This window comes from Rattus rattus, chromosome 2 (genome assembly GCF_011064425.1).
Source record: "Rattus rattus isolate New Zealand chromosome 2, Rrattus_CSIRO_v1, whole genome shotgun sequence".
Classification (NCBI taxonomy): domain Eukaryota; kingdom Metazoa; phylum Chordata; class Mammalia; order Rodentia; family Muridae; genus Rattus; species Rattus rattus.
The window spans coordinates 69,680,250-69,824,428 of record NC_046155.1 but is presented as its reverse complement, the minus strand read 5'-3'; the positions used below and the strand labels follow the sequence as shown (position 1 = coordinate 69,824,428).

Below are 144,179 nucleotides of genomic sequence, written 5' to 3'. Positions count from 1 at the left end.
AAAACCTTCATAAACAATAGAATAATTACTACATACACAAATACTTGTACACTTTCTCCTCCTCCTCTTCTAACAACAAGAGGAATCCAGCACAAGAATACCTCCTGTCCCCAAGTGTCCACAGTCATAGCTGCTTCCTTGACCTTTGTGGCAGGCCTGGTCCTTGCACTTGACTCATTTGCAATTAGATGATTGAAAATGCTGCATGTGTGACCTCTGAGATTGTCTATCAGTCCCTGATAGCCACCAAGTGACTCAGTCATCTTTGCAGCAAAACCCTGTTCATGGGAGTCCCATGACAGGCAATCTAGTGGCACCAAAACTGTCTGGGGTTTGCTTTTATACAGATATGTTTGGTGACTTTTCTTGGCTTCCAGGGGTAAGTTGTCTCCCACCAGAGAGGATGAGCCTGCAGATGTGTATGTACAATGCCAAGCTTTTAACACGCATGCACGTGTGTGCGTGCATGTACACACACACACACACACACACACACACACACAGAGAGAGAGAGAAAGGGACGGAGGGAGAGAGGGAGAGAGGGAGAGAGAGACAGAGAGAGAGAGACAGAGAGAGAGACAGAGAGAGAGAGAGAGAGAGAGAGAGAGAGAGAGAGAGAGAGAGAGAGAGAGAGAGAGAGAGAGAGATCTCACAGAAGAGCCTCTCACTACCCAACTGCAAGGGGAAGTGTGGAGGCTTTGAAAGCTGCATCTGTCTTCATCCAGGTCTCCATGGAAACCTTGAAACCAGACATGAAGCCCAGCTGAGTTATTTGTCTCCTCAATGAACAGTCACAAAAGAACCAAGTCCCCAGGGCTATGAGTTAATAAGACAAGGACTTTTCAAATAGACATGTACAGCACTTCTCTGCCAAAAACTGTGCCCAGTTATACAAGGAATATTCCCTTCACATGGCCAAATGTACTTATATGAAAAGATAGCCATGCTGGGGCTAACTATGGGACAATATCTGCAGAGGGAGGACTATGTATGAATTCTGCAAGCTATGCTCTGATAATAATGATGATAATGATGAAATAGCAATGGCCACCATTAGTTGAATACTTACCTTGAATCTGGGTTTTCTTCTAATCACCCACATAATGTGCAGAACCTACTAATACTTTTGTAGGGATGTAAACAACCTGAGCTTCCTGAACTCACTCAGTTCTTTTGATGGACAGACAGTCCTCTGTGTCAGTTGCCCCATAGCATCTGCTCTGACCTACTGTGTCCACACTCCTTTGCCCTTTCCTGGCTAATGAGATCCCATTCCCCTTTCCACTCAGTGTGGGTAGTATTCTATGGAGCCCCAGTGGGAAACGGGTGGCCCAGGTGCTCCTTGGTGCCCTCTTTCTCCATAGTCATTCTATCTTACAGATGGTACATAGACCAAGTTAGTCCTGTGCAGAGCAACCCCAGAGCACCAGCATAAACAGGCAGAGTATTACACCAGAGTCGGGAAGTAGGATGGCAGGGGTTTTGTTTGTTTGTTTGGTTGGTTGGTTTTTGTTTTTGTTTTTTTTGTTTGTTTGTTTTTGCCTGTTCACTCTGAGAAATGGTGTATCATATAGTGTGTCACTACTGCTGTCCACCTCACGAGCTTATGAGAACATCTTGCCTCTGCCTCCTGAGTAGCTGGGACTCTAGGCATATGTAGGCATATCTGACTCAGGATGTAGTTTCTAGACTGTCAGTTACTCACTGGCCAATTGCTCTGTAATTAGCCTCTCCAAGACATGGTAGCTTAAAACAAGAACAATGTCTTGATCTCTCTCTCTCTCTCTCTCTCTCTCTCTCTCTCTCTCTCTCTCTCTCTCATTGGTGCTTTGCCTGCATGTATGTCTATGTGAGGGTATCAGATCCCCTGGAACTAGAGTTACAGACATCCATGAGCTGCTAAATGGGTGCTGGGAATTGAACTCAGGTCCTCTGGAAGCACAGACTGTGCTCCTAACCACTGAGTAATCAACCCTGCCCTGTCATGATTTCTCATGACTTGTATGCTTTAACTGGGACCAACCAGGACACTCCCTGCTTCCTGTGACAATGCTGGGGCTACATCCCAGCCCAGTAGAACCAGCATCTGATGCTGGATGCTGACTGGGCAACTGGCAAGATCTTTGCCTTCTATAGGACTTCTCAAATGTGACCAGTGAGTTCTAAAACTGAGTCTTAGCAAGCCCTCTGCTTGTCAGCCAGAAATGTTATACAAACAATACCATATGTTGCTTGGCTATATCACTCACGTGACTCTGAGAGTCCCCTAGCACATGTGTATAAACTCAGTTCATTCTGTTCTGTCACTACATAGTATTCCATGGTATGGATGCCCCCCTGTTTTTAAAATTAACTTTAACTGATGCCTGAAAGTATTAAAAATGTACATACATACTACGTGTTTACTGCAGTGTTTTTAAAATCCATCTACTTGTTGGTGAGCATTCAGTCCCTTTCCAGTTGGGTTCTGCTACAAACAAAGCTTCCATGAGCAAAACTCCTTTAGTGTAACCTCATGAGTAAACGTGCTGTTTACTGCTTTGGCGTAACCCATGTGCTAGGCTATTTAGTGAGCCTGCATTTTACTATTGAAGAACTGCCACACTGTTTTCTAAAGTTATTGGGCACTCTGCCTTCCCACAAGCCATACATGAGAATCATTCTCCTCCATATGATGGCTGATTGTGGTTGTCAATTTGGCCTGATCTGGAATCAACACAAGGCACTGAACACTCTTAATCAGAGCTTTGATTTTTGCCTGCTTACCCTCACTCTTGCTGACAAGTTCATCCACCTTTTTGTTGTTGTTGTTCTTTTGTTCATATTGCAATCAACTTTGAGATTTCGGTGTGGATAGACCAGCAGCTCTCCCAGAATTCTCTAGGCTGTCAGCACCAGATTGGAAGAGCTAAGCAACTACTGAATCCTCAGCCTCTCTAATGTAAAGCAGTCATTGTCCAACTACCCAGACCCTATCATGTTGGCCAATCTATTAAATTCCCCTGTTAACATACATGAACATACAGAATTAGATAGATAGATAGATAGATAGATAGATAGATAGATAGATAGATAGATAGATGATAGATGATTGATAAAATCAGTTCTATTCTCCTGGAGAACACTAATATAGAACTATAACACAACACGTCAAGATTCAATGGCTAAAAACAATATCAAATTCCAAATCACACGCCTATAAACAGTCTCACTCTAATGTTTCCTACAGTGTTCTGAGACTCAATCTTCCTGTCAGAAAGTAGGAACAGGAGAGCTGGAGAGCTAACTCAGTGGTCAAGAATACTCTTTGCTCCTGCAGAGAATCCAGATTCAGTTTCCAGCATACATGGTGGCTCACAGTTGCCTGTAACTCCAGTTGCAAGGGACCCATTGCCCTCTTCAGTCCTCCAAGGACACCAGACACACATGTGGACATAACATTATACACAGGAAATACTAGTAAATAAATGACAGAGACCAGCTCTGGAGCTCTGATTTTCTCTTGAAGGGGAGAGAGCATTGTGGGTGGAGAGGAGTGGGGAGACATGGTCTTGCAAGACATTAAGATTGCTTTCCATAATACTGGTTATCTATCTTGATTTTAACTTACTCTGAGGCCAGAAGCTGCAGGCCTTGGGGCAAATTAACATCACTGCCTAACCACAGGCGATTAAGTAAAGAAGTCCTTTGTTCTTTTCTTCATAAGTCCTCTCTTCCTGTGCCCAGAGACTGTGTCAGCTAGGGAAAGTCTCTTGCAGAAAAAAAAAAGAGAGACACTTATAAAATGAATTCTAATCTTTATTTCTAAGGAAACGTAAAAGGGGGAAAGCCTACTAGACTATATGCTTTCTTAATTTAATTTCTAAGGTACTCTACTACCCTGTCCTTTTTGTTGTTCTCAGTTCTTTATACATTTTCTCAGAACACATGATCACATGGTATTCCAACAATCAAAAAGCTCACTACAAGTTTAAACATAAATTCAAATCATATATTGAATAAGTATACAACAGAGATGTTTGCATGTGTTCTCATTAGGACTAGTTATGTAGCTAGACATGCATTATCTGCCACTAACTCCACAGGTTCATTGAGAATCTAAAACTGTAATTTTTGTGTCTAAATTAGCATTAAAGTTTTATATAGATGAGCCCAGTCAATATTTTACCTTCTGTCCTTGCACCTACAATAAATCGTTGTGTTTTTGTTTTTTTTTTTATGACCTTTGGTTAATTGTTTTACAACTCTAAGGAAATGCCTGCTTTCTATCTCAGAAGCAATTAACTCATGACACTTGAAGATTGACAGAGTTCTAATCGCAGTATTTATATCACAGAGGGCCTTAATTGCAGTCCTATTATAAAGGGCTTTATAATTATTGATATAATTTTTGGAGTCGTCATTAGGAATTAAGAAATGGTCTGTTTGTCTGCATCACTACAACACAGTACATCTTTGTTGAACTGCAGAAAATCTGCCCAATAGGGTGGGGTAATGCCCAGGGATTATTTGATTCAGTAATGACAGGAAAGGCATATCAATAACAGGAATCAGATCCTCAGATTTGTCCCTCAGGCCTTGTCTCCAAGGGCACATTCATCATAGTTCCACAGTGAAACATCTCTCAAAGATCACCTGCTCACCTTTAGCCTCTCCTAGATGGCTCCTGGCAAATCTTTTTAAAAAAAAAAAAAGAAATAGAAGCCATCTGTTGATGAAGCTCCAGTAATGCTGAGAGTAGAATGCTCTGAAGTGTTTCTGAAACCCAGAAGGGATAGAAAAAGGAGATACAACTTCAACACTAAGAACTCCACTGGTCTGCTCAAAAGTATGTTGCAGTGAGAATAAAGATATCATAAGAGTATGTTTTTATTTTAATCCCAGGTGTGGGGATATGGGGCTGGTTCACGGTTCACACTGTCTGCAGCAGCTGACTATGATTTGCTTCTTGCTCTGCAGAGGCCTGGTTTTTCCAGCTGCAGAGAGCTTCTGCAATTGTGTGACCTTTGAAATCCTGGGAACTTTTCAGAAGGTACATAAATGCTAGGGCCCCCTAGAGGCAGGCTTGGTGGTTGGTGGTCATTTAGGGAGGTTGGCTGTGGTTTGTTAGTAGTCCTGCTCAAAGAAGAAACAAAAGAGAAGAAATTAGATGGGGAATCCTCTCTCTCTCTCTCTCTCTCCCTCCCTCCCTCCCTCCCTCCCTCCCTCTATTTTTCTTTCTCTCCTATCTAGTGTTAGGAGGAGAAATGGGGGGTGGGGGAAAAAAGAACCCACAAAGTAGCAAAGACAAGCTACAGTTTGTCATTTGAGGTCTATGAAGAATACCCCACCTCTGAAAAGGAAATGAGGATAGGTTCTGTTTGGAGAAATGTTCCTAGCAGAACCTTCAAAAGAAAGTTCTTCCTCCCCAGCCACCTAAGCTTTGCCATGTCAGCTGTTGGGGATGCTAAAGCAACAGCCTATAAACACCATCAGAGAAGACTTGGTGGGATAGAATTTGCTCATGTGGAAGCAAGTCAAGATTGCCAGGACTGGTGTTTGGGGAAATCAGCACCATTTCCCCATGTTACATTTCCTTATCTCTAACTCCTCAGAAAGGAGCTGTCAGAATCCTAGCTGTATAAATTACCCCTTTTCAATGTCCGAATTTTCTGCTCTGGGCTGAGGTCAAGGCAGGCTGAATGGGGTATGAACTTGAGAACCAGTGAAGGAGATCAATACAGTCTTGAAACCAGGTCAGGTCAGTGGGTCTCCTCTGTCCATTTGCTGGCCTCTCTATTCAGAGCCCAAGATCATCTGGGGTACACTGACCCTGAAATCTCTGCTCTAGGAATTTCTGAATCTTCTGAAGGGACTGCGAGAAGGGTGTTCTCAGTTTCAGATACAGAGCTCACATTTGGTCAGGACAAGGTTCAGGAACTTCTGTTAGGTCACCATCCATGTCTGCAGGTTAGTCACTGGAGAGGCAAGCTGATCAGAAACCTTAAAGTGTACTCTACCCATGAGGCTTTTCACACAGCTGCTGCACAGAGAGAGAGAAGGGAGGAAAGGAGGAGTAAATGGGGAAGAAGGAGGGGGAGAAGGAATAGAGGAAGAGGATTGGAGGAGGGGGAAGATGGTAAGAGAAGATGAGTAAGGGGAGGAGTAGGAATGGAGGAAGAGAAAGGGTAGAATGGAAAAGAGGCTGGTAAGATAAAGGTTAGTTTAGCACTAAGGATTCTGAAAGAGAAGGGGAAGCAATTGGGGATCTCATGGGAGAAGGTGGAAGAAGAGAAGAAAAATCAAATATTGTCTGGAAACTTGAGATGCCACAGATACATGGAAGTACAATAGTCATTAAGGGTGTGAGAGAGCCATTAATTTCCACTCCCCTGCCTTCATGGACCACAGAGATTGAAATGACTGTTGCACCAGCTCTGTTAAACTTCCTGTAGATGTGCTTTTCACAGGAAATAATTCACAGCAGTTAATAAGCGTTTTGCATGTCAAGCCCTTTGCAAACACTGTCACATTTAACACTGTAACATCCCTGGAGTGCAGTAATATTCCCTCCTGTTGAAAAATGAAAACATTTAGGTTCCTGGGGCTTGGGACTGCAGGCTAACTAAGTATTGAGTCCAGATTCAAATTAAACCATCCCATGCACCATAGGGAGGTTTAGAAAGTAGGGGAAATGTGGCTGGTACACACCCATTGGTCTCCAAGGTCCTATATTCACAGCTCTAGATAGCACTGAGAGAAGGCACCGCTGGGTATGGGGAGACCAGAGAAGGATGGAAGAGAATGGAGGGGAGGGATACAGGAAAGGGGTATGATGCCTGGGTGTTGGTGGAGAAGAGGTTCAGGTATACAGCTTTTGGGGAGTTCCAGTCCCTGGTTGTACTGTGGGCATCTCTTTTAGGAGGTTGGTGGTAGTGGATGCCCCTTGCCTGAAGGCCATCCTAAGCCATGGAGTTCACATATGTGCTCAGCAACAGGTCTACCCTGTTGCTTAGGAACGCTCAGGGCATGCCCTTCAGAGTAAATCAGTGAGCCTGTACTACAGGCTTCCTCTTAACAAGATTCCCTTGACTTCAACAAATGTGGTGGCTCAGACTGCTTTCCATCACCAAAACTGTCAGCCAGGACACAGTGGATCTAAAGGAGAAGGAGCAGCAGATCTCCTTGCCCCAAATTTCCCAATATGTTCAAGAAACCATGAGGAGTATGTCTCCAGTGCATAGCTGGGAAGCCATGTTTGATCTGAATCAAAGTCAGGAGAGACAGGGGAGTACTACTGACCTGCTTTGCTTTTAGGACCATGCTACTTTTCTTACTAGAATCCTATGCTCAAGCTCATTCAGACCCAAATAAATAATCAGTTTTCTCAATGCACTCAGGCTGAGGTAGAGTCATCTTGACATTGCAAAGTATGGTTTTACCAAGAGATTCCTAATTAAGCAAGAAAATCCACAGCCTGCCTTCTGAGGGCAGACCCACATTGCTACACATTCAAGGGTCACTTTGTGTCCTCTCATTTTTGCAGACTTGAAAGAGGCACTAAGCCAACAGCACAGAGGGTCTTGAAGGGATTTGCAAAATAAATGCTGATAAAACATACCCACGGACTGAAGTCACATTTGCAATATCTGTGTTCTCTGAATATGTTTCGTTCACACATGAGTCCCCAAGGCCCTGTTGCCCTTTCCCCACTCACCATAACATTTCCTTTGAGGCCATGCAATATCAAATATTAAATGATCTTTCCGAGGATCACAGGAGTCAATAGAGATGAGCAGGATCTATCTGATCCCAGGATGTTCTATTTCAGAGTACTCTCTGAAAACTCTCTGAACTAGAATAGCAGCCCCAGACAAAGGACAGACATGGGGTCCTCCCATCAGGTTGGGTGATTCATCTCCTCCAGGGCTTGAGGGTCAAATTCACCAGACTGAGACAGTGTGAAGTGATATAGAGGTGTCTAATGTACTGTAGTTTTATCTAGTCAGCTTACAAGAGTTTGGTGCATCTGTGTCTAGATCACAGTATTCCTGCTCCTGATGAAGCACACACCCATTTAACCATATGCTACCAGCGAAACAACGGTCAGTTAAACAGCAAGAATCCAGTCTTCTCAGAGCCTAATGCTGCTCTGTATCCCAGCATTCTCCTGGGGGAAACTCAACTCTCCCTGGGATTATTATTCTTTCTCATTTGGTGTGTGTGTGTGTGTGTGTGTGTGTGTGTGTGTGTGTGTGTGTGTGCGTGCGTGCGTGCGTGCACGTGCGTGTGTGTGTGTGTGTGTGTGTGTGTGTTGCATGTATAGAGGTCAGAAGTCCATGTCAGGTGTCTTCTTCAATGCTCTCCACATTAGGTTTTGGGTCAGGGTCTCCCCTAAACCTGAGATTACCAGTTCGGCTCTCCTGGTTTGCCACTGGGAATCCACTTCACTCTGCCTCTCCAATACTGGGAGGGGCTCAGGTCTTCATGATTGTAGAGCAAGCACTTTCCCAGTGGAGACACTTCCTAAGCTCCCACGCTCTTCGGATGGAATCTATCTCCTTCACTTGTCCCTGACCCAGGACCCAGACCCTGCTAGGTGGAGAACTGTAACATTTGCAATAAATGAACTGTGTTAGAGAGGAATATCCAACCCAAAGGCTTTCTGTGAGACTATTAGGTAGAGGTATTCTTGCCTCCCACCCCCATAACAGTGTTAAGATCATGAGATGAATGTCTGGTCAGTATGGCCCATCTAGGACCTATCTATAATGTCTGAGAACACTCCTGCTATGAAGCCACCTACAAGAGTCAAGATTTGGAGAGATGTTCCTGATTAACATCATCTGCTACTATGTCCAGCCATACCTGATGTGCACTTATTCTTTGAAGTTTCATCAGCCATTGAATGCCTGTGGCAGAGGCTGGTTTAAGTTGCTTTCCTGTCAGTGGGGAGAAGGTTAACCTCAGGTGAGTTTTCTATAGTTCCTTCACAGCTGCCCTTCATAGTCAAGTCAAGGAACAAATCAAACCCCTCCCATCCACAGAACATGTTTTTCATGCTTCCTCAGTGCCACTTACAACCATTAGCATTTTCCCTTCCTCACAGGCATCTCACTCCTGCTTTCAGTATCCCAAGTCTCTCTGCTCTGTCAGCCCATCTGTCTAGGGGTTTCTCTTGCTGCGATTAAACACCATAGCCAAAAAGAAAGCTGGGAAGGAAAGGGTTTGCTTGGCTTACACTTCCACACTCTAGTCCATTTTTGAAGGAAGCCAGAACAGACACTCAGACACAGGGAATTGGGAGCTAATACAGAAGCCAGGGAGGGATGTGTCACGTATTGGCTTGTTTCTCTCTCTCTCTCTCTCTTTTTTTTTTTTTTTTTTTTCCGGAGCTGGGGACCGAACCCAGGGCCTTGCGCTTAGCTAAGCAAGCGCTCTACCACTGAGATAAATCCCCAACCCCTGGCTTATTTCTCATAGTTTCTTCAACCTGATTTCTTGTAGAACTCAGAACCACCAGCCCAGGCTCCACCCACAATGGGCTCAGCCCTCTCCCATCAATGACTAATTAAGAAAATGCCTCACAGGCTTGTCTATAACCTGGTATTATGGAGGCGTCTTCTCAACTGAGGCTACCTCCTCTCAGATGACTTTAACTTATGTCAAGTTGACATAAAAGCAGCCAGTACAACTGACCCCTTGTCAACTTGACACATAAACATAGCACTTTTCAACTAAAGCCTTTCCTTCCCCATTCATTCCCAAGATCTCGCATTAAAAACATAAATAACCTTAGACGTCCCATAGTCTTTACACATTCAAACACCTTTAAATTCAGTCTCTTTTTAAAATGCAAAGTCTCTTTTAAAACCTACGGTCTCTTTTAAAATTCAGTCTTTCAACTCTGGGTTCCTATCAAGACAAAAATAAATACTTTCTTACTTCAAGGGGGAAGAACCAGGGCACAGACAAAATCAAATCAATGCAAAACCAAATTCCAACAGAGTAAACAACACACTGTCCAATATCTGAGATCCACTCATGATCTTCTTGGCTCTTCCAAAGGGTCTGGGTCACTTCTCAGACCCCACTATCTCTGCATATACAGTTTGTCTCCCAGGCTCAGGACAGACCCTCTCCACATATGCTGATGCTGTTCTTGGTGGTCATCCCATGGTACTGGCATCTCCAGAATGCTGATGTCTTGTGCTGCAACTGGATTGCCCTTTCACCAATAGCCTCTCCTAGGCTTTCTTCTTGGTGCCAAGGCTCAACTTCTCTCCATGACCCCTTTATTCCTGGGCCTTCAATTGCTACTGAGGCTACACCCATACCAATGGACTTTCCTGGCTTCTCACAGTGCCAAACCTCAGCTGCTCTCCATGGCACCTTTATTCTTTCAAAACCATTCCCACTTGGATGACTTACACATGATGAAGTTCAGCTGTCAGCTTGATGTACAATATGGACCACCCCTAGAACACAGCTTCTGTATGCTGACTCTCAGGAAACACTTTCCAGAAGATTTTACCTCAAATCTTTCTAATCAACACTAACTTCTCAGCTCCAGCTGACCACCTTCCAATGTCCCAGTAAAACAAAGGTTTCACTTTAATGGTTCTGGTCTTTTGATAATCACAGCTGATTCTTCAGCCCCACCAACCAGAATCCCAGTATCTTAATTCAAAATAACAAATGTCCCTGATAATCTTTAAACTTTCCTCTGAAACTTCTCAAGCCTGGCCTCCATTGTCTGCATTGCCCTTAACAGTCTTATCTTCCAAGCTCCTACAGAAAAGCTCTCTGAGCTCTCAACACTCAATAGCTCTTCTAGCCCAAAGTTCCAAAGTTCTTCTATAATCCTCCCAAAAACACGGTCAGATTTGTCACAGCAGAACCCTACTCCTGGTACCATCTTGTCTTAAGGTTTCTATTGCAATAATGAAACACCATGACCAAAAACAGATTTGGGGAGGAAAGAGTTTTTTGGCTTACATTCCTTCATTTCTTCATTGAATGAAGTCAGGACAGGAACTCAAACGTGGCAGGAATCTGGAGGCAGGAGCTGATGCAAAGGCCATGGAGGAGTGCTGCTTACTGGCTTGATCAGCCTACTTTTTTGTAAAACCCAGGACCACCATCCAAAGAATGGCATTACCCTCAGTGAGCTCCCCCTCAATCACTAATTAAGAAAGTGCCCTACAGTCCTGCCTACTGCCAGATCTTATAGAGGCATTTTGTTTTCAATTGAAGCTGCCTCCTCTTAGATCCTAGCTTGTGCCAAGTTGATATAAAACTAGCCAGTGCATCATCTGAGTAGCTATCTCCATCTGTGTGCCCTTCTTCCTCAGAATCATTTTTGGTGCCAGGTACAGCAGCTTTCGAAAAGTCTTCCTTCTTTCTTCTTGAGCCCAAGGGATGCTCAACCCAGTGGCCTCCCTGCTAGGAGAGAAGAATCAGAATAAAGGAGTCTCTTATCAGAGGTTGTGTTCTACCCTCCCTTTTATTGAGATGAAGAAAAAAGAACTCCTCATATGCAGAATACCATTTTTCTTATTCAGGATCAGTAAACAGCAGGGGTAATGAACAAGGGTGAACATAATGAGACTGTATTTGAATTACTTTGAGACAAATGTGACTTATTCCTCCAAAGGTTAATTTAAGATGTTATTTTAAGAGTAGGCCTGGCTCTAATCCCCTAGCTCCTATTTCTCTGTGCTGATATGTTGGGGGGGCTGGCTCAGGCAGCCACAGGATTACAATGCTTTGGAAAAGAATCTATCAGATTCCAGATGTTTAAACAATGATTCCCCCTCTCAACCCCCACACCTCAGAGTTTCTGATGTGGCTACATGTGTGTTCTAATGGTGGGGAGGAGAAAAGTAAAGGGTTAAAGCCTTAGCAGAGCTGAAGTCACAGAGCCATGTTCACAATCCAGACAGATATTATTTTAATTCAAATTAGTGCCTTGCAAATCTTGGGGGATAGCTTTTCTGGTGAACTCAGCTGACCCTGACACTGTGTTGTGAGTTTGTTTTGCTAGACATTCAGAGTGAAAGTACAAGGAGCTAATGAGGTCTTGGGGTGAGTATGTATTCTTGACATGAGCACAGCCATTTCTAAGGACCCCAATGCCTCAGACCCAAGGGAACTGGCAAAGCCTTCTCCAGCTCAGGCTCAGGAAAGTTGCAAAGCCTTCCTCTTGCCCTGTATGAACGTTGACAGTGTGCACAGAGAGCATTGACCACGGGTTCCTTCTGGATGTTAACAGCCTGATGCTGCTACCCTGCAGAAACCTGCTCCTGAGGCTGCTGTACATAATAAACAAACGTGCAGAAGTCCTGGCTTGCTGCAGGCAGTGGTACTCCATCAGAGCCAGCACGGCCCACTGGGTCTCAGCCTTTCTGTGCCTGTGTCTGCTCTTCCGTTATCCCCTTGTTGTCTCAGTCAGGTCAAGTCCAAAGCCATACAGACATGTGCAGAGGGGCTGGTTTGTGTCTTTCCCCAATATCAGAAATTATTTAATAACAGCCCTTTCACAGCCTACATCAGTTTCCTTGACTGGTATTTGCCAAGTAGTTCCAATTTCCGTCATTGCCAGGAAGCTTACCAGTGGGGGCAGCTTAGCAGTAAGTCTGTGGAGGGTACAGAAATGTGACAGGCAATCCTAGACCTAAAGGGACACCCATGTAATGCTGGGTACCAGATGGTGATGGGGAAGGAGTATGTTGACTTTCTCCCTTTTCCAGCCCAGGACCCCAGCCATATTCAAGGCAGGTCTTTTCTCTTGGGTTAAACCTCTACCGGAAAAGCACTCTTCATAATGGATGTTTTTTAATCCAAGCACACAATGGAGGAAATTAACATCACAAGTTGGGGCTTGAGAGCTGCTAAGCAGGTAGGTGCTGCTAAGGAATGGCACCTCTGCAGGGACCTTAGTGTCTCCTCCTGACAACTGTCTACCTCCTGGTAAATGTTAAATACAGAATTCATGTTGAGAGGAAGAATATAGATCAGCCTCTGGCACATATGCCGAGGGATGATTGACAGTTCTTAAATGTGTAATCTGATCCTGTTAATTTTTCAGGAGATTGACATATCTCCACACACTTTCCTCACAGAACACAGATACAGTCAACAACATTTCTCCCCCAACAGAAAGTGCATTTCTGCTGTGGAAAAATAGCAGTTCGTCTGTGTGGGAGACATGACACTATGCATGAGGCTGAACAGGAGAGGACTGCAAGGCTCGGCTAATTATGTTCTATGGGTTGTTCAGCAACATAGGACAAAACCCACTGTGCTTCTGGTACTAGGAGGCATCGCTTAGAAAAGTTAGAATACCTTCAAATCCTCCTCCAACATATAGGAAAATAGCACACTCATCTGCAAGAGGTCTAAGCAATTAATGAAACGAAAGCATATGTCTCCGTGGTGGTAATGACGATGATGACGTCTGTTCATAGGCTCAGAGTGAGGAGGAGGCAGGATGGATGTTGCTGATAACTTTTGTGAGAGTGGAGGGAAATGTTGTCTGAAGATGAGATTCTGCCGTGCTTCCGCAGCACCTTGGTTTGTCTGTTAAAGCTCAAAGAGACGCAGCCTCAGATGAGAGTGAGATGACCCGTGGCAGCTCATTCATTTCTGGGCTTTTAAGCATCCTGACCTTGACCTGAGTCCTATTGATGAGAGGCAGGAAGATCTGGTGGAAAGCACTGAGTCTGCAGCCAGCTTTCACGTTATGTAAGTACTGACTGGGGGAGTTAAACACGTTTAACCCAAGACTCAGCACCTCCACAGAAACCCATAGCATGGAGTCCTCACGAGCAAGTTACAATAGGATGCTTCATTGAGCCTATGGCTCTGTCTAGGCCTGCATCATCAAATCTCAGCTGCACTGGTCCCTCCAGTAGTCCCTCCTTGCCTCGGTCTTTCTCAGGCCTATTCTATTACTCCTGCTACACTAAAGTCTCTTTCTTCAAATGTGGAACATACAAATACCTTCGAATCCTGGGTTTAGTAGCACCCTGGGTGATCAGCCACACCTGTGTGTTTGCAGAAGTTAATTCAGCTAAGTGGCACTTAAGGACTTGTGAATAGTGGATCCTACTCAGCTTAGCCAAAATTAAAAGCAAAGGGGTGTACTTGCCTCCTTCCCCCCATATCTCATTCCCCTTCATTGAGATGACCCCTCACCTCCCTGATCCAATTCTCTTCCAGGCCATTGTGAATGCTTGAGGTGCATCCACTGCCTCTTATCTCCCTTGTGAAAGCCACTTTTTCAAGCTTCCTCCACACTTAGTGACTTGCCGTTCTCGTTCTTGTTTACCACTATCCCTAGCCTAGATGCCCCTGCAGGAAGACAAGATTGATGGGGCAGATACTAATTAGACTCAGGGTTTCCAGAAGAACCTGAACCCAGACATCCACACAGTGATGGGAGGAATGCAGGATATAATAATGAGGGAACCATGGAAAGCTTAAGTCTTCACGATGTGGCTAATGGACTGATCAGAGGGGCAGGACTGAGCTTTGGAATGGCTGACCACTTTTGTTTAATCCTCACCCCTTCTCCATGAATAATCTCTTGTCTGGAGGTGGGGTGTAAAGTAGCTTTTAGGGTGTCAAGTCTCAGCCTGCTCGGACAGCTAGATCTCTGAACAAATCACAACACAGGTCCCATTTCTGAGTCTGCTCATTGGACCCTGTGGTGTTGGTTAGCATTGACTCCAGAATCCGGTGTTTAGGGCAGCTTTGGGACTCACAGAACTGGTTTATAGAATTCAAAGGCTTCCTAGATATGGGGATGCTGGAATTTGGGCTGGAAAATCCCCAAGCAACTGACACTCATGCCTAATACATTGAACGACTATAATTCCTGATTTAGTTCCTAGACTAAGACTTGTTTATCCTCAATTCTGCTTGGCTCTCCTTCCTGAGTAGTGTGCTTTCAGAATTAAAGAAGCTGAACTTTGTTCTGTTCTGTCTGATTTGTCTCAGAGTTCCAGCTCTTAGAATGGGTGCCATTCTAATTCCTTTGGTCTGACAAAGTTACACCTCTATGGAAAGAAAAGGTACTGGTTTACTATCCTGTCTAGTTCCTTGGGGCAGTGGGTACCTTTTGTATCCAAAAACTATGATTGCAGAGTTAGCATTCAAGGACTGCCAGCCCTGTGTCTGTTCTCTCTTTTGTGCCTTTGCCTATACTAAAAGGTTTTCTATCCAAGGTCACTAGAACCTTTGTTATCTTGGTTAGATTTTGCTAGAATATAATGTTCTGTAACTCCTCAAGACTTTTGTGAGACACAGGAAGAAATATGTAAAATTGCCTTTTAAAAAAATTCCAAGTGTCCATAAAGTCTGCCTGGGCCTCTCACAAAACATTTCTGGTTTGCCAGTGTTCACAGCTGATCCTAATTCACCATATTATGTTGTAACTGTAATCTGGGCTCAGTTCTCTCTCTCTCTCTCTCTCTCTCTCTCTCTCTCTCTCTCTCAGTAGATAGAAGTTTTTGCCTGTTGCTCTGCCTCATGATATTAGGGAAAGATGTAAAGTAAAAAGAAACTAACATGTGGAGAGAGAGATATATATAAAAATGATATAAATACAAGGAGATGTTTTATAAGACAAGTTAATGAGAAAGGAGAAATTGTTTTTATAGAGAGAGATGTCTGTGTGATAACATAAGGTTTGTGGTAATAGTTAAGGACTAGATTTTTCCAAAGTGGGAAAGAAAAACTGAGGGCAAACCCAGGAAGCACTAGTACACTGCAGAATGTATATGTCACAGAGAGTTTGTGGAAGACAAAATCTAACAGTAGCATACACATCATATTGGAACATAATTAAAACTCTTAAGGTTAAAATTTAGTGCACTGATAGGAAGCTAGAATCTACTTCTCTGTTTAAAACAGAGTCTATCTTACAATATTGATTTACTCTTGGTAACATTTACAAAAAAGTTTCAAATATAAGTTTAAGATGACTATGTAGTTTTCTGCTAAGTTGTCAGGATTCTTAACTGCTCACCATATCAAGGTCCACTGAAGTATATACTTACGTAAAGGTCCAATGCTAGGCTGTCTACAAAGCCCTAAGTATGGCTATTCTAGGTCTCTGTTATCCATGGTTTGGGTCCTTCCTTAAAGAATCTGTGGTCCTGTTGATAGTGTTTCATACCTTCCTTATAGAACACTGTTACCTGCTGACATTTTGGATAGCTCTTAGTTGCCTAAAACTGAACAGAAAGCATTTAACTGGCACTCACTCTAACCATTTGTCAGTCACTCCCACAGCAGCGGAATCAGATCAAGCTGACCTGGACAGATCTTACCCGACCAACCAGGAATAACCAAGACAGAATCAACAATGTCTTCAGAGAAAATTCTCCCTAGACAAGTGGGGTTGTGGGCAGGGGAGCTGTTAGAGTTGAGACAAACTTGTGTTTGGTACGATGACACGTGTTCTTAATCTCAGCACTTGGGTGTCTTAGTTAGGCTTTTATTGGTGTAAAGAGGCACCATGACCACAGCCACTCTTACAAAGGAAAATGTATAATTGGGGCTAGCTTATAGTTTCAGAGGTTTAGTCCATTTCATCATGATGGAAAGCACTGTAGCATGCAGGCAGACATAGTGCTGGAGAAGGACCAGAGATTTCTGCTTCTTGATCAGGCAGCAGGAAGTGAACTGGCTTAGCTTCTGAGACCTTAAAGCCCACCCCCTAGTGACGTACTTCCTCCAACAAGGCCACATTCCAAAGGACACTCCCTATGGGTCTGTGGGGACCATTTTCTTTCACACCACCACATTAGGAGACTGAAGCAGGAAAATGACGAGTTTGAGAGTACCCTAGGCTACATCACAGGACCTTATCTCAAGAGCCAACAACACTTGTGCCAGCCTTTCCACCTGTACTAAAACGAGGAGGTTTAAAAAAAATGGTTCTTACACATGACAACACCCAAATGTTTTCTAATACTTGTTCCTATTTGTGTACTGTCTATGGTATTGGTTGTAGAAACAGGCAGCTTTCAGAAACCCTTCATGTCAAGTCTTAACTGCTTGCTGTTTCCTAAGGTGTGCTCTGGTATATTCTATTCAACCATGTGCTGAAGAATTCCCTTACCAGTAAAACGCCATGCTGTCAATCACCCAGGTATGCTGGAAGCAGTCTAATCTGTCATATGATATAGACCTTATAGATGTTAGAGTTAATACTGACAGTGGGGGATGACAGGTGATGGAAGAGATGGATATTCTCTACTAAACAGACATATCAGCACCCCATGTTCTAGGAAAAAAATGCACACATACATATTGTTAGTAGCTTATGATGTCCACATTGTACCCCACCCTCCAGCCCAATGCCCCTGGAAAATGAAAGCTGGTACCAGCATGAACTAACCAGACTCGGCGTTGCAAGAAGCGTCTGAGCCCAGACATCCACAGAAAGAGGGCAGAGTTCAAGAGAGACACAGACATCACAAGGCTCAGCAGTGTGGGGCTGAGTGCACCTCCTTCCACTCCATAGAATCTGTGAGCTGTAGATGAGGAATAAGGCAGTTGGGGCGTTAACCTGCTGCTTTCGCAGACTGCTGGCTCCCTGAATAAAGAATAATTTAAACATTCAATTCCTGTCTCTGCTCACTGGTTTCTGTGGTGAAAGCAGCACAAACTCTGATATTTTGGAAATAATTTCTTTTACACAGCCATGGCATGCTTACTGGGCTGAAGCTAAGTATGGAAGAGAAGCCCCTCCCCCAGATTCCACATCCCTAGGTCAGGCTCATCTCCTGCTCCCTTCCCTGCTGTGTCTACTGACCCCATGATGTTTGGTAAGCGGTAGGGGTTCACTAAATAACTTGTTAAATGAATGAATTAGTGGACCAGGGTTGTGCCCAATCAATGTCCCATTCGATTCCTGCTTTGTGGATACAGGAGGTTTTGTGCAGGTTTCTTACAGCCAGGGAGCTGAGAAGAGACATTAGTGAGTTTTCTCAGTCCAGGTGTTGCCATGATGGATTCAGAATGTCACCTGCATGGGCCATGCCCCAGGTGCTCCTTTCATGGTTGCCTTTTGCTCATGGGGAATGGAACCTCTGTCTCCTGTGATCCTGTGATCTCAGTTTCACACTCATTTCCTGCTGGCAGAGTGTGCCCCACCTCAAATGCTTCGTATTGCTGACTTTTTACACCAAGCTCTTCTTGGACACCATCCTCCCCCAGGAGTCCATTGGCCACATCCCAGTGTATCAGAGTGCAAAGAGTTAACACCCCTAGGGCAGCCTTTGCCCAGGAGGCAATTCCTACCTCTGTCCTTCACTGGATGATAGCAGGGGAACTCCTATTCTTCTGGAAGATCCCCATGGCACGGGTCACTGCTACTCAGCCAGTGACCTTCCCTCCTCCCCCACTGTTCCTTGTCCTCAGTCCCAGTTCAGTGCCCCCTCAAATAAGCTCTCAGCACACCAGTTCTTATTGAGACCCTTGGGAAACCTCAAACCAAGGCACCTCATTAAACTAAATAGTTCACTGAGTACATTGTTCTCCTCCGAATCCCAGCTGGAAAGCTTACCAAGAATCAGTCCTTTCCCCAAACACTAGTTTCTTAGACTCCCTGTTTTTACTGTTTTCCCATTAGAAGGCCAGAGGACTTTCCCTTATAAGGGTCCCAGAGCCACCAGTCTGACAACAACAAACACTTTTTGCCCCCTCCAAAAAAATCATTTCACAAAAACCAAGAGTTTTAAGTGTTGCATGATATGCTTAGCTTGGGCCAGAAGATTCCCTTTCTATTTTTGGTTGTGAGCCTAGCCTTTAACGGTTGAGCCATCTCTCCAGCCCAAGATTCCCTTTCTAGAAGAAGGTTCCAGGACCTTACGTGTTTATTGAATAGTTGGGATCCATTTCTGTGCAAAGTCCCCCTCTAAAGTGTTCCAGCCATAGGAGGTTTTTCCAGTCAAAGTCTTCCTCTATTCCTCCTGCCTGGCTCACTCAGTGCCTCCCATGGCTGAGGTACAGGAGAGGCCAGGATCCCCTGTGACCATTGGCTCCTGTTTCTTTCTTGTGTGAAGACACAGGAATCTAAGGTGAGGCGTGCCTGTCTCAGACCCTTAGAGGATGGTGAGCACTTCTGAAATTCCTAACATCGGGATGGGTAAACGTATGGCTTGTGACCAGAGGTTTCTTTGGCTCAGCTGTTCTAGAAAGGTCTGCACTCACATTCCATGCCATTCGTGTTTGGTAGAGCCTCATTCAGTCTCTACAGAGGTGCAGGGGCAGGAGCAGGATAGGCCTCAGGCATGTCCCTGCCCCGGACCTTGCAACGGTGAAGAATAAGAGCGTCCTGACTTGCTTCTGCAAGTTCCCAAGTGCATCAGCAGCACAGGGCTTGCTCCCACCAGACACAGCCTGAAATAGACAGCTGTTGAAGTTAGGCCCTGGTTCTTCCTCCCAGCCGCATGCTCCCAGAAATAAGACGCAGACTCAAAAATATATTTACGAATACCTTGGCTGTATAGCTAGGTTCTTCTCTCACTAGATATAACTCAAAATATCCCAGTTATTCTAGCCTACATTCTGCCACATGGCTGGTTACCTGTGCTCAGCTACCCTGTGTCCATCTGTCTGGGCACATTTTCCCAGTAGATCTTCCCACCTGGCTCTCCCCCAGAATCCTTTCTGCCTGCCAGATGTCCCACCTCTTTCTCTGCCTAAGCCATAGGCCATAGGCTCTTTAATTGACAGAGGACGCATCCACACAATTCACAAGATATTCTCTCTTCAGATGGTGGCTCTGAAATCCAAGCCACTGCTACAGTGGGGAAGAAGACAGAGAGCTGGGATACCTGGAGGGAAACCAACTCTGTATAGAAGAAACCATATGCTGTTATCTAGAGCTGTGAACCCTAAGCAAACATAGTCAAGAGCCAGAGCTGAGCTAATGCGATTTGTCTGCTCCACATGAAAAGGGATTGGGGCAGGGTTAAAGCTGGCACAGCCCCTCCCGTGAAGCCCTTCCCCGTAGGGCAGTGAATTAGCCACTACCATCTCAACCATCTACTCATCTTCACGGCAGGAGAGGAGGGATCTTGGCGAGGGACAAATTAAATGATGGTGGGCAAAGTGCTGTGTAAATGTAAAGAATGCATTTACCCAGCAGGCCTACAATAAATGGAGATGAGTTTACCAAAGCAGAAAGGTCCCTCCTGAGGGCAGGCTTGTTTGCAGCTGGCCACGAGTGGGAAGAGACGGGGTAGGTTCAAATCTATCTCCAGCCACATCAGAGCATCAGAGCAAGTTCCACACCTAGGGTTCGTTTGAGCAAGGGGGTCACCCACTATCACGTGTCTTCTGGAGGATTCTCAAAGGCAAAAATGAGGACGGACAGCTGGGTTACACAGCAGACTGCAGGTACCCAGGTAGGGGAAGGTGCAGAGAGCCAAGCAGAGCATCCTGGGAGAATATTTGACTAGTCTCTGATTGGTTCCAAATTTAAGGGAATATTTTGTAAAGTTCTTTGTGAGCTGAACAAGTAGAAAGAATAAACAGAGTTCAAAAGCTGTGAGCTTTCATCCTCTATAACTACAGAACTGGGCAGGCCAGTGAGGGAGATACTGTTTTCACAGCCTGAGCGTCCCTTTGTGTCCCTGTGTCAGGATGGGACAGTGGTGTTCAGTGCTGAAGTGAGGGCGGCATGCTGGAACACTGAATGCTTTCTCCAGACTATTCAGCAGCGGCCACGACCCTGTGAGTGTTGTCAGCCCAGGAATAGTAGACAATGAGTTTGGGCAAAGGGCCTCCACTCGAGACAGAATATAAAAACCTCAATTGTGAATGATTTGGTAAACATGAAATGAAGTGTCAGCCACAGCTCAGTGTGTTGACTTCAGGCTTCAATTCCCTGGGGAGGGTAAAATTAGAAAATGGACCAGCCTGGTCCTGGTTTAGTGCTGTTTGGCATCAGGCATGCTGACCTTTGTGGCCTTGTCACGGGGATAAACATGCTCTGAAGCACGTGACATTATATGTTTCACAGCATGTAACATTAAACCCTTGGCACCTGAAGCCAGGAGGGTTGAAATGTCCGTAGGCAGGCATCTGGGGACTGCTGTGGCAGCATTCCCGTGTCTCCAGGCTCTAGGCTGTGCCATCCTTAAGGCTTGGTTCCTCCTCTAAATTAGTCATCAAAGGCAGCTGCGGGGGCACCAGCTCTGTGCCTGTTTCCCCACTGTCAGGAGAAAGGAGAAAACAAAGGAGACACTCCTTCGAGAGCCTTCCCAGGACTGTCACCCATAGTTCCTTGTCCAAAGATTAAACATGACACCACCAGTGCTCACAAGGACAGTTGGGAAATGCAGCCATTTTTCTGTCCATATTTGGTACAGAGAAAATGAATAACCAGATCAACAGGCTTTTCCTACCACCTCGCAACACTCAAAACAGAACATTTCTGTAACCAGATGTATGGGAGTTTTTAAAAATTGTATTGTGTGTGAGGGTTTTTGTATATGAGTGCAGTGATGGGCCAGAGGTGATAGGTCTCTCTGGAGCTGAGGATACAAGGGGCTTGGGGGAAGCCTGATGAGTGCTTAGAGTCAGACTCCGGTGCTGCCCCAAACAGCAATGTGAGCTTAACCACTGAGCCATCTCTCTAGCCTGAGAGAGAGAGAGAGAGAGAGAGAGAGAGAGAGAGAGAGAGAGAGAGAGAGAGAGAGAGAGAGACAGAGGGTATGTATGCCACATCTGTGCAGGTGCCTGTGAAAGCCAGAAGAAGATGTCAAATCCCCTGAAACTGGATCTACAGGCCGTGGTGAGCTGCCTGACTTGGGTCCTGAGATCCAAACTTGCATCCTCTGGAAGAGCACTGAAGGTTAAGGTCTCTTAACCACTGAACCATTTTCTCCAGCCTCCAGATGGGTGGGAACCAGCCCTTCCCAGACACAAAGTAATTCTATGATGTTAGCTGGGCATCTGTGACGGCTAATCTTGGTTGTGAACTTGACTATGTCTGGAATCAGCTAAAATCCAAGCTTTCGTACATGCCTGTGAGGGATTTTCTTAATCCAATTATTTAAGGTGGGAAGACCCGCAGTAAATCTAGACCATACCTCTCAGTGGCAGCCCACACAAAAAGACATGGAAAAAGGAAACTACCTCTTGCCTGCGTGCCTTCACTCTCACTGGCAAGTTTGTCTACATTGTTGCTGGGGGATTCTAACACAAACTAAAACCCAGGGACTCTGTAAGAGTCCTGCCATATTCCAGTACCAGATTGGGATTGCATAGACATCCAGTCTCAGGCTGAACAACTACTGGACACTTGGCCTTTCCATTGAACTACATGAAATGGTTATATATACACATGTATACATATATTATAATAAATTAAGTAAATATATAGGATATATATCCTATAAGCGAGTTTAATAATATCCTTTTAATATCAGGTCCGTTTCTTTAAAGAAGCCTAATACAACATTCTATAATTTAATTCAACACTTGTGTGCTATCTGCTTTAAGACAATATCAGATCCCTAAGGCCTCAGCCCCGCCCTAAGTCTCTCTCTCTCTCTCTCTCTCTCTCTCTCTCTCTCTCTCTCACACACACACACACACACACACACACACACACACACACACACACACACACACACACACCAACCCAGTTCCATGACTCTCCTCCTGGGTTCAGTTAATTTGCTAGTGTGTGATGATAACCACCACTGTCGGCTTGAGAGCTAGACGGTCACCTGGGAGGCCGCTGAGTAGATAGCTCACTGAGTAAAGAACTTTTACAAGGGAGAGGGCTGGAAGCCAGAAGTGGTGACAGGCATCTGTACTCTCAGCACTTCTGCAGTGCAGCGGGAGGCAGAGACAGGTGCATCTGCAGACGCTAGTGTAACACAGTAGCTAGCCTGGTGTGCACAGAGGCAAAACTGAGAGACACTGTTTCAAAACAAGAAGTAGAGAGTTCCCTTGTCCTCTGACTCCCCTCCCCATGTATTGTAACATGCATGAGCCTACACACATACACAGAGAGGGGGGTGGGGAGGGAGAGAGATGCACAGAAAGAAACATACACTTTTTAAAATTACGTATGCAAATATTTAGACTCACGTAGAAGACAAACTGCTGGACATGACTCTGAAGGGTGCAATGTTGCAGCCATGTCAGGCTCCTGCCCCTAGAACTCCCCTGCCATGATGCACTGCATCTTTGACCTGTGAGTCAAGACATGTCTTTCTTTCCTTAAATTGCTTCTGTTAAAGCATTCGGTCACAGCAACAGGTCCAGTGCCCGACAGAGTGACACCCAGATCTGGAGGAGATCTTCCGATTCCTGGTATATTGTGCCTATAAAGGACCATTTAAGGGCCCAGATTAACATCTAGGTAGGAAAGTCTAAAGGTTCTGCAAAGATCCCCAGTGTTGGTGCATGCTACCCTCCTGACACCTGGGTGTGCTCACCAGCCCAGAAGCTGGCTCACCCTGCATTTAGGGATTAGGGAAGGACTTCACCATGTCAGTGTGACCAGATACAATGGTCTTCCTTCTCTGCAGTTTGCTTCTCATGGTCTGTTACTGTGGTCAACTAGAGCCTATAAACATTATGTGAAAAATCTCCATACACACAATTTATACATTTTAAAGTAAGTTTTATTATATTTGCCTTATTCTGATTTTTTCTATTGTCATATCAGTTATTACTACTCTTCCCTGGCTTAATTTAATTTACATTATAAGTATGTATTTATAAAAATCCCATTGTATGTACAGGGTATGTGCTCTCTGACTACAAACGTCTGGACGTGGAACTAGGAACTCAGCCTGCAGTCCTTTGTTCTTCCTTGTTGTAGGTAAGAGTCCTAAGCTACCCTAAAATATTTACCTTTGTAGTGATCAACACTGACCTTGTCAGAATAAATAGCTTTTACTATCCAGAAAGTTTTAAGGAATCAGGAACACCACGCCAGAATCCAAGGTCAGAGACCATTTCCTGTTCCCCTAATGCACCTAAGTCCTGTTTTAGTGGACGAGGGACAAGTGAGGTAGAGCCTTGGTGGGGGCCCCTTGGAAGCAGATGTCAGTGAGGCTAAGGATTTGCATGGTAGGGATACACTGGGAAGTGAGTCCTTCAGACCTAGGATCAGGGAAGCAAGAAGCCAATGAGCAATGATGCCAAGCAAGTCCCACTGAAGGTGACATTGACTCAGTGGTACTGGAGTTCTGGAGACAGAGCCATGTGTGAAGCCTGACCTAGAAGCAATGGCTGTGAAACAGTGGCCATTCACTGTCATCTTCCTTGATTTCACTGTTCCAGGCAACAGCGTTTTCTGCCCAAGGGCCTGTGAATCCTAATGTCAGGGTAGCTCTTGGAACTGGAGAGGCAGAGCTTGCCGTGGGAATGAAAACTCACCTTTAAACAGACTTCTGTTTGTCTCTCTGTCAACTGAAAAAGCATGAGGATTCTGTACCTCCTGGGAAGAATGACCAACCTGCTATGAGGCCCTGTAGTGATTGGTGAACAGCATTGGGCCTATTATCTATCCGGGAGACATAGCCATACCTCTGGGTGCCTGCTACCATTTGTTGTTTATTTGGTCTTGTGGCTGAGGATTGAACACAGGGGCCTGGTGGGTGCTGGGCAAGCACTCTAACACTGAGCCCCTCCCTAGGCCCCTCATTCTGTACTGAATGTTTCCCTAAAGAAACAGAGGTTATTAAGAAATTACTTTCTAAAACTCTCTTAAATTTAAGAAGCTAGATTCTGATTGGTATATAGGCACATACTTATAGAGATTAAATTTTCATGGAAAGAAAGGCATTAACTTTTGAACATGTTAGCTAATTTGCAAGTGTTTTAGGAGTGCATATAATTAAGGTAAGTCTTCAGCAAATGAGACTAGCTTAATCATTTAGATTTAATAAAAACAGTCACATTGTCTCTAATTAATGCTATAAATAATATGAACTATGTTTTATTCTACTATACGTCCTTTCTCTAAACTTGACCAGGCTTACTCATTTATAATAATGTTATTCATAGTGAATGTTGAAGGTTGTAAAACTATAAATCTGTGTTTAAGTAAATTGAATAATTATTCCAAGAAACTCTATATTCCAACAGTAATTATGACTTGTAGTATGTTGAATATTATTTCCAAGTTCTTTGATTTAAATCCTTGGGTTGATATTAAATTGCATTATGCCCTAGATAATTGGCATTTCTTGCCTTAGTTACTTGCTTGTTCCTATGATAAACTACTGTGACAAACTTACCAGGGAAAGGGTTGATTCCAGAAGACAGTCTATTATCAGGGCAAGTCAGGGCAGCCAGAGTGTGTGTGTGTGTGTGTGTGTGTGTGTGTGTGTGTGTGTGTGTTAATGCTGGTGGTCACACTGCCTCTGTAGTCAGGAAACAGAGTATGGTGGTTTGAATATGCTTGGCCCAGGGAGTGGCACTATTAGGTGGGGCCTTTTGGAGGAAGTGTGTCACCATGGGGTGGGCTTTGAGACCCTCCACCTAGCTACCTGGAAGAGAGCAGTCCTTCAGAACAAGATGCAGAACTCTCAGCTCCTCTGGGGCCATGCCTACCTGGACACTGCCATGCTTCCTGACATGATAATAACCTATAAGCCAACCCCAGTTAAATGTTGTCCTTTATAAGAGTTGCCTTAGTCATGGTGTCTTTTTACAGCAATGGAAACCCTAACTAAGACACAGAGAGGGGAGGAAAGGTATCTAGGCTACAAAACCTCAAGGTTCACCCCAGCAGCCCCACCTCTAAAAGTTCCACAGACTTTCAGAACAGAACCATCTGCAAGGGACCAAATGTTCACACATGCAGACCTGTTGGAGATAGTTCACATTCAAACCACAACTGTATGTTAAGGGTGAGACCACACAGAAGCAACACAGCACAGCATCGTATGCTCTTCTGTATTTCAGGGGAAACTTATTTCCTTGCAAAGTCATATTTCTCTGTTGTGTGTGTGTCTCTCTCTCTCTCTGTTTTCTGAGACAGAGTTTCTCTGTGTACCCCTAGTTGTCCTGGAACTGGAACTCACTCCATAGACCAGGTTAGCCTCAAATTCAGAGATTCCCCTGCCTCTGTTGTTCAAGCGTTAGGATTAAAGTCATGTACCACCACTGCCCAACTGAACATTTCTCAGTTAAAAAAAATCCTGGAATCTGAAGAGGTGCTCAATGGTTAGAGCACTTGCTGGTCTTACAAGGGATCCAGGTTCAATGTCCAGCACCAACTTGGTGTCTTGCAACTATCTGTAACTCCAGTTCTAGGGGCTGTAATGCCTTCTTCTGATCTCTTTTCACACCAGGCACACATGTGGCACACATGCATACTCATACACATAAGAGAAAAATAACTTTTAAAACAATGGTTTTTTTTAAAAAGATACCTCTCAACTTAAAATTCATAGAGGATTCCAACAAGATTTTGCTTTGGGATGGAGTGGGGATGGGAGGGATAGGGGATAGGGAGATGCTGGGGGCTGCCAGGGAAGTCAAGGGATATGGGAGACACACAGTTATAACTATTCATATTTTCATCTTGGACACTGGAAGAGAAGGTTTTATTTAAACACTTGTGAGCAGACACTTCCGGAGAGCAATGGTGAATGCTCCATGTGGTAATGGCATCTTACCATTGATATTAAATCAGTCCTAGCCCTGCAGACCTCTGAGCCTTCCCTCAAGCATCATGTGAGCTTCCCCAAGACCACAAAGGCACCAACAGAGGACCAGCTTACATAGTAAACCATGTTTGTCTTGGATTTGTATTACAGATTCCAGGGCCTCTCCTGAGCCCTCCAGCTTGCTGTGACTCTGTGTGGTTGTTTGAACAGGAACCGTAGGACTGTGCTTGGTTTTACTAAGGAATCATTGTTAAAAATGATTGTGCATTTAAAGGTTAAGCACAGCTTTGCTTGGAAGGCAAGCATTAGACAAGAGTGTGACCCTTGCATTAGACAAGGTGCTCTAGAGGAACAGAACTGATAGAATGCACATAAGATGTAAAGGAGGAGGAAGAGGGGGAAGAGGGGGAAGAGGGGGAAGAGGAGGAAGAGGGGAAAGAGGAAGAAGAGGAGGAGGAAGGGGAGGAAGAGGGGCAAGAGGAGGAAGGGGAGGAGGGGAAGAAGGGGAGGAAGAGGGGGAAGAGGGGGAAGAGGGGAAAGAGGAAGAGGAAGAGGAGGAAGGGGAGAAAGAAGAGGAAGGGGAGGAAGAGGAGGAAGAGGGGGAAGAGGGGAAAGAGAAAGAGGAAGAGGAGGAAGGGGAGAAAGAAGAGGAAGGGGAGGAAGAGGAGAAAGGGGAAGTAGAGGAGGAAGAGGAAGTAGAGAAGGAAGAAAGGACTCCCTGATTTGCTTACATGATAAGTCCCAGATGGCCCAGCAATAGCCACCTGCACCAGAGACGCTGAGAACCTGGTATCACCCCACCCACAAAGCTGGATGCCGTGTAGTCCTGATCTGGTGCTTCAGGCCTGGAGGAGCCATGGACAGTGGCTGATTTTCAGTCTACTTTGGAGCCAAAGGAGCTTGAGACTGATATGAACAGGGAACAACAGCAGCAGCCACAGAGGCTCCAGATCTGCTCACCAGGTCTCTCCTTGGGTCTCTTACGATAGGCACAATCCACTCTTAAAAAGAGTCTTTTTCCTCAGTTAATCCTTTGTGGAAATACTCTCCTGGACCTATGTGAAGGCTTGTCTCTTAGTTGATTCCAGATCCTCTCAAGGTAACAGTTGGGATTAGTTGTCACCACAACCGTTTATTCTAAAGCTTTATCGAGATGTAATCTGTGTGAATCACTTATTTAACTTATAAAAATTCAGTTTTATAATTAAATTATAAAAATTGTTTTTAATCAGCACAATCATATTTGGAGTACATACCTCCCAAAGACACGCATAGCCTTCCTAGCTTGTGCAAGTCAGTTCCCTTGTTCCTCAGCCCTAGATAACCACTTGTCCCCATGTAACACTTCATAGAAACAGAATCAGGCAACATGTGGCCTCTGGTGACCTGTTTCTCTCACTACTGTGATGTTTCCATGGTGTCATCAGCTGGATACTCTGAAAGGTGTCAGCTCATCTCCTGTCATCAGCATATGACATCCCACTGTGGTTAGATCACATTTTGTTTCTCCCTTCACCACTATGAGATTTTGGTTGTCTTCCCCTTCCCCTCCCCCTCCCCTTTGGAATCACATGGCTGTGAATATTCACGAACGGGCTTTGTGTCAACATCCTTTTGGTTCCATCAAGTACACACATAGGAAGAGAACTGCAATTCCCACGGCAGCTCCATGCCTAACATTTGAGAACTGCTGTGTGTGTGTGTGTGTGTGTGTGTGTGTGTGTGTGTGGTGTGTGTGTGTGTGTGTGTGTGTGTGTGTGTGTGTGTGTGTGTGTGTGTGTGTGTGTGTAGGGGGTGTGTATGCCACAGCACGCTCATGGATCTCAGAAGACAACTTGCAGGAGTCAGTTCTCTCCTTCTACCATATGGCCCCTGGAACTGAACTCACGTCATCAGGCTTGGTAGCAGGCACCTTCACTGGCTGTGCCATCTTCCCAGTCCATGAGTGAAGACCCTCAAGGAGGTATAAAGGAATTGAATAAAACCAAGTGACTGATTTTCATTTTCATTCTCTGAAATCACATTTTCTTAACTTGCTAACTAAAACACAAGACACCATGTGGCAGGACTAACCCAATTCCATGTGACCACTGAGCATATGCTATACAATGTGGGTCCAATGATGATGGGTACCAAGGAGGACACCGTGCCTTCCCTGGGGAAGCCAGATCTCTTAGCCCTGTGGTCAGAGTTCATCCTGTGCTGTCCGCACTATTCTGAAAGGCTAAGAGTGTGAGACAGATTGTTGAATCCCAGACACGAAGACTGAGGGAGAGAAGGAGGAGGCTTCTGCAGGAGGTGGCGTTCGAGACAGGTCTGGAAAGAGATCAGGAGGTTTTCAGCAGTGGGAAGAGATGTGTACACAGAAGTCCGTGCTAAGACCTGAGGCAAGATCCAGGAGCTAATTCTGTCTGAAGCAAGGAAGAACAGAATGAGAAGCTGAGTCAGGGTAATATTCTGAGCTTCACGGTTGACAAAAGCCCACTTGTGCATGATGAGCCCAAAGAGAGAGACCTCCTACAGAGCAGAGTTGGAAAGGTGGAACCTATCATAGGCTCAGACCAGTACCACACTCTTCTGGGACATGAGGGGTGAGATGAGAAGTGCACGAACCTGGGGCAGAGCAGCCTATAGACTTCAGAGCTAAACACTGAAGTGCTGTGGCTTGAAATGCCGAAACCTAGCTTCAAGGTCAAGGAAACTAACAAGTCTAAAGTCTCCTGAGTAGATGTGCATCTTTCTACCCTCTGAACTATGAAGACCGCCCAGAACTTAAAATGCTTTGTAATACTGCCTACCATATCCGATGCTGTGAGGCTTTCTGTGATGGGCTTAGTGACAGCCCCAGTCACCAAAAGCTGTTGGACGTCAAATTTCAATTAATTGCACCTATAATTGCACTCCAGCTACACAGAGGCTAGTGATCGCTTCATTTAATGGCACAGAATAAGCTATTCCCACTAGCCCAGAAAGTTCTATTGGAGAACACCGGTTTACAATAGAAGTTAACTATGTCCCAACCTGAAGGCCATATTTAGCTACCTACCTGTTTGGGTAGTTTCCTGAAGCACAGCTGTGCCCACCCATGTGCGTGAATACTGCCTGACGAGAGCTATCTCAGTGTGGACAGTCACAGTTTGTTAACTGTGAGATATAGGCAGTCTGACCCTTACCAGCAAAGCTTGCTGCCCTAACCCCATGCTGACTGCCAGAACGCTGGTGAGGGTATTTGTGCAAAGACATTCATTGACGTCTCCAGTGTGTCCAAGCATATGTCTCTCCAGGAAGAAACAGAGGACACACAGCTGTCGTCAGTTGGAACTCAGACTTACAGAGGCTCAGGGAGTGCATCCGGGACAGGCACCTCCTCTAAGGTGACCAAACACAGAGAGTGGGATGGCAACCTTTCATTCTGGCAGGAATGAGTATATTCTAAAGACACTTGTGCCCCTCCCCTTTGGGGATTGTTGAAAAAAAAATGGTCCCCAAGGTACTGAGGTCTCCCCAGGACCCTCTTGCTGGAAAGAGTCAGACAGGGAACTTCTTCCAGGAAGAGATTTCACACATTCCTGACCACCTTCCAGGACATACTAGATCAGAGATGCTGAGTCAGTGCTGGGTGGGGCCACACCTTGCTCAGGACTCTCGATGCCTGACTATTGCCCTCTATTTAAACAGACCCAGAGATGGTTTGTGGGAGGAAGGTCACAGGGTTCCTGATTTGTTCTTCTCTCCAGCACGGCCATGTTGAATACTTCTTCCTCTCTTTGCTGTTCTTATCTGTCTTTTTACCTGGAGAATTGAGGATGAGCAGCAGAACCCACATGGTTGGGGCTGAAAGAGCCCAGAGTCTGACCTTAATGGCTATAGTCACAGAGGTACAAGGCACTGCATATCCGCCTGGAAAAACACATGAGAGAATCTTACCGTTTGCTTTATTTATTTATTTGTTTGTTTGTTTGCTTGCTTGCTTGTTTCATTCTTCCCAGGTCAACAAGGCAGCAGGACGAACAGAGATGAGACCTACTATTCCCTTACACAATGATTCAACCACCTCTCCCAGACTGATGTGTCCCAGGTAATCCTAAGATTGCTTGCTTTTTCATTAGATGATGCTTGATCGGAAAGATGTGGGCTCCTGTATGCTCATCGTAACTCCCTCCTGACGGGGGGGGGGCAACTTGGAGCTCTCCTATCCTGGAGCAAGAGAAAGAAACTCTGGCTTTGCTTCCTTCAAGCTCTTTTCCAGGATGGCCCAGACTGACTGCTCTAGCCTCCTTAAGAAGTCTGGCTCTCCCCACCCCAAAAGGCTAATGGAGTAGCAAAGGGTTTAGGGGCTCTCTGGGCATGTAACAAACCCCGCAAAGTCTGCTGCCCAGCAATCACTTTCAGATGCTCTCCACTTCTGTCTGCTCTTAGGAAGACTAGCTTTGTTGGAAAAAGGATCAGAACTGACTTAGGACTCAGCGATGCACACTTGGTAATAAATGCCTCTATTGTCAATAGAATGCAGAGTGCGTATACCGAAGCTTGGATTGTCCCCTGGGGCCAAGGAGGATGGATTTTCTTAGGCTGCATAAGAGCATCTCACATGATAACATCTGGGGCGAAGTGCTGCAATGTCAACTGTGCCATTTGCAAATGCACTGGCGAACTTGGATGTCACGCAAACAGGGGAAGGCCTGGCTTCCCTTCCTGGCCAGTGGTTCAGATTCTCAGACTGAATTCCCTTACTGCCACCAGCCTTTCTCTGCTGCTCTGTCCAAGGTATTTGGATAAATGAGAACAAAGGAAAGAAAACACCCTGAGCCGCCAGCCCTCCCCTTTGGGGCCAGCCAAGCTATGCGGGCGTGCTCCTGGGTGTCTCTTGAATTACAGTCAAAACAACAGGGAGAGCCTGCTACAGAGTTACTACTGGAGTGGATTTTATTTGCACAGTCTGGGGCATGTCTCAAGTGTCCAAGAGAGTCACCCGCGCTGCCGCCTTTTTCGTCCCCGCAGCTTCAGGCGCCTGGCGGGTAGGTTGACAGGCTGCTTCCCAAATGTCTCCATGATTTCTCTTATCCTAGCCAGGTTGGTCTTGCTGAGTGTGAAGTCACACCGAGTCGCTCCCATGTCATAGCCAACCATGCAGTTCTTGGTGGAGGTGATAAAGCCTTCTGCTTTCGCTGTGACCACGTATTCACCAGGGTTCAGTAGGCGCCAATAATCCCCATCGCTGGCTGGGAAAAGAAAGCAGGGGATCTCAAAGCAGATCCTTTCGAGGACAAGTAGTCCGGCCCCACCCATCAGAGCTGACCTAAGCTCCTATGATCAAGTGCTTACAGCACTCTGGAAGCCAAGGTGTTTTTCTCTTTGGCTGCTGCTTTAATATTTAACCAGGAAGGGGTTCAGGACCCAGGCTCCCTGTAGTGTGTAAGCCCAGTTGGAGATAAGATCTCCAAAAGTCTTTCCTATACGACAATACAAGCCATTCATTATAAATGCGAACTCACAAACATTATGTCCTTGCCACAAAATGGCCTCTTGCAGAGTCAGCAGCTCATAGCTTCCTGGCTTCCCTCTGCAGAACTATGAATATAGAAGAATCAATCCTTTCTAAAAAGGGAGGGTTCCTGGCTTCTAAAAGTTCAGGAAGAGACTGCCCAAGAGAAGGCCCTGGTATTTCACACTTACCCCAGCCCTCATTGTATGGCCATGGACAGAGAGACTTGGGAGAGACAGGAACAGGGATTCCAGGTAGGGCAGGGACTCAACACATCAAGGAAAGACCTGTGAAAGCTGGCAAGCTGCAGGAAGGGCTGAGGAGGAGTCCTGATACTTCCCCAGACATACAACTAACTAGTCAGTTACCCAGATACACAACTAACTAGTCACTTACCCAGCTATACAACTAGTCACTTACCCAATGAGTCCCATCCTTAGCTTCAAGTTGGTCAGAGCAGCCTTAGTCAACAGATTTTGGGGCTTAAGTAATTCTCCATTGAGACAGACTGTTCACTTTTTCTTGTAGGCACGGATGCTGACTTCCTGTCTACTCATTTCCTTTTAGCCACTCTACTCACCTGGCCACACTCAAAGAAGTCATGTTGAGATTCAATTATAGGTGGGCCACAGCATAAGACATGAGCTCTAAAGGATGTCATGTCTTCACACAGAGACTATGGCAAGATCAGGGAGCAACTCCCACACTCAGAGACACCATCTTATGGAAGAAAATTTGAGAGGGTAAAGGACATCTCTTGTTCCACATGACCCAAGGAACCCTGGGATATAGAGTTCCTTAAGAGGAAAATCACATGCCAGGCTGACTGGCCAACCTTATACCCAGGACTGTGGAGTGAAAGGCTGGGAAGCATATATCTCTACATTCTCACATGTCTGTGTGTTATTAAACCCAAATCTCTGCATGCCAGACAAGGTCTACCACTGAGATACACCCCTATACCCCCAACCCTATGAAAAGTCTCTCATTTGGTAGAAAACTTGCATTCCCACTAAAGGAAGGCACACAAGGCAAGAGCTAGGGACCTCTGAAAGCTCTCTCTCTCTCTCTTTCTCTCTCTCTCTCTCTCTCTCTCTCTGTGTGTGTGTGTGTGTGTGTGTGTGTGTACATGCATTGACATGTATGCAGATATGTAAAGGTGCTCATGCATACGTGTGTTTGTGCAGAGGCCAGAGGTTGAGCCTCGGGAGCATAGTGTCTTCCCTGACTGCTCTTTACTTTGTTACTTTGTTTACCGAGTCATGGTCTCTTGCTGAGGCTGGAGCTCACCAATTTGCCTAGTTTTGCTAGCCAGCTTACTCCAGTATCCCATTTCGATCCCGAGCATTAGGAGTGTAGGAGACTCTGCTAAACTAGCCCTGTTTACATGGGTGCTAGGGATGCGGTCTCTGGACCTCGCGTTTGTATGGTAAGTGTTTTATCCACTGAATTATCTCTACCCCCTTTTCTTGACTCTGAACGGAAGCTTGGTGATTCTGTCCTCTCACTTTGGCACGCCACCTTTGCTCTTTTAGTTTGTGTTTCTTCCTCAGTGAGGGAACTCCACCTTGCCTTTTTGGTCTGTCTTTGTATCTACCTGTTGGTTGCATTTCTTTCCCGGCCCTCGTTACCATCTGTAATATTTTTATTCTCCCTAACAACTCACTGTAGGTCTCCTCCATCAGAAAGCATACGTGGTGGTCAGGGACATCCTTGTTCTTTGCAGCACTAGTTCTTGGCTCATAGTCAGTGCTCAATAAACCAAGTTAAAAGGAAGAAGGAAATGATGGGGACCGTGTTTGCGTCACAAAGTCAGAACAAGAGATGTTGGTTCTGTAATCTAGAGATTTCCGTTTCTGAAGCATGGATCTGCTTGGCTTCCCTCTCTACCTGGCAGGTCTCTCCAAAGACCATGGACAATGTTTTTCTACCTTATAAATAGGGCTCTCCTTATTTCTCTTCTTCCCCAATGATACGTATCCTAGAACCATGCACTAGAGGATATAGAAGGAGCCCCGTATTGAGTTCTGTCTCATTGAACAATTGAGCTAGTGTTCTAAGTTAAACACCCCATGCAGCCACCATGTAAGGTTAACACTGTGGACACTGCTTGTCACTTTTGGAATGAAAGGGGCACCCCAAGCCCAGTGATTGCTCATTCATTCACAGTTCAAATAGGTGTCTTCTCAGTACTGGACAGCATGTGAAATTCTAATCCAAATTTCCTTTTAACAATAGTCTTTCTAGCTCCCTCTCTGTGGGATTCTGTTTAATGCCTCTGTTTACATTATGCAAGCTTCCACTGAAATGAAACTTGTCAGATCATATAAGCCTCAGACTAAAATCAAAGCAAATTCAGCAGTTCTGGTGAGAGCAGAGGGGGCTCGTAAAGAGCTGTGTGCTTGTGTGTGCGTGTGTGTGTGTGTGTGTGTGTGTGCGTGTGTGTGTGTGTGTGTGTGTGTGTGTGTGTGTGTGTGAGATCTGGGAGGCAATCTGCCCAGAGCACATGCTGGGAAATTATTTATAGGAGGAAGTGGAGGGTATGAGATGCATTTGCCATTAGCTCATCCAAACTGCCGGCTTGATTACAGGACTTGAGAGTCAGAGCCCATTAGGCAAAGCATTCTCATCTAGGCTTATAGGGCCCCAGGGCCTTTTTACCTCCCACTGTGTAGAGCCCCAGTGTTTCCTACATTGCCCACCAGGCACTAAATAGTGTGAGGAATGGTCAGGGCTCCTTTAAGTAGTACTATTTAAAACACAGATCCTACATAGAATGAATGGCCCCATCTTTCATTCATGCAGATCACTAGTATCCTGCTCAGTCTCTGGCAAAGTATGAGGGCTTGGTCCAGATCTATTGACTTGATGGATGGATGGATGGATGGATGGATGAATGAATGTTCATAAGGAGCTATGGGTACAAATTTCCATGCAATACTGAGTGAAACCTTACAGACAGTGGCTGTAACATCTAAGACAAGTGGTAGAAAGAGTCAAAGGCTTGATAACAAAAGAAAAGAACACCGATGCTACACAACAGTCCCTAACTCCAGTACAGCTGGAGTTCCAACAACTGCTCTAAACTGTCCCAAGGAAGGGGTAAGGAGAAGCTAAGAAACCAGGCTAAGAAACTCCAATTGCAGGGGTCTCAGGAAGTTGGAGAGAGGAGATGCTGATTCAGCTCTGCACAAGAAATTTCTATATGAATACCCCATGCTAATCAACTGTGCCACCGGCCCCCCAGTGAGTGAGTTTCAAGCAGCACACTGAAAGGAGTGGGTTTTTCTTACTGAGACAGCTTATACATATGCACAGATACCTGTCCGGATGTCATGGTTAACACCTTCCACAGAGATGATGGCATTCGAAATCCCTTTCCCTTGTAAGTCTCTCACTATGCCTTTGATGCCTCGATGAACCTGCAGCACACATGAGACCCAGTGAATCACCAGCTCTGGATACCAACAGCACAGGTAAGCGGGGGTGGGGAGCAGGTAACACCAGCTCAGCCCTCACCGAGAAGTACCTCTTCTCGTCTAGCTCAATATGCGCCTGGCTCTGCATGGACTTGGTAGAATGTTTTGTGGCCCATGATCCAGTAAGTTTCTCATTGCAATTAAAAACTTCCAGGTGAAAACATGAGGGCCTGAGAGTTTCCTTAAAATCCACCCACTAGGCCTAGGGGTGCCATGCAGAGACAGAATTCCAGCCAGCATGTGTGCGGCCTCGGGTTCCCACCCTAGCACTGAAAAATGAAGCAAAATTCTCTGGAAACCAGAATTTAATTTTTGTTAATTTTATTTATTTTAGCTCGAGAGAGTGTCTCATTATGTAGTCCCAGCTACCCTAGAATTTGCTAAAGACTCAGCTGGCTTTGAACTCAATATTCTTCTACTTCTGCCTCCCCAGTTCTGGGATTAAATGCTTGTACCACCAGTTTAAAATGTAACTTAATTTTAGCACGCATGCTATTTGGACCTTCCTGGGTTCTACAGACTTAATAACATAGGTGTTAGAAACAAAGGAATCAGAGGCCATCAAAAAATAATCGCTTTGTATTGAGCCCATCTACTAACCAACCATGTCATATAACACCAGCAGCCAGACCCTGCACCCCAGTCTCCCTGTCTGTAGGATAACATGACAATCCATGATGGCTCAGCACCTTCTCAGTGATGGTCTGGACATGTTATCTACAGGGGCGATTTTAGCAAACTCAAGACAGTAGCTTCAAAATTGCCCAATTCCCACAAACAAGCCTTTCTCTCAAGTGAACTATTCCCAGGAGGTTTCAGGGCTGGGGCAGAAGTTGTACTCACAGCTTCCTGAGAGGAAGAAACTGGCTCCTACTCTCTGTACCAAGAGTCCTTCTGGAAACCATTGTAGGGCAGACTTGGCATAAGATCCAGGTGCCACCTGCAGTCAGCTTGCAGAGGTGCAGCCATGGGCTACAAGCACCATCTGACTCTCCCATGACTGTGGCTCTCACACCCATCACCCATTTCTTAGCTAGTTCCTCTCCTCCCAACCACGTGTCCAGCATACCTGTTCCATGAACACAATCAGAGACTCCCGGTTATTCTCCCATTCCTCGGGCAGCTCACTCTCGTGTGGGTATTTATCGCAGCCCACGTAGATGGACAGCTCAAAGCAGTTCGTATGGAGGTAGCTGAAGTCATTTAGACCTGTCAAGCCAACCAGACATTTTAACTGATTTGTACTTCACGTGGCAAGGGGGAGTGGACAAGAATGTTCAAGAACATTTAGAGCTCTTCAGCTGAACAGGAAACAGAAAGAATCTACTATAGATAAACAGAGGAAAACAAATGTTCCTGGAAAGCCATCATTAATAACCACAATGGATTAAGTATTTAATGCACTGTGTTTGGCAGCTGTATGGGTCTCTGATGAGAACCTGAATGGTTCTCTGTTTCGATTCATTAAGATGGCTAACCTCTGTCCTATCCACATGGTCTTCTCTGTGTCTCTTCACCCACCTCTTCTGGACATGTCCCTAAGGTGCATCCTACAGGCCACTACATTGTCCTCCCAAACTTAGTCATAGCTTAACCTCACAGATAAGACAAGTGATGTTGTGATCAATGAGAATTTCTTCCAAGATTTGTGTTTCTTCAGGGGGCCTAGACCATGTATGTGGTTGCTTTGCAGCTGCTTGGCTACCAAACGCACCCAGTGAGTCCCAAAGCAACAGACCTGCATCCTGATGTGCAGATGGGAAGCAGCCAGCCTGTCCCATAGGAGCTTCCTAGGACTGCTGTTGCAAATCACCGCAGCATGGTTTAAAGCAAACACTCGGTCCCACGTGCTGAGGGGCCAGAAGTCCTCAGGTGTGTGTGCTCCCTGCAGAACCTTGCAGGAGCACACTCCTTGTCAGCCTGGCTTCTCCTGGCCTAGGCATTTCTAATGTCAACCGCTTGACTCTGCCCAATCCTCTATATTTGCTTTTCCTCTTTGGGTTCATTTAAGGACACGTCTCACTGATGTAGCACACACCCAGTAATGAGCATCTCTGGGCCCTTAATTACATCTTCAAAGACTGTCTTCCCAATAAAGTAGCAATTTCAGGTGCAAAGAAGTTACAAAACAGACATGTTGTTGTGTGTGTGTGTTGGGGTGGGGGAGTGTATCTTTCTCAAGTCATTACATACCCAGTATTTGTTAAATGAGTAAATTACTATCACAAGTGTCGCATGGTATAAAGTAGCCCAACCCTTGTGGTGGGCAGGGTGCCAGAGATTGGACCCAAGCCATTATCCATGCTCAGCACTGAGTCCCTCTCTACTAATGAGCTTCCCCCTCAACATTTCCACCTCTGAACGGGATGTACAGCAAGCTGTGCTCTACAACAGTATGGCAAGCACCATTCTGTGGGGAAGAAGATCCTCTAAGGACCCCTACCTGCTCCCTGGGGGCCAAAAGAAGGTGCAAGCTTAAGACACAAAGCTCTGTGTGGACAGAGAAAAGCGTGTTCTCCAAGAGCCCTCTTACAAAGGGTCTTTCGCTTTAATATCAGATTTTGGGGGTCAACCTACTATCACATCCTGAAAACAGTACCAAATCTTTGGCAGTTTAGCCCTCTCCATTTCATTCCAGACTCCGGACACTTGGATTTCAGCAACTGTGACCTCTCAAGATAAAGCAAGGAGGAGTAAAACAGGGACAAAGGGCACGTGATGGAGTCACATTCAGGGAATGCTCTGCAAGGGGCAGGCCAACTCTGAATTCCTCTGTCTTGATTTATCTATCAACCTACAGTGAGATTCTGAGGGCATCCAGGGCCTATGGTAACTGCTTAGCCCAGGTCTTGACTGTTAAGAGGGATGGGCCTCCTTTGAGCATAAAGATGTCATTAGCCTTGCATTCTTTAGGCCCTGCTAGTACTGAAATAACTGTAATAATTACAATTATGGAGTGGGTCTCTCTCTCTCTCTCTCTCTCTCTCTTCCTCTCTCGCTTCCTTTTTTCTTTTTCCCCCTTTCCTATCTTTCTTTTTCAAGAAGCGCCTTCGAAGCACTGAAAGCCTGAGACATGCTGACAAAATGCCAAGAAACGTCAGCCCGGAGAAGCTTCATCCATCTCTTCTGTGATGAATCCTGCCCTTCAAGTGAGACCGTGCTAAGAATGCTCCAGACAGAAGGGTTTTGACTGAAAGGTGCCTTCCTGTCTGAAGTGAATCAGGATCTGCTGCACATCCTCATAGCTCTTCCAAACCTTCAGGCCTGGCAAGAGACATCCTTTGTGACCCTCTCTGTGCCCAAAATCATTCCTTTTGCCCATGGCACCTCCCCTCCTTGTGACGGCCAGTGCGGGTCTGCAGCCAAGAAGAGAGTCCTTTTGGAGTTCAGACGCACAGGCTGCCCACGATGGACACTGTGAACTGTCCAAAGCCTCACTCATAACTGTTTCCCCACACTCACTGCTGCCTGCAGGGCAGGATAATGGGTGAGAAGACGGAGCAAGGGACTGGGGGGAAGGGAGGAAATTAGAAAGACAATTTCATTAATCTACAAAGGAAGGAATCTGCAGAGTCCATCATGGAAGTCCATGATGGAAAATACTCAAACTGCCACGGCTTTGACATAAAGTCTCCGAAATAAGGGCAAGCAGAATCGGGAGGGCAGAAACATCCAGCACGGTCAGTATCAGTCTTCGGCAGCCTGCTTTCCATGACATCACTATTGTCAAACTCAACAGGGTCCATTCACAATGTAGTCACAGCAGCAAAACAGTAAATAAATATAAATAGATTTTAATCAGCTCTTCTTGTCGTTATATCTTTAGGGCTAAACTTGATTTAAAAAAAATCTAACCAGTAGGAAATATTCCTGATAGATGCAAACCGGTGTTTATTTTGTAATTTGTATGGTGCAGTGTGATTTGTATAGTGCAAAAAACAGAAAAAAAACTCCACTTGGATTGTTGCCAAGACAAAAATGGTGTCCTTTCTGATATGTTTTAAAGTTCCTATGGGAACAAATATAACTGTTTTATTTTTTTCCTTTGCCAAGAGAGGAACATACTTGAAAAGTATATGAAGATCGAATTTATAGAAAAGTATACTATCAAAATGAACTAGCATAGTGGAACATAGAACAGAACAGAAATCATAGAATCTCCTGGCTTCCTTTGAAGTTGCTGTGGTGAAATATTCCATCAAAGAGCAACTGAGAGGGCATTATCTAGCTTACAATTCTAGGTCACAGCCCAACACAGCGAGGAGCTCAGAGCGGCTGCTCATACCCACAGCCAAGAGCAAAGAGAAATAAATGCATGTGCATGACTATCTGCTTGCTTGGCTATGCCCAGATCAATGTCTCCACTTTTACTTACTTCAAAGACATTCTTTCTAGGGAATGGTGCAGCCCACAGTGGCCTGGGTCTTTCCCACACCAATTACCATCTATCCCCTAAACATGTCCACTGGCCAACCCAATATAGACAAACCCTCACAGTAACTTGGGGCATTAATCACCTCCCAAGTGATGTCAAGTTGACAATTAAAGCTAACATCACAACGGGATTTCATGATGAGCATTCCTGATAAAGGAGAGGCCATTGGGAATGGAACCTTAGGCTGAGTGTTTCTAAAAATCAGCCAGACATGAATTATATCCACATAATTCTCTCTGTGATCCTAACATATCCTAGAGGGAAACATCAGCACCACATTTTTTAAGCCCATTTTTTTCTAATAGAAAAGTATAGGACTTCAGAGAAAATTTATCTAGGGCCATCCATTATTTGAATGATAAAGCCAAAGTTGAACTATTAGATATGAAAAAATTTTCAATTCCATTATTGCTTTGACAGTCCACTCACTATCAAGAACAAAAAGGTGATTTGTGTCTTGTTGGGACCTTAAACCCTTGCAGATGACCTTAAACAACTTGCTAGTTTCATCCCTTGCAAACCTTGGCATGGAAACTATAGGGCTCTCTGGTTGCTGCCATGTGATTTGGGGGTGTCTTGGAAAAGCATCTCCAGGTCCATGTGGTGGCTATGCACAGCTGGCTTTGACATATGGCACTGGTGACACTGGATAGCTAGCCAATGGGCAGCAGATGTATGTGACTGTTTCCATCGCATGACCATCTCAGGACACAGGAACTCGGCTGCATCACACCTGAGCCAGGATGCAGACTCACAATCTCAGACATCCCCTAGACTGGTGGTTCTAAGCAATGAGCCCTAAATTTGACAGCGATGTGCCCTGCTTCTTTCTCCCATCTACAGTCCTATGAGATGTGAATATCTAAGTACCTAAGGGCAAGACCTAACAAATTCCAGCTCTACCAGTTTTTTGATAGAGCAGAGTTCCAGCCATCTCCATGCTCTTTCATTCATAAACATGAGAAAGCCACACCCATCTCTGAGAATGCAGTAAAAGAGTTAAAGAATAATCTTTGGAGAGTGCTGAGGCCAATGCTTTGGAAGCCATTGCTGACCATCATGCTAAGCAGAATCAGGAGTTTGATGGCTAATCTTTGTCAGCTTTACTACATCTGGAATCATCTAAAACCCAAACAACTGGGCACACCTGTAAGAGACTTTCTTGACTGGATCATTTGAGGTGAGAAGATGTACCCTAAGTCTGGGCCACACCTTCTGGTGGCAGTCTGCATGAAAGGACATGGAAGAAGGAAGCTTTTGCTCTTTGCCTGTTTGCCTCACTCTTGCTGGCAAGAGCATCTGTCCTGTCAGTGAAGCATTCTTTTGCTGGTATTACAACCTGTGTCTTCAGGATTCCAACATAGACTGAAGACCAGCAGCTCTCTGGAATTTCCCAGGGCTCTAGCACCATATGGGAACTGAACAACCATCAGATTCTTCCCCTTTCTGTCAGGAGAAAGACCTACTCTGACTACAGCCTGTAAGGCACTAAGCCTGTAAGAGGAAGAAATGGAGGTAGGTCAGTTAACAGACACATGAAGTGTCTTGTAACACAAGAGAAAGGAGTGGGCTTCATTTGAATCTAGATTTCAGCAGATGAGGGTGGGGGTGAAGTGGGATGAGAGAAATGGGGGGAGGGGATTCACTGATTGGTATAAGAAATGAAATGGGATCTCAAGCTCTAACCTGAGCCTATATATATGTATATATTCATTCATCCTATCAGTTCATCCTCTTAGAAAATCCTGATTAATGGACAGAGGGCATATGGCAGAGAGGCCTGGTTTACTCTGGACTAGAATCTACAATTATTAATATTGCCAACTTGACAGAACCTACAATCCTAAGAGACACACCCCTGTGTGTGATGGATTATCTAGACTGTGTCAATTAAGGTGAGAAACCCTAATTGTGGATACTACCTGTCATCCCCCGCGTTCCTGAACTGAACAATAAGAAAAAAGGTGACCGAGTATCAGTATTCATCTCTCTCTACTTCCAGACTATGGATACAATATAACCAGTTGCCTCACATTCCTTCCATAATGGACTGCATCCTCAAATATGAGCCAGCATACCCTCACCACACACACACACACATGCACATGCACACGTGTACATGCACACACACACATACACATATACACACGCACATGCACATGTACACACACACACATGCTCACATACACAGACACGCACATATGCATGCACACAAACATGTCAATACACCTGCACACATACACACATGCCCACATGCAAATGTGTGTGCACACACATGCTTGTACACCCACACACACATGTGCACCCCTTAAATTGCTCTTGTCAGATATTTTGCCGTGGAAACAAGCAAAGTAACTAATGCCCCATCCGTGGTCCTTGAGGACTTGATGTTAGACTGGCAGATAGATCTAAGACGTACTTCCAGCCACGGTGTGCCAGGAAGCCCCATTGACGGTGCCTTCTTCCTTCTGAAATTCCTCTGTGTGGCACACTCGCCTCCTGGCATCGGTCATGAGACGGTGAGTGGAGGCATAAGAGTAAGCCAGCCAGCGGAACACGTGATCGTCGGGTGTCGGGGTGTGCTCCTGGGTCTTCCACAGGGACCGCACCATGTCGTAGGGGTATGCTACAACCAGCTCACCCCCCTGTAGGTTGCCTCCCAGAACAAACGGGATCTTCTCCATCCAAGCAATGATGGCTCTGGTCTCCATGGCCACCTGGGAGTATACAAATTTAACAAACAGAAGTTGCTTTGCTTCCTTAGCCTTCAAAACAGGCAAGTATCTGAAAAATTAGAAATTTTACGGAATATTCAAAATTCAGCAATATTCAAAATTTCAAACTGTGCCCTGGGGAAACTGGGCTTTTTAGAAGCAATGGATTAAAAAAGGGAAGTCCAGGGAAATGTTGCGTTTCCACGACAGGATATTCTAGTAAATTCTTCACTGGGGGTTAACGTATCATCATTCCGTGAGTCCAGTGAACTCCTGGGTTGGAGTCTTCACTAACTACAGACAGCTTGAGAAAGACACATAAGCAGGAGCACTCCCAAACCACAAGCCTCAATCTGACCAGGATGCTAGCCAAGGCATCGCTGACTTTTTCTGCAAAGGGCTAGACCATTTGGGCTTTTGTGGGCCACGTGGGCTCTGTCCTTGCAACCCAGCTCTGTTCCTGTAGTAAGGAAACACCATGAACAAAGTGCAAATGTGCTCAGGAAGTCAGGCTGTGTGGGCCAGAGTTTGTGGATGTCAGTCTTAAAGTCACTCTCAGTTTCCAGAAAACAGAAGGCTGTGACATTTCAGGAACACAGTCTTTGCTCCCAGAGGCAGTAAACCCAGCCGCTCATGCACAAGCAAGGGCGATAGGCAGAGAAAGGCAACACAGCAGAGAAGAGGAAGAAATGGAGGGAGGCCTGTTAACGGAGACATAAAGTGTCTCATAACAAAAGAAAGGAGCGGTTGGGGATTTAGCTCAGTGGTAGAGCGCTTGCCTAGGAAGCGCAAGGCCCTGGGTTCGGTCCCCAGCTCCGAAAAAAAGAACCAAAACAAAAAACAAAACAAACAAACAAACAAACAAAAAAAAAACAAAAGAAAGGAGCAGGCTTCATTTGAATCTAGATTTCAGCAGATGAGGGTGGGGGTGAAGTGGGATGAGAGAAATGGGGAGGCGGGGTTCACTGATTGGTATAAGAAATGAAATGGGATCTCTAGCCTTAACCCTAGCCTTGCGATTAAAACAAAACAAAAAACCATCAAACCAAAACAAACAAACAACCAAAGAAACCTAATTTGGGACCCAGGAGGACTCAGCAGATAAAACTGCTTGTCTCGCCTCACAAGCCTGATTGAAGTTGAATTCTCAGAATCCACTTAAAATCAGCATGTGGTCTTCCACATCTGTAATCCCTACAGAGAGATGGGAGGCAGAGACAAGAGACCTGACTGAGAAGGAGCTCACTGGTCAGTTAGCCTGGGTATTGCCAGTCTGGTGGAAACAGCAGGAAAGATCCAGTCTGAGCAAAGCAGAGAGAACTGACTCCTGAAAGTTGTTCTGACCCCGCCCCATAGGCGTGCCATGGCCTATGTGCACCCATACTCACACGGACACAATAAACCTGGAAAAGACATGACTTATTTTAACACAACAGGGGTACTGTCTGTGGATGTGAAGGATGGCTCCTGTCCTCTGGAGATGCCCATTAAAACATTTACAAATAAAATCACATGACGACGTGTCTGCTTTGGGACGAAGCGTGAGTTGGCGCATGTCACTGCTGACCTGAGGGCTTGTGAGCCCGCTAGAGCTTCCTTCACTTTTGTACGTTTAACTTTTTATGGGGGGGAAAAGTTATTAAAGAGGAAAATGGATAATGTTAAAAGATGAATTTAAAAGGCGGATGTGGTTTAATGCAGCTATGTGATTTGATTATAGTAAGTGACCGATTGTCACATGAAGATAATTTCAGCAGGACAACATTGCTGCCAGCAGAGGAGCGCAGAAGGCCACTTACTGAGCAGACAGAAATGCTGACTCAGGGCTGCCGTGTGCTTGCTGGGCTTCATTAAACTTGGTTCTGGGCTTGAAGCATCCCATAAGTCCTGCGTCAGGTTAATTATGGAATGCAGCTCACGACACACAATCAATATTGGCCCACGCTGTGGAGCCATAGCTCAACCCAAGACCCAAGTCTCAGTAGCAGTTGCTATGCACCTGTGTGATGTCAGCCCCTTCCTCCCCCAGCCCACTGCTTCCCACAGAAAAGGCTTCCTACCCTAAAAGAGACTTGTTTTAACTGTACATGAAGACACAGAAATCTTACTGTTTGATTTCACTCGTCTTCTCGATTTTTTGACCTAGTTTATGCTCCTAAGTCTCATTCCTGATTTTGATGAATATCATTGCTCAGCCTTTTCCACCTTACGATGAGGAGATTGTTTATCTACAGATGTGACAATGACACTAAGTAATCAGTCTTTTGCTGGAAGGAGCCATGCGCTTTGAACTCTCTCGTTCAGTGTTCTGGTACACACATTAGCAAAAGTGAAAGGCCACATGTTACCAGAACTCCATCATATATATATATATATATATATATATATATATATATATATATGCATGCGCACTGTCTTTACCTAGCAATTGGTGAAAGTATAATTAGCATGGATAAGGAAATGAGAGTAAAAATTCTTGCATTCCGGGGGTGGTTTGCTTGTTTGTTTACAAATAGGTACAGAAGATCAATCAAATGACTCTACAAAGAATCTCCACAAAACCAGCTTGAAAGGTAATAATGACTCAGTACTGTTCTCTACTGTTGGAAAACATAAGAAAGATGTATTTATCTTCTTCGTCTGTGCTATATCCTCTGCAGATACCAGCAGGCAACCTTTCACCCTCCTCTGACACACAAATTAGAATTGTTTTCACTCACTGTGGCGTTCTCAGACAGAAACCACTCAGGGATGGCAATGTAGTGGTTGGGAACTTTCCTTGGGGCGTTCTGCCGGTCCTCTGCCTCCCAGAGCAGCGTGTTTAAATCCGGAAAGTTGTTGTTGATGTCAATGCCATCATGGGTCCAACGTCCCAGGGACCAGCCTCCTAACTCGGAACCCTGGAGAAGATTCAAAATGGGAAGAGCTCTCAGACTGCAGAAGAACCCAGATGTGTGATGTGTCTGTGTCTGTCTGCCATGCGCATCTTCCAAGTCTCTGAATGCTCTTGGCCCCAGAAAAGATATCACAGGAGAATACAGAAAACCTACTGTGCACGTCTGATAAACCACAGACAACGCAGTCACCTCACTTCAAAGATGGACACACAGAGGAACACTCATGCCATACAGTCAATCTCAAAAAGCCTTAGATCTCTTCTTAAACCTCTCCGTGCCCATCACCTTCCACTACATGACTGAACCTTCTGAAAAGGAAGATGTTCTGGAACTGGGGCATCACTTACTATCAATGGGGTACCAACCTATTCCCCTTTCCCTGCCTGGATTTCTGGTTTTAGTGGCGTGTCTATGACCATATGAACATGCTCAATCTTATCTGATTTTAGAGGCTAAGCATAGCTGGGCCTGGTTAGTACTTTGATGGGAGTTATTTTTGACTAGCCAGGGAGTCATTTGTGCCAGAACCAATAAACACGACTAAGTGCTACACTTTAAGGATGCATTTGACAGGAACCTCCATTTAGATGGTGCTCTATTTTATCCCAAATATTGTGAAATATCACTATTTGTCCATGACTTGATTAATGCAATTATATATACATGTGACATATACAAATTACGTATGATAATTAGAACATAAAATATAAACAATATCCCAGAATAATCAAAACAGTCATCACTAACCAAAACCTCAAAAGTGTTCAGTCAACCTGAGGTGCTATGCCATGGGTATGTCAGACTGGCATTACTCATATGGACACTCCAGGCTGTGGACATACACCTCTGTCAGTGTCACCATCAGTTTTAATTCCTGCTGTGTGTCCCCCAGAAACCTTACAATGCAAAGAAACAATCAGAAAGAAGGCAAACAGCTCCTACAGGCAAAAGACTGCAGACACAGGCTGCCAGCTTCAACAGAGAGATGCTGAGAAAGAAGAAAAAGTGGCTGGGAAGATGGCTCAGTTGATAAAGTACTTGCTGAGCAAGCATGAATTTAGATCCCCAGTACCCAAGTAAAAAGCTGGGAGTGACAGTATGTGCCTGCAATCCCAGTACTGAGAAGTAGAAATAGGTAGATCCTTAGGACATAATGGCCAACTGGTCTACCCAAATCAGTGCATTTAAGTTCAGTAGGAGACCCTGTCTCAAGAATTAAAGTAGAGCAGCTATTGAGAAAGGCACCCAACATCATCTTCAAGGCCTCCCCATGCACATATACACAGATGCACATGCATACGCACATATGCACATCAAAAATGGGGCGGGGCAGGGCAGGGGTTCTGTGCACTGGGCTAAGCACACCTCAGAGTTGGGATATCATGCTTGTTTCTGGCTGGAAGGGGCAGGGTACAAAATACTCACTCCTTCATAGGCCTTCTCATAGCCATCAGGATTGAGGGAGGGTAGAATGTGAATCCGAGTCTCCTCCACCAAGCGGACGATGCGTGTGTTCTGCGCCAAGTACTCCTGGCAGAGGAACTGCAGCAGCAGCAGCAGCAGCTCTCGGCCCAGAACCTCATTGCCATGGGCCCCTGCGATGTAGTGGAACTCGGGCTCACCTTGACAGAGACAGACACACAGGCTCCTGCAGGCATCCACATGGGGCCTGGCGAGGTTTGGAAGGACACAAACAACCTTACAGCCATACTTTTTTTTCCTTTCAGATAAGCCTCCAAAATTATACTGGGATAATTATTTTAAATCCAAATGCTCAAACAGGTAAGAAAAACTTTAAATTGCAAGCTGAACAACTAGAGCCACAAGGTATGTGTTTGTGTGTGCATGCGTGTGTGCACAAAATTAGTATTGAAGTCAAGACCCTGGGATAGTATGAAGAAGTGAGTAGGGCTTTTAGAAGGAGATGAGGGATTAGTATCTTAGTAGGATGGTTTGTGAGAATAAAGCCTTCCACTGCCTTGTATCCTGCAAGGGTTGAGCAGAAAATAGACCATTGCCAGATTCCAGATGTGCTGGCATTTTGATCTTCAACTTCCCAGGGTCCACAATTATAGGAAATAAATTCCCATCGTTTATAAACAATGCCATCTTGACTATTTAGTGATAGCCGCTTAACAGACTCAACTATCCTGCTAGGCATGGCTGACCATGCTCGGTTTTTTTCCCCCCTTTGTCAAGCTTCTATGTGGGAGGAAACATGGTTTTATGCACAGGTAAGGCCTTTACCCCTGAAAGAACTCCTGAGATGAAGTCCTGAGGCAGAGGCATGGAGGAACAGTGGAGTCAAACAAGTCAGATATATCTTTGCACCTAAATTTCAGTGGATTTTGAGAATCTGGCCAGTTTTACCAACAGGAAAACAGAGTTCACCCAGCCTACAGGGACTTGGAGTAGTGAAGGCTAAAGAAAAAATAACCAAAGGAAGGGTAGCTTTTAAAGACAATGCAGACATTGCTCAAAAAAGAAGGAAGCCCCTGCAATTTGAGCCATTCATGAATTGGAGAGCCCCGAATGTTCTCCCTGAAGAGGAATCTGTCATGTATCCAGCCATTTTCTCCTTTGTCCTGTGATTGACCTCAGAAGCAGAAAGCACAGTTGAATGTGGCGGTCTCTGTGCAGCAAAGGAGGGTGCTTCTAGCTCAGAGAGCTTCACAGCTCTTAGATCTGAGGGGCATGGAACTAAAATCCACTTGTTTGCATGAAATGGTTGTGGGATGGGTGTCTCGAATATGGGGTGGGGATGTGGGGTGTGGGGAGATGCCTTCAAGTTAGGTAAGGAGCTATTGAATTTGGGATAATGCTGTCTTGGTAGAGGAGCTGACATAGTTATAAGCAGCTGTCATTCGGAGAGAAACCTAGAGTCACCTGGGAAGAAGGAACCTCGGCTGAAGAAATGCCCACATTCAAAATGGCCTGTGGCTGTTTTCTTAATTGCTCATTGATATAGGAGGGCCCAGCCCATTGATTGCACCGCCCCTAGGCAGGTGGCGCTGGACTGTAATAAAAAGATAATAGAGAAATGCAATAAGCAGAATCCTTCCATGGCCTCTGCTTCACTTCCTGCCTCCGACTCCTGCTCAAACTCCTTCCCAGCTTGCCCTGGATGGTAAACAGGTAAACTTACAGTTTCTGTAAGCAGAAATGGGTTTCTTCCCAAGCTGCTTTTGATCATGGTGCTTGTTACAGCAGCGTCAAACAAACTAAGACCAAACTCTTTCTCACCAACTTCATGCTCCCCAGGATGGTCAGAAATCTCTACCGCATACAACTTCAGGCCCTGGTGACTTTTGCCAATGTTGTAAATCCTGGTAATATTGGGGCACATCTCATTCACAACCTTCATCAACTGAAACACAAGGCAAATGACAGGTTTTGAGTCGTGATGACTCTACACTAAAAAAAAAAAAAAAAAAAAGCACTCGCCAAAAGGAAGCAATCTCCACAGCCTCCTACCCCAGCACTCTCCTCCTCCCCACAGCCCTACTACTATACCTGTCCAGAATACCATCCCTGGCCCCCTTTTTCCCAGGATAACACCCACCTTTCCAGCCAGAACATATTCTTTGGCCATCGACCCTAAGAAGAAGCTCTTGGCCATTGCCTGTCCTGGTCCTGTACTCCTAGCATACTTGATTATTCTAGCTACAGTCTCTTGCTACAAACTGAATGCCTGTGTCCCTCAGCTGAAATCCAGTCAAGGCAAGAGAATTAAAAGGGGAAGCATTGTGTCCATCATGACAGCTCAGTAGGTGAATACCATGACCTGAGTTCTATCCCAGGGACCCACATACTAGAAGGAGAAAACCAACTCTCACAAGATGTCATGTGACTGCAGCGAGTGCACGGATGCATGCGTGTGCTCATATCCTAACATACCTTACAAATAAACGTAATAATTTTTTTATAAAAAGAAGTGAAGCATTAGATGTTAATTATGTCACATGGGTGACAGAGGATCTGTGTTCTCCATATGTGTGGAGAGGCCACATACACATATAAACTAGTAGGTGAGTCCTCCCTCAGTAGGCACCTATCTGCCAGCACCTTGTGCCTAAGTTTTTAGCCTCTAGAACTACAAACAAGGCACTTCTATTGGCTACTAGCAAGCTGCTTGTCATTTCCGCTCCAACAGTTTCAACAGAGTAAGGCATCATCCTGGGTTGGGATCTTCACCTTTCTCAGATGTGATATGTGGTTATCACCCTCCTGGTTGCTGTCATCAGCTCCTTAGCTGCAGTCTGCACCTTCCTAGCTGTGGCCATGACTTTCACACTGTGGTTTCCTTCTTTCTGAATCAGTCTCCTTGGAGATCAAATTGTGCAAATAGGAATTATTTGATAGTACGTTTTCATAATCACTGCACACCTGAAGAAGGTGTTCCTGCCTTCTGGAGCTGGTGGTGCAGCAGAAAGAGACAAGGGATGATTCAGTTCATAAGGGCTAAGTAAGGACCACATGTGCTGGCCATGGACACAAACCTCATGGGGCCAAAAGGTGATTGAACCCACACACCATGGTCTGTGATTTTAAGATCAGCTCGTCTACAGACAGCTTTGGTCTGTAGAATGATGTGGGCTATCAGGGAAGGCAATGAGAGCTCTACTAGGAGAATAAGCTTTGGGGGCAGGGGACAAGAGACATAGCCCTCCCAGAGGTTGCCTTACCTCACATCCCTGACTAGTGCCTATGAGCACTGATTTGCTGGGTGAGACTTTTTTTTTTCAATCCCCAGGCACCAAACCCTGGATTAAAAAACACTGTTTTCTCTATCATTTACTGAGGATCCCACTCCCCACCACACCATACAGAGAATAAAGACTGCAGAGTTTCAAGAATCATTTCAGGGCCATATGTTAAGATCAGAAGGGACACTAAGTCACCGGCAGAGCAGAGGAGAACATCCTGGCAAGGGTGATGGACAGTCATACCCATTAGAAGGGCATTGCCACTCTGAAATACAGGATGGAGCTGCATGTACCCCTTTCTTCTTCCACAGCATGAAAGACGGCCACAGCACACTTGCCGGAGTCCCTGCCTAGTCCCTCCAGTGTAGTCACATGCAGACGAGCATCTCAGCAGGTCCTGATTGGCAAGTAAACCATTGTCTTGAGTTCAAACCAAAGATTAGTTCTTCAAGAAAGGGTCTAGGTAGTTCATTGCTAACCTGGCAACAGATATAAGCCACAAGCACAGGCCTGGCTTCCCTTTTCTGTTATTTTCTTTCTTTAGTGAAGCTAGCGCTGAAGCACCCTACATGCTGGAGGAAGACTAACGTCATCTTCCCCGGAGTCACCATGACACATTTAGCAATGGATACAAGAAGTCTCTTGGGCTACACATCTTTAGAATCTCCTTTCTTCCTTGTATTTTATCCCAATCCCACTTTCTCTGCCATAGTTGGTGTTAAATAAACTGTGTGTCACTGGATTATCATACCAAAATTAAACATGAACATCTGAAGAATATTAACCTTTGGGAAGGCCCTTTATAATTCTCCCACCCGAGTATCACTCTGGAATACCCCAAGCCTATCTTGGGTGGTACCATTCTCAGGAAAGTCATGAGAAAGGATATGCTTTCTCTTTGCAAACACGGGAACACTATCATGCACATTTTCAGGGGAGGAGCCCCTTTTATTTAAATGTAACTCCAAGTAAATGTAACTACTTGGTCCTGAAAGAGCACTCTTCTTATGATGTCCAGGTCAGTGATGGCTAATCTTGACTGTCAGCTTGACATTCCTGGGAACTGCCTCCTCCCTCAGATTGGTCTGTGGGCATATGTATAGGATGCTTTCCTGATTGCTACTTTATGTAGGAGGGTTCAGCTATCCCTGGGCAGATGACCTTGGGCTGTATAAGGGAGCTGAGCAAACCAGGAGAAGCAAGCCAGTAAGCAACATTCCTCCTTAGTTTCTACTATAGTTCCTGATTCCAGGATTTTGCCTTGACATCTCTGAATGTCTCCTCTCCAAGTTTCTTATGGTCATTGTATTTAATGCAGCAACAAAAACCAAGCCAGAATAAGGCCTTTATGGTAAATATATGGGTTCTGATTGTAAACAGAGTACGGAGTAGTATTTCCTCAGGATTCAGAGCACACAGGGCTGAAGAAATGGGTTCACCGGGTCTGACACATCTTTGTGTGTGTGTGTGTGTGTGTGTGTGTGTGTGTGTGTGTGTGTGTGTGTGTGTGTATACATATCCATATATAGACATCTATACACACACACACACACACACATACACACACACACGCACACACACATATAATGGTGCACTTGCCTCCTCAAAGCCCAAACACATTGGAAAATTTTTAGTTGTTAAAATTTTATATAATGGAGAAGAAAGCAAGTACGGAAAGAATGTCAAAACAGCTCCTTGGAGGGGGTGGAAGGAGGTGACACAGTAGAGATAGGGTTTGCTGAACTCATTCACCTCTGAAATAGGAAAATACATCACCATCCTAGTATCCACTGAAGTCTGGGTTCCTCTCTTTCTCTCCTTTGATGAAGTAGATACAATAACAAGATGCTTTTCTAGTAATCCAATTTTCAGTAATATATCTGAAGGAAACCGTCCATGAAGAATGCTAAAATTATATGCATGATGACACTTGTTGTAGCATGTTTCCTACTTTGGCACACTCAAAAGTTGGGAGATTTCCAAATGCTTCAAAGCAGGGAGAAGGTTGGTAAACCACAGTGCATTCACTCACCAGCTCATGTGGCAGCATTGGAGAGAGCGGGGGCAGATGGGGGGGGGAGCTGGTGCTAGGGAACCATCACCGAGAGATATGGGACAAAGGCAGAGCTGTATTCTAATCGCAGCTATGCAGAATCTGTCAACAGGAGTTCAAGTACTTGAGGGATAGAAACCTATTGCTGTAGTTTGAGTGAATGTGTTCCCCAAATTCATAAGGTGGAATCCAAGGCCCAATTCCATAATATGTGGGGGCGGGGACTTTTCCAGGGGTGATTAAGTTACATAGGTTCTGCCCTTATCAGCTGAATGAGTGTCCCTATGAAAGGATTGGAGGAAACCAGGTAGGGTATTTGCCTTGCCACCTTCCACATGATGACCCAGGAACAAGGTACCATGTTGGAAGTACAGAGCAGTCCTCACTAGGCATAGAATCTGCTGGTGCCTTGATTCTAGGCTACCAATATTAAGAACTATGAAAAATCAACTTCTATTGTTTAGAAATTACTCAATCTCTGGACTTTAGTAAACCTGTGAACAGGCTGGGGCAAGGAAGATGTGAAAACTGCTGACTCACCAGTGCGAAGAATCTATGGAGGATTCTTATATTTTAGGTTGTGAGCCTAGCCTTTAACGGCTGAGCCATCTCTCCAACCCCTGTGGAGGATTCTTCAGACTTGGAGTTCTGTTGATAAAAGGATGCTGGTCCAGTGAATGGAAGTGTTTCTTTTTAAAAAATTGTTTAAAGCAGAAAATGTAAAGTTTTCTCCCCTCTTCTTCAGAAACTACCTCTAATCCAATGAAAATGGAACTCCCCATGGAAAGAAGAGGGAAAAAAGCACGGTGAAAACCATCCATGGGTCAGAACTTTGGTTATCTGGACTGCCAGGCCTACTGCTTTGCCTGGCTTCCCACCATCACCACCTGTCCTCATGGTCAGGCTGACTAACAGCATGGGGACGGGCTCAGCTCTCCCTCCAGACCAATGTCCCTGCTATCTTCAACCACCACCTACATCAGTACTGCCAGCCAGCTGCTCTACAACTCCTGCTTCCTTCTTAACTGCTGTCTACCTGCATCGCACTAAACAACAGCCACCCTGCAGCTCCTGAACATCCAGGGCCTGGCCATATCATGTCTCAAACCAAAGACAAGGTATCCTTTCCTGGGGATCCTATACCTTTCCTACCTGAGAAAGGAAAGCCATTCCTCAACAAGAGCATACCATATGACCCACCTTAAATATACCCAAACAGCTGCTTCAGGTCAACTCCCCTCCTCAGAAATACTGCTCCTCATACACCCCAATTCCAAAAGTCCCCTTTCTAGAAACTGTGACAGGGCTCACTAGCCTTCTCTCCACATATGGTGGGAACACAGCTCACTTAGGACCTGTCTTCTCTCCCAGCACCCACCTGATACCCTGGCTTACCCCTTTTACTCTTGCTGACTTCTTTGCTTGGACAGAGACAGTCTTCTTCCTTTTCCATCTGCTAAAGTCTGTCAATGATCCAGATACCAACTGGTCCCAGCTATAGCCAAAGCTTCTCTCAGCCATGAGCAAGCAACTCACCTGTTTCCCATTCGTCATGACTGTGATGATGACATTAAGCACATGTATGCTAAATTTCATATTATAGACTTGTGATAAATGACAGGGACATGGCCCCCATCATTCCAAGTAAAGGAGGTGAAAAAAATGTATATTTAAACAAGTAACCAGGAAGTTATAAATACACACACTAGGAATGCCTCCAATGTTCTCTTGGCATGACTCTCTCTGCCTCAAAATATGGATGTTTGGGTAGTCTTCACCTTCTTCTTTGCCTTCCCCACCTCTTGCCCCCTCCCTCTGCTGGAACATAAGCCATGTATCTCAGTACTCTAAAGGCATATGCTGCATGGGAGTGACCCACACTCTCATTGCTGTCCTCTCACAGTGTGAAGAGAATCTCCACTGTTTTATTTTGTTTTGCTTTGTTTTTTGGTTCCTTCTTCTTGCTGCCCCTCATTTTATTGTTGGCTATAAATGTCTCTTCCCGTAGTAGGCTAAGCCAACTATCCTCTCTGAGGTACAAATATTCCTACAGCCACCTAGAAGACTCCATCCAGGGAGAGGGCTAGCAATTTAGTCTTCTCATCCAACTCCAAGAACAGCAATCTACATGGCAATGGCTTCTGTCCCAAGTACTCAACTAGGACTGAGAAACACTCCCTGGACAGTTTCCAACTCAGTGATTTTGGGCAGTAAGACTTCAGAGGAGACACAGGGTGGCTGTATTGGTGACCCTGAGTCCTCTTAGCTCTGCTATCTACTGAGCGGGAGTTGTCATAGCCATCTCACGTATAAAGCACATACTGCTAGCTCTCCCCAGAGGACCCCAAGGATAGCTGTTTCACGGTCTCAGTAGTAGGGACTCTAAGCAGTCATCTCACTTTATATACAGTTGAAGCTGACTATGCCAACTGAACTGATACTTGTCTCACTTCTGGGCGTGAAGAGATGCCTTGGGACACTCATCAAGCAAGGCTGTGTTAACCCACCAGAGCTCCCGGAGACAGAATGGTGGGCAGAGTCATAAAAATACCCCGAGAAAGTGGAGCAGCAGGCATGAGTCACAAACCTCAAGTCCAAGCACATTATCTCTGTTTTTGAAGAGCAAGACAGTAAGAGGAGTTCTTTAGCACATCCCACTTCTCTGTCTGTGCTGACAGGTGTCTGGAAGCCATGCGTATCTCAAGTTAAATGACAGGGAGACAAGCCAGGCATGCTCATTCCATGGAACTGAAGGTCGGCCTGATAACTCTGATCTCAGAACATCTTCTACCTTTGTTCCGGCAGCTGGCTCTGCCCCTCAGCCCACAAGACCTCCCTCTGAGGGGTATTAACTAGCCTTTGGTGAGTCCTTACTTGCCAATGAAATCCTGAGTTTATTTCTGCTTATTCCATATCTCTAGTCAGACTCTTGGGTAGCTAAGGATCTTCCAATTGTCAATTCCTTTGCATACTTTCCAGCACATTGTTGTAGACGGCTGTCCTCCGAGCATACCAGTCACTATTTGTTTTCAACAAAGCAACTAGAGACCCTCAAGATCCAGCCCATTGACCATTGACCTCTCCTCATAGGAGGAAGGAGCAGGGCCATTGGACTGTTGTCTTGGAGCCCAGCCATTTCCTCCTGTTCCTCCCTGCCAGGTGAATGTAATTCTTCCATTCTAGCTCCAAGTGGCCCTGTCTTGAAGGTGCTGGAATATATAGAAAGCAGAAGGTTAAGTGAAGTTGTTGGAGGACTCTGCCTACACAGCCATGAAGTAATTGTTATTTATTCTGGACTGAAACTTTCTGTTGGGGCATCTGTTAGTCTCACCTACATTCCTATAAGTAACCCCTAACTCATATTCTGTACGGAAGCCCAATAAACTCTTTGGTTTAGTAAGTTGGATTTCAGTGAAATCAAATTCTCTCATTGGTGCCCTATCTGAGGGGAGCAGCCATTCACTTTTGTCTACCCAGGAAACATGCAATATTCATGCTGGGTGTGAATGAGGAACAGGACATCAAAGACAGTAAACCAAGTTCAGGCGCTGTCCTTTTTCCCTTCTCAGGGATGTGTTGCAGCCAGCACGCATAGTTTGACACAGCTCAGAGTTACTGAGACTCAGGGTCAGTCTGAGAAAACCACACTTGATCACCAATTCCTGCTACCTGTACTCAAATTCCTAACAATGCCAATCACTAGTTCTGAGGTCTGGCTGTACAGACTCATTGGACAACTTCTATAACACTTCCACTAAGATTTTCACTTCACTGTGTCTGAGGTGACTCACATATACATATTTTATAAATTTTCCAAGATAGTATGTACTCAGTAATAGATAGATATTAGCCCAAAAGCTCAGAATACCTATTACAACTCACAGACCATATGAAGCTTAAAAAGGAAGACCAAAATGTGGATGCTTCAATCCTACTTAGAAGGGGGAACAAAATAATCACGGGAGGTAGAGGGAGGAAAGAGTTGGTGGAGGGACAAAAGGGGGAGATCAGGTATAGGAAGAGACAGGAGAGAAGTAAAGAGGGTCAAGAAATTGAACAGAAATATGTAGCAGTGGGGAATGGGGAACTGGGGGTAGCCACTAGAAAGTCCCAGATGCCAGGCAAACAAGAGCCTCCTAGGACCCAAAGGGGATAAGATTAGCTGAAATACCCAACAAAAGGGAAGGAAAACCTGTAGAGACCATATCCAGTAGATGGCCACAGTCCCCAGTTGAGGGATGGGCTACCCACTCAACAACTCAGAATTGTTACTATCTAAAGGAAATGCAGGTACAAAAAAAGTGAAGCAGAGACTGAAGGAAAGGCCATCCAGAGACCACCCCACCTAGGGATCCATCCATCTGCAGACACCAAACCCTGACACTACTACTAATGCCAAGAAGTTCTTGCTGACAGGAGCCTAATATAGAAGTCCCCTGAGAGGCTCTGCCAGCACCTGACCAATACAAATGCAGGTATTCACAACCAACCATTGAACTGAGCATGGGAATCCCAATGGAAGAGTTAGGGGAAGGATTGAAGGAGCTGAAGGTGATTGCTACTCCATTGAAAGAACAACAATATCAACCAACCAGACTACCCAGAGCTCCCACGGACTAACCACCAACCAAAGAGTACACATGGAGGGACCCGTGTTTCTAACTGCATATGCAGCAGAGGATTGCCCTTATCTGGCATCAATGGGAAGAGAGGTTGTTGGTCCTGTGAAGGCTTGATCCCACAGCATATGGGGATGCTAGAGAGGTGAGCATAGAATGGGTGAGTGGGTGGGGAAGCAGCCTCATAGAGGCAAATAGGGGTAGGGGTAGGATGGGGGTTTGGAAGGGAAGCCAGGAAGGTTGACAACATTTGAAATGTAAATAAATAAAATAACCAATAAAAAATTTCCAGGTCACTCTAGTGGACAACCAAGATTAAGCTAAAAGTCTGAATATTGTGGTAAGAGGTAATAATGCTATGTAGTAGCACAGTGACTCCATTTCCCCATTGATAAGAGAAGGTAATTATAGCCCCTACTGTCCTGGGCTCTTAAAAGGACTGAACACGTTAAAGGAGGTCAATTGTGGAACACAGCATGCAGACCCATGAGAAGGCCTCCTGTTTTACCATGAGTTACCCTCTCACCCTCAAGTCCACAATGATTAACATCCTTCATCCAGTGACCCAGCTCAAACACACAAGCATTAGGAACTAAAGACTTCGGTGACAAACTCTAGTTTTGAGCCCCATTTCAGCTATTTCCTACCAAAGGGGTCCCCATTTGGTTGCCTAGAGGGATCATACATGGTGATACATATTGGCTCATGCCCTGTGATCTTTGAAAAAGTCATGTCAAATGCCCACACTCCGGTCTTACCTGGCGCATTTCCTTATAGTTGTGGTGCTTAAAATCCAGGTCATCCGTGGTGGTCATCTCATTACGTCGGTGATAATAGTTATTAGGATCTAGGGACAGAAAAATGGTTTTGAATTCACTCACAGTCACTCGTGACATCCCTGCCCAGAGCCTGGCAGATGTGTTGAGAGTACAAACAGAGAGCTGAACTTCTAACATTGGCTCAGAGGCAAGAGAGCCAAGTCACCAGGAAGCATGTAGGAGTTGGAACTGTTTGGTGATTAAGAATGTAGAGTCAGTCACAAGTAGACCTCTACTTGATGCTGTGTGACCTTGGACAAGCCACTTGAACAGTCTGTGCCTTACTTTTTCACTTGTTGGTTGGCTCATAGTGAGCAGTAGAAGAGATAGATGTGTAGAAGAGATAGCCTATGTGCCTGGGCCACCGTCATTATTAAACAAATACTTAGGAAGTTCAAAACCACACAGGTAACCTAGGAGACATTAGGAAGCATGGGCCCATTCTTCATCTCTTAGCTGGAATGCATTTCTTGTCGTTCTTCCTAATAGAAACCCATCATGTGAGAATCCCCTCTTTCTGCCTTTTACAACACTCATGCCCCTGGTGACAGGGGCAGATCAAACCTATCACAGCACCTGACTGTGTCAACAAAGGCAACACTCCTTGGCACAGAGGAATAGACAGTGACAAACGATGCTGAAACAATGCCTGCTTGCTGTGGTGTCTAACTCACCATGAAGGAACTGGTCTCAGTACAACCTTGGTGACTAGCAGGACACAGAGGCACAATGACAACAAAGGCTCCTAGTCGGCCAACCCTGAAGCCAATCCTTCTATGACATTTAGAACCTGTAGTTTCCATATGAAATGTCCTTGTATGCTCACCTCCCTAGCTAGTGACATATTTTACAATGCAGTAGAACATTTAGTAGGCATGGCCTAGTTATAAGAACTAGGGGGTGCCTGTGAAAGTTACATCTGGTCCCGAGTCCCTTCCTCTCTCTCTACTTCCTGCCTACTATGTGGTGAAGAGCATTCTCCACCACATGGTTCCACACCCATGATGCTCCATCTCACCATGGGCCCAGTCAATGAAGCCAAGAACCATATTCCAGAAACCTCTGGCTCTGTGATCCCAAATCAATCTTCCCTCCTTGTAAGTTGTTTATAAGTACTTTGTCACAGAGATGAAAGTCTTACTGACACAGCAGCCTCTGATGTGTGATCAGAGTGTCGCAACGGAGGTAACTCTGAGGACTGGGGCTGTGGCTCTGAGGGCACAGCCTGCTCTCCCTGGCCCCCTTTTCATTTAACTGACTTTTCTTTTTAATTCTTCTTTGTTGTGCATATTATTCTAAAATAAAGACCATACAGAAGAAAGAGGGCAAGGAGGAGGAAGAGTATGAACAAGAAGAAGACTGACAGGAAGAGACTCTGGGTCTGCCCTGATATCCATGTCCTCATCAGAGGAAGGAAGGCAAATGTCCTCAGGCCTTGCTCACCATGCTGACATTCCCCACTAGAGGATTCAGTCACCAAGTCTCAGTCAGAACAGAGCTACCACTCCAACCCCACACGAAGAGAACTCAGAGCTTCAGAAGCTACAACAGCTTGGGCTCCACACAAGTGGCTCAAAGGCCCATTCCAAAAGAAGGGACAATGGCGGGTAGCACAGAAGGACCCCTGGGATATTAGAATCAGCAGAGAGCCATCTGTGCCACCAAAGTCCCCAGACTAGGAGTACCAGCCACCTAATAGACCTACCTCAGCCCAGCCAAATCAGATGCCACATCATAACGAATCCCTCCACAGGCTCTGTGTGAGAAGCAGCATGGAATGACTACATCACAGAGGCGGGAAGGAGGGAACAGCACCGGTTTCATACACCCACAGCAGCTAGCCTTCTGGTGCCCCTAACAAACGGCTTTAGCCTTGGAAACTGAGGCCACATACAACAAATCAGGAATCACAAGAGACTCAGACACCAAGTTACATCTTCATGAAAGATCTAGCAATACTGTCAGAAACAAGTAACTGTCATGGGAGGCAGTAGCTTGCAGGAAGAGGCTGCATTTCATCCAGGCAAGAAAGTCAAGGCCAAGGCCTTGGGCTCTCCCAAGGCCCCATTTATTTCTCATGGGCTGTCCATGCCTTTCGAAAGAGCTTTGTAGGTCCATCAGTTCTAAAGCCAAGGTGAGGAGCAACCCTTTTAGGTTTTGCCATTTATTGACACTGAGTTCAACACGCTGTTTTCTAAGAGCTATTTAGCACTCACCCTCTGTCTCAGAGGTGTCTTTCCAGAGAATTTGAAAGCCTCCTTTTCTCCCCTCAAGCACCAGTTACGCCTTCAAGACTGTGAGAGGGAGTTGAAGAAAAAGCTCAGGGCCCTAGGTACAAATGATTTCTTGCTCAGGAAATATCCTTCCTTCCTGGAGACTAGTCAGTGTGTTGAAGGATCCAAGACAAGACAGACATAGAACTGTATCAATATAACAATATCTTTCATGATGCTGTCTACCATATTTAATAAATACTTCTTCATTTGTCTCTCACTCTCTTTGGGTTTTGTCAGTTTTTGTTTGTTACTTAACAAAGCTTTATTGAGAATTTCTTAAGAGTCCATCTCTCAGTTTTAAAAGTTAAGAATTGAGCCCAGAGAACACAGCTAGCCTATCAGCCATCTGCTGCCATCTCTGGTTTCCTTATGTTACAAGAGTCCCTTTCTCCCATTGGCACCTATTTCATATGGTTCAGAGGTGTCTTGTCCCATGTACCCAGGTACAAGCCTGTGACCCAGGTCCAGTCCATGAGCCCATTTGCACAGCTCAGCTTGTCACTAGCTCAGAGATGATCTTGGAACAAAAGTCACGCTCTCAGTGCTACTATCCCCACTGGGACCAGGATCTTCAAAAGGAAGCAATGTGTAATGTGTGTCCCTCCCTCTGGCTGCCAGAACACTGTAACAGTGGTCCTCAAGGAACTGAATTCTCTCCAGGAATCTCAAGCTAGGAAAGGGACAAAGTGGAAGCCTTGTGCCGGACAGAGGAGGCACTCTCCTCCCAAGAGGAGCACCCAGTTCAAGATGCCTCACATCAGAGACTGGAGCCTAGACCATGATGCACCTTGGCCAGAAATGTTCAAAATTATGTGTAAGTCCTCCCTCTAGTTAAACATAAATCTCAAGTCAGGGACCCATAAGATGAACTTGGGGGTTCACTGCACCTCACTGTTTGTTTTTTCCCAGTGAGGCCATACTAGATCTCCTCCCTCTGCATTCTACTGTGCCTTGTCTCTAACAGGAGAAACTAGCATGGGTTTCTGAGCCCAGATTTTTAGGGCTGCCAGCATCCAGGTTCTGATCCTAATGACTCTTATGACATCAGAGCTGTAGGAACATCTCTTTCTTCTGGGGTCACTCGGATGGCAGTGATAACCTGTCAGTCTGCAAAAGGCTCCAAGACATTCCTGACCACAGCAAGGAGGCCCTAAGATATTAGCCACACCCCTGCCTAAAGCCTATCACACCCACCCCTGCAATTTTCATTTATCAGCCAAATTTTTCTCCTTAAGTGAATCTGAGTAGGACTTCTGGCATTTGAAGCAGAAGTCCTGAATGGCTGATTTTATCTCTGTGCCTTTCTTGTCACAGATGGAGCTCCGACAAGCCAGCTTCCTGCCTCTTTCCACGTGGTTAATTTTCAAGATCCTTTATACTAAAACCCAGTAATTCCTTGGGGGCGGAGGGGTGGGAATCCTTACCTACAGGGGGCGAAAACTCCAGGCACAGCACCTAAAATCCTTCATCCAGCCTACTCACTTCATTAACCTAGTCCAACCTTCTGTTCCTGACATACCGGCCTACTAACTCTGCTGCCTGAGTCACCATGTCGTTCTGTGGTCTCACACGGACAGTAGGCAAGAAGAAACAGAAGGGACGGACTCTGTAGACATCCACTGGCCTGGTGCTACTGGGGACATGTGAAGGTCAGTATTCACATTCTTCTGGGGCAACACATGTTATCAGTGGTCATTTTTTAAAATTTGTATTTATTTATTTTATGCATATGAGTACACTGTCGCTGTCTTCACACACACCAGAAGAAGGCGTCAGATCCATTACAGATGGTTGTGAGCCACCATGTGGGTGCTGGAAACTGAACTCAGGACCTCTGGAAGAGCAATCAGTGCTCTTAACAGCTGAACCATCTCTCCTGCTAACAGTGGTCATTTGGTCCCCAGTAGACAATGCCCTTAACTCATGGCATGGTCAGAGGTCATTGACCCGTTTATAAAAGCAGTTACCAGGTACCTCCCGTGTTGGACTCCATTGAGGCAAGACCCTTTCTTCTCTAAAGAGAACATTTTGTTTTATGTCATAGGCAAGGGACAAACTGAAGCCAAAAGGACAAGGAGGACTCACCAGAGGATGAGATAAGAAAGTAAGAAGAGTTGCCTCCCCCTGAATGAGATGCAGACCCCAAACCCAGATTTAAAATGCTGTAGAGAAGATCTCTGAGCAGCTTTTGATCCCTGTTCTGGAACCGGCCTCCCACAATTTGATTTAAATGAACCAGCACTAGGCCCAGGGAGTGAGAATAGGTAGCCCCAGGCTACCAGTAACTATTCCTAAAGTTAAAGGCAACCAACTACAGGGACTTTAAACAAGGCCAACAGGTAAGCTAGCAACAGTAAGTGGCTTGCGGTGGCTGTAGATGACAGTAGTTAGCTATCATTCCTTCCAGAATTCTAAGGAACACAACAAGTCTTAGTTGATGGGCAGACAAAATGAAGCCAAATAGTATTAAAGTTGACTATTTCCTCCTTAGGGTCACTGAGGTGTGCCTGCTACCAACCTCACTCCAGAACCTGAGCTATGGAACAGAGAGTGACAGAAGAGCACACTCACCATTCTCCTCTGGTGGACACTGAGGTCGAGCACACATGCTTACACACATTCACACACACACACACACACACACACACACACACACTTTCACCTTGATAGGCTCGAAGGGGTGGAATGCTGCTATCACACCTGAGGCTCATGGATCCTAAGACACTTTCTTCAGTAAAAGCTACAAAGAACAAAGGTCCTGTCCACATCGCTCCTTCCCCTTCCTGGGGTGCTATCTTAGCTCTCCATGGTGTAGCTTTCGCCTGTGTTCTATTAAGAGTGACTTTCTACTCCCTTTTCTCCCCAACACCTTAAGCATGATATTAGGGTATTCTCCCTCTTTCTAGATCTAATAAATTGTTCCCAAAGGCCTTTCTATGTCCAACCTTAAATTCTTTTTTGTTTTACTTTGTTTTGTTATTTAAAACATTGTATCTTTATAGCTCAGGCTGTCCTAGAATGTACTATGTAGACCATGTTGGCTTTAATTCTGTGGTAATCCTCCTGCTTCAGTTTCTCGAGCACTGGGATCACTGGCAGGTACTACCATATCTAGTTTCTGAATTTTTTTCTATCAATGGGAAAAAAAACACCTGCAAAGAAGATTCTGTGCCACTGGTAACACTCTATACAGCAAGTGACCAGCCAGGGCTGGTCTTCCTAGGACTGTCCTGTCTGTCTCAGGCAGATCAAGACAGTTGGTCACATGATATAATGAATCAAGTGCAGGAAGCAGATCTCCTTTCCTATGACATAAAGGGTAAATATCCTCAACAACAACAAAAAATTAATATACCTAAATATTCTTTTTTAATCTCACAAATCTTTTGTAACAACAGAAGCCACCAAACTACATAGCTAGCTGTTGTTAAGACATTAAAATGCAGAAGACTGTGCCTACTGGGGTATGCACAACCCTCCTCTTCACACAAGTTTATCATCTATGTATCCTATCTATACACTGTGTATAGATTTATATCAAAAAACGAACGTTTTAAAAATAAATTTGGCTTTTAAAAATGAACCTACACATATTTGTCAGGTAGAAACCATGACCATACTTTGTCCACACTTTCACAGTTCATCTGTCTCTGTGAGCGTTTCAAATGCCCACCAAAAATAACCTCACAGAAAAAATTACTTCATGATACTGATACAAGGTTGCCCTGTGCCTTTTCCTAATGACACATGAACTCCTACCCATAGAGGGAAGCCATGGCAACCACCCTTTATGGAAAAAAAGGGACAGTGCTAAGTAAGGGTCTTGGCCTGGAGGAAAGGGGACAGAGCCTCCTTACAGATGCTGGCCAAGATTTGTGCCAGCAGATACCCCGAGCACCACGAGCCCAGAAGTCTCTGGATAGCAGCAGGCTGGAGGTAGGGCTGTAGCAGGAACCAGCTATGGAAGGAGACTCAGATCGCAAGCAGGTGTGCTCTGATGAGTTCTCTTCATGACCTCGGAAATGTGCACAACCTCTCTTCCAGCAATTCCACTTGTTACAACCAAGTTCGAGCAACAACTGCCGCCAACCTACAGTTGGCAAGGCAGCTTATGCAGATTGCAGGACTGCAAGAGAAACAGTAATGTGACATTAAACATGCTTTGGAAACACAGCAAAGGGAAGTTCATGGCAGAGCTGGGGTGACTACTGAGATAGCACCAGAGCTGGTGGTGGACTGCCTCTACAGCGCTGGGTAGGACTGGGGACCCACAGCCCATAATGCTCCAGTTTACTCTATGAACCTGAGAGTGAGTAGACACGGGGGAGAAATCTGGGCGGGAGGAACCATGCTTCTGTTCCTGTACTTATAACCTGATTGGGGGAAGACAAGAACGTGACATCCGTGCAGGCTCTGACAGGTGCTGAGGGGTGGGTTTGGAGCCAGCTGCTTTCCTAGAGCTGTCTGGTCAGGAGGAAGAAGCCCTTTCCACTCTCCATGGGTCTACAGTGACAATACCTTCTGAAAAGCCAGCCTAATCTAACCTTTCTGGAGCAGACACTAACAGGATCTAGTGAACGCCCACTTGTATCCTGAAGTTAGGCCCAAATACCATCATGTGACTATCAGGCCATGAGGGTAGAAGGAGCAAGCATTCAGTGAAGACACAGACATCCAAATTCTCCAGACAGCAACTGCAAATTCTCAAGGTCAAGTTTCTTCCACTCCCCTGCCCTACCTCTGACTCAATACAGTAAGCATGCTGAGAGCAGCTACATGTCTCCAGGGCAAACATATTCTACAGCACTGGGAACTGAGCCTTGCTTGAACATTTGCGTATGCTTTACCACTAAATTACATTGCTAGCTGACGGCTAGCTGCTTTTTTTTTCTCACTTCAGAGCGACAGCATTGAGTGATTCGTCAACCTCGACATACATAAACATCATCTTAAAATTACAACAGGCAAAACCACACTTGTCAAGAGAGCTTAGTGCCACCAATGTTCATGTTTCTAAGTTGGGATTATGAAAAGTTGCTTTTCTTTTCCTTTTTGAATAACCTATATGTTAACAGCGGACGCAGGAAAATGATGGCTCAGCTTTTTTTTGACTCATTTGGGAGGCAGCTGTCGCCCTGTTAGGAAACAGCTTTGCAGAAAGTGCAGGGGGCAAACTTACCTGGCAGTGGGCAGCCCAAGATCTCCATCCTCATACAGATGCTCCCATTATCAAACCAGGACTGAGGGTTTATGCGAATGTAGCGGGCCACCATGGGGACTGGCAGCTCATTGAGCACAGGGGTCTCCTTCTCACTGTTTCCTTCAAATATCTATTGACACTCAAAGGAAAAGAGGAAGCTTTTTAAGATCTTCATTCTCAAAGATAAGACAGCCAGCAATTCACCCATGTCCTATCAAGCCATACATATGCATGCTGGGAATCAAGGTAAAAAGGAAGAAATTGCCCCTGTACTCTGCCCCAGGAAGCCCCCATATCTCAGTCTATCATGATGGCAAAAGAATGCACTAAAGTTCAGTCTTTTTAAAAGGAAGTAGACCAGGTCAAGGTTTGGAGCCGGGAAAGGTTCTGTTTGGCCTGACAGAAAGTTATTTAGACCAATAGGAATGGGGTGGCGTTTTCAGGTTAAAAACATTAATGGAGAAGCCCAGCGGTGGGTTTCATAAGTAGAAGAGCAGCTGGCTCTGATCTGCTGGTGCAACAGGACAGGTGACGTAAGAATCAGACAGGAGGAGAGGGCTGCAGTCAGTGAGTAAGATTCTAGAGGCCACACTGGGAATGGCACTTGAGAATCTACATCTGAGAGTAAAAAAACTCCCATGCTGAAGCTAATCATGCAAGGTCTCCAGATGCAATGGGCTAAGTTGTAAACTGGACCAGAGGTTGCATCACAAAAGTACTTTTATTGAAATGTGTGGTGGTTTGAATAGGAATGGGTCCCATAACTCATGTATGTGAATGCTTGGCTCATAGGGAGTGGTACTAATAAGAGGTATGGCCTTGTTGGCAGAAGTGTGTCACTGTGGGGGTGAGCTTTGAGGTCTCAGAAGCTTAAGTCACCTCTCTTCTGCTGCCTGAGGATCAAGATGTAGAACTTTCGGCTCCTACAGCACCAAGTCTGTCTAGATGCCACAATATTTCTCCACCATGATGATCATGGACCAAACCTCTAAACTGTAAGCCAGTCCCAAATAAAAGATTTCCTTTATAAGAGTTGTCATGGCCATAGTGTCTCTGCACTGCAATAAAATCCTAACTAAGACAGAATGAATACAGAATTCTGCATCAACCCCCAGCTGTAGGTCACTTAAGATTGGGCTTCAGAATATAAAGAGGAGGTCATTATCCATCAGACCCCTCCTGGTTGGTTTGAGTTTACACAGAATTGGTAAACATCCCCAGGGAAGGACAAAGCCCCATGGCCAGCACCAATGGCACAGGGAGAGAAGGAAGAGAGGACTCACCATGTCACCAGATCCATTCTTCACGGTAACCCATGTGTGGCTGTCATTGCTCACCATGACTTTGTAGGACGTCACCCAGTCACTCCTATGAGAAAATAAAATGAAAGATCACTGGGTTTGCAGACACTCAGTGGTGTGAAAGAATGCTTTCTCCAGGACTGGATCAAACCCTGATTCCCAGGGAGGTCCTGGAAGACAGCATAGACTCTTTTGTCATTGTTCTTGGTTGCCCATTACAACTAGATAAGAAGATACCAGTGATGAAGATACCACACACTTAAAATTGCAGAAAATAGAGAAACTGGTCTTGAACCTACTGGGCAAGTTCCTCTATGCTGGCTAGTTTCATAGTGACAGAAGGTGCTATCCATGCCACTGAGGGCAAAAGACAGCACTGGTCTTACCCAGCACTAGTTCACGCATGCTAAAATACCAACTTGCCACACAAGATGTACCCTCCAGTGTAGTAGTGGTGTGACTGTTGATGGGACTAACCACCACTTTCTGATTGCAACTGAGACCTCCTCCATAGGACAGCACCCATGCCTGGTACTATAAACCACGTCATAAGCCCATGGCTGGGGAGGAACCTACTACTGCTGGTCCTTTAAGCAGCCATGCTGTCACACAGCTTCCTAAATATTTATGCTTTGGCCCATTAGTTTGTGCTGCTCTCAACCATGATCAGAGAAATTTCTTTTTTGCAATAGGTAAAGATTAATGTAGACTCACCCCTAGTTAGCGTGCTGAGAATCAGTGCTCCATGCTCAACGGGGCATCTGTATCAACCAAGAGCAAGCAAAATGGAGTGGAAGAACCAGAGAATGGGAGAGCTTACAAGTCTTCTGGACAGGGCATAGCTGCTGTACTCATGGATTCACAGCACCGGGCCACCAGCACAAACAGTCAAAATTCTAGCAAGGATAGAGGAAGGGTTCACAGGGCCCCATCTTCCCACCACCTTGTAGTCCAAAGCTTGCTAGAAGTCAGAATCCATCAAACAATAGTCCCCACCCCAAAACCCCCAGTAATCGCACCATCAAGAATTCCAGGAACATGAACTAAGGCAGTAGTAAGCAAGGCCTGCTGGGAAGCCCCTGAATAACAACTCACATCTGCCTGCAAAATTACCCTCACCCCAAACAGCAATCTGCTCTGTATTTCAATCCTTTCCAACAGCAACTCCCTTTTGCCTGCTGACTGCTTCTCAAGCTGGTCGTGCCTACCCAAACCCAAACCAGCAAGGCGGGCTACGGAGGCAGAGTTCTGTCCTAGTGAGACAAAAGGAATACATTTACCTCTCTGTCAAAGAACACAAACAGGGTGAAGGCAGAAAGGAAATCTAGTAAGTTCTCCAAAGGAGGAAGACTGGGCCTGTGGTTCGGTCCTTAAACCCAAGGCCGAAAGCAGACAAACCAAAGGTTTCAGGCCAGCCTGGGCACTTTGGTGAGTCTCTGTCCTAAAATAAAGAGTATTCAAAGCACTGGGATTGTGTGCGATTTGGTGGTAGAGCACATACCCAACAAGCACATTCTTGTTGGCAGAAGGCACTACAACATGGTGGGCTGGCAGAACCCCTGCTGTTCACCAGGAAACCAAACAACAGCAGTCACTCCTGATAACCACACACACATCTCATTCCCCCATCCCCAAACCCCCAGACACACACACTCACACACACACACACACACACACACACACACACACACACACACACACACACACACCACACACCCTCATCCCCATCTCCTCCACATCAGCCTCTCATAGAGTTTGCCAATTTACTGCCTATATCTTTCTAAAATATTATCAGACTCTGTCTGGCTACACCACCAGCAGCCCGGCCCATTTTCATCAGCCAGGACAGAGGTTGCCACATTGTCCTCTAAACTCCCCTCCCCCAACCTACGCTGGGAAGAGATGCTAACCTAGCTAGAGTCACATGACCGGGTTACCTCCTGCTTATCTGCTATTTTAAACGTCCAGAATTCTTACAGTTATTTCATTTTATGCCGCTCTTATTTCAGCTTACTTGCTGACTGATTAAATTTGCATACAGGGCATTTTAAAGGCTACAGCCATATGTAGTACATACTCCCTGACATTTCAGCCACTCTAATAAAAGCATCCCAGTCTCTGAGGGTGCACGGCTAAACTGCACATGATCCGTTCATTCAAGGAAGACAGAGAGGTGAACAGAATGTTCAAGTGTGTTATGGAGTGCTATGACCACGGAGCAGAGGGAAGAAAGGAGGAACCGCCTGGATCAGCCAAACAGAAGATGCATGGCAGGTGAGTGAGAGAACACAGTTCGTGCCCAACAGAAAACCCTGCATATTTTTTTTTCCTTTGTGTCAGGCACATCTACTATGATAACCCAGCCTCATGGGAGACTGGAGCTCCTGTTTTCCTGATCTCTTGGTCTTCAGGAATGACTTGATAGTCACACTTTTTTGGTTTACTTCTGCTTCCCCCAGAGGGATTATTTCACATCACAAAACAACCTTGACATCCGAGCTTGACTCAAAGCTATGCAATCTAAGCTAAGAAGTACTGGGGTCTGAGACCTCTAGACCACAGGAGGAGGCAGAGGCTGTGCTGACCTTCCTGGGCTCTGGCAGCTCCCTCATTTGTAAACATAAAATAACACGGAATAGCCTGAAAGACACTAGCTCACTTTCCTCCTATACAGCATCCTTTCCCATGAGGTTTTCAAAAGGAGGTGGACCAGGGAGGAGGCAGTCAAAACACATTGTAACATTCTACTGCAGAGTCTTCCCTATAAGTCAGCCGGATTCTGACCTGGTAAGATAAATATAGGTTTTATGTTACCACTGAGTTTGCAAGTAAATAAGAGAAATCTGCAGGGATCTGGGGGATAAGAGCTGAAAGAAAAAAAAAATAAGTATTGTGTAAATTAACAAGCCAACATTGTTTTTATGCATATAATGATAGGATGGAACATCAAAAGCTAAGGGTGTTGAACGTAACCCTTCCCCCAAGACTCTGGAAGAAAGTGAAAATATTTAAGAGGAGTCTACTTGGCTCCCAGCAGACCTGCCACGAATTGTCTCTGTAGACCAGTCTTTCTCTAAGGGCTTTGGGGTTTCTCTAAGTGATGGGGAGTCAGTAAGAATGACTCTAAAGCCCCATTAGTCACCTAGAAAATACTCTCCATGAGAAGGAGGTAACAGAATTAGAATGCAACAAATCCAGGACCAGGAGAATTTGGGAGTTTGAGACTGTCGTTTGGTAAAAACAAATCCTCAACTTGTAGTAGGGCTGTGTCCTAGTAAAAGCCATGGTGAGTTGAATATACCATAAGCTGAACGTGTGCATATCCACCTAACCCACTGAGCACCAGATCTTAACAGCACAGCACACGCTATCATCTTGCAGTTACACGAGCATGTGTGATTGACAGGCATGGCTCACTCACTGCCGCAGCCAGTATGGTGACAGAGTGTCACACCACACAATGTCACTAGCCGTGAAAAAGTCAGAACCCAAAGTACGATTTTCTACTGAATGAGCCAATTCTAAGGTTGTTTATCTGCACATGACAGACACATTCCTAAGCATTTTGCAAATATTAACTCATTTTTTATGACAAACAAATGACATAGGTCTTATTATTCTGAACTACAGATGCACCAGAAGGTCAAGGTTATAGAACATTATTCTCAAAACTCAACGGTCTGGTTATAGAATTCCTATTTATAGCCACCTTTATACATGACATATTTTAAAAAACAAAATATGAAATAAAAACACCAAAAGGAAACAGGTTAGTATAAAAGAAGCAACTAGATATGAAGAACATGTACAGCTCTTATAAACAAAAATGCCATTGAAATTAAACATGCAGATAAATTGAAAATACTGAATAGAAACTGCCAAAGAGAGAATTACCAAACAGTCATAAAGCTGAAAAAGTTACTAAGAACACAGCACTAAAAGACCAGGACATAGAAAACCAAAGTAGAGGACAGCTATGAAAGAAGCCTGACCTGTTCCTCATCAGAGTTCCACAGAGAGACCAAACACAATTGGGAGAACAGTACTTGGGGAGAAAGTGGAGAGAACCTGTCTAGAACAGGTAAACTACGTGAATCCACAGATTCATGAGGAACAATAAAGGACACACGGAATCAATAAAACAAGAAATCCATTATAAGAAATAAACCATTATGGTCCGCTTTCAGCATAGTCTATTTATAGATTGTTGATTGATTGTAGATAAGCAGGAGGCACCAAGACCACCTCGTCCCTGCCTGGCAGCTGGCACCTGCTGGCATAGGTGCCCTCAGTTGTCCTAGGGTGAAAAAGCTACAGGCAGTCTGCTACATGTATCAGAAAAGGGGCAATCTCAAGCCCTGAGATATACATTAGACATAGCATTGTGTCCTGAACCAACAGGATGAAGAGTTTGGGGAGGATGGAACAACACTAGACACCAGCAAGGTTGTACCTCCCCGAAGAACTCAGCCAACAAGGACTGCAGAGGCAGAGAAATGAGATTAGGAATATTAAAAACCACAGCCAAATCCACGCACCAGCCATGTTTGCCTTAGTCCAGGCTGGTGCTTGGTTTCTATAGGACTAAAAATAAATCTGTGTGGCTCTTGCTACTCTGGCTTTCCGGAAGTACTTTATTATGAAGTGAGGACCATTGTTTCCCACACCACCTACACCTAGTCACCCTGTAAAGTATCAAAGATCAAATATAAGAAGTCAGGAAGTTTAAAAAAAAAAGTACAAATGAATGGAAACAAATTGATAGCACACCGCTCAAAAACAGTATTAGAACCACAAGATCGCCTTTCCAGCAGTGATGACCTCCCCAAGAAAACATCCTCTCACAAAGGATCTTCATCCATCTCCAGAAGAGGAGAAGAGGAAATATAAGAAAAAGCGCCTGGTGCAGAGCCCCAATTCCTACTTCGTGGGTGTGACATGCCCAGGATGTTCTAATATTACCGTGGTCTTTAGCCATGCACAAACGGTAGTCGTGTGTGTTGGCTGCTCCACTGTCCTCTGTCAGCCTACAGGTGGAAAAGCAAGGCTGACAGAAGGCTGCTCCTTCAGGAGGAAGCAGCACTGAAAGCCCCTGATTAAAGATGAGTGGGAACGTTACTAATAAACACATTTTGGATATATATATATATATATATATATATATATATATATATATATATATATATATACGTGTGTGTGTGTGTGTGAAAATATGAAAAAAACAAAAACACAAGATCACTGTGTTTGATGGATTAAAAGAACATTATCAACACAAAATTCATCATATTTCAACGTATAAGAAATAAAGGCATTCTTAGACAATAAAAGCAGGTGCTTGTCACTATCTCCTGTCACTTAAAAGAAAAAAAAAACTTTAAAAAAGAACATGAAAGTGAGCCAAGAAACAGAATAAAAAGGGCTAGAGAGATGACTCAGCCATTAAGAATCCATGCTGTTCTTACAGGGGACCTGAGTGGAGTTCCCAGCACCCACATCAAGTAGCTCACAACCACCTTAACTCCAGCTCCAGGAGGTCTGATGCCTTCTGGCCTCCCAAGGCACTGCACTTGCTCTCCTCCCTCCCCCCTCCCCCCTCCCCTCCCCCTTTCCCCTCCCCCCTCCCTCCCCTCCCTCCCTCTCCTTTCCCCCCCCTCTCCCTCCCTCCCTCCCCCCCCTCTCTCTGTCTCTCTCATACAGATACACTCGAGTTTGTACACACACACACACACACACACACACACACACACACACAGAGAGAGAGAGAGAGAGAGAGATTTAAAAAACACAAGCAGAATAACTTCCAACAAACATTCTACCCTTGGAAAGTCAACTTAAGTTATAATTTTATAGCTAAAGACTTAAGTGAACGATTAGAGCTCAGCAATATTAATAAAGCTAACACCAATACTTACGAAGTATTTTCTGTGTGCTAGGGTTGGTCTAAGACAGGTATACACATCTCCTAATGTGTCTGTCATATAGATAGACACACCTATGCCAACACACAAGCACATACGGACATAAGTACATTTGTAGCGAGAGACCAATTTAATTATTTCCATAATATTATGAGGCTAGGCATTATTAAGAAGCAGTTCTCAGCTAAAAATAAATGTTTCCACCTTTCTCCAAACACCAGGAGAGGCTGATGTCTCTTATCAAAATAGTTATCAGAACTTATAGAAACATATAAAATAAGCATGAAACTTAGATCTTAATGAAAAATTTTCAGACTCACAATCAATTGTGTTCAGTGCTATAGATGAGAATTTCAAATATCCAAAGACTAAAATTCAAATATTCAAATCTAAATTAAGAGTGGCCTCAGATAAAACGCTCTTTAATGGGACGAATAAGAAAGCGCTGAGTGGTCGTCTCTATCCTTTTTGAAATATCCCTTCCCCATAATCACCTTCATTGCAAGTATTTAAGGTACAGTGACCTTACACTTAGACAAGGACAAACATTCTAAAGATGGGCCCTTGACAAAATGTGACGATCATAGTTGGCTATCCAACAGTGAACATTTGTCCCAAACTGGAACAAAACATTCTTCCCTGAGAATCTAGATTTGAGAACAAGGCAGCTTCAGTCATGAGTCAGAATCCTTGGACACTCATGAGAGTTCTAGTTGTCATCATGTAGCTGGAGAGGCAGAGGCTCTCTAGGGAGAGAAGAGTGAGAGAAAGAAAGGTGCATGGGAGAGACAAGAGACACTCAGACATTCCAGCAGAAAAGTCAGCTCTCCCGCCCCCAGCCTTTAGACCCCCTATACTGCCAGAAAGGGCTTCTATATCCAGCTAAAGAAACCCGATTCATAATTTAACCAGAGGCCCAGAAATCATCTAGTGTGGCACTTGCTAAGCCTGAGTGAGGCTGGGGGCTCTTGTCCCACACGAGCAAAGCAGCCAAGCCATTATCAATGATACTGAGTCTGATTAGAGGTCTGAAGAGGTAAAACAACACAGAAAAAGCCAGAATGGAGCAGGTTCGCTACATCTTGTAGCTTCGACTAAGAACTTATTGTAAGGGTGGTGATCTCCTGTCCAGACTGATGTCTTTGGAAGCCAGTGAGGAACATGAGATAAGGATGGAGTTGTTAGGCTGCCCCACGGCCCCTGGCCAAGCATTCACAACAGCCTGAGGTACACCAACCGAGGCAGCCATCCTCCACTGAAGCTTGAGGTAAAAGTACAAGTTAGGAGGTGGAAGCTGCCGACATTAAAATAGGGATGTCTGGAGTGAATGAAGGGAATCAGAGAAGCCTGGTCTCCCACTCCCTTCTTGAGCGTTTTGCTGTGCCTTCTGGAAGGTTTCAGTGCTGTCTGAGAGCAGGCCATAGTGCTCTACCTCGGAGCTGCTTGAAAACATCCGAGGAAGAAATATGCACACTTGTGTCAACTCTGGTGCTTAAGGGCATGGGAGACAAACTTGCCCTTATGAGTTCTTATATCCACTTTTTTCCATGAAAGAACAGACTGGAATATACATGTGTGGATCATGGTGTTGTAAGAAGCAGAATATTAGTCCTTCCAAGTGATCCCAAATGTAACTTTCTGATCAGAATTATCAGCCTCTGAGTACAAGCCTATAATATGGCTGGAAGAAACATGGCTCTGCACACATTCAAATCTTGTAGAACCAGAGTTAACGTGTAAAACAGGGAAGCAGTGTCTGTTCTGCCATGCTTGCTTGTGAATATCCATCTTAGGATTTCTACTTGTTTGTTATGGCCTATGAAGACCTATGAAGACCTGTGAGAGCTATATGAGTTTCTATAGTTACCTAACAACTACTCCAGACACAGGAGCTTAAGACAGCACAGATCTACTGCAGAGGTCTGACGAATAGATTAGACTCCTACTACAGCTGTACTGAAGCCATGTATCTCCTTCTTGGGTCCTCCAAGAAGTCCTCCGGGCGACTCATCCATCCATTTCTTTTCCAACTTCTCATCCATCCATTTCTTTCTCAACTTCCGCCGGCTTTCCGAATCCCTCATTAAAACAAGCAACATACTATCTCTCTGACCATGGCAGTGAGTAGGCACAACTCCTTCTGTTCAGAGCTGAAGAAGACTCTTCCACCAAACTCATAATAAAATGGGGTTCAGTTGGCCCTCTCCACTCATGGTCCTTAAATTAGTTTCCTCATGCAAATCCCTTTTGTCACATAATGTAACTGATGGTTAGCGTTGCCTGTCAACTTGATGGGCTCTCGAATCACCTGGAAAACAAACCTCTAGGCCTGTCTGAGAGGAAGTTCCTAGACTGAGTGAACGGAAGTGGGAAAGCTCACTCTAACTCCGAGTAGCTCATTTCCTTAACTGTGGTCCTGGGCTGAATAAAAAGAAGCAGCAGGCAGCATTCATCCATTTCCTCACTGTGGATGCTGCCTCACGATCCTGCATCCGTACCTCCCCCAACAAAGTGCAGATGCCCTGGAACTTCAGATCATTAGAAACCCTAGGTCCTTAAGGAGCTTCTACCAGTCATTTCATCACAGCAAAGACAGAGGTAACTAATGCGGCCACATATCCTGGATTCTGGGGACTAGCATGTGGTGTTCTAAAGGAGGATATCTGCTGCCTTCGGACCTTCTCTCCAACCCTGGATTCACTTGCCATCATCCCAGAGCCTTCTGTCTCCCAGTACAGGCCTGAGTTCTTGATACATCTTGCCAGTTTTGCCATGATAGGAGAGAACAATAGTTCCCTAAATCCAGTTATTAAATAGAAAGCTTAAGTCTCAGCTAAGAAATTGCAGCCAGGGAAAACTAGGTCACTCCACCCTCCCCACCCTGTCCCATCCCCCAACCTCTCTCTTAAAGAGAACATTAGAGTTCAAATAAACACTGCAAAAATTCATCCTCACCTGACAAATCAGGGCCTGCCTTCATGATCCACTTACTGTGATTAAACTTTCCTGGTATTTCTCAAAACAGTTGGCTCCTTCACACAGTCAGAAGCTGGGTTCCTGGAAGAGGCATGATCTATTTTTTTACCCAGAGTCAGCCCAACTGGCAACAACCAACAGGTCAAAATGTCAGACGATGGAGACTTCTAAAAACTCTTTCAAGTTCAAGGCCAAGGTTCAGTGTGCTCTTCTGCTGACCATGAGAGTGCATTCCCATACTGTGCCGGACGTCAGCTTCCTCTGTGACAGCAAGAGTGTGGGCGGACACTGCCAACTACGTCCAACTGGAAAGAGCCCCTGCCTATAAACACAGCAATGGTGCTCTGCTGGGGGTAGGGGGATTCTTCTGTCCCTCGAGGGACAATTGACTACGTCTAAAGGCTGTAGTGAGTGTGGCATCTGGAAAGGGTGCAACACCTGAGGGGTGGGGCACCTGGTAAATAGGGGACAAGGATGCCACTAAACCTGCCAAATGCATAGGAGAGCTTTCTATAGCACAGAATGGCCTGTCCCACTCTAAGCAACTTAGATAATGAGGTGGAATTCTCCACTAGATCTGCTCAAAACTATTTTAAGGCCAGGGAAAATGTCAGCACCAATTTATCAGTAAAGAAACTAAGGCACAAAATTGTCAGGGGGCATGACATTCTGAATACCAGAGCAGATATTGGATACTACAGGCTTCGTCAAGATGTTCCTGTACTTTTCCCTAAAAGAACAGGCAGGAAATGGGAGCAGGTGAGTGCCAATGCAGTTTGTAGACTGTGGCTCAGGTACTAACAGACATGCATGGCCAATGGCTGCTGGGAACATAGTAGGTTTTTTTCATAATATTTGAAGACAATTTATTTTCAAAAGCTTCAACATCCATGAACATTAACATTTTTTGTATGCTTACCAGAAACTGTTGGGTTCCTTTACTTTCTTTTTTCCTTTGAAATGAGGCTTCAGGTAACCAAACTGGTTTAGAACTCACTATGCAGCTGGGGATGGCAGAACTTTGAATCCTCCTGCCTCCACCTCCCTAGCGCTGGGTTAGAGGCACTCATCGATGTGCCGAACTCCAAAGCTGTTTTTCACAGAGTGAAAACTGCAGCTCAGACCTTGCCAATGTTATGGTAGAAGCCACATTTGTTGACACCGGACCAAATACCTTGACCATATCAGGAGGAGGGAGGGAGCCAAGTCCTAGGGCAGTGGCCCTCAAATCAAGCCCACTTGAGACCACAGAGGCCATGATATTCTAAATAGCAGAATGGATATTTGATAATACAGGCTTCATCAAGACATTTATCTAATTTGCCTATGAGACCACAGTGTAGTGGAGGGCAGGGACCACATCATTAATTATTCAATCAGTAATTGAAATGCTGTTGTGATGCTGTTTAAAGGACAAGCTATGGAGGACTGGAAAATGGGAAATGCCATAAAAGAAGCTTTCTGGAAGGGCAGTATTTGAGCTGAGATATGATGGACAGACAAGAAGTGACTAGGGGGAAACTGGCTAGCAATTTCATATTTAGGCCAGAAAGAAAGATATTAATGCAAGAAATCTGATACATACATGCATACAAGAAATATGATACATACATACAGTTAGTTAGATTTAATTGGCAAGTTGACAATCTAAAATTATCTGGAAAAGTTTCAACAACTAGGTTGGGCTGTCGTAACAACGAGGAATTAATTTTATTATGCCCATTGAGGTGGAGAGACTTGCCTATTATAATTGATACCATTCCTTAGGCAGGAAATCCTGAACTTTAGAAGAAGAGAGAGAGAGAGAGAGAGAGAGAGAGAGAGAGAGAGAGAGAGAGAGAGAGAGAGAGCACTAAGCACAAGCATCAAGCATGCAGGGGTTAAGCTATTGCTCTTTGCTCATTACCGAGGATGCGATGTGACCAGCTGACACCTTGACATCATGTACAGTATTTAGGACTAAACATGGACATGGTCCTGAAACTGTATTGAGGAATTAATATCCAAAAGTTTTCAAGGACAAATATCTTCAGGTCACTCCCTGTAAAGCTTCAGGAAAGGTGGCATGGGAGATTTGGAAGTTCTGGGAGATACGGGGTGAAGTTTCCTTCTGGGAAAATGAAATGTTCTAAAATTAATTGTAGTGATGACTGCATGATGGCACAAATGTACAGAATCCCACAGAACTGCACATTTCAAACGAGTGAGCTGTGTGGTAGGGAATTACACCTCAGTAAAGATGCCAGCAGTTCTGAGGGAGAATCCTGTCGTCCCAGCTGCCCATCCAGGGTGAGATCGGCAGAAATACATTTCATTCAAGGAACTCAAAACATCTTCCACACTCCATTTCCAGAAGGCATCCAACACCAAAACTAAGGAGAAAACAGAGACGTGTAGTCTAGCATGGAGCATAACTCAAGGAAAAGAGAGGTCTGAGCAGAAAGAGGAAGGCCAAGAGCCACGCCTGACAAGAGGGACTTGGGGGAGATTGACATGGGGATTAAGCAGTTCAAAGGCCAACATGGGCAGATGGCCCCAGGAGGAAAATGAAAGAGTGAATTGTTGGTATATATTTTGTGTCTGTGTGTGCATGCACAGACCCCTGACGTATGTATACACATGTCAGAGGAGATCTGCAGGTCCATCACAAACTTTGACATGAATGAGGCCATGACCACATGTCCTATAACCCCAGCCCTAGGTGGGGTGTGGAGAGACAGGTAGATCCAGGGGAGCTTGCTAGCCAGCCACTCTAGCTTAAATTGCAAGCTCTGGGTTCACTGAGAGGCCTTGTCTCAAAAAAATAAAGTAAGGTGGAAAACAATAGGTAAAGACACCCAAGGTCAACATCTGTTCTCTACACAAATACACATACGTACACACATGTGTGGATACAAGAAGCAAACAAACAAAAACTTAGAAAGAAATGGAAAGGAAGAAAGGATGGGCAGACAGACAGGTGGAAGAAAGGAAGAAAGGAAGGAAGGAAGGAAGGAGAAAGAAAGGAAGGAAGGAAGGAAGGAAGGAAGGAAGGAAGGGACCAAGAACAAGAAGTATCTGCTAAGCAGTTTGCAGTAGTTGCCCAGGTGTCCAGGAAATGGGACTAGAGGACCTTAAATAAGGACTATTTTTAAAGAAACACCATAAATGTTTCTTGGCTGTTTGAACAATGAAACAATCAATACATCAGTTAAAAATAACCCCTGCAACCCTCTCTTTCACATTTCCATCTCATCTCTGGCCTTTTCAATTTTTCTACTCATCCCAAGACCATTTCTCCAGGCACATGCATGAAGAACCGAGGTCAGTTAGTATCTTGCTTATAAATTCAGCATAGGACTGTAGAGCAGAATTTCTTTTCCCTCCTCCTTTAAGAGTCCACATTTTTTTTCCTGTAATGCTCTGGAGAGAAGACTGATGGAATTTTCTTAGTAGTACCGGAAAGCACGTGGCTTTCCCTTCCACGACCAGCCTGGGCTCTGAAGGCATGGCCAGCTGAGATGTCCCTGGCAGCACTCATGTTATATTTTTATGGAGAAACTTGAAAGAAAAACTAGCAGGCTGTTTGAAAAAGAGAGAGACAATAACCTTCTGTGCGACTTAGCAAAGGTTTTAACTTTCAGATATGCTTAGGGGAAACCCATGGACTCACCCGTTTCTCAGCCTGGTTCAAAGCTGGCATAACATAAAAAAAGTCCCCCTAGAAAGCAACCACTTGGTCAAAATCGGAAGCTTCCTGCTAAGCACAAGAGGAAGTTGGTATCAAGGGAGTAAAAGCCATGCTGCAGAGCTGAGAAGAACACATACAAAAGCTGGGGACGTGTAGGCCTTACTGGGCTCCTGCAAAGATCAGGGGTCCCTAAGACTAGAAGAAATGGGCTTCAACTAGGGATTCGCTTATGCTAATCATGACATCTCTAGCAGGCACAGTATCTGTAATGAGGTTTACAGAGTCTAACCTCTGGGGTATTGTAAAGTACAGCACTATCAGCACTTGCTAGGACAGCAACTTGGTATATACTAGTTATTTTCCCCAGATTGTTCTGAATAAAACAGGGGGCTGGGACAGAGGACCCGGGTTCATTTCCTAGTACACACCTGGTAGTTCACAACTGCCTATAACTCTCACAGGTATCTGACACCATCTTCTGGCCTACAGGATCCTGTATGCATAACTACAGATTAGTTATGGTGCACATAAACTAACTATATGAACACACACACACACACACACACACACACACACACACACACACAAATTATCACTCAATGTTTTAAAAAATGGCATCATTTAGGTCCAAATGGCACATAGGCATTCAATTGGCTGCCATTTTACAGCCTCAGTGGAGAGACCCAGGACAATGGATCCTTGCCATTTTCCATTTTAAAGTCTCCTTTGCTAACATGAAAATTATTACAAATATGTGAAAACTTCCAGAGATGAATGGAGATTTGGGGGACAAAACTAGAATGTGAGTAGAATTCAGCAGTATAGCATTTGCTTAACATGTACAGGAACCTAGGTTCAATTCTCAGACCACACACACACACACACACACACACACACACACACACAGAGAGAGAGAGAGAGACAGAAAGAGACAGAGAGAGAGAGACAGACAGACAGACAGACAGAGACAAAACAGAGACAGAGACAGAGACAGAGACAGAGAGAGACAGAAAAGACAGAGACAGAAACAGAAACAGAGAGACAGACACAGACTTAGACATAGACACAGACACAAGAGAAACTGTCATCTTTTAGACCAAAATCATATCTTGTCAATTCAGAATGGATTTCATAATATGGAGACTCCACTGGCCAGATTTTGTGTAGGTTTCTCTCTAGAGGCTCAGGACATACTGTGTGTGTTTATCAGAAGGAAGAGGTAGATATGGTGTATATGTGTTCACCAAAGGAAAGAGCTGGGCATACTGTATGTGTGTGGAGCTGGGCATACTCTGTGTGTGTGCGTGTGTGTGTGTGTGTTCAAGCACAGACACGCATGTCCCTACACACACATGCTCATCAAAGGAGGGAATGGACATAATGTGTATGTGTAAATCAGAGGAAAGAGGGGAATGGCAAAAAAAAATCCCTAAAAAGGTCAAAATCATCTTGACTCACACATAGCAGTTTACAGACACATAAATGTCAGCCCTGGTGTTTTGGCAGCCAAATGAGATCCCTGCTAACTTAGTAAAATACTGACCACAAAAAATAAAAGTAAAAAATTAGCTACTTGTGAATCTAACAGGACACACAGGACTCATTTGCTTGGACATGACAAAACTTTGGTGAAGGAAACTAAGTATTTTTCATGGAAAAAGTGTGTGGTCCTGTATTGAAAGATTTAACACAAAGGTGTCAACCTTCAGCAAATTAATACACAGGTTTCACACGACGCCTGTGAAAATCACAGTAAGATATAAGCAAGATCATCATACAAACAAGACTTTGTAGATATAACGAGATTATTGTAAAATTAATATACAAAGGCAAAAGATCTTAATAAGCTCTAACAATTTTGAAATCAGACAAAGTGGGACAAATTGGTCTGCTCAACTACAAACATTACATAATTGCAGTAATCATTGTTATTGTTCTTGGGTTTAACCCCAGAAGTAGAGAATGGACGGGAAATAAGAAAGAAAAGGAGGAAACACTCAGGGACTCGTAGTACGGGGGGAGAGACAGACACGGATGTGTGAGGCAGAATAGAGACTAGGTGTCCATCCACCCAGCTATGGTGGACTGATAATTAAGGAAGGGTCACAGCAGCGAGAGGACGGTGTCCTCAGCATGAGCCTCTCTACATGTGACATACACCTTCAAAGACTGGGTATGTCAACCGTGAAACAGTCAAAAGTTCCACGCAGCCAAAACTAACCTAAACAAAGTGTTAAAAAGAAGAATTTGAGGAAATACAATTATCGTAATCCCCAATCAAAGAGCTATTTGCCAAGATCCCAGGCACACATGCCATGTCCGCCTCACTGGAGCCCCACAACCTCCATCACTTTTGTCCATCTCTCCAGGATAGACCCTCCCTAAATCCTATCACAAATGGGTCAAGATATTCAAGGTCAAGGTCATCATCCCAACTTGGAGACCTGATCTCTGAAGCTTTCTGGCGCTCATTTGACACTATGAAGGGGAAATTCCACACTGCACCTGTGTGGTAGGTCACAGTCTGTGGCAGGCAGGCACACTAGAAATGTTATCCATCAGCTTCTGTGTATAAAAGGCAGAAGAAGAAAACTGGCTTCTTCAGTTTAGCCTTGAGTTCTACACCCAGGATGTCTCATGTTGCACGTGTGAACATTAAAAAAAAAAAGTACTTCTGGTCCCAACTATCCCCATCATCAGCCTCTGAGAAGCCCCCAGTCCTCAGAAGTAATCTGTGCTAGGCACTTCCCACCTCTATACGCAAGTAAGGAAATCCTGGCTGAATCCTCTTCAGTTGGAAAAGGAAGCGTTTGGAGCCAATTCCTTATTGGAATCACAAGGAAGCTGGCTGCAGCTTGCCCATCCCCTCCCCACTGAGCCACATTCCAGCCGTCTAACGGCCCAAATCTGGCCCAATGCTGAATTAGAACTCTGGGCAGAACTGTTGATCCCAAGAGGTCTAGACATGCCTTCCACAGCTGCTACAGACAAAATACAAAACAGAAAGGTCTAACTTGTTTGCAGTAGACATGCTCAGTAGGTAGAAAAAGAGTCCACATTTTTTACTCTCCCCTTTCCCTCTTACCTCCCTCTCTGGTAGAATTGTAATCACCAGGCCAAATGCTTCCACCACATTCTCAGTACAGCCAAATGTTGGAGCCTGTGTGAAATATCACCCCATTGATTTATTGGGATTTTCACGTTAGACTGTTTAGCACAGCTATTTGAGAATGCAGCACAAATGCCATAAACTGCCAAGTATTATCCATTTCCCATTACCTTGTTAACTTGCCTATGGGGAGACAACACTATTTAGAGAAACACTATTTTGGGGCCAGGAGGCAATACATTTGGGTAGAGGGTAAAGCTGCAAGGCCCACAGCAGAGAGCTAAAAGCACAAGAAGAAAATAGACAAGGAGCCCCAAATCTGGAATTCTCAGAGGAAGAGAAACCAAACAAATGGTCCTTGTGGATGCTGGAGAATGAAGGTGTGGCCCTAGCTGAAAGCCCAACCAGCTTCCAGCACAGCTAGAGGCTCTACCATGGCAAAACATGCTATAGACAGCAACCACCAGAGCTGAACTGACCACTGAAGGACCGATGAATGGTAGCACCTTTGTTGTTGTTGTTGTTGTTGTTGTTGTTGATGATGATGATGATGATGATGATGATGCAAAACCTCTGGTTTAGATAACAGGGGTGTATCTTCTCTGCAGGCCAGAGTCCTAAAGTCAATATGTCAGTGAGGCTGAGTTCCTTTTGTTGCAAAGAGAAGGTCCCCATGGCCTTGCTAATCCACTTCTGTGCTTGCTCATAGCCCAACCCTACATATCTGGAAGCAGGGACTTTTTTGCCTGGGAGCTATATCTCTGGTTTGTCTTCTTCTTCCCTGTTGTGCAGACACAGACTCTAGCAACTATCCTGGATCAGTCAAACAACCCAGGGTTGTGCCCCATGTTAAATAGAGCTGACTGACAACCTCATTCCCACCTGGCACTTTGTCCTGGAAACTTGCTTAGTCACAGCTTCCAGGCACAGGAAGGTGGATTGGAGGAGGAGGGTTAGTCCCTATGGACCAATTTCCCTTCCTCTGTAAAACTCAAATCTTATAACCTAGTTAATATAATGCCAACTATATATAACATTATCCTATTATGTCTTCCTTCTGATTTAAAAATAGATAAAATAATGGCCCCTTTTGGGGAAGGTCCTGGGCCTAGCCTCAGAAACCCTCAGTGAAGTATATGGAAACAGTCCCTTGGTCTACACTCTAACAAACCTCATGCCACAAGAGAAAATGAGGGGTCATGAGGGACACCAGTGCAGAGACAAGGAGTGGAGGAAGCAGGAAAAAAGAGGGCAAGCATTCCCCTACAAGACAGGCAAGCTAAGCCAGCTTCTCTGACTTTCTACAGTTCAGTCTCCTCGTCCATGTAATGGGTCACTGGGCACCACATGAGGGGGCACAGGCAAAGTGCTCACAGTCCCTGTTTAGGTGCCTATACTCTGTTATGTAAAGAAGTTCCCAAACTATCAAAGGTATCCCACCCAAAAGCAGACAGGACAAAAGGTCAGACTCGACTTCTTTGCTATCTGTTTCATCTTTTCTAGGTACTATGTGTAGGTGCTGGGATACTAGAAGATCTAGCTCAGGGCATATGGGGAAAGGACCCAGAGGTAGGGTGGATGAGAAGAAGCCACCATGTTAAAAGCATCACCAACTTGTGAGGTCTCTGCTACATGTTGGGAGTGTGATTGGGTTTCCTACTGCATTGTATGAAACACACAACCAGCTGACCAAAGTGCATGGTCTGACAGAGTGATGGGTGGAGCTGCTACAGTTTGAGGACCCTCTACAAGAGGGACAGAGTCTGAAGAAAGCAACAGCAACAGCAGGCTGCTTACTGTATGCCCAGCGTAACCTCACCAGCGTGTTCCTTCAGTCCTCGCGTCAGCCTCCATGGTGTATACTAGTATCACACTTGGTGAGTGGAGAAATGGAGGCACAGAAAGTCTCAGAAATGTATTCCTGGGCATGCAGCCAGGAATGCCAATGTCAGTCTGGAATCTGGGATAGGTCCATTCCACAAGTTTTGCGTAGCTGTGACAGGAGAAATTGAGTATAAAGAGCAGAGATTTATTTTGGCTCATGGTTCTAGAGGGCTCAGCCTACATGCTTCCTTATTTCTATTGCTTCTTAGCCTGTGATGGTGCAATGCACCCTGCCTGAGAGGGTGTGGTGGAGCAGAGCAATTCATGTCCTGAAAGATGCAAAGCAGAGATGGAGGCAGGGACAATGTATAACACCTAGAAGCACACATCCACTGATCCCCTCCCACCTCCCTATCGTCTCCCAAGTCATAAACCCATCAATGGATTACTCCATAGATGAGGTCAAAGCCCTCCTAAGCCAATCACTTCCCAAAGGCCCCCGCCTCCGAACACTGCTGTACTGGAAACCAGACTTGTAATGCCTGAGTCTTTAATCGTCATTTCTAATCCAAGTCAGGACATTGACAAAGAACCAGAGCTTCTTTCCAAGTGGGTCAACCTGTCTCCACCCTGTGGTTTAGCCCCCTGTGCTAGACATACTGTGATCCTGTTTAGCCTCTGGAGAAGGGAGGGATGAGAGAGGCCAATGGCAGAGACCCAACCTAGACCCAACACTGGAGATTTCAGGGCAAATGAGCCTGCTATGCTCCAGGAGCAACATCAGTGCAGCACAAACACATGAGTGGGTAGACAGTCAAGTAAACACAGGGAGACCGAGGTTGATTTCAAAAGCTGGCAAAAGAAAGCAAAGTGGTCTCCCTCTCCCAGCAGAGAGGGCATCAAGGGCGCTGGCCCTAAGGAGGCAGCATGATTGATCTATCTATGGAGCACAAAAAAGGAAACTTTTGATCTAGGAGTAGATCAAGCATCGTGAAGTAAACACATATGGACAGAGGGAGCTAATCCAACAGGATTTGTGGGACAGAACATCAGCTCACCAGATGTGATCATTAATATTGATCATCAACTTAGCAGAATCCAGACAAGCCTCTGTAATTTCTATGAGGGATCTTCTAGATTAGGTTAGCTGAGGTAGGAAGAGCCATGCTCCATGCGGGTGGCATTGTTCCATGGACTGGGACCTTTGACTGCATAAACAAGACTGCATTCCTGCTGCCAGGTCTTTCCCACCTTGATGGACTATGAACTTGAGCTAAAATAGATCCTTCCTTTCTCAAGTGTCTTTTAACTTTGTTGTAGCAATAAAACAAGTGTCTACTGCAACAAGGAAAGGGGCTTGCTACAAAGAGGCCTTTTCCACCAAGAAACAAAAATGGGAAAAGGCAAGGGTATCAGCAATCGCCCTGAGGGTGTCCCAAGGAGCAGCGACCCTGGCACAAAAACCTTGAAAACGAAACGGTGAAGCTACCAATCCAGAAGCCAGCTCTACAGTTTTTCTACTTCAGACATGTCACCATCTGAGAGCTCATTGCTCAGTCACTGACACCCAGAAACCCAAGGAGGATGCGTGGGAGGCATCCATGAAATCTCTGTTTGGTTTTAAACAGCTACCTCTGCATAAGTAAAGCAGACAAAGTGCAGGGTGAAGAAGAGACTGCCTCACCTTGAACTTGAACTTGACAGTGTTTTCATCAAAACCCTTCAAGATCATGCCAAACTCTCCTGCTCAGAAACTGACAGTTCTCCAAGAAGTGAGAAAGGAGCGTGGAAATCTTCTCCCTAGGACCCCACAGGTGCCTGACATCTCATCTCCCCATTAGGCAAGGACAAGACATGGCATGATGTGTTCTGAAAACACACCGCCTTCCCTCCCTCCCAAAGAGACAAGATGATTGATGAAGCCTCCCACAGTTCTTCCCTTCTGGGGCCTCCAGGTTCCCTTCCCCCTCCTTCAGTGCAGGGTTCTGGTGTCTCCTCCCTCCAAGCCCTGGCAAACTGTTCTATGCGTCACACATACTAAGTAGGGATAAGGTGACAGTGGTGAAGGATGGGTCAATCCCCAGGGTGCAGAAAGCCAGGTAGCACTGGAGGCAGTGCCAGCTGAACACTGCACTGTGGAAATGAGACCCTGAGCAGGTGTTGGGGTTTCAGCTCTCCCTGCCCCAATGGAACCAGCCTTTGTCCCAGTCATTCTTTAACTGCTAAGTTCCTACCAACTTCAATTTTCCTTCTGGTGTGACTAGATTGTCCTTTACTTGTCCCCTCGACTCTCTCCTTGTCCATCTCACCCTGAACACTCTTCGCCTGCTGCTTTGTGGCCTCAAGATTCTCAGACTTATCCTACTTTGTCTTTCCTTCTGCTCACTCCCTACGCCTCTAGTCCCCAGACAAGCCTCCACCACTTCTTAAGTCTGATATCCTTGAACCTGACCTCTGACTTGAACCCATGAACCAGCAGCACTAGACCTGGATTTCCAGCTCTTCCCTCCTCGCACAGTGTGTGTGCACTAGCAGCACTCCATTGCCCTTGAACTTCTGAAGGGCAGTTACCATCAGCTACTCCATTCCCTGCATACAAACCATCAAGACAGCCCAAGGGATAATGAGAAGTCTGTGTTCTTAACACCCACTGAGCCCTTTCTGGGACTGGGTAGAAAATCTCTCTAGGTTTTTGTCCAACATCGATCTTGCAATTTTTAAGTTTCTGTCCATAAACCTGCTACACTTACCCTATGCAGAGAACCCTTCTCAAAAGCTGTAGAGACAGTTGCTCAGGAGACCTTCCTTCTTTCCAGGGTGACTCCATCTCTTGTCAGTCTCACAGCATCCCACAACCATTTGTGTACTAGTCTGTCACAAATACTACTCACTTCAAGGCCAAAGTGTGATCATATAATAACTTGTCTTTCTGATCCTACTTTCCTTGTGACTTGGGTACCTCATACTTCTCAAAAAAAAAAAAAATAGTACCCTGAATCTCTGCTAAGACATCTCATTCCAAATCCATGCTAACTTCTTGATGCCATGACCAACTCTGCCAAATCTTTGTATTCTTGGGCACAAAGCCTGGCTTACAACTAGAGTTCTCTATTTGTCTTACTAACTATCCTGACTTCTTGCTCCAAATTCAGCCAACTGGTCAACCTTCCAGAGTTCTCTTCATCCCCTCTCCACAAAATCTTACCAACACAAACCTGGTGCTCAAGTTACTGCCTCACTTAAAAAAACAGATGGTTTCCCTACTAAACAGTTAAAGTGCAAAACATTTGGTTTTTAAAATTTGTCGGCATTTCTTCCAAGTCCTTAGAAGCACTGACTCACCTCAGCAGAGTAATTAACTTTTCAATCATCATGCTGGTTATAATTGCAACACTCACATGTCTAATATACTTTCTGTCATTAGGGAAATGAAAGATTGGTTTCTATTGGGGCACTAACGTTTCACTAAATGGCAATGCAGTGAGGAATGATAATTTATATTGCTGAAAAATATAAATTACTCAAAATCATTACAACAATTATATTTTATAACTCCAGATAGCCCAAATTAGTTGAAAGAATTATTAAAAATGAAATTGCAGACTTTGTCATCAGCTCGAATGGGAATTACCCGGGGGATGTGGCAGCCATGCCTCAGAACATCAGGGCATCATCCTCAGCCCTGGCATGGGTCCAATGGGAGCTCCACCCACCTCAGGTCAGTATGGCCTTTGCCTTCTCTTGAAGCCTCAATAGTATACTGGATTCTCCTACTAGACTGCCTCCTAAAGGCACAACTAAGTCTTGCTTGCATTTACAATCTTATTCTTATTATAGAGCACTCAATAAATGCTATATGAATTAATTAATAAATATACAAGGAATGCCGGAAACAAAGTAATATTAAAAATGTTCATTTTAAAATATCAACTATACCAGCCCTAAAAAGGGAAAGCATTTTTAAAAGTCTTTTCTTCTATTTAAACAACTTTTGTGTCTATTAGCATACATAATATTGGGTTTCATCAAGGTACTTTTCCAAATAATTTTTGTTGTTGATGATGATTGCCTTTTCATCCCCACCATAATATACCGAAATATACATTTGTAAAGTGCTTTCTCCCTTCACATGACAAGAAGCTGGTTTTCTTTGTTTGTTTGTTTGTTTGTTTGTTTGGTTGGTTGGTTGGTTGGTTGGTTGGTTGGTTGATTTGTTGGTTAGATGGATGGTTCAATGATTGGCTGGCTTTGTTTTGCTTTCTTGTTTCTGAGACAGGGTGTCATGTAGCCCAGGATGGATTACTTCAGAGTGCTCAGATAACAGGAGTATACCAGCATACTACATATTGGGGATCCGACCCAGGGCTTCCTTCATGCTAGGCCAGCCCTCTACCAAGTGAGCCACATGCCTTAGTGCAAAAAGCTGTTTAAAACAGTAACATCTACTTGACAAACTCCTTTCTGTAGCTAGAAACTCATTTCTTCTCTGTGTCTAAAATCTTGCCCACCCGAGTGCTCTTTCACACCTGATTAGAAAAGGTGAACTCTGACCCCAGTTCTAGCTTTGCTTGAATCTCATATCTACCTATGGTCTGCAGAATAGCAGCTAAAGTATGGGGAAGTGGGTAAACTGTAACCTGCAAAGGGCATATTATGTAAACAGGATGCCTAATACAGAGATACCTGAAGAGAACTGAGGACCAGGCAGGTGATGTTCCTCCTCCTAGAACCACATAGAGTTGTCTCACATGCTTATCACTTTCAAGGGCTCCCAATAAATATTGCATTTGGGAGAAGGACCCATGGCTAAAAATAAAGCTAAAAGTATACTGCTCTGGAGAAACCCAGAGAATGGAAGGAAGAAAATTCCTTTCTATTAAGCACTCATTGTGTGCTATATAAGTTTTAAACATCCTAATATAATTGCTTACAATCACACACACACACACACACACACACACACACACACACACACACACACACACACACACTCTGTATGAGATAGAGAGTAGCCAGTCCATTTTAGAGGACAGAAAACTGAGGTCCAAAGAAGAAAGTCTGCATAACCAGCAGGAGCTAGAGGCATGCCATGATTTTAGGGTGAGAGCCACTCATCTCCAGAAGTCTGTCCAACCTAGCCTTCTCTCTCCTACCTTCCTCTCCATTTCCTTATTCTTCTGTAAGCCTTCTCTCTGTCATTTGCAGTCCAAGATCACCCATGACTTGTCAGGGTGAATAAACCTTTGTTGATTTAATCATATTCATCTTTTAGGAAGTAATTTGTTGAGTATCGAACAGGTGCCTGGTTCTGCACAGGTTTCCCAAATACCAGGGTGTGGCTACTGTCAGCAATGCTCCCAGTAACTGCTAAAGAGAAAGACAGAAACCTAAAATGTGTCCATTCCAGAAACAATATGGGGTCAGGAGTCAGGGGAGAGAGAAAGGGGTGGGTATTGTCATGTTCACTGCAAGTATTTACAATGTCTAACATGGACATGTTTGTTTGCTTATTTGTTTGTTTTACCATTTGCAACAGATCCAATTGCCTTTGTGCACTGGTGAAGGAAAAGCTCAGCTACCAAGCGTGCTACCCTTCCACTTCCTGTTGGCCCTTGGTGGAGACAGACAATTCCAGGAGGTCCAGGACACTGACACCCGTCAGACTTCTTGATTTCATTATCCCTTAGCAATAATTTGACTTGAAATAAATTTAGACATTAAGAAAAAATCAGACTCTTAGGAGTAATTCTATCACTCACATCTCCTTAAACACCCCTGAGAGATACTGTTCCAGCTGTGCTTTCTTGCTTATTCCTCTTGTGTTCGTAGTTAAGAAGAAATGGGAGCACTGTGCTTACCTCACTTGTTTCCTCTAATAACCCACCGACTTCATCTCTAATGACAGTGGCCAGACAGGTTAAGAGCCAAACACGATCATCAATCTCCTGCTTTCATTCCTTATTGATTACTTCACACCAGTCTTTTCTTCCCAACTTCCCCTTCTCCCTTGAGCAACCCAGCTTCCAAGCCCTCCTCCCTAAAAACCTTTCAGAATCCAAGTAATAAAAATAACTGTCATGTGATAATATGCCATTAAGAAGGGGAAAACGCATAGTTCAGAGCAAACATTGCCATGCATGAATGTATGCATAATTGCCACTGAAAAGCCAAGTAAATAAAGTGTAATCCTCAAAATAGCAAAAGATAATCAAATGTTGTCAAACTGCATGAAATATCCCAGCTCTGAAAATTATTTACTTGGGGGATACAATTCAAATAAAGGGGGGGGAGCATGAAATTCTTCTCTCAATATGAAAAAGGTAACAAGAAATTGGGACATGATGGAAGTATAGCTGAATAAATCACAGGCCATTAAAAATAATCATTATGAAATCTGAGTCACAGCATGAAAATGTAATATACTAAGTCAAAAATAACATAATTGGGTATGATATGCGGTATATAAGAAAAAATCTGTTGGTATAAAGACAGTGGGATCATGGGTAATGTTTCAAAACACTATTAGATGTTTCAATGTTATCTTTTTTATTAAAAAAAAAAGGGAAAGCAGAAGATGAGTCACTGCCAGACAAAAATATGGTCACTATTGACTTAATGTTGCTCATTTATTAGGGAGTCATTTGTTGGGCATCAAACAGGTCCTTGTACTGGATAGGTCCTCCAAATGAAAGGGCATGGCCTCTATCAGCAAGGATCTCAGTAACAAAGACAGAAACCAATAATAGAGAATCTGAAATATGTCTGTATCAGAAACAATGCAGGGACAGGAACAATGACAGGTGGTTAACTGTGAGTACAGATATCGTCTTACTCCAGTTTAGTTATTAATGTTGACCACTTTGAAAGTTAAAATTAATCTCTATGGTGGTTAGTGTTAATTGTCAACTTGACAGAATCTGGAGACATCTGGGATGTGGGCCTTTGGACATGCTTCTGGGGGATATCTTTGCTATGTTAATTGAAGTGAGAAGATCCATCCACTGTGGGTGGCACCATTCCCTAGACTGGGGTGTAAATGGAGAAAGGAAGCTAAGCAGCAGCATGCACTAGTTAGCACTCATCAATATTTGTTTCTTCACTGGTGATACAACGTAATCATCCAGTATACACCAGATGTTTCTTAAAAACCTTAAAAATCTCATGGAAAGCTATCCTGGGAAATTGAACTACTTTCAGAAGCCATGTATATGGCTACTGTAAAGACACCAAAAATATGATTCTTTCTTGAGAAGCTCACACCTAACACTTGGTTATGTCTTATCCTTTTTCCGAGTACCCCTCTCTAAATCCCAGTGCCCAGTGCTAAGCCTATATTCACATCTATTTCAAATAAACTCCAATCTACTTGGTAGAGACTCCTAACTTCTTTCTGCAACAAAGTCATGACTCCTGTCTTCATCAGAGTAGACATCTCTGAAAAGACTCCCTTGGGCTACTACAGTCAGTAGCATGGAGCTCTATCTGTGGCCCTTGCCCTTCTGACACTGGCATTCTTGTCAGAAAGCCATGATTTTACATAATTGATCAATATCGAAAGATGCCAAGAAGTGAAACTTTGGATTGCAGTAGTGTGAAGGGACATGAGCTATGAGGAACAAGGGGTCTTAATGGAGTCACCCGACCAATTTTCTAATGTTGGTATCTTTGACTTCTCAGTGTGGACAAGTATAGAGGAGCCTGAAGATTTCTCATACAAATACAGAAATCACTAGTGTCCTGTTCTAGTGTCCTGTTGACCACACTGAGACCTGCTGAGGCCCTACTGCATGCACAGGACCCAAGGTCAGAGCCATTCATCTCCATAGCTACCCTGATGTGCTTATTAATGCTTCTGGATGGTAAGTGTTGTATTTATAATAAGAATAAAAACATACAGGATTTCTCATGCTGACTTGATAAGTGGGCAGCCCTATGGCTCTAAGTCCACCTGCCCTGACTTGCCATCATCATCACCACCCAAGTCCAGGAGGTGCCACCATCCTAAACTTCAGCTCTTTACTTACAAATATTAACTCTCCATGGGCCTCCTTCCAGTGCCTAACAGTCAACATCCTATTTCAGTCTCTATGAATACTCTAGGTCCTTGTCTGAGCAGAATCATCTGGTAGTCATTTTTTTTTTATTTATCACCATGCACCCAAGGTTCATTCCCATACAGCATGTGTCAGAATTCCCTTCCTCTTTAAGCAGAATAGAGTGCCATAGTAGAAAAACACAGTGGGGCATATGCTTTCTTCTGTTCTCTCCTGCTCTGTTTTGAGGCAGGGTCTCACATAGCCTAACTTTATAGCTGTGGTGGATTATATGAGAATACCCCCATGGCCTCTGGCATTTGAACACTTGGTTCCCGGGAAGTGGTGCTGTCTGTGGGAGTCTAAAAGATGTGGTTTTGCTGGCGGAAGTGTGTCACTAGTCATGGTATTTGAGGCTTCAAAGCTTCACACCATTCCCACTTCAATCTCTCTGCTTGTGGTTCAAAATATGAGCTCTGAGCTTGATGTGCCAGTTGCCATGCCTCCTGTCTCCCAGCTATGTAACCCTTTTCCCTTGGAACTGTAAGCCCAAATAAACCTCCTTCCTGACTTAGTCTTGGTTTTAGCATAGCAATAGAAAAGTAAAGAATCCAGGAGCTAAAGCTGACTTTGCACTGATCTTCCCACCTGTGCCTTCCAGCTGTTGAGAGTCCAGGAGTGCATGACATCCCCTGCTTTATTCAGTGCTGGAGATAGACCCCAGGGATCCACACACGCTAAGCACACACCTACCAACTGAGCTACATCCCAGCCAAGATGGAGGGTTTTGAGAGGTTATTGCCATCTCTCAGGATCACCGTCAGACCACCTTTGTTGCTGTCACACTCTAATCCTAAATTCAAGATTGAGAAGTGGTCTCATTTCCTGATCTCCGAGCTCGTTCATTCCTCACTTATAACACATCTCAAGTGGCCATTTGTCTGGGAACCTGCCAAGATTTCCAGTCCTTCTCCCAGTCTGCATGGTTCTTCCTCTCTCCTCCCAAGACTGTGTGCTCACTGCTTGCTGAGAGTTCTTACCTCAGGCTGAGTTTAATCTACCTGTTCAGATACCAATAATTTGTCAGGATCCAAGGTACTAGCCACCTGCCTTAGGGTTTAATCTATGACTGCCCCCCCCATCCAACTCATCCTTCCTTCTCAGTGAACCTTGCCTTGTCCCACTAGAGGTGTTCTTTCAGCCTTGGCCACATTCCAGTCACCCTTCATCAGGTACTGCTCTGTGGTTTCCCCTCAATTATAGGCAGAAGACAGTGCCTGTCAGGCACAGGTGCTGACCCACTTACAGCCAGAGAGAGTTCCTTCCTTGGGTAATGACCCCTGTGAACTTAGTCAGGCGCCTGGCGTCCACTTCGATCCACTGATGCAAGTCGTTCCTACCAGCACACCAAGCCCCATCGTAAAAGTCGTTTTCATTAATGCCTGCCTGGGAAGAAGAAATCGGTGTTCAGAAAGACCTTGGATTGAAGATGACTAAGACATCTTTTTCTTGAGACTGAGAGGAAGGAAGAGAGGACAGGAGAAGAAAAACCACCTCACCACAAACTCCTTACTCTAAACCATGGGAAGGAGGTGGAAATATCTCGGTATACCATATTTCCTTCTTGCCATGTGTGAAAAGCTAAATTTAATAAGCTCTTACTAGTGATTCAGTCAACACACAAAATCCCATCTCCTATGTACTCATCACGATGGCTACCATTTCCAGTTTGACACGTTCTAGAAATGAACTACTGGACAAAATTCTGAGCGTGTCTGTGAGGGAACTTCTAGATCAGGTTAACTGGGTATCAGAAGATCCACTGTGGATATGGGCAGCACAGTTTCTGGGTACCAGACAGAATGAAAAGCAAAGCCTATGGAGTACCCCAACTCATCTGTCTTCTTCCTGGCTGTGGACACAATGTGACCAGCTGCCTCACACTCCTGCCACCATGCCTTCCTGCCTTGAAAGACTGAACCCTCAAACTGTGGAACAAAATAAAGGATGTCTTCTTTAAGATGCTTTAATCAGGTATTTTGTTCCAGAAATGAGAAAAGCAGCTCATCCAGCCGCCCCCACACCAGGTGCTGGGGAACCTCACCACCCAGGCAGCAAGAGATCCACAGCAACAAGAACAAGGAGGCCGGTGCTATTCAGGGAGTCTGAGTAAACTGCCTTGGGAGCATTTAAGGACAGTTCAACTGAGTCCCTGAGACCATATAGAGACTCCCCAAAACGTAAGTACTTACTAGTGAGTATCTGTCCATCAATAACTTATTTGATGTGTTCATTTTTGCTCACCAGTATGGATAAAACATTATGTATTTGCATTTCCAAGGTAGGTCAAATTGCTGCTCTGAAATCATCCCCGCAGTCTCCCTATTTAAAGAGATAATTCCTTGACATCATTTTAAGAATGTTTAATTAGAGACGTTTGAATCAAGTGAAGCCTTCCAGTTTCCTAAGGCTCAGTCTGCATGGATTCTGTTTCATTTTTAAGTGACTCCTTTATACAGTTATAGTCAGATAACAGAAAGTACGCTTCTTAGAATGTCAGATCACTTCAGGCTGAAGAGACAGCTCAGCCGTTAAAAGCACTGGCTACTCTTGCAGAGGCCCAGAACTGGGTTCCCTCAACCCTTACTGGGCAGCCCACAACTTCCTGTAACTCCAGCTCAAAAGATTGGATGCCCTCTTCTGGATTCCACAGGTACCTACACCCCTGTGCACACTCCCTCTACACACATACACATAAATAAAAGTAAAATGAATCTTTTAAGAATAATAATAGGTCAGCCCATCATCTCTATGTCTTCGATCCTTTTCATCTTTGACTACTTTTTAGTGAGTTTTAGGGACAGCCTGGCTTTTAATAAGCAACAGAATGTGAAGTTCAGGGTGTAGCTATGTATAGAACTGGGCTGTCAGTCCCAGAATCCTACCCTTATTAGCACACGAGCTAACACAGTGGTCATAGTTAGGGTTTCTATTGCTGTGATAAAGCACAATAACCAAAACGCATCTCGGGAAGAAAGGGGTTTACTTCAGCTTACAACTCTCAGGTTACACTCCATCACTGAAGGAAGTCAAGGCAAGAAGTCAAGGCAGGAACCTGGAAGTAGGAACTGAAGCAGAGACCATGCAGGAGTGCTGCTTACTGGTTTGCTCATCGTAGCTTGCTCAGCCCAATCTCTTATACAACTCAGGCCCACCCGCCTGTAGCTGGCATCATCCTCAGTAGCCTGGGCCCTTCTACAGCAGCCATTTATCAAGAAAATGCTCTACCCTCTTACCTACAGGCTAATCTTCTGGAGGAATATTCTCTGTCAAATTTCCTCTTCCAATGTATGTCTAGGTTTGTGACAAGCTGACAAGAACCAGGCAGTAGAGCAGCCTCCTGTCGGGACCAAACTTGGTCCGTACATCCCTAGTGATTCCTGACACCACCCTCAATGACCTTTGAGACAAATGGTAGAATACGGACAACCCAGTCTTCAGCAGGCACTGCCATCACAAGTGACGGTCAATTTCAGAAACTCTAAGTCAATACTCCTCAGAAAGCAAGCTTTAATCTACCTAGGTTCAGTGATACATAGATGATATATCATAAAAATCAGTGATGGTGGTTGCTGTGTAGGATCTGTCCCCTAAAATCACCAGGAAAAGTTTGCACTTCACTGTGTTTCCAGTGGCTCCAGGTACTGATGTAGGTTAATCCTTAAGAAACCTGGTGCCTGCTGCAGAGCATCTCAGTGTCTTGTCTTGACAGACAGCAGGGAGGAAATGCCAGCCTTCAGGCTATAATTACACAGCCACTTCCTCTGCACAGTAGAAGGCAATTATCCTCCTAATGACAGATTTGCAGCACATTAATGACCTACAATGTCACAACTTGTGCCCTCTCAAGAAACCAGAACATGCACTTAAGTTTTTTGTTGTGGTTCCCCTGTTCTCGTAAAAGCACTCGAGACGGCTGCTCAGAGCTCCATTCATCTAACCCCCCTCAAACCTTCACTGAACCTGCACTATACAGAAAGTAGAAAAGGTGAAAGGTGTGTGTACCTCATCCCCAAGTACTAGTGCAGGCTGAAGGATGAAGTCTACACATGGCACCTTGGCGACAGACACCATGCAGATGCTGGTAGAGTGAACTCCAAGGATGCACCACAGGCCACAAGTCCCAGCTGACATCCCAGGGTTGGGATAGATGCTCCGGGCCTTGGTTTTCAGATATCTGTCAGTGTGGAGGTGACGATCCTTTCTCCCTCAGGGTCTATTACCAAATGTGGGTTCAAATAATGAGTGCTCACTAGGGCGAGGAGATGACTCCATCAGTGAAGCATAAGGACCTCTGAGCTCCATCTCCAGTGGCCACTTAGAAGCTGGTCATGTGGGTTTGTCTGTTATTCTAGCACTTAAGGTAGAGATAGAGTCAGGCAGAATCCTGGACAACGACAGGCACCTCACTTAGCCAGTGCTGGGTTCAATGGGAGACCCTGTCCTAAAATATAAAGTGGAGAAGGATAGAAGAAGAAACACACCTACTTAACCACCAGCCTCTACACATGCATACACATGCACACACATGCATACATATAAGCAAACACGTACGAAAACGCATGCATGTACAGACACGCACACATACATACATGCACATGTGTGCACACACATATACACACACATGCAAACATACACATGTGAACGTATACACACACACACACACACACACACACACACAAATACATGTTCATCAAAACACAACAGTGCTCCAGAAATGTTAGCTGTCAGAATATTCAAAGCAGGAAGGTTTTGGCTAGCACTGGCAACAGGTGCCAATGTGGGCACTTTATGAATTACTTCAAGTTTTACAGGACCCAGGAAATTATGTCCCTCTTCCAGTCCCCTGATATTGCTTCTTTATCCAACTTAAACCATCCAGGAAATGGCTGTGAACTCAGAAGAAAGGAGATTTGTGATCTAAGTTTCTAAACAGGAGTTCACACTACCCTGACGAGGGTAACAAGGCAATGTCTGGTGTCCCTGAGAACTGTTACATCTAGGGGAAAGGACGTCACTCAACACCTACAATGCACAGAACAACTGCTGCGCCAAGAGTTGCCCGAGTCAAGTGAAGCCACAGGCCTGGGATTATGGTGTAAGAGGAGGCCAAGGAGCCCCGAGTGACGTGGCAACATTGATATTCACACTGCAGAATCCTAGAAGCCAGTGCTGTCTGCCTGCTTCTTGCCAGCATCAGGTGACCAGGGCTTGGAACAACATTTCAGGTTCCTGGCTTTACCAGTCTAGGGCTGCTGCTTCTGCTGCCAGTCTCAGCTCACTGTAGGCACAGCAACCAGTCAATTAAATAGAACAGTATTATTCTGCTGGGGGAGATGACTCACCAGGCAATTATAGCCATCTCTGAAAAATCAATTAGGGACTTAAAAAGCAAGCGTCCAGAGAGGTCACCAAATTGTTCCGCAGGGCAATAAACAGTATTAGAGAAATGCCTCTGGGAAAGCAGAAAATATGAACATTCAGCCCTGTGTTTAAGATGCTAAGGAGAGCTGACACGAGGCTGAGGGGGTTAAAGGCACTGCCACTAAGCCTGAGGACCCAAGGCCATCCCCAGGGCCAACAGTGTAGAGGGGAAAAAACTGACTTCTGAAAGTTGTCCTCTGACACTGTGCTTGCCTCCCGTGCATTAACTAATAAATATCATTTTAAAGAGAAAACCAAAAATAAAGAAGTTAGGAATATATTTCGAAAATGTCTCAGTAAGAAGTTGATGGAATAAAAGATTGGATATCTTCAAGGATAAGCGAATCTGGGAAACCCCATTAACATGGTGGATTCTCTCTACTATGGCAGCAAATGGGTTGAGACGTAATGCAATTTTCTCAAGGCAATCGAGTTATACGAGACATTTGCAAGGCTCCTAACAGACCCGATTTTGTGAAGGTTAAATGTGGCTGGAGGTCCGTAATAAAGACACCAATGACAGGGTCCACTTAAGATGTCAGATGCAGAATCTCCCTCAAGGTGCTGGGCAAAAACGTTTTTGCTTTGTTTTTCTCCTCCCCTCAAAAACCTTCTGAGCAAAACAACATACAAAATAGAGCTTCAACCTGGTAAAATTCAAAGACATTGTGTTCCCTAGATCCCAACATACCAAGACAGAGCTGGGGACAGGGGTGCTTTGTGGCAGGAGACAGAAGTACAACTCACTAGCAGAACCGAATCCCAGACAAGCTCAGAGGAGTGCAGGAGTCTTGAAGGGGAGGCGGGCAAGGCTGAAGTGAACCACTTCCCAGTGGGCATGAGGAGTAACTTAGTCCACAGGTTTACATGAAAAACAGCCATGAAGCCTAGATATGCGGACCCCAGGGCCGGGAGGGGACATGTGACAGGTTTCAGGGACTGTAACACACAGAGAAGTGCTGTCGATCAGCTCATTCTTCTCAGTCTTTACCAGGCACGAGAACACCATGCAGCTGGACGTCGGACCTACCAAACACCAACACAAATGCAACAGAGAGCAGAAAGGTGCTCTAGGAAACTGTCATGGATGTCTCTAGAAGGAGCCCTCGCTTGCACAAAGCAAGAACAGGAAACAAATGTAAAAAAAAGGCAAAGAGAAGAATGGCTGCAATGGGTGAATAAAGTACTTGTCAGGCAAGTGCTGGGACCTGACTTCGAGTCACAGAACTCTACATAAAAAGCTAGACATGGCTCTGGGCAGGTGGGACAGGTGGATCCCTGGGACTCTTGGGCCAGCCAGTGTGGTGGAATTAGCAAGCTCCAGGTTCAGGGAGAGAGAGACCTTGTCTCAGAAAATAAGGTGGAGAGAGGCTGAGGAAGACATCAGATGTTAACCTCTATCCTCCACAGGCATGCACACACAGACATATACACATATGCATGCACACACAGACATATACACATATGCATGCACACATAAGCACACAGACGCATGCACACACAGGCATGCACACACAGACATATACACATATGCATGCACACATAAGCACACAGACGCATGCACACACAGGCTGCACACACAGACATATACACATATGCATGCACACATAAGCACACAGACATATACACATATGCATGCACACACAGACATATACGCATATGCATGCACACATAAGCACACAGACACATATGCATGCACACACAGGCACACACACACAGGCATGTACACACAGTCATGCACACACAAACAAAAGCAAAGAATGCAGAACAAAGATGCTGTCAGAATTCTCAACAGCAGCATTTACCAAAATGGAGCGGATATGTGGATCCCCAAGGTTAGGAGGAAGAGTGTGACAGGTTTCAGGGAAAGTCAGCACACAGTGGAGTGAGACTGTCAGCTCCATTCTTCTCAGCCTGGACCAGCTATCTGATTCCAGGTCCTCTAAAGAGTTCTCATCCTAGAACTCTAGGCTCTGCCTAACAGCCTATCCATTTTGATGGGATATTAAAAACACTTTTAGATTCATCTGCGTAAGAAATAAAAAATATTATTACCCATTTTTTTCAAAGCAAAATCGTCTTAAGCTTTGGTTCAATTACAAATGGGCAGAAAGTTCGGGATCCTACTAACACCTGTTAGTCTACCTGCCCCCACTCAAACTAGGAATTTGGTGTAAAATATTATTAATATAGCCGGCTTCCCTAATGTTAGGTCTAACCGCACACCTAACAGCCCGCAGATGGACAAGGTCATAAACCTAAAGGCTTTAAAATAGACAGGATGTGAAGTAGATAAACCCAGGTATGATCTCTGTTGAGAACTAGACCAACACAGCAGGTGATATTAATGTTGTAACCTCCCCCATCCCCTATGACTCAGCCAATGAGGAAAAGGAGACCCATATTCAGGATTACAAAAAAAGTGTTCTCTGCACTCAGTCAGAGCACCCGCCTCTACCTTGGTTGGGACTCAACTGTAAAATAAACTGACTCATGCTTGTTACCCTGGGCCTCCAGTGTTTGTTATTCTGATGTGCAGGGACCTCTGATCCCGCACATCATCTCCCCCCAAACTTTATTACTCATGTACCATTTCCATTAAATTACTAGAGGATATAGTTAGACAATAATTAGAATGCTATCACAGGTCTGGGAGAAAGGAGCTGAAACCAACTGCCCATGAGAGAGCTGTATTAGGAGTGTTATTGGCCCCTTGCTCTAGGCACCGTGACGGGGCTCTAAAGGAGAGCCTTCCATTCCAGTACACAGACAGAAGTCCGGGCTCTTCAGGGTTTCCAGCCTAGAAGAGAATTCTCAGACTGATGAAGCCTCACAACAGTAGCTGCACAGACGAGTCAGTGAACCATCCAGGGCTCCTGAAAAGTCGTCCACAGAAACACAGAAAGCAAGAGCTAGCTAAAAGTCACTCATGACCTCAACTCCACAGAAAGTATGCGGAAGCCATTCCAGACTCGGCCCTGGTACAAGACGGAAGGGGGATCGTTTCAGTAATGTAAGCAATTCTAGGAAAACAAAGGTGAAATAGATAAAATGAACTGTCATGGCCCAGAATTATTCTATTTATTGGCTCGGTAGAAAGTAATATTTAAGCAGCTGTTAAAAGGGAAACTAAAAAATTGACAGATTGGGGCCAGCAAGATGGCTCCAAAGGCAAGCATACTTGTCTGATGTTCTGAGTTTCAGACCTGCAACCCCAGGGTGAAAGGAGAGAACCAACTCCCAAAAGTTGTCCTCTGACCTTCACATGGGAGTGCAGGCGTGCCCGTGAGTGCACACATCCACATGTGCACACACACACACAATATACATAATGATAATAATGATGATAACGTGATACCATTTTTATTGAATGTATGAAGAGGGAGTGATTGTGTATTGACCATACTTATAAACAGTAAGGTAGGATCTCCCATAGCCAGAACCCAAAAGCACAGCCAAAAGTTTTTAAACTAATACTTATCAATATGTACACATTACTTATTAGTACTTAAATTCCCCCAAGAAACAATTACAACCACTTGAAAATCACTGCTCATCCCCTGTGCCATGCAGTCTGAGGAGGGTGAAGTGTGGACTATGCTGACAGAAGCCAGCTTCTCTATTACCACAGTCACCCTCTCAGCATTGACTTCTGGATCTTGCTTCTGGAAAAGATGTTTTAAAATGCACGTTGGTTTTATAAAAGCAAACGAAAGACACACAGAAGTTGAGTGGGAAAAGAGAGAGCAGCTCCTACATTGCCTTCCACTCTACAGAACAGCTCCTGCAGGCCGGGCATTATGCGAAGTGCTTTGCTCTTGGCGTTTACGGAAAGGGACTCACTCTGCAGCGTGAAACCACTGAGCTGCATCTCCCACTACCCTCAGCCACCTCTGTGCAGAAACATCTGGAAGCAAATTAAAAAGTCATAGCCGAATGACTGTAACCATTTAGCAATTCTAAGATAATAGACTTACAGCTGCTATTCAGCAGACACAGCCCAGAGCTATTTATACACAAAACAGAGAGAAAAGATAGTTAACATTTTAAAGTAGTTTTGAGAGGGGAAAAAAATGAAAAGAAATGGTGACTTAACAGGTTCCCAACAAGATACTGTCTTTGGTGGTAGGTGGGGGATAATCCCCAAGCGTTAGTGAGCCCTCTGATTAGTGCAGCTAAGTAGCCAATCTAAAGCCATAAAGTGGCATAAGGTGTCTGGGGCTGGAGAGATGGTGTCAGTTAAGAGCACTTGTTGCTCTTGCATAGACTCAGTTCCCAGCACCCATCTTGTTGTAGACTTGCCACCGCCTATAACTCCACCTTCTGGGGAATCCAATCCCCCTCTCCAGCCCCTGAGGTCGCCTTCACACATGTGGAATACACAGTAAGACAGATATAAAAAAAATAAATCCTTAAAAAATAAACCAATATATTTTCAGATGTCTTTAAGCAAAACACCCCGTGCAGTCCAAACTCTGGTCTCTGACGTCAGCTAGAAAGAAGTGCTCAGTGACTTTGAAGCCACTTTTGAAAGCAATCAAAGAAGCCAGTGTGAATACCCAGGGACCGAAACCGAAAACATGGCAGGAGAAACCCGATTAAATAAGCATGAATTGTTTTTAAAAATGAAGAAAGATGTCCATTGGGGGAAAAAATGAAAGAACGTTCATTTTCTAATTCAATTCAACTAAAATTACAGAACTGCTTTGGTCATTATAGTTGCAAATGCATTAAATGAGTTTAATTCTCAAAAGGAGCAGTCAATCACGAATGTGAGTGGGCTCCTTGTGCCCCACTGAGGCAGCACTGTGTGAACAGCCTCCAGGGTCCACACGGCCCAAGCCCTTGCTCTGATACATTGTCTGCTCCATCTCCAAGTAGAGCAGTCGTACTAGATTATCAGTATCAGAGGCTGGGTCGAGGCAACCCTACCAACATAGGCTCATCCAGCCACCCCCAATACCCAGACTAAGGAGGACAAAACACATAGAAAAGCAGAGAAAGGAATGTCGTTCAATGTGGCCACACTGGGAAGGGGGACAATAAAGAGGTCTACTGTCCTAGTTTCATTTCTGTTACTGTGATAAAATATCCTAATGAAAAGAAACATAAAAGAGCGGGGGTAGGGGGCAGGTTTCAGCTTACAGTTCCAAGTTACAGTCCATCATTGTAGGGAAGTCAAGGCAGAAACTTTAAACAGTTTGTCACATCACTTCCACAGTCCAGAGCAGACCAAGACAAAAGTATACATGCTCGCTGGCTTGACTGCTGTGCTCAGTTCAATTTCTCCACTCATAAAGTTCAGGAATCCCTACCTAGGGAATGGTGCCACCCACAGTGGGCTGGGTCTTTTTGTATTAATTAACTTAATTAAACCAAACACCCACAGATACAGTATTACTATCCCTCATTTAGAGTCTCTTCCAGGTGATTCTAGTTTGTGTCTAGTTGACAAATAGGGCTAACCATGACTTTCAGTGACCACCCCATGTCTATCTTTGGGGTCCTGATATGATGTTTCAGGTTTAAACATGGGGCAAGAGCAATGTATAACTAAGCAGTGTTGGTCAAGATGTGGTCTTAAACATCATTAACCCATGGTTGTCTAGGCTCTAGCCTTTGCCTCAAGATATTCTGACAAGCTGTAATAGCTTTGTGAAACCTCTTCCAGGGAGACAAATTCCTCCTCTGACAGGCACCAGGCTTCAGCCTTTTCATTCTCCCAGGTCAACTCTCCTGGAAAATGACCAGTTTCTTTTGGTCCATTGTCTCAATGGTCTTGACATCCCAAGGGTACAAGGGGTCTCTAGGCTTATCTTCATTCCCTCCAGCATATTTAGTCTGTCTGTAAAACAGGATTGAAGTAGAGACCCTAGGAGAGGACTGTTGGGCGGCTAGACAGTCCATGTTAAATAATCTGTAGACTGTCCATCATAGAAGAGAAGGTACTAGGGGAATAAACCAAATTCATTCCATTTTATGGCTGAACCAGCTACAACCTGTGACTCAATTTACTTCCTGGATATACCTTTACTGTCCTGCCAACAGGAAAACTTGGCCCATCTAGCCTGTTGACAAGCATTCTTTCAATGAGTCATCACCATGGCTTAGACATTCATTTTATTTTTGGATTTTGCTTTTCCTTCACCTATCGACCCATTTCCTTGGTTGAAGTTCATCTTTCCTATACATTTTATAGATCCACCTCTTTTGCAGTTAAGCTCCTGTAACTTACTTAATTCTCTATGCTATTTAGAAAGTCCCTATCATCTCCCTACTCTGGGCAGTGACGTAATCATTATTTCTATTTCTCTCTGTGTCTTCTCTTGTTCTGTCGCGGTCTGACTTCATCCATTACATTCTTCTTAGCATCTGCTTTTACCTTGGCTTTCCCTTTTAACTGACACAGTAAACGGTGTGTGTCTATGGGGGTAGATAGAGCATGACAGCTCAGTGCAAATATATAATGTGTGAAGATCGGATCTGAGCAAATGGCATGTCGGAAACCTCACAGGAAATGTGCTTTAATCAGACACATTTTAAAACCCTTTATACAAGCTATTTTAAAATATTCCATTAATTGCTGCTAACCTTAGTCACCCTACTCTCCTGTAGAATGTGTTCACAATGGAAGCTAGCTCCCTCTTCCTCTTTCTCCTCTTCCACCTCCTCTCTTCTTTTTCCTCCTCCTCCTCTTCTTCCTTTTCATCCTCCTCTTCTTCAGACAGGGTCTTGTATGGCCCAGGTCAGCCTCTAGTAGTCCCTAAATTCACAATGGAAGTTGCTTCTGCTACTACTTATGTTTGAAGATTGTGTGTGTGTGTGTGTGTGTGTGTGTGTGTATGTGTGTGTGTCTGGGTGCATATGTGTGCATTATGTATATGTGATGTCCTCAGAGGCCAGAGAGGGCATCAAATCTCCTGGAACTAGAGTTACAAGTGGCTGTGAGCTACCTGACACGGGTGCTGGGAACCAAACCCAGGTCCTCTGCCAGAACAGCAAGTACTTTTCAGCACTCATCCCGTCTCTGACCTCTTGTTCTGCTCCGTCTGATTTATTTTCTTCCTCCCCTTTCCATATAGTGAAGACTGGCCTCCAACCCACTGTGTAGTCAAAGATGGTCTTGAACCCCTGATCCTCTGCCTTCACCTCCCAGATCTGGGATCCCAGGTGTGTACTATAGTGCCAAACCACCACAGACATTTCTTTGGAAGAAAATAAGAAGTGTGTGGCCGTCATTGTAATAAATACTCATTTGAATTTGCCAAGGGATTCATCATTGAAGATATTCAGTTCTGTTATTACCATAAAAATCCAAATTCCCCAAATTCCAGTGTTTTGGCACCTAGCACTCTGTCCCAGACTGCTGCTTGAAGCCAGATACACAACAAAATTCCTTTATGGGAACAGACGGATGGCATGCCTTGACTCAGAAGTGAACCTCCCTGGGATTGTTTTTGCCTCTGCAGCCCTCAGAACACAGCAGTCCCCAGAAAGGCCTTGTGAAGTTGCAGTTAGTTTCATATGGCCAGTCTGTTACTAGAAACCAACAGAGACTAAGCACCATGAAACTGAGTCAGGGCTAAAGGATCAGGCCAGCTTCAGGATCAAAGGTCCAGCCATGGGCAGCCATGGGATGTACAGTAGGAAAACTGCAGAGAAATAGAGCTCCAGGCTCTTCCTTCCATGAAAAATGTGGTCTCCTAGCTAGGAGAGGTGAGGCTCTGGGTGTATTGACACCAAATCTTATGGAGCTGTAGAGCCTCAGTATGAGGGATGAGTCCAGTCATGTGATTATTACACAAGGATAGAACTCATTCGGGGGCTGGCAAGATGGTTCAGCAGGTAAAGGTGCTTAGTGCCAAGTCCGATGACCCAAGTTCAATCCCCAGGACCTACATGGTGGAAGAAAAGTAGTAACTCTGCAGGTTGTCCCTGGCCTCACAGATACATAAATAAATGAACGTAATACTGAAAAAAAAATCACAGTTCAGTAATGTACACCTGACTTCTTGACCCAAGGGAACATAGAACTCTGTACCTTAGCCCACATATCGCTTCAAGTAAAAAAGATCAGATCCCACAACGGGACCCTAATATCTTCTTGAAGATGCTCTGTGAGCACCTTGAAAGCAGTGTTATAGCACTGATGCTGAGGCTTAACATCTACAGACACTCTGTTACAGGAAATGGAGGTAAATGGTCACTTGGGGGTCAATGTGGGTCAGACAAGACAGAGACCACCATATGCCTAACGCTGTGACTAAGCCATCACAATGTAGAGAGTTGGTAACTATGGTGTGCCATGCTTTTCTTGTGACCTCAAAACATTGACCCTTTCATGCCAGCTCTGATCTGAGGCCAGCTTTCCTACCAATGCAGGAGCTGTGGTGACATCCAGAGTCCCAGCCACATGCTTTCAGATGTTCCCTTCCTCTGTTCACATGCATATATCAGCACTTGATAACTATAACTTTAAAGCAGGGACCTCCTGGGGCTGGAGAGAAGGCTCAGCTGTCAAGAGCATGGACTGCTCTTCCAGAGGTCCTGAGTTCAATTCCCAGCAACCACATGGTGGCTCACAGCTGTCTGTAATAGGATCTGATACCCTCTTCTGGTGTGTCTGTAGATAACTACAGTGTACTCATATACATAAAAATAAATGGGGAAAAAAAGAGCAGAGACCTCTAACTTTTGGCTTCTCTGGGACATATTGGACAATGAAGTATTGTCTTGAGCCACATATTAAACCCAGAGGTGTCCAACCCACATACAAGACACTGATGAATGATTGCCGGCATTCATCTAGGCTCCACTGTTACCTGTGCCTTATTCAGTATAAAAGGGGCTGCTTGCCCCCTCTTTGCTCTCTTGCTCCTGCCTCCCCATTCCCCTCCCCCTTCTCTCTCCCCATACTCATAGCTGCCTCCTTCTCCTTCTCCTCTTCCTCCTCCTCTTCCTCCTCCTTCTCTCTCTCTTTCTCTTTCTCTCTTTCTCTCTCTGTCTCTCTCTTTCTTTCCTCTTTCTCTCTCTCTCTCTGCCTTTCTCTGTCTCTACTATCCCCTCAACTCCCCTCCCCATGCTCTGAATAAACTCTATTCTATACTATACCATCCATTGTGTGGCTGGTACCTCAGGGGGAAGGGATGCCTCAGCATGGGCACGCAGATGCATTCCTTCCCCATCACCATACCACACTTCCACCAAACATACCCCTTCCCTCTTCCTTTTTATAAAACACAGCAATGATAGTGTCATCTCTGAAGGTCACACCCAAGAGCTATGTTTGAGTTACAAACAAAATTTCAAAAAAGAAAATCTTGTGTTTTAAGTAAGTTGATGATTTTGTGTTGGCCCCTATTCAGAGCTCTCCTGGGCTACCTGTAGCCTCCAGGCTATGGGTAAGACAGTCCTCCTTAACATCTACAGGGTGAGACATAAATTCAGCACTTGAAAATGACAATTGTGTTAACCTGCTTGGGCCTTTCCTGCTCTAGAAACACCTGATGCTTCAACAGTGGGACCAGTCACTTAGGCTGGGGTACCATAGTTTACCAGCCCCAGTAAAGCTCTTAAGAGACTTCAAAGGATGCTGTGGGGATGAGCCAGGTGGTGAGCCATTGTTAGATGCCTCACCTGAGCACCCGGTGTGGCACAGTGTGTGTCTCCTAGCAAAACAGCCAACATCTTTATCAAGGTAGCTGTGCTTGCTTGCAAGAGACAATCTCAATGAAGCCAGTGCACTGTTGGCATTCTCTAGGAGAATAAGGGACGGTTGGAGCGTGGGAGATGTACAAGGAAGAGCAAAGAATGCCAGCCACTCCCACAGCCAGTTGTATGCATTTCTAACCTGATTGCTTGTGACCTTAGTGGCATTACAATTATAAAGGCCAGGAAAGGTTAATGGAGGAGTATCCACCCCTGTGCCTGTAAGGAAGCCTTAATCCCTGCTTGGGGAAAGGCTTTTTGTAGTGCAGTTTCTTTGGGGTCCCCCACACTCCTGAAAGGATCCTCTCACCTATTGTCCTAGTTTGCTTTCTGAGGCTGTGATAAACACTACAATACATTTTTGCTAAGGCAGGTACCCAAGGCAGGAGCTTGAAGCAGAAGCCAGCAGAGGGTCACTACTTACTGGATTGCTTCCCCTGGCTCTCTCAGCAGCCTTTCTCATACAGCCAGGCCCATGTGCTTAGGGATGGCACTGAGCACGGTGAGCTAGACACTTACACATCAATCAAAACCTGCCCACAGGCAAATGTGATAGAAGCAAGTCCTCAATTCTCAGGTATGTCTAGGTTTGTGCCAAGTTGATAAAAACAAACTCTGACGCCATATTATGTAAGTAAGCCCAATAAAATCATTGGTTCCCCAGGGCAAATTTCATACTTTGGTTTGTTACTGAGACCTCAAGAAGAGGGGGTACACAGTGTTTACATCTTTGCAACATGAGGTTACTCCAAAGACTAACCACAGGCAAAAGATGACAGCAGATTTTAGAGACTGGTTCACAGGAGCTCGTTGAGACTATACTGCTCATTTCCAGGCAATCTGGGCCTCCTCTGGAGCAAAGGGGACCACTGCCTTCTGGGAAGTCAGTGGCAAGTTCTGGGTGCCCTGGAGGGACAATCACTGGGATACTATGAGAGGCCACACTTCCCCAGACTGATAACTGCTTCTCTTTTTCACATCTTTAGAAAATCTGGTCCCTATGTACTGATTCAAGACAAGCCCTGTTTCTTCATTAAACTTATACTATTAAATTCACAGGAAATGTTGCCAAAAAAAAAAAAAATGGAGTCTTAGGGTCATCCCTGCTGACACACTGCAACAGGGGTATGTCAGTGAAAGCTCACTGTTTGCAAACTCTTGTGGGGCAAAACCCAAGTTCCTGGGGGAAATCCCATTCCAAAGACGCTATTCCAAGAGCCTGTGAACAGAAGTTTCCAGAATGAAAGCCATAGCTATGTTAAAGACTCTTCAGGACTGATTAACTGATTCATATTTCCGGTGGTTGTGAAGAGCTGGAATGTTCCAGGTCAAACTGTCTTGGGCTATCTTAATATCTGTTAAGTGCCCTTAACAGCAACTCACTGCCCACCTCGGTGTTTGACCTAGCATCCTTGTGACTATGATGTAAATCCCTTTGGAATGTACCAATAGACCTCTAGAGTCTGCCAAGCCAAAGGCTAAGGATGCTGTCAGATAGTATCTGAGGCCTGCAGCAGAGCTTTTCCAGCTTTGCTGTCGCCTACCTATCTAAAGTTCCCAGTGGTGTATTGAAAAAGTCCTTCCATTCATTCTGTTACTATAACAACCTCATGAAACTTGTCATATTGGGATGTAACATTGGGAGGGACCTGAATCACTGTTCCATAGCCATTATCACTCACATTTGGCCCAGACACTCTCTCTCTCTCTCTCTCTCTCTCTCTCTCCGAAGTAAAAACTGTATTGGCACTGATGTCTGTAATCACAAGACTGAAAACAATAAAAAATAATAGCACAGACATGCGACTCACTGTAGATACCTGACATAGGGCTAGAGAGACAGCTCAGCCAGTGAAGGGCTCATTGTGCACACATGAAGATTTAAGTTTGACCCCCCAAACTCATAGAAAAGCTGGGTACACTCTAAAGCTTGTAATCCTAGCACTGGGATAGAGGAAACTAGTGGGATCTCTGGGAGGTAACTGACTAGTCAACCTGGCCAAATCACTGAGTTCTAGGCCAGTGAGAGACCTTGTCTCCAAAAGATAGATAGCACCTGAAGAATACCACTCAAGGTTAACCTATGGCTTCCACATTCGTACAGTATGTGTGCACTCGAGTGCATTTGTGCAAGTCACACACACATACACACACACACACACACACACGCAGTACAATAGTAGGTTTGATCTTTTGATCTTTGATCCTATGATATGCAATGGAAGGTCTGGGTGCTGCTGATTTCTGGAGGCAAGGAGAATAGTCATAAAGGAAGTGAGCAAGAAATGAAGATGTGCCCACCCTCAGCTAAAGGAAGAGGAAGCAAGGGACTGTACTGCCACAGACTCTGCATCCCCCTGCAGAGGATACTCCCATCAGGAGCAGTTACATGGTCCATCAAACCATCAGTACCTAATCAGTCCTCAGACTCATTGTTCCCCATCTGTGCATGGCAAGAGCCAGAGAGCCGAGACATTCAAACGCAGACTCTGTGACTATGCTGAGTGGGTGTCATTACTCCCTGAACATAATGCCATACTTACCGAATTCAGTACTAAGAGTAGTGGAGAGCAGGTCTAACATATTTGGGAGGATGTGGGAGGGTATTAAAGAAAAAAATCTATGAAGAACTTGGGTCCCCCATGACCTTTGGCCTCTTGATGCAATTCCCCATGGATGTCAAAGAAGGAAAACAAAAAGCAAATGGAAAGCAAAGCTATGTCAGCACCAAGTGCTGTTACTCCATAGTGACCTCACTCCTGTGCCTGCCAGCAAATCTGTCCAGGGAACATTCTGGAAATAAGGACATGTTAGGCTGCAAGAGTGTCAGAACAAAGAAGGGATGGAAGAGAGATACTAGGTGCCTCATCCCTGCAGACGTCACACGTAGACCACCCCTAGAAGCTCAGACAACTTTATAGCATCATCAGGAGCAACCATTTGAGGTTTCAAGCAGCTTAGATTCATGAGCTGCCTCTTCTGGGAAATCTTAGCTGTGTCCCTCCAAGCTCTACCCATTTGCTTTATATAAGTCAAGAGAGTTGATAACGGCACTTGTCTGTGCTGTTCGTGTTAAATTAAATAATGCATAAAAAGCATCGAGTGAGGTGCTAACAGCTCTAGGAGGTAATGTGGCTCTCCCTCTGCTCGGGACCAGAATATCATGAGTACAGTGAGTGAACAGGGCCTTTCCTCATGCTATTTCTGAACTAGGCTAGAGCAGATAGACCTCCACAAGGGAGCACATGGATTCTAAGGAGTATGGATGAGGCCTCTGAGACTCACCAAAGGTAATTCTTCATTTTTAATCCCCTGTAGTCACCACCACACTGTGACCACAGCCAGTTTGAGTATCACAGTCTGTAAGCTGTGCATGCTGTGGCCCAGATGGTAGACCTGGGTGTACCTGCAAAGACCTGGACCAGGGAAGGACTAGACAAAACTTGCTCAAATCCTGATGCAAAAGAAGATGGACTGAAATACAACTTCTAATTCTGATACTTTGGTGGTTCTCACACTTAAAATCCCATTAGCTTGACACGCCTACAAAATACTCATATGTGAGACAAGATGTGGTTATTTTTAAATCGTGGTTCTAATTGTTGTGTGGGGGTGATGTATTCTTAGAGCATGGGCTTTAATTGTGCACCTGGATCTGTCAAATCGTGATGCCTGCGGTGCTAGCTCCAGAAGGTAGGAACTGAAAGGATCGCCCTGACCTAGCCAGCAAGTTGCCTGTGCAGGCCTTATCAAAGCCCACACACGGTGGATTGGGAAGAGAACTCACATAAGCATGAAGACCTGAGTGATCCCTACTACCACATTTTATTAAGTACTGGGAAGGTAGGAACGGGGGAAATCTCTGGGGTTTGCTGGCCAACCAGTCTATCCAATCCATGAGCTCTAAGTTCAGTGAAATAGCCTGTCTCAGAAAACATATGTAAGATACAGGGTGACTGGGGAAGATACTCAGTGTTGACTTCTGGCCTTCACACACATGTGCATAGGTATCCCTACTTACATATACATACACACAACACATATATAAAATATGCTTATGTGCCATGAGCCATGATGTACCTTCTCTGATCAACCCCAAAAAGTGATTGCATCATGGCCTGACTATGAATTGTCCCCTGTAGGTTCATGTATTTGAATACTTGATCTCCAGCTGGTGTAATTGGAAAGGGAATTATGGAAGGCTTTGAGGGTTCTAGGGCAACCTAGTTTCCAGTCCTGCTCTTACTTCTGGATCCACCAAGATATGAATAGGCATGCCCAAGAACCCATTGCCATGGACCTACCTAATAACTCTAGCTGAACGCCTTCCTCACATCATGATGACTATTTGTCCTAAACAGTGGGACAAAATAAATTTCTTTGCCTTTAAGGGTTAGAGCAGCTACTCTGTAATATTAGTTCTACAGATTTCCTCAGAAGAAGGCTCCAGGGTAAACAATTTACCACCTCAGAAAAAAAGAATCCCCATGGAGACAAACAGCACTTATGTGATCCAAATCCCTCCTTTCTCTGTCCTCACCACAGTTGGTAGAGTGGGCCTCTGCCAAGGCATTTATGGAAGGGATCTTGGCTGTTCTCTGGGCTACACCTCTCAAGCATGAAAGACAAAATAGACAGAAAGACCAAAAGGTAAAGACTGTCCCCTGAAGGGGATTGATGCGTGGCCCAGAGATGGTAAGACAGGGCCACATTCCAGCCACACTTCACCAAGTCTCTGGTGACATCCTCTGTGCTCCCCATGTATTGTTGAGCATTTCTGGTCTCTGAAGCATTCACAAGCCAAAGACTAGATCCGCTTCCTGTGGAACTCATGCTCAAGAACTGGGCTTGTTTGTAAGAAACAAAATATGGCAGCTAAGTTGATTGATAATTTGATAGAATCTATAATTTCCTAGAAACAGGGCATGCCTGTGAAGGATTGGTGAACTGGGATGGGAAGACCCACCCTAAATGCAGACAGCACTAGTCTGAGGACTGAGTTCTCAATGGAATAAAAATCAGAAGAGAACTGAGCCCCAGCATTCAGCTTGCTGCTTCCTGATGGTGGACAGGTTGTTACCAGCTGCTTCAAGCTCCTATAATTTCCTCACCATGATGGAGTCTACCCTTGAACCCTGAGCAGAAAAACTCCCAGCAAAAAGAAGAGCAATTACTGCACCAAGAAAGGGTTACAGATGCTCCCTCGGAGGTCTGGAGTTCATCCTCAGGGACCTAGGACTCTGGAGATCAGGTAGTGGTCTCCCCTGGTCAATTACTAAGAGTTAACCTTTACCTTCTTAAAACATACAAAAGGACTTTGTTTTATTATAGTGTATCCCCCACCTCCAACTTTTTCACTGCCCTATCCAAATGTTTCTTTCTTAGCAGCTTCTAAAGACACTTTTAAAAAAAGACCTGGCAATTAAAGAGTCCTCTAAAAGAAAGGAATGGAGTCAGAAGAGGAGTATTCAGGGTTGCACAGAAGAAGGGCCCAGCCCAGCAGGGGACCTCACAGAATAAGGAGCTAAGAGCCAGTGGAGGCCGCCATATGCCTGGCTTTCCTCAAGTCTCCAAACATACAGTGCTGCCTACACCTGGATTGAACCAAGTGTAACATTACATACACCTGAATGTAGGAGAACAGTGGTGCATTGTCACAGAAGCTGAGTCCTACAGGAGTGAGGACCAGCCCATGACTCAGTGGGATTACTATTGCCCTTCAGGCAAGGAAAGTCCTGTTGTCATGAATTGAATGGCTTGTGGAGGTGTGCAGGGGAAGCTCAGCAGAGGGGGGGGGAGAGAGAGAGAGAGAGAGAGAGAGAGAGAGAGAGAGAGAGAGAGTACACCAAGGACCAAGGACCAAGATTACAATAGAACCTTAGAGAGAAGGATACATGTGACCTGCCCATCCCTGAGAGCCAGTGAGGAGCTATGGAACTGTCTGGATGATTTGAGTAGGCCTGGTGATTGCTAAGGAGGAGAGGGATGATGAGCCCATCTCCCTGCTGAGTGATGGACATCTCAGCCATGTCCATGCCTGTTTGTACACTTCATTCTGCTCTTGCCATTTCTAGACAGAGGGCACCCAAAGGGAAGTCCTTACCTCATTGGCCCTGCTTTCTATCTGAATAAGCCCCATCCTCTGCACACAGGCCTGTTCCACAATGCACCCTCACTTTGAGAACTAGCTAACACCCTTCAAATGCCAATCCAGGCTCAAGGGGAACCCTCCCTGTGTCTGTGGCCTAGAGCAATCAGTGGTGTGACCAGAATGCATCTAAGAGACTAGTACCTGGATGTTGAGTCTCCCACGATGGGCTCCCAGACCATAACGCTTTGTTGTGGAGGCATGTAGCTGGAAGTCTGTGATTTTTAATGTTTCCAGACCAAGAGGTGGGCAACCTGGGAAGAACAGGGCTTGTTAGAAACAAAGACAAAGGAAACAGAAGCTTTTCAGAAGTGGCCATGTGCTTTCTTCCCCCAATGAGCTCCCAAGCCACTGGCATGGCCCCTTGCCCTGTCACCCCATGTTTCAGACAGATTAGATCAGTGCAACCACGCATGGCTCCCCGGTTCTCTGTCACTAGTATTTTGCTTTCTGAATATTTGGGCCCTCGGATACCTTCCCTGCTGCTGGCCTTGCTGCCTTTTGATGCCATTTACAACTAAGGCCCCTCAGTCAGCGAATGACACTGGGTAGAAATCTAACAATCCCATGCTTGAGCTCTGAAAATTAATCAGGACTTGTTGATTTTGCTTCAGCAACTCTGGCCTCTGTGTTGCATGGTAATGAGCAGAGCAACATAAATAGAAACCATCTATTGTCTTCTTTCTTGGCAGATTGTGTAGCCATGAGAACAGCTCCTGAGCACAGCTTGACCCTGGAATTAATACCAGGCTGTGACTGCCCAAGTCTAGACTATCGTCCCCACTCATGACAGCAGTGATGGCAGCTAGGCCTGGACCCCAGGTCTCCCAGGCTGGACTACTACTCTCTCATCCACTGGCCTGCCATCATGTAATGAGGCACAGCATGTAGTCATGTAGTGACAGAGCATCCTTACCATCTGACTTGAAGAAGAAAAACTACCTTCAAGTAGGAGTGAATCAAGTCTATTTCCCCCAGAAATATCAGACAACTTCAAACACCAGACGACATGGTCATTGAGGAACTAGAAGTGTCCTAGAATCAAAGGCACTCTGGGAACATATATGTAGACTCAGCAAAAGACTATGGGAGCCTCGGGTTGGAGAGGTCTAGTAGGGTGATAGTGACTTGGTGGATACCTGTATGAGAAGGTTCACTCATGCATCACAGACAGACAAGTTCATACCTGCCAGGAACTAAGTCACCACGTTGTCCTCCCTCAACCTCTCAAAGTGGAAACTGGCACACTGAGACCTGAGGCAAGCCACCAAGAGGTGCCAGCTACCAGCAGAACCTCACAATGGATCTAGCCCTCAGGGTCTAAGCTCCAGCTGATAAAGGGCACTGGGCATCCTTGGGCCTGATAACACCCTCTGGGAAGGGGGGGTTTCCTGGGTTGATAACGGACAGTAGCCATCTTCCTGGCTCCTGCCACAGTGGGGAGCATAACAGATGAGGCCTGTTGTTCTGTTGACACAACACAGGAAGACAGGTCAACTTCCCATGACCAGTTGTTACATGGCTTCTGGGAAATGGTCTTGTAGCAGGGGGCTGGTGAGCCACGTACTGATAGAGCATTGGTGAAGGCCTGTGACGTGAGCAAGAGTAGCACACAGTAAAGAGAGATGTGATAAGAGGCCACACGGGAATGGGGAGTGGGAGAGGGCATGTAAGGCTGCAAGGGGCACATGACTGAGATCAGGCCCTTTCAGTGATCTGGGGAAATGTTAATTAGGAAGGGGGTATCTGTGAAGGCAGACCCATAACTTCCTAACATCTTAGTTTGGGTTTTACTGCTGTGAGCAGATACCATGACCAAGGCAACGCTTATGAAAAACAACATTTAATTGGGGCTGGTTTACAGGTTCAGAGGTTCAGTCCAATATCATCAAGATGGGAACATGGCAGAATCCAGGAAGCCATGGCACTAGAGGAGCCAAGAGTTCTGCTTCTTGTTCCAAAGGCAAACAGGAGAAGACTGTCTGCAGGCAGCTAGGAGATGGGTCTCAATGCCCACCTCCACATTCCTTCAACAAGGTCACACTTCTTAATAGTGCCAATCCTTGGGCCAAGCAAATTCAAATCACACAGCACTCAGGATCTACAGTTACTATGAACCCTCTGCTTCACACGGTTTTGCCCCTCCACCTTCCAGGTCCGGATCTGACTCATGTGGGTGGCATGTCTTTGATATCAAGGGTTAAGTGAGTACTTCTCCATCCTGCCTACCAGGAACTAATGTAGTTTATGTCTTATAAATGAGCAAGGTTGTCCCACAAGCTCTTCTGAAATTCATAATGCTTGCCTCCTATGCTGGGCATCACTGTGGACCTGCTCGGATCTGGAGCATCTTCATGTAATCAGGTCACAAATGCAAACAGTAGCCACTGTCATTTGTGAGACTATTTCAGAGCCACAGAGACACCATTCCAGCCACCACTAACCAGAACATGGAGAATTCCATTACCTCATCTAGCCCTGCAACCTCCATTTCTGTCATTTATAGTCAGACAGGCAGATGCACAGGTAGACAGCCAGATGGACAGATAGCTCAGCACACCAAAATGATCGCTATTCAAAGCATTTCTTCTAGAGAAAGAAAACATCCCCTACATATATAAATATTTTAGTTCAAAAAGGAACTATTTGAATAAAGTTAAATATCTATTAAAATTGCTTCCCTGGTGAGAAATCCCCATTAAAATGCAGGAGGTGCAGAAAGGCATGCCCATAAGTGGGTGTGTCATGAACACACATCCACTGTGACTCCAAAGTTCGATCCCTGCCCTCTGGAGTGGGCTAGGCCACTTATATGTCCATGGCAACAATGGAGTTTCATGTGAGTTACAACTCTCCTTGTGCACTCCTACAGGAGTATCACAGAAGAAACCAAAATTTTCTGCCCCCTTTATCCATAAAACTGCTGTGCAGTGACTTCGGTGTGAGCCCAATAAACACACGGGCTCTTCCAGCTCATAGATCATCCATGAGCCCAGCACTCTAACACTGGGGCTTTTTCCTTATTAGAAGGTGCTATCTTTAGATGGTTTTGTTTGGAAGCTTTTCCTGTCATCCATGCCGAAGTAGCTATCAATGGATCCGCCCTAGGAGAATGCAATGCCCTTGAAAGGCAAAGAGGAAGATAGAGACCATGTGGATGAGTAAGCACTGCTTGGCTGAAGGAAACCAACTGGGTCTCATTAAACAAAGAAGCATCACTAGAGGGACAGCAGGGACAGAGTAGGACAAGGCCACGGCCCCATCACCTAAGTAGCACAAGCCATATTCAGTGCTGCCAGAGGAAGGGACAGACTGGGTGACCCCAGCACCTCATCATTCCTGTGCAGTCTCCGCCTAGCCACCTGCCTGGCCACTGGGACTTGCATGCAATGGGTTGAGAAAGTGTAACAGAAGCTAGATGTGAGTTCACAGCCACTGCAGTGCCTGGGACAAGCATGTGCAGTCCCCTGTCCAGTACTGAGGGTTAATCTGGGTCAAGTGTAGGTCAAGGGTCACAGAGACACAGCAAAGCAGTCAATCTCATGCAGAAAGTTTCTATTGCATCAATTAACCACTCTTATTTGTGACTACCTCACTCTTTACCTTCCACCAATAATTACTGTAATTGCCTTCCTGGGAGTCCCAGGAAAAAAAAAGAAAAAACCAAAGCCTGGTGGCAACTGATTCCCTGCTTGACACAGGACAATATGGTCTCCAGCACAAGGCACTATGAGGCTCAAGACAGACACCATCTGCTGTAAGGGCCCCATTTCTCCAAACAACATTTGAAAACTTATTTTAGAGCCAGTGTGATGGCTCATCAGGTAAAGGTACTTGCTTGCATGCCTAACAACCCCAGTTCAATACCAGGGATGCAGAAGGAAAAGAGAACCAACTGCTACAAAGTTGTTCTCTGGACCCCTCTTGTATACTGTGGTATATACTGGCACTGCAGCACCCATATGCCCCCATTACACACACACACACACACACACACACACTACATGAAAAATTTTAAATATTTTTAAATTAAGAAAAGCTTAAATCTAGACTGGTTTAAAACTTAAGTCTAACTGGTTTAATGTTTAAACCTCTCTCCCACATTCCTTTATACAAAGATCAATAAGGGGACAACTCTGGGCTATAGTCATGTAGTCATGTATTTTCTGGTGAAAGTTACTAGGTCTGTCTCAATATATATACTGAAAGTCTGGCATAGAAAGTCTGTTAGAAAAAGGAAGTTTCTGGCACTAAAGATGAAAAGGTAAGAGTTAGGAAAATTATCTTTTGACTTTTAGACTTTAAATTAATTTAAAGTTTAGAATACTAAAACGTCCTCCACACTGCATACTTAACCCTGACACATTTCAGTATTTCTTGCCTGATTCATTTTCCTCCTCTTGATTCCCTAAGAACATTCTAAAGACTTCCAGAAGAGCTAGTGGGTGTTCAGAGTCAGCAGAGAGATCCTCCTCCCACCCTGCCCTTGCAGGGTCCTCTGCACTGGAGAAAAAGATGAAGAAGGTAATTAAGGTAGCACCCTAAATTTATTCCCACACAGAGGAATGATGGGAGGCCATGGAAATGAACAGAACAATATGGGGACTGAACAGCCATGAGGGCCAAAGAGGAGCCCATGTCACCACAACACATCAAACCATCTGAGATCCCCAGTCCTGCATAGGGCGACAGGCAGTTCCTCTGTCCTGTGCCACAGGCCAAGAAAAAACTAAAGACTACAAAGGAGCAACGGGCAACTTCCTTGGAGCCAACCCTCAAGGCTTCTACTCATCCCTGAAATGACATCTTCAGGACTTCAGACTGTGCTCTGGGTTTTAGATTCCAGCCACAGTGAGGAAAGCCTCTAACAGAAAACCCCAAGGCAGTTTCTCTAGGGCAATGGAGCCCTAGGAAAACCCATACCATGAATGGAGGGGCTTCAAATGCACATGCAACTCCTTAAGATCTAGAACACAGAAGAGCAGAGTAAACAATTGCATTTCAGCTGTTGTTCTTGGCTTGTCTGCAGCTATGTGAGATAACCCAGAGATGACTCACATCTACAGAGGGCTGAATAAAAAGAAATCATAAACGTGTTACCAGCTAAACTATCCATCGACAGCCAAGGGACACTTTCAAATATATGAGTACTTGGAGAATGTACATGTTTCTACCACAACCAAAAATCATGGCTGGGAACTGTAAAGAGTCAGAGTTAAATAGGCACAATGGCGTATAAACCCTGGAAATGGTGAGACTGAGGATCATGCTAACCAAAGAGCCGCAAACATAGAAGCAAAGCAAGAACAAGATGTTACAATGTCTATTCATATTGTCAAGGAAATACCTGCCCTGCCAATACAATATTATCTTCCATCAGTGAGGGTGTTCCTACATTCTTCAAGAAACACTACAGAGGAAGACAGGAATGTAGTTGTACTGGTGATGGGTAAAAGTGTTTCTAAGATTAAGTATCTGAAACCAGTGTTGGAACTGTTTATATTTTGTTACAGCAACAAGCCATGAGATAATTACTATGTATTAAGGCATCAGATGTAAAAGACTTGAGTGCTTACCCAACAGACATGAAGCCCTGGGTTTGATTCCTAGCACTGCATAAAATCATATTTAAAAGAAAAACTAGAATAATGAATGGATTGTGTTTCAAATCCCTTAGAATCCAAGCACTCTGAATGTGGAGGCAGGAGAATAAGGCATTTAAGGTCATCCTCAAATATACAGGCCAACCAGGGTTTCATGAGATTTGGCTTAAAAATGTTTCTGAAATAAACAGGAAACCCATTCACTGCCCTTTATGCCTCCTCAGTATCTCGACATTCTGGTAAACTCTGCTCCACAGCCACACTGTAACTAGGACCTATTCCCCACAATCTGTGCCCCAGGCCAGCAGCCACTACAACAACCTGAGGACAAACTCTACTCTGCCATAAAATCATGCGTGTCTCTGACCATCAAACTGAGTTTCTCCCATTATTTAAAATAGGCTCGAATCCCAAGATGCATGTGGGTGGGAGAACATGGAAAAAAAGTGTGAAAAAAAAGTCTTCGGGGAAATATTAATTAGAGATCTGAGATGTGTCACAATCTGGAGAAGACTGGCAGTCATCAGGGATGGAGCCACTTTCTCATAAGGCATACAGCTCTTGGAACACCCTGTGCTAAATGAAGCTCTGTCTCCCAGCTTCACTTCATCCATGGACGACAGAGATGGAAGCCCCGGCCTCTGGACACACTTCATTAGATCCGTGCCTTTCTAACATTCTTTGCACAGAGGTCACTGTACAGCACTGAAGACTAAGACCCTGGTGTAGCTTTATCAACCCCTAAGGTTCTTGCCACCTCCACCAAGCTATGTATGAGAATAAATTTTAATTATCAACTTGACAAAGTCTAGAATCACCTCATAAAAGAATCTCAATGAAGGATTGTCTAAATCAGATTGGTTGATGGATGTGACTGTAACAGACTTTCTTTCCATTTTTTTAAGATTTATCTATCTGTTTTATGTAAGTACACTGTCACTCTCTTCAGGCACACCAAAAGAGAACATTGGATTCCACTAAAGGTCGTTGTGAACCACCATGCCGTTGCTGGGAATTGAACTCAGGACCCCTAGAAGAACAGTCCATGCACTTAACTGCTGAACCATCTCTCCATCCCCAAAGTAGATTTTCTTAATTTCTTAAATGAGGTGGAAAGATCCTCCCTGAATGTGGACAGATTCACTTCATTGATTGGGCCTTGAAGTAGATTAGAGTCAAAAAGGGCAAGCTGAGCTCTCACGCATGCATCCTCTCTGCTCTTGGCTGTGGATGTGATGTGGCCAGTTACCTAAAACTCCTACTGCTGTAGTAGCCTACAGTAGTGGGCTGTAACAGAGCTGAAACAAGCCCTTTCTCCCCTAACTTGTTTTTGGCAGGGTATTCTATCACAGCAACAGGAATGAAACTAGAACATTCTGTATCGGTTGTTGAACAAATTCCAACAGTAGCTATCGCCTTTAATGTCAGGGGCAACTTTACACACCAGAGAGTATAGAAAATAGAATATATAGCACATGAACTTTGACCTGGGGGCACCAACCCCAAACTCTACACCCTATGCCACAAATATCCCCAGGGTACTGTTGGGAAGGCCAAATCTTGAAAAATATGTTAAATCTACGAGCAATAGGTTAATGTGCAAGCAATTCCCTATGAATCATCCACTCTGGACAACTTGCCATTTAACCTTCCCAATGTCCACAAACCCATCTTCCCATAAACAAACTGAGGCTTGGAGAGGCCAGACTGACTGAAACAACTACCAAGGGCCCAAGTTCAATTTGAAAATCAGCTGAGACGGGAGGTCCTAAGTATACTCTTTGTGCTCCCCCATTTGAGTTGAAAGTTCCAAAGTAATATACCAATGCTTTGGTGGCATTACAGCAGGGAGGTTCATATCATCAAAAGGCCTGGAAGTGGGAGAGTCATTGCTCACTGCCTGCCACTAACAAAGCTGAGTATTTTTGAAGAGATGGGGGGAAAGTTCCTCCCGGGAATAAGCTTCTATCTCTCTTGAATTGTTGTTTTCATTGCTGCCTATAAATCCAATAGGATTCACTTAAGGAACTCTTTCCTTTGCCTTTCTGAACTTGACATTCGTCCCAACCAATGAAGAGCTTGGAGGCTGTTTCCAGTCATGCTGAGATTGCTTGCAGTGGCTCACTGTCTGACTCAGACACCAAGAGCTGCTCTAAAGGGCGTGGGAGTCTCTCAGGGTCTTGGGAAGTCTGTGAGCTAATCTTGGTCTTATCTAATCACCCTTGGAAAGCTCTTTAATCCTCAATATGACAAAAAGACCCCAAGGACATGCCCCACTGAGGTGCTGGGACAGAAAAACTAAACGGTCCAGCCCAAAGACCAAAACCTTTGGAAGAACCTAAAAAAATGGATGCCTTCATTCCACCTAGAGACTTAGATCAATGACCGCAGCTCTCAAGAGAGTCTTCTCCAGAACCTCAAGCAGTCCCCGAGATTCTGGCCAGCATCTTTCACCTAGTCAGTAAAGAGAGTCCGGAGAGTTTCTTTCCCAGACAGAGAGAGTTCAACAATGGAAAAATCTCAGAGAACTGGGAGGCAAGCCCAAGCCTGGAGTCCATGGAGTCTGCCCCAGGAGGCTTCAGCCACTTAGTTTCTCCCTGGATGCCCAGTTTAATGGCTACCTTGTCTGAAAAGCCTCCCACACTCCATTCCCAACCATTCTATTTAGCCCACTCTCCCCTACTTTGGGGCCAAACTCCTTTTTTTTTTTTCCGGAGCTGAGAACCAAACCCAGAGCCTTGCGCTTACTAGGCAAGTGCTCTACCACTGAGCTAAATCCCCAACCCCAAGGGGCCAAACTCCTAATGAAAGCTGCACTGTCTCATAGACTAGACTGCCTCCCTGAAGAGGCTGAGAACCTCAACCACCAGTCAAAGTGAATGCCTGATGTCTAACCAATGCTTCCCAAGCACGTGAGTGACGCGTATCTGAAGCTACTATGGCTGATAATCACTGTCTGTGAATCCTCAAGGGAAATTCGTATTTTTCTTCATACGTTGCTAATAAAAAGACCCCAGATGGGGTTGGGGATTTTCATACGTTGCTAATAAAAAAGACCCCAGAAGGTGATTACTAGTTCAAGACAGACTGCTTGTCACCTCCATGAATAGTCCCGAATCCACAGTCTCCCCAGGCTATTACTTACTTCAAGTTTCTATCATATCAGATAATTTCGGTGCCTATCGGTGGAAGATAGAGAAGAATGTCTCCAAGACCTTGGGGAAGGCAAAGATAAAATTAAACATGATGGAGAAAGCACTGACCACCAAAGAAAAGGTTAATGGTTGGTTTGTTTCAGGTTTATGAACATCTGTTCTTCAAAAGACACCCTGCATAGAGTGAAAAGATAAGCCAGCGGGTGGAGAGAAGCCTGGATCTGGGTGTCTGGCAAAGGACTCACTGCCGTGCTCTTTTTAAGGAAAGCAAACAAACTAACAGAACATTCCTGTGGATGTGAAGAATAGCAAGGAAAAACCTGACCTCAGTGGGGCTGAACAAAACAAATCATTCTAATAGCAAAGAAGCAGTCGACATTAGTTACCATGAAAGTACAAAGTGAGGCCACCACAAGAGCAGCACATGCGGCAACATGAAAAACGTAGAGATGGCTGCTAAGACCAAACGTGGGCTTTTAAGGAAGAGAAGCAGCTGCCTGTGGGAATGCTGATAGTCACCATCAACTTGGAAAATTCTCTGCCAGCTCTGTGTATGAGGCGTTATGTATGTATGTGTGCATGCTTGTATGTGCATGATCGGGCATGTAAGTTTCTGTGCACATGCCAATGGAGGTCAGGGGTCAAGATCTCCTTTCTTCTCTGTTTGTTCTCTGTCTTATTTTGTTTTTAGAAAGTCTCTCATTTAACCTGGAGCTTACCATTTTGGTTAGAAGGACGGGCCAGTGAATGGAGGATTCCCTTATACACATGCCCTGTCTCCTCCTGCCCTGCACTGGGATTATAGGTATGTGTCTCTTTGCCCAGCATTTTTATTTCCAATATGGGGATCCAAACTCATGTCTTCATGCTTGCAAATCAAACACTTTACCAACTGAGCCACGTCCCCAGGCCCTCCCTAACAGCACTTATTGAAGATACTCATTCCCTATGATTGAGCAACTCTACTGGAGGTATAGACCAAAAGACTCAGATAAAAATGGTCCCGAATCCACTCTGTAATAGCCAAAAGGTAAAATTCACATCAAATACCTATGAACAGGGAAATGAGCACATAGACAGTGGTATATATAGTCCTGCTGTGGAGTAATACAGACCCATGAAAATAAACAAGCCATAGTGTATGCAGCAACATGGAGAGCCTCACAAACATGATAACCAGAAAAGAAATCAAATCAAAAAAATTATCAAATTCCAAATCACACAGTTCACCTCTGATCACAGCAGTCTCTAAAGAGAAGCAGGGGCTTAGCTAGTTATGGGTCAGAGCAGACTTCAAAGATTCCAGCACAATCTTCGTGTCATAAATTGCAATTACAATGACACATTTGCACACTGTGTGGTGTCCATGACAACCCAATCAATGTGTGGTGATTACACACTTCAATGAGTTATAGCCTTATATTACCATCGTTCTCTCTATACATGTTAGCCCTTAGTAATATTTTAATGGCTTAGCCCTGCCTAACTACTACATCATAAAAACACTAAACCAGATCCAATTCAGAAGGACTAAAAGAGATCCATGCTAAATGCAAGAAAGCCAGTCTCCAAGGTTACATAGTATATGATGCTGCGTATCTCACTATCTTACAGAGAAACACTTTGGAGAACAGATCTGTGTTGCCAGGAGTCAGAGACTGAGCATGGGGAAGGGCCCGTCTATAAAGAAGTAGCCCAGAGAATCTCTGATGGGACAGTGTTTCCAGAAACCATACAGGATGCAGCTGCACAGTCCTGCACACACACACACACACACACACACACACACACACACACACACACATACACACATGCATACACACACATATATGCACACACATGCCCATGCACACACGCATATATACACACATATGCACATGCATGTTACACATACACATGCATGATGCACGCACATGCACGCACACATACATGCACACACATGCCCATGCACACATGTCCATGTACACACACATATATACGCACACATGCACATGCATGCTACACACACACGTATGCACATGTACACATATACATGTATAGCTGGCAGAATCTGAATATCTGAACATGGTCTGTCCTTGTCCAGGTTAGTTTCTTGACTCTATTATTTTACTATAGTCCTATAAAGTATCCACACTGGTAGGGGCAGAGGGAAAGGTAAATCAGACCCTTCTCCTGGTACTTTTTTTTGGCAACTTCTTGTGAATCTACAGTTATTTCATACAAAACAAAACAAAACCTGTTTCTTAAAGAAGATTTTAAATGATAAAACTTCTTCACCTTGAACTCAGGATGACTTGTGTCCCATAAAACTCTCAATTGCTTAAATTGTCTTAGACTTCAGAGAATTCTGGTTGAAAATTTTGTAACCACTCCCAGACTTGCCCTAGAAGCCTGAGACTCACAAAGGGAAAACACTTGAACCTATTACCAGATGTGGAGGAACAGTTACCATGTGTGAGTCAATGGAAGCAGGAGAAAACAGCTCCTGTGTGTGCCCCAACGTTAATTCCAGGGTCTGTGGCAGCTAGAAAAGTAGATGCTTTCTGATAATCTTCTCGTGTGACTGCCTGGAGCAGGCAAATGCTTGACTGGAAGAGCAGGACACGTTCTTTCAGTCAAGTTTCCACAAGGATCCTCACCCTAAATTCTTAGGAAATGTTGGAACAGAAATGGTGAGGTAAATTATCCCGACACCAAACAAGAAGACTGCTGGTGACCATTCAGCAAGTTGGGCCAGTGGCCTGGGTGTGGATGTTTGGTAACAGGCAATCTCTGCTCAGGACCAGCACACAGATCCCTCTGTTTATTCTATCAGCCCCACATGCATGTGGGTCAGCCCAAAGTCAAGTAGCTTTCAACTTTGGGAAGGGGACTGGAAAGTCACATAGCAAAAGCTGTGGGCACAGAAAGAGGTGGAGAAGTAGATAAGTGTTCAAGCAGCCTCGTAGCTGATCTTAGAACACCACCCAGAGTGGACCTGGGATGCCTCACCATCTGGTATAGCACTTTAGCCACATAACAGCTAAGACACATTTCTCTTGGGAAAGTTCTTCAGCTGCAATTTCCTTGGCTAAGGGAGTCATCCATCCACCTACAGCACATTAGGGGACAGGATCTATAGAGCCCATCACCTCCCAAAAAATAAATGTATGAACATGCGCAATGGCCAATACCTTGGACTTGATATAGTAGATATGTGGGCCACCTCAACCTTCTGTCACATCTCTAGCCAGGCTCCTAACACGGTCTGAGGAGATGGATTCCAGGTCCTGAGAATATCCAGTGGTGTGTCTGCAACCCAGCCTTGATCAACACCATCCTACAGAAGTCCCCACAGACACTTTTAAGGTCTCTGTCATTTGTCTTCAGTGCAAACCTTCTAGTCGACACCCACAGTCTCTCTTTCCTTTCCTCCGCTGTGCAACAGGGAGCCATTATTCTTCCCTTTCCATGTTCTCATCCATCATTCCTTTAAAAAATATAGGATAATCTCACAGGCTAATATGATAGGATACTCCTTGAACTGAAGATGTAATGGCTGCCTGTGAGGTGAGTGACCCCATCCACGAGGGCAGATCAGGAAAATAAGCTTGCCAGTGGGGGCATTTGTGACAGAAAAGAGGAAATGCCATGTGAACACTGCATGTGTGCATGTGTGCATGCATTTCTGCATATGTGCGTGTATGTGTGCACATGTGTGTGTGTGCATGTGCGTGTGCATGTGTGTGTGTGTCGTGTGTGTCTGTGTGTGTGTGTGTGTGTGTGTGTGTGTAGAAATGGGCCTCAAAAAATCTTTCTGAAATGCCTCCCCCAATTTTAATAACTTCTAATTCTGAGAAAGAGAAATTAAGATGATCCAACCCGCCCCTTCTGCTGAAGCTACTAAGAGAAAATCTGGACAAAATATGTTTTAAAATATGTTTGAAAGCACTCAAGAATTCACCAGACACTGAAAAAAACCTCAAGTACAGATCGGTTGGCAGCAAAATTCCAAAGTATTCCTGCAACTCACACTCGGCAGTGACCTCAGCCTGGTGGCATATGCGCCCATAAAGGAACTGCTGATAGTCACTGGCAGATAAGGAGGCAAAGGGGAGACTGTCCTAGTTTCATCTTTTGTCACTATGATAAAATACTCTGACCAAGGATGACTTAAAGAAGACACAAGTTTATCTAGCTCACAAGCCTAAGTTACAGCTGCCACTGGGGACGTCAAGGTGGCAGGAATTGAAAGCCATGGGTCACATCACATGCACAGTCAAGAGCAGAGAGAAATGGACACATTCGTGCTTACTTAGACTTACTTAAAGTTTCCTCATTTTTAAACAGTGCAGGACCCACTGCCTAGGGAATGGTACCTCTCATGGTGGGCTGGGTCTTCTCAAATCAATTACTTAATTAGAACAATTCCCCACAGATAGACCCACAAGGTTAACCCAAAGTAGATAATCCTTCATGTGGCCTCTCTTCCTAGGTAATAATAGATGGGGTCAAGTTCATGAATAAAACCAACCATTGCAGATGCTAAAGAACCTGACTCAACACGAGGTCAGAGTCACAGCCCTAGCTACACACTGTGCACCCAACACACGCTCCCAAGGGTCAAGGTCTTTTCCCTGGGTACCTCAGTTTCCATCTTCAGACGGAATAGACATAAATGACTGCAGAAGCTCCTAAGAATTGACTTCTCTTTGTTTGGATCGTGCTGTTAGTCAGAGCAGTGACTTCTTTGATGGCAGGTTGTTGGTTAGGCACACAGCCCCAAACCCTGTCATTCATTGTGCCTAAGAGAATGTGCAACTTCCCTGGTGACGGTCACCTCTGTGGCACAGCTCAGGAGTAGATGTGGCAGCTGAGAGCGAGTCCTGTGCAAACCTGCAAAATGTTTGGCTACTTTTTCGTCTGCTGTTATTTCTAAGCAAAAAGTCAGTAATCTTGGGATCTCTCATTCCAAGCTCTGTTTTGCTATACAACCCTGGCCACAGTACCCTCCCTTACTCTACAAAATGGAGGAGGAGGGGAGGGGAGGGGAAGGAGGAGGGAGGAGAGATGGAGGGAGGAGGATGGTAGTGGTAATAGTACCCACAGTGCTCAGCAGAGTGCCTAGAAAGGTCAGACACTGAGCAAAGGATGTAGCTAGTATCATATACACTTAGTAAATTGTCACTATTATTAATATTGGCAGAAAAGTTGTGGGACGTAAAACCATGCCAGGAAGTTTGGTAAGGGATAGCAAGTGGAGACCCAGAGACTCAGTGGGCACACATCTGAGACTTAGGTGACTCCCAGCTCCCGGCCAGACTCCTGACTTGGAACATGTGCCATGCTTCTCACATAAGAGACAAGAGATCAAGACAGAGATCTCCATGCTAATGAGGAACCTAGAGGCCCAGAGGACATTGCCAATAAGATTCCCTTCCCAGACATGCCTCCTTGCAAAAGGTGTTTAATCTCAGGCTCACCCTGAGAAGTGCGGTATGGTCCACCATGACAATAAATTGTTTGGAATCACAGACTGTCTCTTCTCACTGGGATCTACCTGTGGGAAGCCATGGAGAAGGCCTTTGTCTACAGAGCTGCAGTCTAATCTCCTGCAGAAGCCCTCTCTGTTCTCCCAGCCACAACTGCCACCAAGACGTCTCTGTCAAGCCAAGGACAGTCTCTATGGGACCAGCTGGAGCTCCCCTCCCTTGCACTTCTGCTCTATCACCATCACCACCCCTGCCCAGCTCCCGCTCCAGGGCTAGACCCAGCCTCTGGGCCCCCACTATGTTCTCAGCTCTTCCACAACTCCCAGCAGTGCCTGGATGTCCAAGAGCCTGAGAACCTCAGAGCCCCAGGCCTGTTGCAGGCCCAGGGACCCCCAAACCAGCCCCAATCTTCCCACCCAAGAGCTGTGTGCTGGTGCTTCCCAACAGCCTCTTCCCACCCCGTGGCTGCTTGGGGTAAGCACAGTCAAACTCCCCACATTCTGCCTCCCCAAGTGGCTGTGCCCTGTGGCAGAGTCACCACAGGACACACAGCCCTACAAAAAAAAAATGATCCTGAATATTGAAGTTTGGAACAATAAAGATACAATCATAGTGACAAAAAGTTAAGAATATTCATAGCTGCAGCTAAGAGGTTAGTACTCCTCTGTGAGTCTAACTAATAACACCGAACATTCTTTTTAAAGATTTATTTATTTATTATCTATAACTATGCTGTAGCTATCTTCAGACACACCGGAAGAGGTCATCTGATCTCATTACAGATGGTTGTGATCTACCCTGTGGTTGCTGGGATTTGAACTCAGTACCTCTGGAAGAGCAGTCAGTGCCCTTAACCACTGAGCCATCTCTCCAGCCCCCATTCTTTTTCTATAATTTGGGGGTTTGGTTTTAGAGTTTTTGAGACGGAATCTCATAGATCCCAGACTGTTCTCCAACTTTCTATGTTGCTGAGGATGACCTTAAATTCCTGATCCTCCAGCCTCTATTTCTTTAGTGCTGGTCATTTAGGTGTGCACCATCACATCTGGCGTGTGCTGTGCCAGGATGAAACCTAAGGCTTCGTGCATGCCAGGTAACTACTTAATCAATCAAACTATGCACTCGGCCCTGCCACTGAACACACTAGGGTGAGGAATCACACAACCGAAAGTCTCATACGGTTGCACGACGTCAGGTCCTGTACTGCAGCATCAGTGACCCCAGAGACAATGTGTTGCGTCGGGAGACAAGAAATACACAACCAAAGCTGTCGGCAGCAAAGAGATCACAATAATACGGACTTCCAGGAGGGATAGCCTAAGGGAAGGGACAGGAAATTTGGAAGTGACTCGAGCAATTTAATCATGAAAATCTTGATAAGACACTAATGCCCCCCAGAAAACTGAGCTGCTGAGATATCTGCAGAATAACTAAGAACAGATCCAGGTCCAGACAGTCGCCCTACAGGGTATCTGTGACCAGACAGCCATGAGAGCTGCCTGTACCCGCTATGGACAGATGACAGAAGAGGGTCAGGGACCCTCCAAGACCTTCACTTACTCTCTTTGACATCCTCATGAACCACAGGGACACCATGGTCATCGCGGGCAGCTTTCTCAAGATTCTTGCTTCTTCTGCCTTTTCTGTTGCTATTTTTACCTAGAAAGGAAAGGAAAGGAAAATGATATTTCTCTGTGGATCAGAGGAGCCTCTGGGTGTGGGAACTCATGGTCTTCTCATGCAGAAAACTGTTCCTAGCTTTGCTCCCCAGTCCCCAAAGCCTTGGCTGGTAAGGAGTCTGTGGTTAAAGAAGATGCTCAGTGTATGTGGAGGTTACCACCCCCCATAGACCCGTGCACAGCTGCACATTGTTAAGTACTGTAAGTCTACAAAATGCTGCTGAGCCTCCGTGGGGCACTAGGAATAATAGCAGGAACTGGAGGTCAAAGCTGGACTTGGACATCAAAGCTAGCATGTTCTCTATGCTAAGCTCTCATATCCAACTCTTCTAAGGCCCAGGGCTTGTGAACCTGTGAGTGAGTCTCTTGCTCACTAACTGGGGAGTGACCTGGGAGCCTAATGTTAACCTTCCAGTTTCTCCTCACATTGTCCCCTCACCTCAGTTATACCAACACTTGGCATAAATTGTCTCCTTCATGGGCATGCCCATACCTCTACTCTCAAGCTAATTGGCTCCTTTCCATCTTTCCAGTCTCTGCTCTGGCATCAACTTAACTCCCTTTCCTGATCCCCCACTTCCACCTAATCCTCCTTGGAGGGGCTCTGATAGCATCTGCCTAGAGTCAAGTTGCCTCTAAGCAAAGTCTAATACAGGGATTTGATTGAAGTGCTGAGGAGAAGGGAGGGAAAGTGAGATCCAGTCAGGGAAGGTTTAGTTAAGCAAGACTGTTGAGCTCAAATCATCACTCACTTGTAGTTTTAAGAGCAAGAATGCCATACAGAAAGCCCCCTACTTGGGAAGGCCTCTGTATAAAAGACTAGCCGACTCAGGTGTGGGGGGGTACAGCCTTCCAGAGCATGAAAGACATGTGAGCCATTGTCCAGGCTTGTACCTGGGAGACACATACACCCAGGATATCCCCAGGGCCACCAGCTTGACCTCTCTACTTCATTCCCTCCTCAATAGAAGAGCCTGCCATACAGAAAGTTAGAGCAAGGACAATCAAGGTGCAAAAGACAGCTCTTGTCCCTACCTGGCCAGCATTATCCTGATGCCCACACATCACTAATACTACCCCATTTGCTAACAGCTACCAGAGGCAGCGGGCTCTAAAATGTATAAGACATGTTCACTGCAAGGAACATTTTACAGTTGGGGACATGAAGGCCTGGGTCAGTGGTTCTCAACCTTCCTAACACTGTGACCCTTTAATACAGTTCCTCATATAGTGGTGACCCCCAAGCATAAAGTCATTTCTGCTGCTACATCATAACTATAATCTTGCTACTGTTACGAATGCTAATGTAAATATCTGCTGTGTGACACACCCCCAAAGGTGTCTCGACCCACAGGTTGAGAATTGATGGCCTAGAGTGAGGAAGAGGGCTCCCTCCTAAGGTCACTGACAACCAGGAAGTAACAGCACTAGTAACCAACTAACTCCAAGGGGCCTTCCTGCCAGCACAAAGGCTTCTTCCATAGGCCCTCCCTCCCCCCAGAACAAGAAAGACACCATATGCTCTGTACAGATGAAAGAAGAAAGAGAAGTGGGAATAGCGTTCAGAGAAGGAGCCAGAATCAGATCAGTATCTCCATCTGGGCCGCGTGACAACGCAGAATTCCTTAAAAGTAGCAAACTGCAGCGCTAATGCCGGCCACATGTTCTATTCTGGTCTGCGGTGATAAATATAATTCCTCTGGCTTAATAGAAAACTATTTTTCCCCTTGCTACACAAGGAGCTTACAGTAGCAACCCTCCACCAAACCCAAACTGAAAAGCCCTTTGCTTCCCTGCCGTCTCTGCTTCCCCGGGAAATTCCAGGCTGGAGGGCTCTGCACTCCCCGTGAAGAGGGGAGCTGGCCAGGGCGCTGGCAGTTCTTACATGATTCTTGGTAAGAAACCCATGGCAGGAAGGAAAAAGCGCCGCATGAGGAGCTCTTGGTAGCTCCCCAGTAACACAATCTAAACGTCTCTCTCTCAGAAATGTATCCTGCAGTTCGTGTGTGTGCGTTTTGTGGATGGCCACTTGTGTGACATGTGTGAGGGTACACAGAAGGTTTGTACACGGGCATGTAGATGTCAGAAGACTCATCCACTGTCCACCATTTTTTTTCCATTTTAAACAGTGTGTCTCACTTACCTGGAACTTGCCAAGCCTGCTGAACAACGGCACAGCCGTCCTCCTGCCTCTGCTTCTCCAGGGCTGAGATTGTTTTAACTATTATTTTAACATGACACCTGATCTGGATCTGACCTGAAGCCCCCTCCCTGAGGACCAGTTTTTGTGGTATCATGCAGGCTTCCAAGGGAGAAAAGCAAATAACAATCCTCCTACCTGGCTCTACGGCCAGTGATCCACAACAAAGGCCAGCACAGCATAGTAGAGGCCCTAAGGGCGCAACAGTGGTACCTTAGCAGTAACTGTCTATGGGACTTAAAACCTACTCAGTCCTGGCGCTTGAAACCTAGCTACCTACTCCTACTCAGGGCTAGGTGAAGACATTGATCTTGAGGAGAACCTACACCAGCACCTTATTAAACCAGCACAATCCCTAACAACATTCTAAAGTTTGTCCCCATACCCACAGATAAATGTAACTCTCACCCCTCATCAAAGAAACTTCTCTTTGCAACAGATAAACACTATCACAGACAACTATGACCAGTCAAAATGCAGGAAACAAGGGATTATGTTATGCCTGGTCCCAACTGATAGGTTACAACATAATTCCTACACCTAAGGTTCATGGATCATTGCAGAAAAGGAGGGAGAAAGATTGTGAGGGTCAGAGGAACAGGACATTTTCTGTGGTTGGGTCTTCTGGAAATATGAGAGAGACATCCATGAAGTCTTACCAATTTGGCTGGCTAAACAAGACCTGAGCAATGACATCATCAGTGAAAGAAGACCTGAGCAATGACATCATCAGTGAAGAAGACCTGAGCAATGATATCATCAGTGAAGAAGACCTGAGCAATGACATCATCAGTAAAGAAGACATGAGCAATGACATCATCAGTGAAGAAGACATGAGCAATGACATCATCAGTGAAGAAGACATGAGCAATGACATCATCAGTGAACGAGACCTGAGCAATGATGTCATCAGTGAACAAGGCCTGAGCAATGACGTCATCAGTGGATATTCTAATATGAAAAGGGCAAGCTCAAGAGGCCTCAATTCCAGACAAAGAACTTTAGGCAACGAGGGAATGATGAGAGCAGGAGAAATGGTTCTCCAATGAAAAGGCTTCCAAATGGCTAACCAATATCAAGTAGTCAGCCCCGAGATCATAAACATACAGATAACACTGTACAAACTGAGCAGGTTGTAGTTATGTTTTTAGGGGTGTGTGTGTGTGTGTTTAAATGTATATATGTATAGAAAAAAGCCATGAATTTGAAAGAGTAAGGGGATGCATGGGAGGGGGTGGAGGGAAGAAAGCGGGAGGGGAAATTATTTAGTCATATTATTATTTCAAGAAAGTAGAAAAAAGAATTTCTTGCTCTATACAGAAAGGAGCAGGAAATGGACCAGGCACAAGGAGGGGGATGCTGAGGACTGTTAGTGTCCGAGGAAACAGGGTATGGAGTGGAATGAATCTGAGAATCAGTGCAGCATTTAGATGACACACTTGCTTCCAGCCGTGGGTGATCTCAGTGGTCTGGTAGAGAGAGGACACCGAGGGCCACTAGGGAGACACAAGTGCCACTACACTAGGGCCAGGCCCAAATCAACCTACCCAGGAACGCCACCCCCACCCCCATCTATTCTTCTCAGGTGCATGAGAAAGCAGCCTGGTGAGCTTCAATCCCCTGGGACCAGGGCACAAGGACAGTGGCTCAGCTGCCAAGGCAATGACTCCGAACCCAACCCTCCCACTCTCTGTATAAATGGTTCTCAACCTGCAGATTATGACCTTTCCACAGGGGTTGCCTAAGATTGGAAAACACAGATACTTACATTACAATTCACAGCAGTAGAAAGTTTAGAGTTTTGAAGCAGCAATGGAATAATTTTATAGTTGGGGGTCACCACTATAGACCATTAGAGGGTCGAAACATTAGGAACGTTGAGAACCATCGCTCTATGCAGTCAGTCAGCCACCTTCCTGATTCTCAACCACGTTGAGTTCTTTGTCTTTGAGGAAACAGTCCAGTAACAGCGCCAAGCAGGTGGGTGCATGCAGGAGTGTGTGAGCTCTCCGCGGTGGGCTGTGCGGGGTACCCTGGGCACCTACCTGCCTGGGTTTCATTCTACTGAGATCAGGCTGAGGTAAGCAAGCATGCACTGGAGGGTTGTATTTGGAGATGGTTTCATGCGGCTTGAGGAAAGGGGCTAAGAGGAGAGAGGAGATGCCAACGACCCAAGCACATTCATCTGTCAGGATCTACAGACAAACCAGGCAGGTACTCCAGAAAAAGGGGAAAGGCGACAGGAAACTGTTCCCCACCCCATCAGAACCTCACACTTCAGCAGGCACTGTATTTTTGACACAATCTTCCACCGAGGAGTCCAGGCTTGGAAAGTCACGTGTGCCTGTAAGGGGAGGAGTCCTGCCTTTAGCTGGCTCTGAATCCCCCGCAGGCTTACCGGGGAGCACCACACATGCACTGCTTGGAGTACATAGTGCATCAGATCTGTAGCATCGGAGGCTGATTAATACATGGAGGTGTTCTTTGCCATGTCAGTCATCCACAAGAGCCAATGAACAGCTAGATGAGAGCCAACCTCTAAGGAATACTAATCCTTCCCACAGCCAGTCAAAGAAACCTAACTCAAAGGTTTCAGGGCTCAAGTGGCAACTACAAGGACAGGGACCTGAGAGGGCCTCAGAGGGCAGAGCCTGTGGCTGCTGGTGAGGCTAAGCCTATGCACTCATCCTTTTAGTGCTCTGGGACAGGAAAAGGAAGCCTTACCACAAAATCCAAAACTAAAACTGGTTTTGTCCCTGGCATGATTTGTAAGTCACAGACGCAAGAAGTAGATGGGGAAACACCGCGGCTGTTTTAGAACCACGGAAGCAATCTGGCTTTCTGGATCCCTGGAGGGCCTCCACCCCTGTTCTCGAGGCACAACTCTGATTTCTGGAACCGTGGACACAGGTAGAGGGAACGGTCCAGCAGTCAGTTAACTTTGGAAAGCATTCTGGAAAGGACGGCAGTGCCTCAGGAAGCAATGATTTTTTTTTTCCCCTAATCCATCCCTTCCCTTGGAGCTTTGCCGACAGTTGACTTGGATGAAATACTTCGGGTTTAATACCAAAGCTTATAGACTGACATCAAGGCTTTCTTGTTCTTTAAGTATACTATTAATAGTCCCTGGGTTTATTAAAAAATAGTACCGAAATGTTGACAAAATACACTCCTAATCCTCACACTTCAGTTTTGCCCAAGACAGGGCATTTCCATCAAAGGCCGGGCTTCCCTTGTCCAAGAAGAGATGGGGCAAAGCTCTACAGGAAAGCCCTTCCCATCAGTCAGTAAGAGCTCACACAGAAAAGGCATTGTTTACAAGCAAATATGCTCAAATATTTATTTTGTTACCCCGGACATCTGGGAAATACACATACTAAATGCAAACTGGATGATTCTGGGCATAAACCTACAAACATGACCCTCTGCACACTACACATCCCAGAGGCAGTAGCTCAGGACTAGGGGGTGCCTGTGTGAGTTTGTTCTGACAACTAGGACATTCTAGCCTGGAAATACTACAAAGAAGTCAGTGGGAAATCACAATGAAAGCCTCCGAATTCCCGCCTGCTTCTAAGCCAAGGAGCCTTGGAGAAAGAAAACAAAGTATCCAAATCACTTACTCCCAGTCTTGTTTGGTTGTTTCTTTCTGCCATGGGGGTGGGAAAGGCAGGTGAACTATGCAATTGTGGTCTATCAGTTGGCTACATGTTGTTTGTTTGTTTTTCGAGACAGGGTTTCTCTGTGTAACCTTGGCTGTCCTGGAACTCGCTCTGTAGACTAGGCTGGCCTGGAACCCAGATCCACCTGCCACTGCTTCTGGAATTCTAGGACTAAAGATGTGTGTCACCACTGCCCAGCAGTTAGCTACATTCTATCCTACAAAAGGAGGGTGGCTACAACTCAAAGTCACCTCAAAGTAAGCACACCCCTAAATGCACTGGCATGACCCCATGGGGCTGATACCTTATTCATCCTGCTAGATTAGGAACACTAGGGACCTGAAGTTCACTCCTAGGAACACAAGGCATTTCAACTTCAGAAACTGTAGGATTCAACCAGAAACAGCTGAATAAACAGAGTTAGAAGGAGGTTGTCAATGAGGGAGACTATCCTAGCGGTCAGTACTGCCCATCCAATGAGTTGACGGCCTTCAAGTGGGAAGAGCCCATCTGGGGAGGGGGAAGGAGAAGCTGAGTAGCCACTGTCTGAACCCTGCAGTGGACAGGAATTTGCACTGTGACCATTTACTTTCCTAAACGTTCTAATATTCTAGGTCAAAGTGATGCTTAAAGAAAGACCTTGAACAGACTATGACACCAAAGTCCCCTAACTCTCAGAAAAGGACTCCACAGTCCTTTATCTTAGGGAACCCATACACACATAGAGAAGCACACATGTCCATATATATATATATACATATGCATGCAAGCATACACATACATATGCACACGTGCATGAAGAAACTACTGAAGCGCATACATATTCAAGCAAGCACATACACATACACACACAAATACGTGGAGAATCTTCTTAAATGTAACATTATAACCCAATTAATGGTCTTTATAACAATCTATGCAGTGCTTTCAAAAGCCAGTGGTGATTCTCAACCCCCTGCAGATGGCTGGCAATGTTTACAGACATTTTGTTTGTGAGGCAGAGAGGAAGGTCCCACCAGTATCTCATAGTTCAAAGCAGCATATCTTACAATACGCAGGACACCAACCCTCTCCAAGCATATGTATGCTTGGTCCAAAATGCAGAGACTGCCGATGTTAGCAAACACACACTAGAGTTACCTAACATTTTCCATTAGTGGAAACTGAGGGGTGCGTCACAGGACCTCACCCTAATATTTCTGTAAGTTCCTTTGGTCTGTAATTATTTTAAACCAAACCCTTAAGTAAATGCCTTTCAGTATTCTTCTCCATTCAGTATAGCGGGGCCCTTCTCCATTGAAAATGGAGTACTGCTTAAGCATCCCTCATGCAAATTCTTAGGAACAAAAGCAGTTCAGATTTCAAGGCTTTTCCCAACCATGGAATTCATCGATGTGCCGTGTACACCACACATACAGCCTGGAGGTCACTTTGAGTTAAAGCGAAGCTTTCTGGTGCATAATCACTGTGGGTACACCGGTGTTCAGATTTTGAAACATTTCAAGTTTTCCCTTTTCAGAGTAGGTGTTCTAGTTTGCCATGACTGAAAGCAACCTGGGGAAGAAGGGGTTGATTTTCACTTACAAGTTATAGTTCATCATCAGGGGATGCTAGGGAAGGAGCTCAAGGCAGGAGCTTGAAGCAGAGACCACAGGGGAAGGCTGTTTGCTGGTTTTTCTCAGCTATCATTTTTGTATAGCCCAGGAGCACCTGCCTAAGGAGAGCACCACCCACAGTGGGCTGGGCCCTCCTACCTCAGTTAGCAATCAAGAAAGTCCCCCACAGACATATCCACAGGCCAATCTGATGGAGGTGACTCTTCAATTGAGGTTCCTTCTTCTCGGGTGTGTCAAGCTGATAACCGACCATCCCAGTAGGTAGGAATGCTTGCTCAGTGGTACTCTCAGTTGGCTAAGGAGTCCATTTTCTGTTGCGGCAAATCTCCAACCCAAATAAGCCCATACAAGGAAAACACCACTCAGTTAATATGAATACAAGCTGCATGCCGAGCTTGGGCAGATCTACCCCACTATGAGATCCCTTCTAACTTGAGGTTTCTCCAGGCCACAGGCTTCAACTCCATTTTCCTTCCACCTCCTTCTCTTCAATCTTCCTCTCTCTCCTTTCTCCCCTTTCTCCTCCTCTCCCCAAAACTTTTTAGTTCCACCTCTCTTCCACTGCCCAATCACTGGCTCTAGCCTTTATTTTACAAGTTAAAATGGGGAGAAGGTTCACATGAAGTCACCTGAGTACAAGATTCACTCATCCCAGGCAGTCCCTCTCAGGGAAGCAGAATTAGCATCAAGATACAAACAGTACCAAGACAACCCACAACATTTCCCCCTTTTTGTCCAATTAAAAGGCTCTTTTCTCTCAGATATAAATTGAGTACGACTATTACCATTCTACAATCTCTAAAGTATAAGATACACTTAACACTCAGTCCATCAATTTTGTCAATTAAATAAAGCACTCTCCCATCTATCCTAACTTAAAAGACTGATAGTTCTAACCTGACTTATGTCCAGGTTTTAGATAAGTCAATTTATAGAGACTGCTGGCACATGGACAGTGCCTCTTGGGGAAGTGGAATTATCATCAAAATACAAACAGCACCAGGGCGATCCACAGATATCAGCACATGGAATCCACAGGGCATTTCTCTGGTTGCCAAGTATAGAAGCCAAAGCTCAAAGCCAGACCAAATACCCCTTGTACCAGCCTCCTCAGGGATCCACACAAATGCCCTCTTAGTACTCAACACACTCTCTCTCTCTCCTCTCTCTCTCCTCTCTCTCTCCTCTCTCTCTCCTCTCTCTCTCTCTCTCTCTCTCTCTCTCTCTCTCTCTCTCTCTCTCTCTCTCCAGTTATCTCCTTTACCAACTCCAACTTTTAGCTCCCAGGAGGTAACAGGAAAACATTCCACTGTCTCCAATATGATGCACATGAGCTACTCAAATCAGTTCTCTGCTTTATGCTCTGGTCCATCACTCAATCTTGTCCTCTGCTCCCACCTCCGTCCCTAGCTGGTCCTGGAACCCAGCATGCAACAGTCAGGCAGTAAACTCCAGAAGTTTACATCTAACATCCCAGAGCAGAATACCAACTTTCTTCCTCTGAAGCACATTTCTAAGGTTGGCAATTGGTTCATAAAATAGCTGACCATACAGAAAAGTGTCTTTACAACACTGTGACTGCAATGTATCAGCCATCTTACTGTGGGGTATAATCATCTTCTCTCTATGCAGTTGAAGTACATAAATTCTTCAGAGCCCCCCTAACCAAGATCATTTTAATCTAACCTAACCTAATCTCTCCCCCGTACATGCAGACCTATACGCTCCACAGTTAATAATTTTATTGAATACACACAGGTGGGGTGGGGGAAGATGGAGGGAGACAGAGAGGCATTAGCTTAACCTACCACAATGGATGTCACACTCACCCTAGCTGTGGAAGCTCTAAAGGCCCCACCTGACTCACTAGGAAAATGGCTGAAATAGCAGTGAACCAGGAAGCAGCTCCCTAAAGGCCTGTGAGCCTGATCCTGGTGTTCCCAGATGTGCCTTCCATTTGGAGACAGGACCCAGGTGGCTAAGTATTCACCCGAAACAGTTAACTTCCTGTCCAGTGGCTAACCTCTGTCTGCAAGATGGCTGTCCAAAAGCAAAGGACCCTTTCTTTGCAAATCAGATTATACTTGACTTCTCCACTAGAGACCCCATCCTAGGCTGATAACCACTTATGTTCCAAAAACAGAGATCCACTTCGGGGTTATAATAGTTGAGCCCTAGACACGTTAGTTGGGGGCACTGCTGAGTCTGGCTGTGACTTTCTGAAGTGTCAGGAAAGACTATAACGTCACCAGTAAGAGTGCCCAAACAATAAGTCGGCTTATTGATCAGACCTAGTAGTCATCTCCCCCTGGGAAACACTGGCCTGTCCCTTCCATTATTTATTTTCCTGGCATTCCATGTTCTATGCAACTCTCAGCACACCAGTGATTACCTCCCCGAAGTTACACATTCCGTGAGGTCCTGGGAGGAGCAGCCTGTCTGTCTTATATTCTCTCTCCCCGGGGCTTCAGTGCCTAACACTTGGTGCTGGATAGACACTTAGAGACCATATGTGGTGTGGATGAAGAGCTCCCATATAACAAGCACACCTCCAAGTTCAGGGCACACCAAAGGATGCTATGAGAGGCTTTGTCAGTGTCAGACCCAGTAAACTACAATGGCAGGCACTCTTCTATCTGGGGGCGAAGCAATTGAGGCTACAAGTAGAACTCAAATTCCAGGCTCCAAAATGGTAACCCTAAGACGTGGCTGGTAAGGCAGGCTTTCGGTTCTCCCAGGCAGAACAAATGACAAGATGTTACCTCTCCTGTAAGAGCCTCATCTGTAACGTGACAAGGTTAGCCATCTGTCAGAGCCAGGACGAGAACTAAAGGAGACCACGGAACACTACCAAAAATCAGCATCTCATCCCACTCCTTCATGCTGAGCCATGGCAGCCTTTCTATGTCTTAATCCCCATCACCCCCTAGAGAAAGAGGGGAAGTCTATGGTTCTGTTTGGGTTTGCCCAACCTTCGGAACTGTTCATGGCCGAAGGCAGGGACTCAGCCATATACGAGGATGGTACTCAAACGGGGTTCAAGAGTGTCTGAGGCTTCCCTGGCCACCCTGCCTAGTGACTTTAATATCTGTCCAACCAAATGAAAGCCACTTCTGAGCCCAGAGCTCTGTGGCCTGGCACACGATTCCTTTCAGGCAAAAGACACTGCAAGGCCATAGAATTTAGTCACTGTCCTGCTGGCTTCCCTTGTTATAAAATAGTGGGAACGTAGCCCCTGCACTGAGCAATCACTATCTGAAACAGTTAAGAGAAACTCCTCTTCACGGGTTTGTGATAAAGGCTGGACCAGAAGAAAGTGAGGATGGATTTGAGATTGGTCCAAGGAATGGATAGAGCACTCCAGGCTGCCAGGAACTCAGAGCTTTCCAGGGCTCCTGTAGTCTGCCCTTTCCAAGAAGGCAGAATCTTGGCTGCTGCAGGGACCAAGAGTGATCCAAAGTCTGAAACTGGGACTGTGCCATCCTGTGAATAGTGGGTTTAAGGGGCCCATAGACAGGGGGTGGAGGGAGCTGAGAAGGGGCACTGCCGGAATAAAGGTCACTGACTGAACCTTGCCAAGGCCATCTGCCAAATGACACCAGCCAGTCACGTGCCCATTGATAAAATCAGTCTGAAGAAAACACCTCTGACGGTGCAGAGCAGGAAGAAACAACAGATGCCTCCTTCGCCTGTGCCTGCGGAGCATCAATCCTAGGACACCGGGCTGCTCCCCCAGGCAGCTTCCCAAAGTGCACCATTCTGTTTCTGCCTGAGGGGGACAGGGAGAGAAAGCTGGGCTGAGCTCAGATTCAGTCTCTAGTGAGTAGAACCGGCACCACAGGCTTTGGCTGGGCTCACTCAAGAAAACATACTGGAAGCCAAGTGTCCCCTGGAGTGCCACGATCGCGGGCGCCCCTTCGGGCTGCCCGAGGCAAAAAGTTACCTGGTGGAGGCGTCTCTGCAACTAACTTCTCCCTCTTGGGAGCCTTCTTGGGCTTAGTGGCCTTCTTGGGCGTCCTGGGCCCCTGCTGGTGCGGCTCCTGCTGTCCCTGCTCCTCCACCCGAAGGTCCTCATGCTGTGAAGGCGAGAAGAGCTCCGGCTCAGGCTCTGGCTCCCGATTCTCATAGTAGCGCCCGCGCCTCCAGAGCTCCTGGCTGTAATAGTCAGGATCCTCGAAGGCTTCGCCCTGGGCTCTGACTCCAGCCAGGGCCACCGCCACAAGTGCCAGGGCCACCGCGGGGAAGGCGGTCCCCAGACGGGCCATGCCCGCTCTATCCCGCAACCCGGGCTGAGTCGCGTCCCCGGGAGCAGCAGGCGGGCTACAAATGATGGCTATGGCCCGGGACGGGGGCGCGGGCGCTGCAGCGGGTGCAGATGATGGGTGGGACAGGCCGGACGGGCGGGGCTGGGCCGGAGTGGGGCGGGCAGGGGCGCGCCCAGGAGAGGCTAGGCGCCGGCAGACCCGCCCTCTCTCTTGCCCAACAGGGCCTCTCTAGCAGGTGTTGGAGGCCACTAAAGATTGTCACCAGCCTTCCTTGCATTTCTAAGAGGCCAGTGTTTTTTTCCTACTGGGCACCCCTCCTGCAGAGGTAGGGCATTATGATATTAGGGAAGTACAGGACTGTGCCTTCCATTCCTTCATTTTGCAGAAGAACAAATCTGAGATAAGACTGGCCTGAAATGCTAAGGTGATAACCAGCAGGCTGCCCACCATTCTTGCTGCCCCAGCCCAAGCAGGAATCCCAGATTCCCTGGGTGAAGTTTCCTGAGAGTAGAGCCTAAGGGTCTGGGGACCCCTTCTGCCTACCCTCCAGAGTGTGGTTCTGGAGTAGAGATTGGAGCCAGCTGAAGACGACTATCTCCTAAGTTACAAGAGGGCATGTGGCTCTTGCAAGAATCAGGTTTCTCTAGAGAACCCTGGTGTCACTTCCCTTTGCTCAAGTGCCTCCCACCTTTACCCAGCATGCCTTAGTTTTTTTCTTAGTCTTCTCTTAGTGGAGCAGAAGGAAGCCAGTGGCCCCAGCTTCTCTCTGGGCTGAGAGGCTGGGGAGCCAAGCTGGGCATCAGTGTTTATAGCTCCTCTGACAGATTGAGGCAGGTTTAAAACAAGAGACTCGCTGACTCACAGGTTAAAGGTCTGAGGCAGCGGCACCTCACTGTGTGTGTAGCGGTGGCTGAGGGACTCATTTGTTGCCCTGAGAGCTGGAGGGGAGGACAGAGGGGGGGGTTCCTATCCATTCAGTGTATCCCTAAAGTCAGGTCCTAGCTGTGGTACACATGGGGTTCCGTATATTTCCTGGCTTTTAGCTGTGAGTGCTTTGGCAGCTTGCTTTGTGTACTTCCTAAAGCCTACCTCGGGTCAAAGCAAGTTGTACCTTCAAATCGCCCCTATTTTTCTCTCTCTCCACCTAGGGGAGAATATACTCCACTTTTAAAAGCTTGTAAGATTAGAGGAGGCTCTGAAATGATGCAGAACTGGCCCCGGCTGTCATCAGTCTACTCCATGGTGCCTGCCACCCACAAAGACAACTATCTGTCAGTCTGTCCCTGAGGGCCTAGAATATGATCCAAGGATGCCTCTGGGATAGATCTAGGCATTGGGATAAGGCTTCTGCATTTACCTAGGAGATGGAATCACAGGCCTGAGGTCCCCTACGTCAGCTGTTAACCAGCTCAGCTGTTACTCTTTGCCTCACTCCTTTGTCCTCACTGTTCCCATCCAGGCCACCCAGCCGGCCGTTGGATTGCAGTTTTAGGATCTCCCAGGTGGAAGGGTATTACAAGAGGAAATTGTAGCTGACACAGAGTCCACGGGAAGATGGCTGGAGAACTAGGATACTTGGGAATCAAGATCCAGGAGAGTTCTCCAGTGTAAAAGAAAGTATCTCTCCTCCCCTGGCTTTAGAAGAAGGCATTGGTTTGGGCTGGATCCCCTCCACTCTACTCTGTACGTTCCCTGAGTTTACTCACAGGGGTTGTCCTATCAGCCACTGCAGACAAGAAAGCAAATCCCAGGGATCTGCACAGAGAAGAGAGGCTTCATCAGCAAGACACACTCCTAAAGTCCCAACTAACTAGATGAAGACTAGGTAGAGATCTGTTTAGAGTCCTAGCGAAAAGGGCCAATATGCATTGTATCCAGGCCAGGTGATCTGGCTGGAGACAGACACCAGGCTCAAACAGACTTGGAAACCTCCGATTCACTAGGTTCAAGTGCTTTTCACATGATTCTGATGGAGCTGAACTGTAACACTACCCTCCATTTGAAATCTACAGAACAGCTGAGGACAAAGTCAACCTCAGTCATATGGCAAACTGGTAATGGTCCAGGTACAGTCTGCTCAAGCCAGTAGAGTATAGAAAATCCTGGTACCCTGGATCTCTAAGTTCTGGGACCATTTTATATCTTCCCTTGGTAACTACAAGGTCAACAATGGAGCATGCACCTGCCCTGCCCTGTCCAGGGAGCTTCCAGGGAATGTCCCCATCTGAACAGCGTCTCTCCAAATCCCTAGAATCAGGAAGTGAGCCCTACTCCCTCTGCTCTCACTGCTAATGCCTGCTTGTTTGTTTTCCCCGGAGAGATGCATAATTAGAGCAAGCAGGACAAACAGAGCAGAGACTGCTTGCTCAGAGCCAGCTCTGCAGAGTGACAGCCAGCAGCACCTCACTCCTTGCCTCTCCCCATCTCCGGGGATACTCACTTGCAAATCTGTGCCATCAGGTCAAAGGTCACAAAATACAGAGAGGAGAGCAAAGCTGAGTTTATTATTCTCACTTGCCTCTGCTTGCCTTCCACTGCCTGCCTGTCTGCTGGCAGGCAAGGTCTCTGCCAAGACGCCTTCTCAGCTGCCCTGATGAAGCCTCTCCTTTCATCCATGTGACAGCTATCAGAAAGGCCCGTGGATGCACATTTTTCTTTCAGTTTTTTGTTGTTTGTTGGTTGGTTGGTTTGTTGCTTTTGTTGCTTTTGTTGTTGTTTTGGTGGGGGGGCAGTGGTTGATTGGTTGGTTGGTGGGTTAGTTAGTTGATTGGTAGGTTGGCTGGTTGGTTGGCTGGCTGGCTGGCTGGCTGGCTGGCTGGCTGGCTGGCTGGCTGGCTGGCTGGCTGGCTGGTTGGTTGGTTGGTTGGTTGGTTGGTGAGTGGGTGGGTGGATTAGTTGGTTGGTTGTCTGACTGGCTGGCTGGCTGGCTGGCTGGCTGGCTGGCTGGTTGGCTGGCTGGTTGGTTGGTTGGTTTTTGTTTGTTTTGTCTTGTTTGAGGCAGAGTCTTGTGCATCCCAGGCTAATCTTCAACTC

At 45.3% G+C, this 144,179-nt stretch overlaps 2 protein-coding genes across 2 annotated transcripts; one reads left to right on the top strand and one right to left on the bottom strand.

Moving 5' to 3' along the window:
• Positions 1 to 30,576: 30,576 nt before the first annotated feature.
• Positions 30,577 to 141,146, bottom strand: Cpxm2 (carboxypeptidase X, M14 family member 2). The gene is made up of 14 exons (XM_032892424.1): positions 140,825 to 141,146; positions 129,285 to 129,383; positions 113,640 to 113,749; positions 93,462 to 93,601; positions 66,608 to 66,692; positions 65,304 to 65,454; positions 57,789 to 57,877; positions 48,896 to 49,019; positions 47,078 to 47,274; positions 45,476 to 45,655; positions 42,461 to 42,758; positions 36,676 to 36,815; positions 35,450 to 35,549; positions 30,577 to 31,864 (listed from the first exon to the last, which is right to left on the bottom strand). The coding sequence occupies exons 1-14, from the start codon at positions 141,144 to 141,146 to the stop codon at positions 31,611 to 31,613; spliced, it is 2,289 nt and encodes a 762-aa protein (XP_032748315.1). The 3' UTR covers positions 30,577 to 31,610.
• LOC116891399 lies at positions 71,442 to 75,847 on the top strand. Its single transcript, XM_032892423.1, has 2 exons — positions 71,442 to 71,556; positions 75,633 to 75,847. Exons 1-2 carry the CDS (start codon positions 71,442 to 71,444, stop codon positions 75,845 to 75,847), a joined length of 330 nt encoding a protein of 109 aa, XP_032748314.1.
• Positions 141,147 to 144,179: the final 3,033 nt, after the last annotated feature.

Coding starts and splice junctions, on each gene's coding strand:
- LOC116891399 (XM_032892423.1), top strand. CDS start 71,442: ATGACCTCCCCAAGAAAACATCCTCTCACAAAGGATCTTCATCCATCT. Junction 71,557..75,632: donor CCCCAATTCCTACTTCGTGG/GTGTGACATGCC, acceptor TTTTTTACCCAG/AGTCAGCCCAACTGGCAACA.
- Cpxm2 (XM_032892424.1), bottom strand. CDS start 141,146: ATGGCCCGTCTGGGGACCGCCTTCCCCGCGGTGGCCCTGGCACTTGTG. Junction 113,750..129,284: donor TCATGAGGATGTCAAAGAGA/GTAAGTGAAGGT, acceptor TGTTCTTCCCAG/GTTGCCCACCTCTTGGTCTG. Junction 31,865..35,449: donor TAACCATGACATCCGGACAG/GTATCTGTGCAT, acceptor TTCTTTTCCCAG/CCAGCGATGGGGATTATTGG.